The sequence below is a fragment of the Carettochelys insculpta genome, chromosome 24, assembly GCF_033958435.1.
Source record: "Carettochelys insculpta isolate YL-2023 chromosome 24, ASM3395843v1, whole genome shotgun sequence".
Taxonomy (NCBI): domain Eukaryota; kingdom Metazoa; phylum Chordata; order Testudines; family Carettochelyidae; genus Carettochelys; species Carettochelys insculpta.
This window is the reverse complement of record NC_134160.1, coordinates 8,771,979-8,914,964: the sequence shown is the minus strand read 5'-3', so window position 1 is coordinate 8,914,964 and position 142,986 is coordinate 8,771,979. Positions and strand designations below refer to the sequence as shown.

Sequence of the window (142,986 nt, the reverse complement as noted above, 5' to 3'; positions counted from 1 at the left end):
CTGTTGACAAATTCCTGTAATCTAAACATAGCCAAGGAGTTTTAGAAATGTGTCACTTTCAACTAGAATTGAAAATGATTAGGCTACATTTGGAAAGCCATATTTATACTTAATTAATAATTATAAGACAGTGTTATTAGTAAGTCTCTTGAAGATAAAGGGACAAACCCTGTTTTCCTTACACTTATAGGCTATGCTGAATGATGAGACCATCAGCGAGACCATAAGGTAAATAGGATTTGACTGAGTGCCCAGATTAGTGTGCTGCCAACCTTTAACTAAACATGCTGCATCTGCTCAGTTCATACTCTACACACAATTCTGTAGCAAAACATACTTGTTCTGAAGCAGCTCATTTTCTTGTCGGAGCTGTCCAATTTCAGATCGAATTCCCCGCTCCGTGCTGGTGAGAGAACTGATCTGGCTACGTAGCTCCTGTTCAATTTGCCTGCTTGCCTGCAGGTCAGCCTTTAACTTTTTAATATCTTGTTCCAACCTAAGAGAAGGAGAAGTATTTAAAAAAAAAAAAGAGAGAGAGAGAGAATTTCAACTGTAACTTCCCAACCTTCCCAAGGCCAAATTTGTTAAGTTTTATGCACATTTAGGGGGGACGGACCACAGTAAACAACATACCTCCTGATATTTCACTGTGTTTAACTCTGGTCATGTCATACCCTTTCTTCCCTGTCCTTCGTCATCCCTTGATATTTTATGTTAATTTAGGTTGCAAATAAGAATCTGTCAATTTTATTTGTCCTATAAACCACTATTGCAGACCTGTTATACTGAACAAAAATGTAATTCCTTATAAAGTATAGTTCACATACTGTATTGCAGGGATATTTATGGTATTTTTCACACTGCCAGGCACAAAGGAACTTGTTCAGGAATTAAATCTTTAAAATGCACTGTAATAAAAAAAAAAGTTAACTATTTTCTTCAAAATAAACAAATCTCCTTTTCCCTTCCCACATCATATAAACATTCATAACTTTTTCAGTATTTATATTTCTCCTGCAAGAAAAGTAATGTGTATTTTAGTTTCCTCACGTAAAGTGTTGTAATGCTCTAACATAAATCTTAAGGAATTATGATTTCTCAGCAAAGCTGAAACATTCCTGTTTGAAAAGATGTAGAAATAAACCAGTGTTTAACCTTTTCTGACCAAGGTTTGCTTTCAAGTTACTGACGGCTCAGACTATGGCTTATTATTTTTCATCTAAAAGTTAATTTCTTCTTAAATCAGTAACCTGTAGAACCAACATACAAGATGTATTTCATACAAGGTTTTATAAAAAAAGAATAGTTTCACAACCCAACTGTTCCCTTCAAACAATGCCAACATACCTACTTGAAATATGCTAAAGAATAAAAATAACCACCTGCATTCTAGGTAAAAAAGTAATTCAGCTTTATATTTTTCTGTGTATGTAATCATTGAAAATATACATGGAGAGAACTGTATCAGGTTTGAAAAATCAGAAATTTAATTTTAATCATTCCCGGCAAGAGACCTTCTGCTATATGTTCTATGTTTGTAAATAATATTTAATAAGGAATTGCCCAAGCTGTAATTAAAGCATTTGAAATAAAATAAAAATTGTTAGATGATCACACTCATTTATGTTAATATGAATGAAGCATCAGATTATGGATTTAAATTTATTCAGATTTTTAAAAAGTCCTTTGTACTTAAGACAATAATAGTATATCGCACACACAAACAGAAGATCATCTCTGACAAGTATAGAATTACATATCAGTTAAGCTGGAGTCAAATATAATTTTAGTTACACACAAGTAATCCCATGTGCTCACTGATAGTCCATGATTAGTTTCAAAAACTTAAACAAGGCTGATCAAAACAGTAAATTACAGGTGGCTGCAATAAAAGTTGTGTGCACAATTAACAGAAGTTGAAGAATTTAGAGTTCTAAAAATCAGTAACTAGTAACCAAATAGAAGCAAACAGACCCCACTATGCAGACTAAAGGCAATAGCCAATTAATTTTTATACTGATACACTTAAGCTTTGGGATATACGTATTCAAAAAATCCAGACCTAAGTTCCAATGGAAAATTAAATGGTTTGAGGTATAAAAAAAGACTGATACCAAGTGTTATGAGGCTAATGTGGAATCCTGAAATATATTCATGAAAGTTTATAAAAAATGTTAAAAACTAAAACTGAGCCCAAGCAGTCTTCTGGTAGATTAACAGTAAACCACTTTTACAAGAAGTGTGGGATCTACCATAGAAATGTACTTATTTCAGGGATAATTCATTCAAGAGACTCAAAACCTCACTTTTTTAGATGTACTGAGCTTTAAACTGTTGGCTGCATTTGGTACTGTGTGACAGAGAACTTATTTGTTGACTAATCACCAAAAGCAACTGCTACACAGATAAACACATGCACATACTTCCCAACTTTACCTATCGGCTTACTACTAGCTTATCACACACCCACACAGTAATAAACAGTAACTGAGAGGTAGCCATGTTAGTCTGTACTCTAACAAAACAAACCAGCAGTCATGTAGCACTTTAAAGACTAATAAAATAATTTATCAGATGATGAGCTTTCGTGGGGGGGGCAGACCCACTTCCTCAGATCTGGAGACATAACATTTCCAGTACAGAACTAAAACCGTCAGTTTTGTACTGGAAATGTTGTATCTCCAGATCTAAGGAAGTGGGTCTGCCCCACAAAAACTCACGACCTAATATATTATTTTGTTACGTTTTAAAGTGCTATATGACTGCTGGTTTGTTTTGACAGTAATAAATTGATAAGAAGCTTGCATTTGAGACCACAAATTAAAAATTTGGAAGACTGGCCAATACCTCAGTCAGTGCATGGATTGTTACGTAAAGCACATTTAAAGTCAAGCTGGACAAAACACTAAAAAACTGTATTTTGTTACACGCGTATTTTCATTATGGTTAATATTAGTTGGTAGACTTAAACTGTGACAGTGATATTTCATCCTCCTCTGCTTTCCTATGATCAGCTCTTTGGTGATCTGACGACTTAACTGGGCCCCCTCTTCCCAAGATGGATTGTGCCGACTGCTTCTGGTTTCAGCGCTGACAAGTCTGTTCTACACTGTGTCCCCATTGACTAATAAAGCTTCTGTTCTACCTCTGAATGAAAGTCACATCTGACTGTGGATGGGATGCAGAGCCTCATGACCTCCACACTCTGCGATACCTGGTGACAGATGTTGGATGCACCATCAGAGTTGAAATATGTGATGAGGAGACAATGGAAATTTACAAGTTACTGCATACCAACACTTCTCTGTCACCATTTGACTGGTTTTGATGGATGTTTGGCACAAAACAGTATAAAGAGGAATGCTTTAATTTTTTTAAAGTTAGTGACTGCTAAAATCTCAGGGTAATGCATCAATTGCAAAAAAACTGATTAGATAACTTTTTAAAAAATAATCTGGACAACATTTTTAAAAAACCCAGATTTTAACTATCCCCTTTCATTATATTGTATTTTATTGTAACCTCAGCTCTAGTTTTAAGCATTAACAAAACTCTATTACTACAATTTATAGAGGAAATAAAAACACTGCAAGGAACAGTCACAAAGGCATTTAAATTGTGCAATTAAAACATGGGTACCAAATTTTCTGAAATAGTAAAACAAACATTGATATAAAGAAAAAAATTACACTTGACAGTTTCATTTTTCAGAATGATCATCTTAATATTCAGCTACCAGAAAATCCTGCCTCCTTGCCCCACATATTCCTCATTTGCCCTGCATCATCTGTGGGCCAATCCATTTACAATGTCTAGTCAAAAGAAATATTCTGGATTAGCGATTTTTCCCTTGTAGTGCGCTAATACATAAAGTTATTCCCCATGTGCAGGGGAAATAAATAAATATTTTAAATAATAATTTAATACAAGATTTAAAAAGTTCTCCCTATGCCCAAAATAAACACATTATCAAGGTAAACCAGGATAATAGCAAAGAAGTAGTTTTGCTGTTAAAAGTGTGGCTAATGTTCTGACTCTATTCCCCAAAGTACTTTACACTATTCTCACAACGACGAATGACCCAATAAGGCAGCAGTATTTTTTCTACCATACTAGTTTCTGCTTAACACTGTTGTACTTTTCTGCAGTGTTTTTCCAGTAAACCAGGAAATCGATATGAGAAAAATTAATTCTAGTATACAATTTCTTTTGCTGTTGTATAAGCAGCAAGTCATCTGAAAACAGAATTACTTTTAAAATAAGGGCTTAATTGCAGCTTGGCTACCACACTGGGCAACTTGAAGGTCCAAGGCCTGATCCTGCAAGGCACAATTTCTTGATTCCACATATTAAAAACAGTTTATCAGCCCACCGTCTCCAGATGGGATCTCTTTCCCTGCTTATTTCAAATAAAGGAGGATGATCGGGGGTGGGGAGGGGGGGAGTTTCATGCAAAGGCTCTTAGATATAGTAAACTCTTTCATATCTGGCAGCCCTGGCACTGGGAAGTTGCCAGATAATGAAATATTCCAGATAGCAGAGAGCTATACCTAGCAGTGCATATCACTAAAAAGACAAACAAGATTAGATATTAAGAAAAACAAAAATGCATGCATAGTACTTTATCTACCAACAACAGTAGTATTGTACACTGTAAACTTATACTGTATTTGCTGTATTTATTTGTATTTAACTTTCACTACACTGTACTTATGGAAAACAATGTAAAATGCCGATTATTTGAGAGTTCCAGATGATAGAATGCTGGATATGAAAATGTTTATTGTATTTATGTCCATTTTGTGCATAAAATGTCTTGTTCCTTAAATTACTTCCTTTAGACATTACAGACATTTCCAAGCAACTGAGCACCCTACACTTCTTAATATTATGTAAAAATAGTCTTAAAAAAAAAAAAAAGACAGTTACATACACTAAAATGCTCTTCTAGCTACTCCTATGAGACTCTCTTGTACTGTTCCTTTTCTTGCTTAACCTGGTGTCCATGGTGCTATTACTTTAAAACCACCAATATCATTATTATAGTAAGCTGAAGTTCCCTGCGCTACAAGTGATATGCTGTCACAAGTACTTGCTTTAAGCAGTTTCTATATACTGCACCAAGAAGTTCCAGAAATAATTGAGACAGAATCCTTAGTTCTGACTTACTTGTTGTTCTAAACAGAACTGCTTTCAGTGGTCAGCAATTCAAGAAGATTGCTGGTTTGCATTGACGCTAAGAAATGGTTTGGTAGAAGGAGCATTAAGAAAATTATATCAAAAGATCCTAGGAATGCCTTTATTAAAAAGCCCAGCTATGCAGCTAGACTAAAGGTACAACATATAAAATTAACCTCAAAGTGAAATTTGTTACTAAACCATCTTTAGACTCAAGAACAACAAGAAGTCTTGTGGCACCTTATAGGCTAACAGATATTTTGGAGCATAAGCTTTCATCAGATGAAGCGGGGCTTTGCCCACAAAAGCTTATGCTCCAGAATATCTGTTAGTCTATAAGGTGCCACAAGACTTCTTCTTGTTCTCGAAGCTACAGACTAACACAGCTACCTCTCTGATACTCATCTTTAGACTGCTGCACTCAAATATGTCAACTCCTTTGTTTCCCCAAACCTAAAGTCTTTTTGTACAGGTTGAACTTCTAATCCCAAACACTCTTGTCTCACAACCTCCTTGGTCCAGCTTGATTTTAGTTAGCTAGATGACCACTTATGGGTGTGGCCAAGTTTCCTGTGGTCCTATAAAGTTTGTTTCCAGGCACCAGTCCTGGTTCTCACCGTTCTGTGTTATTCTTTGTAGTTAACTCCTAACTGTCTTTTAAGAGCTCAGTAAGCAGTGGAAGTGTTGATAAGTCTTCTAGACAATACTGACCTCCTGTGGTCAGGTAAACTGTCCCATCTGCCACCAGTTAGGTCCAAAGGGTGCCAGATTAAAGAGGTTTGACCTGTATATCCATTTGTTAAATTCAGGTTCCTAATCTGCAACGGAGTTTTCTTCAGTATCTCTTCACAACTGAGAATCTGTATCATCAGTAAAAGTTCCACTTCAACACCAGTTTCATTAAAGAAGTTCATTAAAAAAAAAGGAAAGGAAAGAGCAACGATAGCCCTTTTCCTTTCCAATCACATTATTAGATGTTTTTGGCCTATTTTATTTACATGTCAGGACAGTCCACCCTAAAGAAATATTTTAAAAAAACAAAAATTTCCCAAGGGGGCAAATTTGGGGTGAGAAACTGTACATATTGCACTAAATTGTAAAAACTAGAAGGAAGGTATGCAACACGAGGCAGATAAACACAATTTTAGGCTAATCACAGGATCTACTCCTTTGGCTGCAACATTTAAGCACAAGTTGAAAGAAAAGGGTGACAGTTGTGAACAACTGTGTGCCAGCCAGCACCTGGCTCCACAAATGCTGCTACCTAATACTCTGACCCCTTCTTTACATTACTGCTAACACCTTATTTCACCCATTCTCTGATTTCCAGTGTATGTTCCCAGAATTCTGAATCCTATTTATTGCTCATGTTTGCCTTAGCCCTATTACACTTCAGTAGGCTTTGAGGATGTCTCCCAGTGTAACTGAATGGAGAAAATTGTTCTGGTGTTAAAACTACTTCACAGAGGCAGGCAGCAGACTGGAAAAAAATAGGTTCAGGAGTTACAGTTTGGGACATCAGTGGTGCTATAGACAATGGAAAATAACTACAGCTAAAATACAGGAAAGTACATTTACCTTAAAACCTTCAGATTTTGCTCTGAGGATAACCCCAAGTCTTGTGAGAGCAAGGAGGAAAAAAGGCCCTGCTCCACAAATATTTCCCCTATGCACAAATGCAGCCCAGTTACCTGAAGAATTCAAAGATATCCAGGAAGATAATTAATTCAACAGTAAGACTGCTTCTCTAGGTTCAATACTTCAGAAGCCAGGAGACAGCACTTCAGTGGATGTGAACACTATTGTCAAACTGCACTTTTAGACGCTCTCTTTTTGCATGCAAATAGCCAGCAGCGAGTTGTGATCATTACAAAGAGGTATCTTGCTGTGGCAAACCCAGCTTCTGGTACTTTTTGCACTACAAAAGAATGAAAGCTTTAGCTATGATCATGATTTGTACATGTCCAAATCCATAAAAAAGAAAAAAAAATGCCTGTCTCCTAGAATGGATACTGAGATGATATAGATTGCAAAAGTAGCTTGCTCTGGTAGCTATTAAGAAGTGATCTGAGCCAATGGAGCATAAAGGGGTTCCAGATTCTCTCCCTCCATTTGCCTGATAAATTATAAAGATGTAAAACAGACAGTTAGGATGAAAATTACCATAAAACAGAAACCTGAAGTGATTTTACAAGCATAAAACAGACCTCACAATTAAAGTTGCCAAGTTTGCAATTGCAGAGAAACAAAACTCTTGCCCACCTCTGTCCTTGCTCCCTCCATCCCCCTCTCTCTCTGCCACTCACTCTCCCCCCCACCCCACATATTCATTTTCACCAGCAGTGTGAAAATATAACAGTAGTGTGCACTCTAGTGTGGGGTCACAGATGAGGGGTTTGGGAACTGGTGGCTGTGGATTCGAGCTGGGAGCGCAGGCCAGGGAGGAGGGTTTGGAGTGCAGGAGGGATCTCCAGGCTGGGGCAGGGAGTTGAGATGCAGGTGGGGGCCCTGAGCTGTGAGGTTCAGAGTACAGAGGTCTCAGGGCTGGGACAGGGAAAGGAGCATGGGCTCTGGGACAGAGCTGCATGTGGGAGGGGGTCAGGAGCGGGAGAGGGCTGGAGTGCAGGCTGTGAGTTGGGCTTATCTCAGGTGCTTTCTTGAAACAGCAACAAAGGGTCCTGTGGCACCTTATAGACCAACAGAAAAGTTTTGAGGATGAGCTTGTGTGAGCACAGACTCACTTCTTCAGATGCAACTTTTCTGTTAGTCTATAAGGTGCCACAGGACCCTTTGTTGCTGTTACAGATCCAGACTAACATGGCTTACCCCCCAATACTTTCTTGAAACAGTGACCATATCATTCTGGCACCTAGGTGGAGGCATGGTCAGATGGCTCTGTGCACTGACCTCGCCCGCAGGCGCTACTCCTGCTGCTCCCTTTGGCCACTGTTTGCATCCCATAGAGGAGCTGCAGAAATGGCCTTTGGGGTGGGTGCAGCACACAGAGCCTCCCTGGCTGAACCTATGCGTAAGAGCTGTTTCTGGGAACTGCAGGGAGCCTACTTTAGCCCCACTGCACCACTGGTGCTGACTGAAGCCCACCAGAATCCCTTTTCAAAAGGGTAACAAAGAGGAAGCCATGCTAGTCTATACACTATCAAAACAAAAAGCAGTCAAGTAGTACTTTAAAGACTAGCAAAATGGTTTATTAGGTGAGCTTTCGTGGGACAGACCCACTTATTCAGACCATAGCCAGACCAGACCAGACTAAATATTTAAGGCACAGAGAACCAAAAACTGTAAGCAAGGAGGACAAATCAGAAAAAGATAATCAAGGTGAGCAAATCAGAGATTGGACGGGTCGGGGTGCGGGAAAGTCAAGAATTAGATTGAGCCAAGTATGCAGACAAGCCCCTATAGTGACTCAGAAAGTTCCCATCATGATTTAAACCATGTGTTAATGTGCCGAATTTGAATATAAAAGCCAGCTCAGATGTTTCTCTTTCCAAAACGGTGCGATAATTCCTTTTCAGTAACACACATACCTTTAGGTCATTGACAGAATGCCCCATTCCATTAAAGTGTTGACTAACGGGTTTGTGGATCTGGAGTGTTTTGATGTCTGTTTTGTGCCCGTTGACCCTTTGTCTAAGGGAGTTAGAAGTCTGTCCAATACACAAAGCATCTGGGCATTGTTGGCACACGATGGCATATATGATGTTAGTAGAGGAGCAAGAGAAAGTGCCTGTGAGTAACCTGGTTAGGTCCAGTGATGGTATTTCCAGAGAAAATACGTGGACAAAGCTGGCAGCGGGCTTTGTTGCAGGGAAAGGTTCCAGGACTGAACTGTGGCTGTTAGTGAGGATCCTCATGAGGTTGGGAGGTTGTCTGTAGGAGAGAACAGGCATGTCACCCAGGGCCTTCTGGAGTGTGGCATCCTGAATAAGGATAGGTTGTAGGTCTTCAATAATTCGTTGCAGTGGTCTGAGTTGGGGGCTGTAGGTGATGACCAGTGGTGTTCTGTTCTTGGCTTTTTTGGGCCGATCTTGGAGTAGCTGGTCTCTGGGTATTCGTCTGGCCCTGTTGATTTGTTTTTTTACTTCTCCTGGTGGGTAATTCAGGTTTATGAGTATTTGGTAAAGTTCTTGTAGTTTTTGGTCTCTGTCAGTTGGATCAGAGCAAATGCGATTGCACCTAAGAACTTGACCGTAAACAATGGATCTAGTCACGTGTGCAGGATGGAAACTAGAAGGGTGTAGATAAGTATAGCGATCAGTAGGTTTTCGGTACAGTGTGGTACTGATCAGGCCATCCTTGATTAGTACTGTAGTGTCCAGGAAATGTATCTCTTGCATGTTGTAATTGAGGCATAAGTTGATGGTGGGGTGTAGATTGTTAAAGTCTCTATGGAATTCCTCTAGAGCCTCTGTACCATGGGTTCAAATCATAAAGATGTCATCAATGTATCTTAAGTAGAGGAGTGGTATTGGGGACAAGAGCTGAGGAATCGTTGTTCCAGGTCAGCCATAAATATATTAGCACATTGTGGGGCCATGCTGGTGCCCATAGCAGTTCCACTAATCTGGAGGTATAAATTGTCCCCAAAACGGAAATAATTGTGTGTGAGTACAAAGTTACAGAGGTCAGACACCAGATTGGCTGTGGTGGCATCAGGGATGGTATTCCTGATTGCTTGTAATCCGTCTTTATGTGGAATATTAGTGTACAGAGCCTCTACATCCATTGTGGCAAGGATGGCGTTATCAGGAACTTTTCCGATGTTTTGTAATTTCCTCAGGAAGTCAGTGGTATCTTGGATATAGCTGGGAGCGTTGGTGGCATAGGGTTTGAGGAGGGAGTCCACGTAACTGGATAGTCCGGTGGTAAGGGTGCTAATACCTGAAATGATAGGGCGTCCAGGGTTTCCAGGTTTGTGGATTTTGGGAAGTAAATAGAATAGTCCAGGCTGCGGCTCAGACGGTGTGTCTGAGTTAATGAGGTCCCGAGTAGCAGCAGGGAGTTCCTTCAGTCGTTGTTGTAATTTCCTTTGGAATTCCAAAGTGGGATCAGCGGAGAGAGGTCTGTAAAATGTGGTGTCGGAGAGTTGTCTGGCTGCCTCCTGTTCATGGCCCCACAATATACTAATATATTTATGGCTGACCTGGAACAACGATTCCTCAGCTCTCGTCCCCTATTACCACTCCTCTACTTAAGATACATTGATGACATCTTTATGATTTGGACCCATGGTACAGAGGCTCTAGAAGAATTCCACAGAGACTTTAACAATCTACATCCCACCATCAATTTATGCCTCGATTACAACATGCAAGAGATACATTTCCTGGACACTACAGTACTAATCAAGGATGGCCTGATCAGTACCACACTGTACCGAAAACCTACTGATCGCTATACTTATCTACACCCTTCTAGTTTCCATCCTGCACACGTGACTAGATCCATTGTTTACGGTCAAGCTCTTAGGTATAATCGCATTTGCTCTGATCCAACTGACAGAGACCAAAAACTACAAGAACTTTACCAAATATTCATAAACCTGAATTACCCACCAGGAGAAGTAAAAAACCAAATCGACAGGGCCAGATGAATACCCAGAGACCAGCTACTCCAAGATCGGCCCAAAAAAGCGAAGAACAGAACACCACTGGTCATCACCTACAGTCCCCAACTCAGACCACTGCAACGAATTATTGAAGACCTACAACCTATCCTTAATCAGGATGCCACACTCCAGAAGGCCCTGGGTGACATGCCTGTTCTCTCCTACAGACAACCTCCCAACCTCATGAGGATCCTCACTAACAGCCACAGTTCAGTCCTGGAACCTTTCCCTGCAACAAAGCCCGCTGCCAGCTTTGTCCACATATCTTCTCTGGAAATACCATCACTGGACCTAACCAGGTTACTCACAGAATCACGGGCACTTTCTCTTGCTCCTCTACTAACATCATATATGCCATCATGTGCCAACAATGCCCAGATGCTTTGTATATTGGACAGACTTCTAACTCCCTTAGACAAAGAGTCAACGGGCACAAAACAGACATCAAAACACTCCAGATCCACAAACCCGTTAGTCAACATTTTAATGGAATGGGGCATTCTGTCAATGACCTCAAGGTATGTTTGTTACTGAAGAGAAATTATTGCTCCTTTTTAGAAAGAGAAGTGGACGAGCTGACATTTATATTCAAATTCGGCACATTAACACATGGTTTAAATCGTGATGGGAACTTTCTGAGTCACTATAGGGGCTTGTCTGCATACTTGGCTCAATCTAATTCTTGACCTTCCCCCCCCCGACCCGTCCACTCTCTGATTTGCTCACCTTGATTATCTTTTTCTGATTTGTCCTCCTTGCTTACTGTTTTTGGCTCTCTGTGCCCTAAATATTGAGTCTGTTCTGGTCTGGCTATGGTCTGAAGAAGTGGGTCTGTCCCACGAAAGCTCACCTAATAAACCATTTTGCTAGTCTTTAAAGTGCTACTTGACTGCTTTTTGTTTTCAAAAGGGTGTTTGGGTCGAAAACTGGATGTCTGGCAGCCCTACTGAGAACATTCATGAAAGTTTGGGAATATCCCCATTTTACTGGGGAATGATGAGAGAGGTCTGTGTTGCAGTGCTGCCAAATGCCAGTGCCGTGTTTAACCCCCCTGAATTGCACTGCTGCAGCCAACTAGACTACAATCACTGCCTTTCATTAGCCAAAGAAAGGCCACCAGCTCTGTAGTCTCAGGAAATAAATTTCACATATATAGATTAAAATTGAAAATCTTTCTTATAAGCTATAAAATAAAATTACCATTTTAGAAAGATGACCATAAGGTTTTACATTTCAGTTAGTTGGTTTTGAGCTTATGGGTCACCTACCAAACGTTGTTTCATTGGAAATAAGAACTGAAGGGTTAACAAACCCATTAGATATTTTGTCAGTTTTTACGAGAGTTGACTAACATGCCCAGAGAAGTTACAGTAAATGGTTTTCCCATAAACATGGACAGTTTCACATCAACGTATAACTGAAAACATTATTTCAACTAAAGTTGAATTAATCTGATAAAGTGGGTTTTATCCATAAAAGTGTATGCCCAACTACATCTGTTAGTCTTTAAGGCAGGGGAGGCCGCTGACCCACAGCAAAATCAGTTGGGAGACACATGCAAGGAAGAAGCAAACAACAACAAAAGCCCTCACAGATGTGGACCCCAACTAAGCAGTAATAAGACATTCACCTCAAGAGATCTCTACCCTAGAGATCTGGCAGCCTGAGGCTGGATTTTGTGGTGGGCCCCCTAAGCTCTGGGTGGAGCCAAAAATGAGAGCTTCAGTGCACAAGAGGAGGGTAGGGGGATGTGGGGCCTGGGCTGGGGTGGGGATATCTGGAAGGGAGGTGCAGGAGAAGAGAGGAGTAGGGGGGTTGAGTGGGAGGAAGGGTGATAAATCTGGAAAGAGGGGAGTGCAAGAGTGGTGCAGTGTGGGATCTGGAATGAAGGGGCCAGGAGCAGGGGTGAGGGGTCTGGGCTTTGGGGATATAGGGTCTAGAAGGGGATGGGGGCATGGGTGTCTAACTGGCACAGCTGGGGAGGCAGCATGGAACACGTAGCAGCGCATGGTTCTTATACTTCAGTAAAGTCCTCCCGCTGGCACTGTCCCCCGCCCCACTAATTGCAATTTTTGGCCAACGCAGCAGTTCCCAGCCTTTTCCAGACGGGGACACACTGACAATTCAGGAAGACTTGGTGACCCATGGCAATTCAAAAATGGGTGGGAGTAGCGCTATAACTATCTTATTTTGCACCTGAAGCAAGAATATAAAATTGCACAACCTCACATTTTTACTTTAACAGAAGTTATTTAATAGAAAAAGTGAAAATACATGAATAAAATAACAGTTTGTTTACTGTAGTTTATTATTTTATTATTGTAGTTAATCTACCCTCAAACTGCTTCTCCCTGACCCCTGCTTAAATCCTACACTCTGAGGCTGGAAGGGCATCAAGCTCAGGGAGTAGGGGTGGGTCACAAATAAAATAATGAAAACTAAGAAATCAGCTACATAGAAGAGAAGGGGGAAAGGGAAAGAGTGGGGGAATTACTAAAAGAGTATGTAAAGTGGCTTGCCTGGTATCACTATGAATATCAAAAGAGGGGGAAGCTGTCTTTGTAATGCATAAGGCAGGGGTGTCCAACTTTTTTTCCACTGGGGGCCCCATGGCAATTTTTTAAATGTTCCAGGGGCTGCGCACAAAATAGCAGTTGTAAAACCAATTAACTCAAGTGTTAAGCTTTCAGCACGCAGGCATAGGTAGTTACTGTCTCAATTGATAGAGATAGCTGCTGCATACGGCCGCTCTCTCTATCGATGGATAGTTGCCAGAGGCAGCAGTGTTAAGAAACTGCACATGGCTCCTTTAAGAGCCACATGCAGCTCAGAGCTGCCCAGTTGGCAACCCTTAACAAATCTAATCACGACCCATATGTTGGGAATCCCTGGGCCAATGGGAGTGAGGGAGAGCAGTGCCTATACGAAGCGCTTCTCAGTAACGCAGGAGCTGCTTCAGTCCTCCCTGGCAGGGCCCACAACCTGGATCCAGCCACAGCTTTCCTGGATCCAGCCACAGCTTTCCTGGATCAGGCCTGTGAGGCTCAGGGCAAGCCCCAAGCCTCACACACTGGATCCAGGCAAGCCACGGGCTGTAGGCTCTCCTCCACTGTTTGAAGGTGCCGCATAACTCCTCATTTTGTTTGCAGATACAGACTAACACAACTACCCCATGATAATTACTTCAACTACATAAGCGAAACCTTCGAAATTCAATAACTGCTTCCCCTGCGCTCTTTTTACTAACTGAAGATGACACTGAACAAATAAATTTCCTGGCTTCAGGGAAGGATAATTATGCATAAAAAGTGAGCTCTTAAAAATTACTTGATATTGCCCTTTTAAATATTGTAGCATAATATGCAATATCAAATTTGAGAAAGTATTACAGAGCATGTCTTGGTTAGTTGTTTTACCTTGAAAAGTAAATCTAAAAATGGCATTGCAGCGATTTGTACATATTATATCTGAATAACCACCAATAATCTTGATTCAATAGCCACCATAAGGCTCTTTCATTACATCTAATATTGGTTAATTAGTTCAGGATCACATTTATGAACAAAAAGAAAACAGTTCGGCTTGGAGATCCCAGGATGCATTTGAAAGTTATGAAAAGCATATTTTTATTTGAAAACTAAACAGATATGATCAGCATTCAGACAAACACAGATCCTCACACTGCATTTTTTATGGCTGCTTTTTAGACTCGAGTCACAATTTAGCCATATAAGTTAGAAGTTCAATAATTAGCGTCACTTAAAATGGAGAAAACAAATAAGTGCTTTACAATATGGGAACAGGGGCACTGACAAGTGAAAAATATCTTGTGTTTAAACTATCCATACACATGGAGTTTTCTTCTCAACACAAATGTTTTTTGCCCCCTTTGGTATGTATTTAAAGACATACAGTAGTCAGAGACGCAATGTAAATAGGGAGTTAGAGACAGACAGCCTAAATAGAAGCAACAATATAGACATTATTCTGGTTATTTTCATTGGTAACAAAGCACTAATCAAACAGCAGCAGACAAGAAATTAGTATTTTAAAATGTCCATGTAGTCACAGTGATAACTTAAAGCAAACTAATATCTGTGGCCCAGTATATAAGAGTCTCATCATATATTGAAACGTAACAAAATATTTCAGATTTTAAATCTAGCCCCACATACAGAACCAGGGATGTAAACGCCCGTTTAAATTATTAATTAATTAAAGGGGGGAGGGAGGCAGATGAGGGCTGCTCTGACAGGGCTGAGGCACACCTGCCCACAGCACCCCCACACTAGGCCCACCATGGAGGAAGGCTGCTCCCTTGCCTGCATTGGACTGCTCCAGGTCCCACCAGTTAACTACAACTAGTAAGCGTCCTCCGTTTAGGTTAAGGCTTTGCAGTTAACATCCCTATCATGGACACATTCAGAATAAAAGTATCTTCATATGCTGGTTGGCAAGCCATACTATAATTTGGAGAATTGGTAGCACCACTCCTCTTTCTTTGGTCCCTCTGATCAGTTAATTGGCAAATAATGGAACTGCGACTACAGCTGGGCAAAAGTTTTTTTCAGCAAATAGTAAGTTTACCAAAAAAAGCCACATTTTTGTAACACTGAAATTATTTGCAAATTTGGATTCAATTTTGGCCAACCTCTCCCCCCAAAAGACAATTTCAGAAGCATCATAACAAAATGTTTCAAAACAGTTCAAAACAACATTTCAAATGCTTCACTTGGCTTCAGCAACTTTAGTGTTTTTAGTTTCCCCAAGAACAAACAAACAAAAAAAGATTATTCGCTCAGCTCTAATTGTGACATTAGGGAAACTGAACAGCTCTCTTCTCTTCCTCGAGTGCCGAAGAGTGATAATTATTTTGCCTGGACTATATACGCACATCTTCTACTGATGGCGTTGCCATTAGCATCCTATTAATCGAGACTGAATTTGGTTCACAGGTAAGGTTAAAGCAAGCTGGAAGCTAGCTAGTTTATGTGGTTATTCTGCAGATACTGTAAAAGTGACAAGTTATCTGAATATTTCCAGTAATGAAATGAGAAGAAACCATATGAATTGGCAGAAGGTATGCCAATTAGTGGATATAATCATTATCAGAATAGAAAAGGATATTTTCACGGAAGTAACTGTATCCACATATGATGAATCTTCAGAGACAAACTAGAGTCAGAATTCCAATTACCTAAAGGCTCCTGAAGGGAAAAAAGTGTGAGCCTTACTCGCCAATTAAATTACCCAACAAGGACTTGTTGAAGTTAGACCAGTGAGCTTGCAACACTAAAGAAAAGAAAGAGATGCTAATAGGGAGATCAGAAAGGGGGCAGCAGGTATAAAGGCACTACAAATTTATTCTAACACTTCTCTATCCCATCCCAATCACATGCGGTTTTCTTTCCTTTAGATGGCTCTGCAGTGGCTCACAGACTTTGTGACCTTCTATTTTCTATTTGCTAACAAGGCAGCAACAATAAGATATTTAAGAGGGATTACCCACAGAAGATACAGAAGGTTTTCTTGCACTACTCCTTCACCACAAAGCATTTAGTGTTTGAAGAGGAGTCACTTCCAGTGTTTCCAATTTTCCATCCATGGGTAGAATAAATTTTGTTATGTGCACCAAGGCATGTGTGGATGTGAACTACCACAGAACACATGCTGCCAGCTTTGGGCACTCTGCTAACCAGCTGGGTAGCACCTGAATCCTTCCTGGGTGGCTGCCCAAGTGCTCATCTTAAAAGGAACACTGCTTACTACTCTTTTACCTTCTACACCATAGCAAATGTGTGGTTCTCTCCTCCTTGTTTCAGCTTAATTACAATGGACATTTGTTCTAGGCCTCCGTGCTTACACATTATATGTAAAGAGCTTACAGCAGGCGTTATCTTTTTATTTGTTTATTTTTAAGGGGAAGGTCTTTATGGTTCAATAGTAAAATATCACCTTTTACAGATCATGAGCAAAGAGGGACTTCTTTCTATTTTTTCCTAAAAGTGATCTGATAAACAGAGCAACAGAGGTAATGGTTGTTGCTGCTATGTGCGCAGGCATATAACATGATTCTCTGAGTCAGATATGGCTGATATCTAATAGGTAGCATGTGTAGCAGTGGGACCTAACTGCAGCACTTCACATTCTTTTTCTTTTAATCTTAACTTTTCCCATTATATTTTATGCAGAGATTCCTGCACCGCAATCCACAGATCACCAGTGGTTTGCAAAGTACTTGTGGTCTTTCGTGTTTCCATCTGTTAAATAGCATTAAAGACTATAAATACATTAAATGCTTTCCTGATACTACTTTTCTATCTTGAGAATGGCCAGAGATGTTATTTGACTCTAAATCTGAGGTAAGAAACAAAGATGAACAGACTATCCATGAAACAATTACTATATTCAAATATACTTCATGCTAGGAAAGTCTGAGAACCCATGTAATATGGTTAAATTGAGTTATTTCCACACATTATTCACCTGAGGAGTGAAAACAGGAAACATCAGTGAAGATACACACAGGCAAAACGTAAACACCAGTTTCGTTGTTAGCTTGTACTGTTGTGTAATAAAATAGAATCTCTGATCAAATACAGCATTATGCAATTTACAATGCACGTCCTTCAAAGGTTCACAGAGGTACTCCAGTAGAAAACAACACTACCAGGCTGTACAATGTTAACTGCCAAAGAGCTATTTTCCCCCCTTTGGGGCAGGAATTTGAGAGGTTCACATTCGTTTTTTATGAGAAGTTTATAACTTCCCCTTTCTACCCCAACTGACAACACTGTAAGGTACTCAACAGCTTTCCAGAAGCGTATATTTCTTTAACTCTCACATTAGCAACCATACGGATGTGTTTTATCAAACCATTATAGTCCATAACACAGTGAAATTAAATTTCTGTGTACTATATCCAACCAGCAAAGGTAAATCATATTTGCAGGTGGAGTGTGAATACAATATTCCTTTGACAATGAAGCAGCTCATGATTTGCATTCAAACCTGTGAAGTGAAGATTAAAAGAAAAAAACCAAGCATTTCCGATTAGACGTTCAAGTTCCAGTATAGCACCTTTCATGTACTGGAGAAGTAGAAGGCATATGGGGCAGAACTTGATGAATCATGTTCAATAAATTTGTAATGATGTTACTTTGTACTTCTCTAGTACCTTTAATCAAAGGATTATTAAAATACTTTATTATGCCTCACAACAACCCTGTGAGGTAGGTAAATAAACCCATTTTACAGAGGAGTAAACTAAGGATGGCGCAGTAAAATGATTTGCTTATGGTCACGCAGGAAATCAATAGAGTTAGCAACAGAAACCCACCTCCCAGTCTGTTTTTATAATCATTAGGCCACGCTGTCTTTTTAACAAAGCCATACATTGATTAATGGTTTGCTAAAAAAGGTTTCCAATCTACTGAAAAACAAGCATGATGAGAGAAAGAGACTGTTAGGCAGTGAACGTATCAAACTTACCTTACCAGTGCATCTGGTTTGCTTAGCTGGTTATTAGGAATACAGTTTTCCATTAAGTCCTTGTGTGTGCTTGGGCTCTTGCTAGTGCATTTCTGTTTTTTCTCATTTTTAGTAGATGAGGAAGGGATGCTCCCATTAGTTGCACTATGACTGCGAGGCGAGGAGTTCACAACTCCACTGGCATTTTTGTAATTTTTGGATGAGGCAGTGCATGAGTCCTCTTTTAAGAGGTTTTCTGTACTTCCAACAAGATCATTGTTTAATCTTTTACTATTGATATGGTTTTCCATATATTCAATTTCTTGTATTTTAGAGTCTACTGGTTGTAAAATATTGTTATTTATTCCAAGGTTGTGTTTCTTGGCATCCTTGTCCTTTTCTTTCCCCTTTTCTCTATATTCTAGCTCCGGTAATGTTGTGGATAATTTTTTATTGGCTGGAATGCCTCCATTGTGCTGTAAAAGTACTGAGGAATCCATATCAGATAATCCTTTGGCTGCTGCAACAGCAAGAAACAGAGATTATTAAATCAGTGCACTTTTAACAAACGGAATAATTACTTTTAAATAAATAAATGGCAATCCTTTTTAGTGAAAACCACCATCAAGATTATACGTTAAAATGTATAAAAATACACTTGGCTTTTAACTGATTTTAACTCACTCACTAATTTTTGGGTTTATACATAATTCTATAAGAACAAGTTCAGCTATAAATACCTACCCTAAAGGCTAAAGAATAAATACTACTAAACTGACCAGGTTATAAAAGCTGCAAATTGATGAAAGCTAAAAAGGTAAGATTTAGTGGAACTATTAACCTAAATACAATCAATTTAAGAGATGTGTTCTATCTAAATTACTTATAATTCTTCTGCCCCCCCGTTCTCCTCCATCCTTTGTCATTTTGCGTGGTTTTAACAAAACTTTTATAATTTTAAAAGTATTTCTCTCCTTTGTTACTGTGTGAAATCAATAGGGAAAACTGTGAAACTGACTACACACAGATTGGTGTTAGATCCAGAAAGATTCCGCACATCCCACCTCAGGTTTACTTGTTACTTCAAGTAATGCCAGAAAAAAAAAAGTCATCTGGAATCTGAAAGTTAATGTACTCCTTTCTTTAACAAAAGGAAAAAAAAGACAAGATTTTAATCTTTATCTGGGAAAAGGGGTATTTTACCAATGCATTTTAATTAAGAATATGAAATGTCTGCAGATCTCCAGAGTTTTAAGATGAATGTTTAGGGTCAAATCCAAGTTTAATGTTCACAGTAATTGTACTTGTCTAATTGATCTCCATTTTATTACAGCAGTTAGACAGCTCAGGAAAAGTATTTCAGTGTGATCACTATTCCTGGTAGCTAGAAACTTTTTTCTGCTCCATACTCAATATCATCAGTGGAGTCAGGCAATGGGTAATCACTAATGTAATGCACCTTTTGTATGTAAAACATATAGACCAATATATAAACACACACAAAAAAGGTGAAACTTCATATGGTTTTGCTAAAAAAGATGTTATAACAGTTTATTCCATTTAGTAAAATTAATTTCAAATTTTTTTGGTAAAGGTAGATTAAATTTACAACTCATCTCGTGTTTTGTCATGAACATTTATGTTTTAAAACACAATAGAAAAGTAACTAACTGTTGCCACTGTAAGGTTATGCTAAGCAAGCTAATCAGAGTGAAAATGCCAATGCCTCTTTGTTTTGGTAAATGTAGATCAAGTATATGAGAATTATTATTTAAATATATCTCAAACTGAGACCCCCCTTTATCCCCCTCTATAAGGCAACTACTGTTTTAAATAAACAGTAAAACTTCGCTAATTCTGATTAATGTGTATGAGACTTTTTTATTTTTAAAAACAACTGTGTAATTAATAATTCTTCACACTGTACTTGCATTACAGTCCATTTGGTAAAAATTATTAAATCTGACTAATACATTTACTACAGCATATTGTTATTAAATCTGAAGTGGAAGAGTCTGGAATTTTGGTGTGAACTGTACAAACTTTGTGTATTAGTGAAGGTCTGCTTTAGCATGCACCAAATGTACTAGAAAGCAAGCCTGAGACACGAGGGGCCTGGTATAAGACCCAAACTAAAAATCAGGCTCTGCTGATACAAAGCAGAGTTGGTATGTGTCAGGCTACGAGCAAGTCAGGCCCTGTTACAAAATAAATGCCTGCTTGCAGGTTCACTGTCTAGTACATAACCTTGGCAAGAACATGGCTGTCATTGCAAAAACACAGACACTTTTAAGAGGTACTAGGCACTATATAGTCACATTCCCAAAGAATAGTACCAGAACACCCATACTGGCCCCTCCTAAAGATTAGGTCAGAATGGCAGGATAATGAATGAGAACATTTTGATTGAACCAACAGGTATACGATACAGAATGGTAACCAACCACATCACAGAGTTAACACACAACTTGTTTGTATCAGATTGTAAAAGTGGGTTTTCTCTGTCTGGCCTTGGGGGAAGGGAGGAAACAGAAAATCCTGCCACTCCCTGAGCTGATCCACTGCCATAGGAATACATGACTTAAGTGTGCCTGCAGCACATAAGGGACTAATACTGTGCTTTGTTAGCAATAAACCTGGCCAAGTGCCTTTGCCACTAAATTGAGTCTGTGGTTTTCTTGGGCAGTTCAAAGTCTGTTATACGTGTTATTTGTCCAGAGACAGCATAACATGTAGAGAGAACAACAAAAACACAGCCAACTGACAATACATATTATTTCTTTTAATTACAGATGGTGGCAGCAAAATACCATGTAGTCAGTATAGCCTACCTTCCTCTGCCTCTCTTTCTTGCCTTTGTAACATCTGTTGCTCTGGGGGTAAAGCTTGCTGTAGAAGCTGCATGTAAAATTCATTCTCTTTCTGCACTTCTTTTTGTTTTCTTAATCTCATTTTATAGCTGACATAACTTTTGAAGCCAAAGCCCAAGGTCACAACAGGATAGCCAATACTAGAAAGAAGACGTTTTTATTAACTGAACTCTGACCATAATACCGAGTTAATACGATGTACAGCATATTATAAATATCTCTAGACTACAATTGTTACAAAAGATGTGATCTGTATTGGCAAAAGGTATTTTGTAATACTAATATTCATAATTAAAGATGTAGTGACTTATTTATTTTGGTAAGCAAGGCAGCTTTTAGGCAAAAAGACTAGGCAACATACATCACAGAGAGAGAACAGAGACAACATAGTCTAGAGGGGCCTGAAGCTAGAGCTATGAGCCAGGAACTTCAGATTTCTAAAACTAGCTCTCAACTTACTTTATACATGGACTTTGGAACACCATTTCAAACTCCAGTGCATACATCAATAAAATGGTGACTCTACTACTTTCACATATAAGACCCAAATATTGTTATTAGCCAATACAAAATTGAGAATTACAAAATGCTAGCAGATCATGCCATTAACTCTAACAAGGACATAACCAGTGGGAAACCATTGGTAAGTCTATATGCCAAATGTGTTTATTTTAATTTGAGAATAGAAAAAAGTCTTATCCACTAGCAAATAAGAGGACCCTCCAGGCAAATAAAACCATATTAAATTGAAGTAGGCTATTTTTATAGCAAAGAGGTAATGAGAATGCAGAGGCATGCCTGTATTTATAACTCTGTTTCCTAAAAGCATAAGCCAAATGATAAAGGTTGATAAAGTAGATTTATGCAAGATTTTATATTTATAGAATTTCTAAGATTTGTTTTAGGTATCCCATCATTTTATTTACCTCACTGTAAGTATTTAGCAGACACTGAAATGAAACTAACAGCAATGCATAAGTCCCGTTTCCTGCATCTCTCTTCTATTTTACTGCCTTTTGTCATCTGTATTTCATTTCTATGTCAGTGTTAATGCAATTGACAGTTTCTTCCTCTTGATGGTAATTTTTGCTGTAAATATTTAGCTGGTTTTGTTAATATTATGCTTTTATATCAACATAAGAGAAGCAAAGGAACGCTTACCAGTGTGCAGCAAAAGGACGACAAAGGTCTACGTGAAAGTTTTTGAGATCTTTAAATCTAATTGCCGCTTCAATATAAACAAAAAGTATCCACAACGATACTGTTGGCAAGCACACACCCCTCTCTATGGAGAAAAGACAAGCATCAGCAATAGATTAAAGGCAACAAGTACTTTTACATTCTTCTTTCAGAAGACTCAAATAAATGGAAGCTAGTTAAGTGAGATGTAAATCTGGAATTAAGTAAAGCTCTTGCTAAACAAATAACTAAAGCTTTTTGAAATTAAGATTTTAGATGTAAAGCTGTGTGTTATCATCTAGATTCAAATGTTAGGTACCTCAGAAAAACAAAATAAGAGAAAGAGAGACATATCTGATATTGTCTTTGCCTAACTTCCTACATTATGGGTGAACACAAATGAGAAACACCACAGAACTCTGAGGCAATGTTACAGTTTATTATCAAGGAAAGGTTATTAAATTAGACTGAACCAGTAATACTCATTCAGATACCTCTTAGTATCTGATGTGAATATGGCTAAAGTAATATGCGAGAGAAAATCTGGTAGCTCAGAAGACAAGAGTGAGTAAGTATAACACTTATTATCCAACTGATCAGTTCCTCTCCAAATGCAGGCAACAGTCTCCTTGACACAACTGATTAAGTGAATGTTTGGGAGCCCCTGCTGACTTTCTTTTGCACTGCTCTCAAATTTTACTTTTTCATTAGTGCAATTAGGAGTCACACAAAATGAGGGCGATAACTTTCCTTCTCCAGTAGAACAAAGAATTTGCCACTTGTAAATATTATTAATCTGACATGTAGGGATTGCAGGCCACTTTAAGGTGTAACCTGTTACCTTAAGTAGGCATTGTTCTTTGTCAACCATCCATGTCATCCAGCAGCAGTTTGCTATACAGCTTTCCATCTGCATGAACACAACTTTTGAGCATGGATTCTCAACCTGGTGGAGTCATGATACTCCAGGGAGTTACCATCCAACCTGTTCATAATACTAAATGGGAAGGGCATTCCAGCCAGACTCCAACACAGAAGAGCCACTGCTCGGGTTATCCAGAAATGGTGATGACAGCAGTATTTGAATGGATAGTTTAACTCAGCAATCACCAGTGAGAATAAGGTGACCATCCATTCCGCACTGGGCAGGACAGCCCTGTATTTGGGATGCCTTCCTAGAGTTCCATTTTATTTTAACAAAGGGACTAACTGCCCCGTATTTGTGCAGCAGCTAGGAGCCGGGAGCGCATGGGCCTGGCTGCCATCTGGTTCCTGGGTCCCCATAGCTTGGGGAAGTAGGGAAACTGACCGGCACTGCTGTGCCTGGCTCTGGGCTCCTGCCACTCATGGGAGCGCAGCACAACAATGCTAGTCAGTTTCCCAGCTTCCTGCTGTGGGAGCCTGGAAACTGACCAGCGCTGCAAAGCTGGTCAGTTTCCTGGCTCTTGTGAGTGACAGGAAGCCGGGAACCAGACAGCAGCTGGGCTCTTGTGCTCCCAGCAGCTGCATCTGGCTCTGGTCTCCTTGCCACTCACAGGAGCCAGGAGACAAGCACAATTGGGTCAATCAGTTTCCCGGCTCCCTACCACAGCAGCTAGGAAACTGATCAGTGCTGCTGTGCCTGGCTCCAGGCTCCTCACCGCTCACAGGAGCTCAGAACTGGACTGGCGCAGCTGACCACTTCCCAGTTCCTGGTGGTTCAAGGAGCCACGAGGAGCTCCAGCATGGGGAAATCACCTGCAAGGCTGCAGCTGGCTCCCAATGCCACAAGGCATGGGGCAGCTGGGAGCTGCTGATGCTGCTTCCCACAGCTAGGGAGTAACCCACCCACCCAGCAGGGTGACAGCCCCCACAGGGCAGCCACTGCCTGACTCAAGGTGACCATCTGTCCCGTTTTAGTGAGGACACCCCCCAACAGGGTGTCCCTTATTTAGCCTACAGGAATATGGTCACCCTAAGAATTTTAATGATTTATTCTGGCGCACAGGATATAACCATAGAACTCCCACTGACTTCATAAGTATTTTATGAATTAATTCCATACAACTCTTGGAATGTTTTAAATGATCTCAATAGGGAAAGCCAACACTACGTTTAAGTTACTGCTTTTAGGGTTCCCAAGTCTACTGGCACAGGTAATACTCTTCCTGGAAAGCGAAAATCGTTTGAAAAGGTCAACCTTGGGCAATCATTTAAAATATTTTTTTAAATTCTGTATTTCTTTTAGGATTGCTTAAAACATTAAAAATGGACAGCAAATGGTTCTCAGTCTCTTCCACTGGGCTCTCACATACTCTTACTACCAATGATTAAATTGTTGGCAAGATGCTGCCTCCACCAGTGGGTTGAGAAACGCTCACTGCAGTGTTGCTAACACTTGTGATTTTACGATATTTGGTGTTTTACTTAAAGCTCCCAGCTTTTTCAGGAGTGTGAATAGGTGATAATCTTCACATTCTTTATTAAAAAGCCCTCTTGGCTGCAGAGAAAATTTTGAAAACAAGAAGTTTTGTGCCACCTTATAGATTAACATATTTTGGAGCATAAGCTTTCATGGGCAAAGACCCGTTTCATCAGATGCATGAGTGGGGGGGTGGTTTCAGAGGGGTATTTAAAGAGTGGTGGCCCAGTAAAAGGGAGGACCAGAGCTGACAAGGTCTATTCAGCAAGGTGGAAATGGCCCACTATCAATAGTATTTATCAAAAGAGGAAAAAACAAGTTAGATCAGACAGGGGGATGTGAGCCTTTGTCAGAGTCCAATGGGAGAAAATTTTGAAATCATAACACGAGTGCACCCTAAGGGGTTAGAAACCAAATAAAAAACCCAAATGTATTTTTAAAATATTCTTAGGATTTTTAAACCAATCATAAGTTTTTAGGATCTGATTCTTTTTTTAAAAGCTTGGAATTAGCAACACTGTCATGGCTATAAAAAAGTTATTGTGACAAGTGGTTTAACCTGCAAATATTCATGGTGTTAGATAAAGTAATCTTTTTATTAAAAACGTACACAGCATCGTCTGGTAAACATTTTTTGTCAGTGAAAGGGGTAAAATATATTTGCTTCATCATCAATCTCCCAGTTAAGCATCTCTAACCTAAATAGAAACAGAAACAGTACTGTTTGACAAAACTCCAGGTTTTTTTTAATATTAATGCTCCAAATTTCCTGAGTTAAAACAGTTACTCAGCAAGATCAGGCATTCATAGCTAGTTTCTGCTGTTCTGGAGATTCCCCTAGATATGCTTTTCATGCTACTAGTTAAGGTGACTGTTAACAAAAAAAAAAAAGTGAATAAGAAGAAGTCTCAAATAAAAGTCATTGTGTTAAGGTTATTTTGAAATTAAATTTATCCATTCCCACAAAATAGAGACTTAACCAGGCTGTGAAACAAATGGAAGGCACAACTCTAGCTGAAAGAGCAAACTGGAATAAACAAATTGTATTTCTTAAATTTTGCTATGCAACAGTAAGATTTATATTTAATGACTATGTTGTAACTAAGAGAATGTTGACTCACCTGTGTGCCAGACATACTGTACCCATACATACGTGCTGGCAGCAAAAAATAGCCATTGTATTGGTATGAAGAGCAGACATATTATATTGGATGTGAATGCTACACAAACAAAAAATACTGAAAAGGCCTGAGAAAAGGGAAAAAGAAAACATTTTAATGGTTCAGTTACACTCCAGAAGAAACTACTACTTTATATACTAATTGTGAAGTACAGAGTGGATGACATTAGGGTTATTTCAACATCAAAAAGTTACTTATAAAATGGGACAGACTAACACAGCAATCTGATTGGCTGAAAGGTTCTAACCAATACATTTATGAAATAAACAACACCCTGCTAATAACTGTGTAGGTTCTATGCACTCTGCCAGCAGTGTGTGCAAATGTGTTACTCTGTATCTTCACAAAGGGTCCTGTTGCATTTTAAACACTAACAAAATGATTTATTAGCTGATGAGCTTTCGTGGGACAGACCCACTTCTTTTCCAGATCTGGGAAAGAAGTGGGTCTGTCCCACGAAAGCTCATCAGCTAATAAATCATTTTGTTAGTCTTTAGAATGCTACAGGACTCCTTTTTTGTTTAGCTGCAGGCAGGATTTCAACTGTCCTGTTGACAGGCTTTGACGTTACTATAACATGCACTTCTGAAATCTGGTACTCTCTCGTCTGGCAACAACTGTGGTCCTGCTGGACCATGGATGTTAACAGATGAGAGAGTAGTGGGATGTGCAGAAGCCCCTGCCAACAGCATGGGAGCTGGGGCCTGAAGCCCCTGCTGGCCCTGTGGTGGCTGGGAGCCAGGACCTACTGCCTGCCCTCTGGCAACAGGGGCTGGAAGACTGCCCCAGGGCTGGGAGCCGGAGCCCCTGCCCGCCCCATAGCAGCCAGAGGGCAGGGGCTGGCTGGAGCCCCATGGCAACCCCTTGGATCCTGGGCTGCTGGGAAGGGAGGCTGCAGGATGGGGCTGTCGCAATCCTGGAGTGCAGGGATATCTGCCCACAGAAGTCCTACACCTCCCCTCATCCGGCAAATTCTCTTGTTTGTGAACTCTCATCTCGTGAGCATGCCAGACAAGGGAGGTGCAACCTGTATATTATCCTTTTGATGTCAACAATGCCATTTTGTGACAGCACAATTGCAAAAAAGAATTACGTATTTAAATGGATGAGAACATCCAGATTATATTAATGGGATAAAAATATAAGGATGTAAAACCTGGTGCTTCAGTACATAAGCCAAATCACTGAAAGCAGCAATGAAGAAACTTTGTTTCCACTGCTTGATAGGACACTGGCCTAGATGGACCATTAGCTTAATATGATATAACGTTTCCCATGTTCTGAGGCATTCAGAATCATCCAATCCTTTCTATTCTGAAGTGCTAGAGACACTTGGGTTTTGGTTTCTAGTCTGATTACAGGAGAGGTGTGTAGTTATTTGACTACAACTGCAAGGCCAGCCCACTTGTGTTTCTCATATGAACCACCAAACCCCCTTGTTAGAACATTGAGAAATAAGGCTGTTAAAGCTATTAAGTGATTTATAAATACCAAATTGTAATTTAATGGAATATATTCTCTTCCCCTGGGCATTACTGCTCACTAAAGGCATTGAAGGCATTTAAATATTTGAACTATACTCCCAAGATTTTTGAAATAAAGATTACCCAGTGGTGAGTAACAATCTACATTAAAGCAATAGTTTTCAATTACTTTTAAAATATGTAATCCTCACAGTGAAAAACTGACAAATCTTTCTTTTTTTCACATCAAACCATAAAATTTATAATTATTTCCCTTACTTTCAATTGCAAGTTAATGTTATGAGTGGATCACTATTACTTTTTTAATAATTGCAATTAAAATCCTATTTATTGTTACATTCTTACCGTTAGATAGGTCAAGTACAGTAAAATACAAATTGTGAGCCAATTTAAATTATAGACACATTGTCGTTAGGAGCCACAGCTGCGATTTCTGAGGGAATTAAAGCTCAAATTTTACTGGAATTCAATGGAGCTGGGCACTTAAATAAAGCATTTTGTTAAACATTGATAATATTCTGAATGCCACATTCACTGCACATATAAGTAACACCACAGATTATTTAAACATAATTTAGATTTCACCATACATTTTCTATTTTTAAATGTCCGTCAGATTTGTACAACAAATGAATCAATTTGAGGAAGTTGCAGCAGAATTATAAGACCCACAAATTTTCAGGTAAGGAACATGGAAGGAAGAGAGAGAAAGTACAACACAAAAGAGTAGCCACACAATCTAACCCTCATTACCATAGTATAGGAAGGCCTCACAATATTTTTAACCCATTTACACTTGAAACACCCGATAGGAGGTAAGAATGCACTATTATTCTCATTTTAGTGTTAGGAAACTGAAGTGTGAAGAGACTAAATGATTTAAACAAGGTCAAACAGGAAGTCTGTGACAAAGAAGGAACTGGAACATAGGTCTCTCAAGTCCTAGGTTAGTGCTCTGTTTGGCCATCCTTTCTTTCAAGAGCAGTTATCAGTAAAGCATGCTGAGTTGGTTGTATGAGGGTACTTGATGCCAGACCTCTCTCATTCTTACAGGGTATAGCAAGGTCACAACATTGGCGAGTGCCACATTTATGAATTCAGGTATTTGTGAACAGCCTCACTTCCCCGGGGCTCCGGCATATGGCCCCACCACTGGTCTCCGCCTCTGCCCGCTGCTACCCAAAGCTACCTGCCCTACCCACGAAATTCAACATTCGCAACAGTTCTCAACATGGAATCCTCGAGAACGTTGCAACCCTACCATAGTCGCTATCAGAACCAGAAAATTAATTTTTAAATGTTTTCTGTTACACTTACCAATCCCTGGTATCTGAACGAATCGTAAACACTCCTGATGAAAAGCCAAAATGGCCACAGATATTCAAATCGGAACTCCAGGACAAAATCTGCCAGCAATACTAGTGCCCACACCACCAGGAATTTCAGGTACAGAAATGTACTGTAAAGAAGACAGACAACTGATATTAATTTGAGAACTTGCAGTTAAGAGTGGAATGACAAAAGACAATATTGTGCTGATAAAAAAAAATGTACTATATACTTTTCTTCTCAGAATAGCTTTCGTGTAATGGGAGGGATAGCTCAGTAGGTTGAGCATTGGGAGATTAATCCTTGGTGGGGTAGAGGTGGGGGGTGGCATTTAGGGATTTGGGGCAAATAGATTAAAAAACTGTCAGGGATGGTATGGGTCCTGCTGTGAGTGCAGGGGACTGGACTCAATGACCTCTCAAGGTCCCTTCCAGCTCTATGAGACAGGTATATCTCCATATATAACATTATCACCTATGTAAGTAAACAGACATTTGTTCAAACACAAGCTGACTTGGGTTAATGGAGTCTCTAAAAATTACACAAAATGCTTTTGAATTTTTGTTTTTACAAAGTGGCAAAACACAACTTTTATTGCTGTTACAAAATGCTTTATGGCAACCTCTTTCTTGAGCATGATCTTATTTTTTTTTAAATAAAGTTTTGTAAGCAGCTGGTTGACTATTCAAATTCATGTGGTCATGGCTGAAAGGTTCCAATTTTTTCTAATTTGTATCCATATTAATTTACAAAGGTCATGTAATTTTCTGTGTTCTCCCAACGTAAGAGCTACAGAAGTTTAGTTCTCTCCCTCAAGCACACACACTTTTATAATGCTAGCAACTTAGAGCTCACATGACATCATACAACTTCAAAAACAAAAAAAGAATTAATACAGATGCCTATTGTGTCTCATAATACTCTTTTAAGCACCGAGGGGGGGAACTTTCTTGGTGCAGGGTCACTGACCCACCAAAAATCTGTCAGCAGCCACCCACAAGTGAGAAGCAAAATACGCTTCACTTGGCCCACATAACTCAGGGTGTGGGCAATGTTCCCTCTAATCTTTTCCACCTGATTTTTTTCCACCCAAGTGCAGAATAATTTTATGTACACTGAGGCACAGGCAAACGTGCATCACCAGTAGAAATAAAAAGCCTAGTTGTGGGTGCTCTGCTAACTAGCTGTTCAGAGTTTGAATCTCTCCTAAGCAGCTGCACAAGAGCACAGGTTACAGGGACTCCCTTTGTGCTCCAGTCCCGTGGGGCAAGGGTGCCGAGGGCTCAGAGACTCTCTCCGTAGAGCTGCTGCAGGGGGAAGCCTCACTGCGGGATGGATCAATGTAAACTGGGGGCTGGACTGGGCCCATGGACCATAGTTTCTCCAACCTTGCTTTAAAGTAAAGAGATTGATTTTTAAAAATGGGAATATGGAGATACAAGTGATCTAAGATCACAAAGGCTTTGGAAGAGCCAGAAAAAGAAACCAAATAGCCCAACTCTCAATCCAACACTTCAACCATTGGACAAAAGAGATCTCAGAAGATTTTGAGACAAGCTGTTCAGAGACTACTCAATATTTATTCAGGTCATTATTACAAGAGTTATCACATTAATCAGGGGCTGCCACCATGCTGTGGCCCACTGGAAGATTCAGGCAGGCTCCCTGCCTGGCGCACCCCTGGAGGCCACTCAAAGCAAATAAGTTGCAGGGACCATGTGCTTCTCTGAGTGATGCAAGCCTGGAAGAAAGAGGAAATTTTGCCTGCTAATGCCACCCCAGAACAATCCCCTCCCAGATCCTACACCCCTCTACAGTCTCCCAGGTCAGAATCATCTCCTATACCCATACCGCCTGCGCCACACACCCAAATGCTCTTCCCCAGATCACAATACCCTCTTTCACCCCACACCTCCTCCTCATTCTAGTCCCCTACCCCAAGCTCCCTTCTGCCCTCAACCTCCATCCCAGTCCCCACACCTCCTGCATTAATATAATCAAAGAGTGTGGTGCTTGACCACTTACCAAATTCTTGGAGTAGCCCTCCATCAAAAAATATTGCTGAACCCCAACATTAGTTAATATGTTCTGCTACATCAATGAAGCTGGCCAAAAGAAACATGGCAAGTACCAGAAGTAATGAAAATCAGAGCTCCATTATCTCAAAAATATGACCTCTCACTGCATTGTGTGAACTTGTGCAACAAGGTGTTTGTGTAAATATACATAATATAAACATCCTTTTTTTTTTTTTTTTTTTTACCAAAAAGAGTGGCTCTCCCAAAATATCCTCAAGCAGTTATCTTTGTATCACAGGACCATCAAGCTCAATGGAACTTTGCCCTGTGAAGTCTACCTACAAACTGCCAAGAATTAGCGTGTGTGATGTTGCATAGGACTGTCAGGTTTCTGTACAGTGCAGAGCCATTCATATTATCTGAGAAGTTTACATAAGCCTTCGTAAAAGATACAGAAAAGAAAGCTTGTGTGAAGAGCAAATTTACACCTAAGCAGAAGTTCTCTAGCACCTGAATATCTGTTAGCCCTGAAGAGTTAGTGGTGGAAAGTAATGAGCTTCTTTCCTATCAAGTAGATCACTTCTTTCCATTTCATTAAAATTCAAAAAGGTTCTTATCTCAGAGTGATGAAGCAAATTATCACAGAAAGAGAAGCCATTATCACTTGCCAGTTCTCTGACAATTATTCTTGTCTAGAGAAAAGCACCACCTAGGGTTTTCACTGGGCTAATTGCTGAGCAATTGCACACCTTTTTTGCTATGTGCACCAAAGATAATTCTCTGGATGGCCTCCATTAACAACTATTTTAACAAACCAACCCTCCATGCATCTCAGAAACCTCTAACCCAAAACTATTTAAATAATTCTTTAAACAGCAATGCTGAAGTTCCATATTTATGCAGCCATGGAATGACTGTGGTGTGGAGGCATCCTTCAGTCTGCATAGACTATGGATCGCGCCCTTTAAAGTTTCAACTGAGGACTTCATTTACAGCATCTATTTGACTATGAAGACCCACATGAGAGTGACAGTCCTTGCTGCATCTCTTGCAGATGTAGTGGGTGTCTGGCAAGTCCTTATTGTGCTTTCTGTGTGCTCGCTTCTCCTCTGCTAGCTGTCTGATCTTCATCTCGCCCTTCTGAAGGCCCTTGTGTAACCCCTGCCTCCATCTGCTGCGGTCGTCTGCTAGTTCTTCCCAGTTGTCCAGATCGATGTCTACCTCTCTGAGGTCTCTCTTGCAGACATCTTTGTAGTGCAACTGGGAGGTCTTTTGCCAGAGGCTAGCTCACCATACAGGATGTCTTTTGGAATCCTTCCATCATTCATCCTGTGGACGTGGCCAAGCCAGCGGAGTCGATGCTGCCTGAGGAGGGTATGCATGGTTGGGATTCCAGCTTGCTCGAGGACGGCGGTGTTGGTCACTCTGTCTTTCCATGATATTCCAAGGATGCGCCTGAGGCAGCGCAAGTGGAAGACGTTCAGCCTCTTTTTGTGGCGGGCATACAGGGTCCAAGTCTCGCTGCCATAAAGGAGGGTGCTGAGGATGCAGGCTCTGTAGACTTGCATTTTGGTGTGAGTGTACAGCTTGTTGTTATTCCACACTCTCTTGCCGAGTCTGGACAGAGTTGTGGCTGCTTTTCCAATCCTCCTATTTAGCTCAGTGTCCAACGACAGGGTGTCAGTGATGGTGGACCCGAGGTAAACGAACTCGTGGACGACCTCTAACGTATAGTTGTCAATGCTGACTGATGGGGATTCAGCAACATCCTGACTGAGTACGTTTATCTTCTTTAGGCTGATGGTAAGCCCGAAGTCCTTGTACGCTTTGGAGAACTGATCCAGTAGTTTCTGAAGCTGGTCTTCTGTGTGAGACACGACAGCAGCATCGTCTGCGAACAGCATGTCTCTGATGAGGACTTCTCGCACCTTAGACTTAGCTTTCAGCCTTGCAAGGTTAAACAGTTTCCCATCAGATCTTGTGTGCAGCAAGATGCCCTCTGTTGTAGATCCAAAGGCATGCTTCAGGAGGAGTGCGAAGAAGATCCCAAACAATGTCGGAGCAAGCACGCATCCTTGTTTGACGCCGCTCCTGATTCTGAAAGCATCCAATAATGCGCTGTCATATTGGATGGCTCCTCTCATGTCTTCGTGGAACGACTGGATCATCTTGAGTAACCGTGGAGGACAGCCTATCTTGTGGAGCAGTTTGAACAGACCATCCTGCTGACCAAGTCAAAGGCCTTGGTCAGGTCGATGAAGGCTATGTAGAGTGGCTTTCTCTGCTCCCTGCACTTCTCCTGCAGCTGCCTTAGAGAGAAGACCATGTCAACGGTAGACCTCTCTGCGCGGAATCTGCACTGCGATTTGGGGTACACCCTCTCAGCAATCTTCTGGAGTCTGCCAAGGATGACGCGAGCGAACAGTTTACCAGTGACGCTTAGGAGGGAGATTCCACGGTAGTTGTTGCAGTCGCTTCTGTCTCCTTTGTTCTTATACAACGTTAGCATTGCGCATATCCTGTGGAACCTCACCCTCTTTCCAGCACAGGAACAGTAGCTCATGTAGGGGTTCCAGGAGTGTGTCCGCGGCACATTTGATTACCTCTGGTGGTATATCACCCTGACCAGGGGCCTTTCCTGCTGCAATGCTGTCGATGGCTCTCTTCAGTTCATCCACAGTCGGTTCTTGATCCAGTTCGTCCATTACTGGTAGGAGCTCGATGGCATCGAGGGCTGCGTCAACCACAACGTTCTCACGTGAGTACAGCTCGGAGTAGTGCTCAACCCAGCGCTCCATCTGTTTGGCTTTGTCAGCGATGACTTCACCAGATTTGGATTTCAGAGGTGCCATCTTGTTCTGGGTGGGTCCTAATGCCTTCCTCATACCCTCATACATTCCTCTGAGATTACCAAAGTTGGCACAGGTCTGGATGCTGCTGCATAGCTGGAGCCAGTGGTTGTTGGCACAGCACCTGGCTGTCTCCTGTACTGTTCTTCTGGCCTCTCTAAGTGCTTGCTGGGTACTCTGGCTCGGTGAGCGTTTGTACTCCAGGAGTGCAGTGCGCTTCTTTTCAATGACTGGAATCATCTCATCGGAGTTAGCTTCAAACCAGTCGTTCGTGTTTCTAGCTCTTCCTCCAAACACCGACAAGGCTGTGTTGTAAACTGTATCCCTCAGATGTTGCCATTTGGATGTCGCATCGGCATCCTCAGGGCCGCTGCGCAGATGTTCCTGGAGGGTCTCTCTGAACTTTTCAGCTTTCTCCGAGTTTGCTGTCTTTCTGGCGTCAATGTGGGGCCTTCCAGCAGGTTTAGAGCAGTACATCTTCTTGGGTCTCAGCTTGAGCTTGGAGCAAACTAGCGAGTGATCTGTATCATAGTCAGCACTATGATAGCTGCGTGTCAGAAGGACGTTTTTGAGGTTATTACGCCTAGCGATGACCACATCTAGTTGATGCCAGTGCTTCGAGCGTGGGTGTCTCCATGACACTCTGTGCTGTGGCTTCGTTTGGAAGTATGTGTGTGTGATGCACAGATTGTGGTATGAGCACAGTTCAAGGAGACGCTGTCCATTGTCATTCATTTTTCCCACATGGAAGTGTCCTAAGCAGGAAGGCCATGAGGCCCAATCAGCTCCAACTCTTGCATTGAAGTCACCCAAGATGTACAGTTGTTCACGAGCAGGTATTTGCGCTACAGCAGCACTAAGCACGTCATAGCACTTGTCTTTTACTTCTGGTGTGGCGTACAGGGTTGGAGCATAAGCACTGATCAGGTGGACAGGACCGGCGCAAGTTTGAAGTGTGATCCGAAGAAGTCTTTCTGATCCGCCCATGACTAAATCAACCATTTGTAGAAGGGTGTTTCTGACAGCAAAGCCAACACCATGCTCTCTGGGTTCTTCTTGGGCTTTACCCTGCCAGAAAAAGGTGTAGTCCTTTTCCTTTAGAGATCCCGAATCTGTGAGTCGCATCTCTTGCAGTGCGATATCAACTCTGAGCCTCTTCAGTTCCTCGTTGATGACAGCAGTCTTGCGGGTGTCACTGATGGCCTGAAGATCTTCAGTCAAGCCGGTCAGCATGGTCCGCACATTCCAGCAAGCAAGCTTAAATTGTTGATGTTTCTCATTTCTTGTTGATTTTCTTATTGGTTTGCCTGGTGCCCAAATTTCAGTCACTTGTCAGGTTCAGGAACCTTAAGCCTCACGCACCCAGAGAGGCAGGTGAACTGTGGCGGGACAGTACCCTATTGGCTGGGGGTGTGGAAACAGAGTGCTAATACGGCGGTTTGAACCAGGATGTGAACTTTCTGAGTCACTACAAGGGCTCGTCTGCATACTTGGCTTAATCTAATTCTTGACCTTCCTCCCCCTCACCCCCCGATTTGCTCACCTTGATCTTTTTTTTTCTGATTTGTCCTCCTTGATTACTGTTTTCGGTTCTCTGTGCCTTAAATATTGAGTCTGTTCTGGTATGGCTATGGTCTGAAGAAGTGGGTCTGTCCCACGAAAGCTCACCTAACAAATTATTTTGCTAGTCTTTAAAGTGTTACTTGACTGCTTTTTGTTTTGAGAGTGCTAATATATTTTAGAAGCAATTAGAGAGGTATTGGTAGGAAATGCTAGTTTGCAAACACATAAGCAGTAATCAGATTCCCTAACCTATAGGTTCACACTTGTCCGTGAAGTGCCTGGCACTCAGCTGGCACTATACAAATAAATACATTATATATTTCCTCCCCTTTTACATGAATGCAGAGATGTATAGACTCATTCATAGCGCACAGAAAAGATACTCCAGTAATACATGTTACAAAAGGAATATTGGGGTGTACAAGAATTGAAGTGAAAGAGGTCAGAAACAGCTATGTACATTGTATGATGCTTCACTGGAATACACAATCTATGCAAATTAGGTCAGACACCAAGATTTAAGACTGCGAAAATACCACACCTCCACCTTAATTTCTTGTAATGGTTGGGTTCACTCGGTTAAGTTACATGATTATATGGGATGCAAAAGTGACATGTGTGAACCCTCACGGTCTCTCTGTTTCACTCCATTCTACTTGGAGAGAGAGGGAACAGCTGGTATTCCCTCTCACCTAATGTGTTACTAGATTATTTACTAAAAGCCAGGTTTTGAAACCTCTACTCACAGGCCGTGTCTACACTACAGAGTTCTGTTGACAAAACTGGGACCGTCTACACACAAAAGGCATTTTGTTGACAGAGTCTCGACAAAACAGAGCACTTTCCCTGACAGCGTTATTCCCCTCTGCATTGAGGAATAATGCTTCTGTCGACAAAAGTACAGTGTAGATGCTGTGGGACCCTTCTGTTGACAGACAGGCCTGCCGGTTCACCAGGAAGCCCTGGTTGCAGACCTTCTGGTCAGCCATTCTGTCAAGAGTGCCAGGCAGTCTGACTGCTCTCTGTTGATGGAGAGGATTGCTCTTTCGATCTGCTTTTATGTGTAGATACAATCTATTGACAGAAGTTTTGCCAGTAGACCTCTTCTGACAGTCACTTCTGTCAATAGGTTGCTGTAGTGTAGATGTAGCCACTCTGACTAGTCCCATTCAAAGAAATTAATACATATAAGAAATCTACGATGCATGAGGTAAAAAGTTTCATCATCTGAAACATTCCTAGACTAAGTCATTTGCAATGTTACTCTGCTTTTAAAATAATATTTTTATAATACAATTTCAAAAACATTTTCCTGTGTCTGTGGTTGAAACGCTTACACAAAAGAATGAAAATATTTGCATATATTTCAAATACAATTTTAAAATTATCCTAATAAATGTTAGCTGCCTAAGTCAGGGGTGAGCAAAGTGAGGGATGGGTTCCCTCAGGGCGCATGAAATTTCGTAAGGGGGATGCAGCACTATTGGCTGCTGGGTCTCAAACTCATTCAATCAAAAATATTGAAATATGTTACACGTGTTTTATGTATGTGTATTCACAGCTATATACTGATTAATTTGTTTTTATAGTCTACATATTTATTTTCTTACACAAGCCAAAAGGGTATTTTTTTTTTCCTATGAACATAACCAAACTTTCTATCACTTGGGATTACATTAGACATGCCAGAGGGGGGCCGCTAATTGTAGGGATGAAAAATGGGGTCTAATGTAAAAAGTTTGCTCACCCCTGCCCTAGTTTAACGTCCTAGCACTTCTTAGGTGGTTGCAGCATTGTCAACAGCGTTGCACTCAAATAATGCCCTCAGAGTACAGCAAAACAGTAGCATGACCACATAAACCTTATAACTTTAACTTTCTTTTTTTTTTTAATTGTGCGGTAAGGTGAGTTTTAGTTGTACACTATGTTGTATTACTCTGGGGTTAAATTCAGTCTTTGACACAGGACCTGTACAAAGATCCTCCATGACAAAGAACCTCTGCAACACTACTTAGGTATGATTTTGGACAGGTTCTACAGTTTTGTAATAGAATCTTTAAATGTCATGTCCCTGGGAAGCAGATTCCATCCATGTCAGTTCTGAATACACCACTGGATTTACACATAAGTAGATCCAACAACTAAGAACCTTCATGCAGATGCTATCACCACTACTAAACTAAAAAACCAAGATGGCGAGCACACATTGCACTTGGGGTTAGGTGGGGGATGGGAACAAATGACATGTATGTGCAGTGTGGATACAAACTTAATTACCCAGGTTAGGTGTGTTATTTGAGAATTCCATATACCTAGACAATTTTATTTTTCAGTGAAGGAAGATATTTTTATGTCATTATCTATCATGAGTGCAAATGTACCTGACTGCCCCATAATAGCACGTTTGGGAAACAAAGACATTTGACACAGTGTGCACTTTTCTGCAGCTGAAGTCCATAGTAATGGACACATGTTCTAACAAGTTAGCTTTGCTAAGTATAATGCAAATCTTGTAATTATTTAGTGTGTCTTGGAGTTAAAACTTTCTTATGCACAGCTTTGGAATACAGCCATTAAACTCTTAACTCATGCGGACTCTCCCCATCTTTTCAAGATAACCACTTACAATGTAACATGTTTAATAAGGTTACTCACACCAATATTAAAAAGTCAATTTGTTCAGATGTCTGTTGTTATGCAAGAAACTCATGATAATTAAGAGCTTCATCAGATAAGACGAACACACAGATCACACACACAAATACACATTCTGATGATCCTACGTGGGAGCTAAAAACTAACAGGAAACTAATTCTGTTTTTGATGCTGGTGATTTCTTTCACTTAGTTGGCAGTGATCCTTAAGGCTAAGAAGAGAGTACCAAAACCCTTGCATGCAGTGGTTCTACCTAGGTAGGCTGAACCTATACTTACTATTCCCAACAAATTCTACTGTCTACTTAACAGTTTTGTCATCCAAATTTGAGGGGCTAAGTAGACAAGCAGCACCATCCCCAATGCTGGTGTGCATATACGCTTTAAATATTTCAAATACCTGTGGATGTACATGTAACCTTCAGCTCTATTAGAAACAATATACTAAGATCTCTTTGTTTTGGTAGTCTAATCACAATTGTTAGCTTGTTCCTTGTGGCAAAAATTAATTAAATAATTTTCCATGATGGAGTTACTAACAATATTTCTCAATTGCTCATCTTCTTTCCTTGGTTTTGTAGTATTCCTCTCCATTGCCTTAAACTTTGTACTCTTCAAGCCCTGATATTTTCTGGACACTATTCTTCCTTATAGTCTCTCTTTGTTATTTAGCCACTGTCCCTAATGTGCCTCACCTCCAATATGCTCATTTTGCCAGACACCAAAGCAATACCAGCTGTTTTAATTGTATCAGCCATTTATTATCTATGAAACTCTCATATTCATTGATCTTTCTAAGCACATCCACATATCTCTGCAATTTTGACAGCTGCTGTTGTCAGTATCCTCACTTACAGATAATATTTATTGCAAAGAAAAATGCTCTTTAACCTTGTCAGTCCCTCCATATGAGAAAGACTCAGGTGTATCACACTTCACCCATTTTAATTTCCCAAGTTAGTTTTTAGTATAAAAGAGAAAAACCCTGCATGCTCAAATTGGTTGTAGATAATTATCCAGCATTTCACATACAACATACCAGAAAATTAAATATCATACAAAAAGCTAAATTTAGTGATCTGCCCAACAACTGGCCAGGTAAAGGCTTTCCCTATAAAAGAGGGATAAGGTCTGACTGTAGAGTGGAAGACCAAAGGGGATAAAGACAAAAGATGTAAGTGCTGACCAGGGTACCGGAAAGGTTGGATACTAATATACTCATACAATGAAAACGCAGTTTCACTTCAAACCTCACATTGTTGTTCTCCCTTACTATTTACAAAAAGTCAATTCTTCTCCATTTCTTCCAACATACCAGAGGCGCTCCCTTATTTGCTCATTCACTATTTTCCCCTTACTATTTGCACCACTCCATGTGTGTGTGATACAAGGTAATCTTTTTTCAAATAATTGATAAAAGTTATTTTACAGTCTGCAGCGCATACAGAATCCAAAGCAGTGGCAAGCTGCACTGCTCCAATCTATTCCTTTATGATTTGTGAGTCCCAAAGGTGGCAAAGTGAATCCTACCAGACTTGATGGCATGTTTCATTTTGCAGTCTGACTCACATAACACAATGGAGTGGAAGGCATCTTGAGATGGGCAAAGTGCCAAATGCAGGGGTAGGCTTCAAAGAGGTGACATGTAGCACCTATGCAGAATTACTAGAGCTCAAACAATCAGTCAGCAAAATCTCAAGCCTGTCTAGCTGATTCCAGCCAAAATACTTTGGATATTTAGGGAATACGAAAGGAGAATTTCAGATGAAAAAAAGGCTTTATAAGTTCAAAGGTGATTTTGGGGAGAAGGGGTACAGAATGGGGAGGAACAGGGTGAGCAGAAGGAAAACAGTAGAAAACAGGACAGAATATACACACGACATGAAGTCAACAGATGGAGGTTAACAGAAATTTATATACAAAATATTTTACAATAAGGAAGAGAGATCTGAAGAATCCAAAGAGGGACTTGCCCTAATACTAAATTAGTGCATTACACAGAGAAAAATAGAAAAACCTCTCTGTTACTAGAAAAATCTGTGTATAAGAAGAACGAGAGTAAGGGAAGTTAAAATGGTAAAGGTATGCATCTTTTACAGAAATTCTGGAAGCAAACATCATACTATGCCTGAACTGTTGACATGCATTTGGCTGAGTAAATTATTGTAAATACCACATAGTAATACTCACAAAACAACTCAGCTGAAAATACCAAACTAAAAAAAGCAGGTAAAAGTAAAGCAGGAAGTGGATATGCAATGTGTGCAGAATGAGAGAAACATTCAGAGGAAAGCAATACCACCTGTACTATTAGGGTTCGCATAGTACAACATTTGAATTTAAGCCAAATTATATTTGCGACTTGGCTTTAAGGTAAAAAAAAAAAAAAAGGTAGTAGTATTGATTTCTAACAGACCTCCAGGGCATTTTGAGAGGAGTGAATAGAAAATGTTCTTCTGTTAAGGTAAGATCATTAAAAAGTGCTACATTGAATCATCATTGGGAAGAATCATTATGGATTAAAATAGCCTAAAGAGAGACCATATTCTTTGAGTTAGAATGTACCTTTTTATAGTTTTTGAGCTGCCAGCATAGTCAAATGCTTAACAGTTGGTTTTAAATCGAATCAGAAGTTATGTAGAAGACAGACTCCAGTGAATGTTTTATATGTATATAAAAAACGATCATCACCAAGAAAAGCAACACAAAAGCACTGGACATTCTGAGGTACATATTGTCCTCACCTCACATGTGGAGCTCCCACAGATCATTTGAAGATTTCAGACATACACATATCCTGCTAAGCATTCATTTGGCTGGCAGCCCAGGAAAATGCCTGTTCTTGAGGGCAATGTATGGTATTTAAAAAAGGACAGCACTGAATGCATATAAAATGCATTAGGCAAAGTTGATTGGAATTCTATGATATAAAAGGAAAGTCAGCTGAAGTGGAATTTAAGCCAATTGTAGAAACTGCATTTGGAATTCATCTCAAATCTAAACCAGCTATAAAACTGGTATCAAGTGTCAACATGATTAAGTAGGGATATAATGAGCAGTATCAGCAATAAAGTAAGAATGAGGACTTGGAGGACTAATAAAAAGCCAAGAAACAGCAAGTTAAAAGAAAAAAAGCTTGGATACTTTGATTAAAAAAGAAGACTATAATATATGCATGGTACAAAGGGGAAAAGACCTGATCCACTCAAGAAAGATTGTAAAATACTGTCAATGGGTAATTTTTAAAATGGACATGCAGACTTTGACTGTATTTTATGGAAAAGTAAAGGAGCAAGTGCTTCTTAGCAAGTGCTAAGAACTAGAGGACACCAAAGGGAATTAATGGGTAGCAGGTTCAAAACTAATAAAAGAAAGTTTTTCTTCACGCAGTGCACAGTCAACCTGTGGAACTCCTTACCAGAGGATGCTCTGAAGGCCAGGACTCTAACAGAGTTTAAAAAAGAGCTCGATAAATATTTGGAGGTTAGGTCCACAGATGGCTATTAGCAAGGGGTAAGGTATGGTGACTAGCCTTTTGTTGAAGGTGGGAGATGGATGGCAGGAGACAAACCACTTAATCACTGTCTTCGGTTCACCTCCTCTGGGGCATCTGGCATTTGCTACTGTTGGCAGACAGGATACTGGGCTAGATGGACCTTTCATCTGACCCAGTATGGCCGCTCTTATGTTCTCTAGAAAGTTGACCAGAAAGAAACATAGTATATTTAAATTGTAGTGAAATTCTTTTGAAATGTCCCGTTAATCCTGCAGTACAGCAGGGAACTCTCTCTCCTGCATGTAGTACTGATGGAGTCCTAGCCTATCCAGGTTATCACAACACTTCAGAAGTAATGATCACTTTAAATTGTGAGACTGCACCATTGGCATCTGCAGCTTCAACTGCAGTACACAAGCACAAAGCTGCCAGCCAGCATGCCACACTACACAGCACTTAATTGTGGCCTGAAGTAGCTTCAAATTGTAAAAGAACCATATAGCTACATCTACACTAGTCCAAAACTTCGAAATGGCCACGCAAATGGCCATTTTGAAGATTACCAATGAAGCACTGAAATACATATTCAGCGCCTAATTAGCATGCGGGCAGCCACGGCACTTCGAAATTGACGCAGCTCACTGCCGCGCAGCTCATCCAGACAGGAGTCCTTTTCGAAAGGACCCCACCAGTTTTGAAATCCCTTTATTCCTATCAGCAGATAGGTTCCAGGGGTCCTTTCGAAAAGGACCTCTGTCTGGACGAGCCATGCAGCAGCAAGCTGTGGCAATTTTGAAGTGCCGCAGCCACCTGCATGCTAATGAGGCACTGAATATGTATTTCACTGCTTCATTAGTAATCTTCAAAACGGACATTTTGAAATTTTGGGCTAGTGTAGACACGGCCTATTAAATGAGAAAAAAGGAAGAGGGAGGAAAGCAGAAAAGAAAGAATGGAATGGAAGAGCCAGGACAGCAAATGTTGAAAACTGGGGAAGAGACAAAAAGCACAAGAGGTAACCAGCTCAAAGAGACATAAATGCATCTTTCTTGAAAGACTGAGGCCCAAAAGAGCTGACTTCATACACAGAATGAACATTGAAAAAAGCACTGTATAGTTACATATCACAAATTCTGTATTTTAAAGTCCTTAAATGTTGAAACTAATTAGTTAAGTAAAAATATTTCACAAGTTTTCATGTAAAAACAGTATGTAGTTAATGAGACAGGAAGTTTACATTTTCACATGTAAATTATGATTTGTCATTTCTGATGGTCTGTTCTACAAGTAATTATGCAGAAAAATTCCTTTCCTGTTGCCAAAGATATGCTGATTTTGGGACTCCACATCATCTGTAAAAATGAAAACCATTCACTGGAGAGAGATGAGAACCACCAAATTTTAATAGTTCCAACTCCTCAGTCTTTAGTCACTAAAAGGTATACAGCTTCCAAGCAACACCTTAAACCAGGGGTGGGGAACCTCCAGCTTGTGGCTTTCCTGCGTCTGGACCCTGATGCTGGAGAGAGGAGCCCCAAGCCTTTGACCAGTGGCAGGGTGAGGAGCCCCAAACCTTTCAGGCTAGGTTGGACAAGCGGTGGGCCGACTGGAGCAGTGGGTGGGAGGACAGCACAGAGCTATTTGTATCCAGGAGCTCTGCCCAGGTAAGCTGCATCCCCATCACCCAGACCCTACATCCCTTGACCACTTTTGCACCCTCCTCCTACCAAGATCCACTCTTGCAGCCACCCTCCCACTCAGGCTTCCCAATCTTACCCTGCTCTTATGTCCTCCCTCCCAGATCCCACACTCCCACCGATTCCTCCCTTCCAGAACCCAAATCCTCAGTGTGCTCCAGCACCTCCTCTCACCCAGACCCCCATCCTGCTCCTGCACCCCACTACTGCCCAGACCTCATGCCCCAAACCCACCTCCTAGCAGCCCCATCCAACAATGAACCCCTCATTTTTGGCCCTGCTCCCAAGGCTCTGGGGCTGGTATCTTCTGAATATGACAGAGGAGTTAGAACATCTATGTACCTCACTTTCAGGTAGTTTAAGGCAGGTATGGGGAACCCTTTTTGGGTCGGGGCCACTGACCCATAGACAAATCAGTTGGGGACCACACCAGTGAGGGTTTGGGCTCCCCACACCTGCCTTAAACTACCTGAAAGTTACGTACATATAAGTTCTAACCCCTATGTCGTATTCAGAAAACTGGGAGGAGAAATAGTATCATTTTCTATTAAATCTCTAACAAAACTTCAAATGTATTCCAGATGAAATTCCATATTTAAATCAAATACCTGTCCGAATGTTTCCATAACATATTGGGTTACTGCAATAACTTTATAAAAACAAACATAGGGACTAGCTTACATTCCTTCCTTTGAAGTATTTAAAATTTTCCATTTGACATATACTTAATTTTATTTTTAGACTAGCCTTCTCCAATTTCATCACAGATATTTAATTGTTAGGTTTTATTATTAGTGCTCAACCACCAAACCTAGGAATAACCATAGGCAAACACTGCTTGTTCATTGTAACACCTAGCAACAGGGGGTCCCTGACACTGGTTGGAAGCCTTCAGATGCCAATGGAATAAGAAAATGAAAAAGTGCAAGACACATTCAAAAATATGAAGATAGAATCACTCCCTGTCTTACAGAATTCAGTCTAACAGATACAGACACTTATTAGTGGAAGGTGAACAACAAACAGATTTTTAATAAAAGTCAACTACATTCAGGTTAGACAGCACAGCAGAAGTGGGTCGTCAAGAGAAACTCAAGTGCGCAGTAAGGGGCCCTATAAATGAGCTCAGAGAGGTTAAACTATGTACAGGAAACAAATGGAGAAATATTTGTAGTATGCAACAATTGCTAAATTCAGTAATAACTTTGCAGAAATCTTGGGTTGCTGAACTGGTGTAGACATAGCCCAACACAGATTTGAAGAAAAAAATTGCCTTATAAACAGTAGTGGCCCTCTTCTCCCTTTCTGTGTTCCCTTTACATACAAGAATAAATTTCACTTTACCAAAAATACTGCTCTGAGCACTTAGGTGAGCAGGAATCTCATAAATGTCACTTGTTTGTCATAAAAAAACGAAGAAAAAAATGCCTTAGGCATATGTCCAGTTATGACCATAGAGACAACATTGCATTACAGAGGTTTTTGTTTTTAATAGAGTCATGATGCATTCAAAGGTCTTTGTTTCACCTATCAGCTTTGGAAGCCTTATTTCAGCAACCACAAAACCTATTAATTTATCACTCTGATATTGTACAATTATTACTGCCTTTGTTGGAGGGTCACGGATATTGTTTAAAAATCTTGAAAGTTTAAGAACTCTGCTCAGTCACACAACAATCTACTTACATAGCACCTAGAACCCTACAATTGGAAGGGATCGCGAGAGGTCATCAAGTCCAGTCCTCTGCTGTCATGGCAGGACCAAGTGCCATCTAGGTGATCTCTGACAGATGCCTATCTAACCTGCTCTTAAGTATCTCCAGTGATAGAGATTCCACATCCTCCCTACACAACTTATTCTGGTGCTTAACCACCCTGACAGTTGGGAAATTTTTCCTAATGTCCACCCTAAACCTCCCTTGCCGCAATTTAATCTCATTGCTTCTTCCTTTCATCAGAGGTTAAGGAGAATAATTCTTCTCCCTTCTCCTTGAAACACTCTTTTAGGTACTTGAAAGCTGCTATTCAAGTTCCCTCTTAGTCTTTTCTTTTCCAACATAAACAAACCTCTTTCTGTCTTCCCCCCACAAGTCATGTTTTCTAGACCTTTAAGCACTGTATTGCTCTTCTCTTTCCTAACATATGCTGAATTGAACTAAGACTGAAAAAGATGGGAGGGAAGAGAGACAAGAGAAGAGCTGAGAAATAAGGAAAGAGCATTCTATCTCAAGCATCTTTTGTTAGTTAGATAACAAAAACCTCACACATTCCACATGACTTACCCTGCCTCTTTCTGGAATAATACATGGAAGCTGCCTGAATTTTAACAAACAGAAGATGTCAATATGAAATGAAAACCAAACAATTACTACAAGAAATGTGATGCTCTGTATTGAAGATCTACCTGCAGCTAGCACAATTGTTTGATTTTTTTAAAAAAGCAACCACCCCCCGATATTCTCCTCTTCCCCCCTCAAAAAAAGTTCTTATGTAAGAGAAGGTAAATAAATGCTGAATTTCAGTTTAAAAACAAATCCTTGTAGGATTCTAGAAAGGTTTACATATATATATATATATATATATATAAACTGTTTTCCAAGAGACTGTTACCCCTAAATATTACCTTATAAACCAGAGGTGGCCGTAGTTACTGACCCTGACAATCTTCAGAAGCGCAAGAGCTAGGGCACACCTGCTAGGATTCAGGGCTTCGGCCCCATGGCAGAGGCCTGTCAGTCTTAGGGCTTCAGATCCACTCCAGCTAAAGCTTTGGCCACAACAGGTGTAACCTGCTGATCAGAAGCTTGAAGTCCCCCATCCCTGCTGGACAGAAGACCCTATGCCACCATCCCACTGAGAAGCAGAATTCCTGATCCCCCAGCCCTAAGTCTAGTAAGTGGAAATTGGGGGGGGGGGTTCCGTGAGCCTCATTTCAGTGATAAAAGAGCCACGCGTGGCTCACAAACCACAGTTTGGCCACCAATGTTTAACTACTTTGTAACTTCCAAACTGCGCAACTTCCAAACTATTTTGTTATTCTGCTGTAATTAACATTGTTCTTAGATTTTCAGTCAATTTGACATGAACAAGACACTCAACAGACAATGGAGAAAAGACTCCAATGAAGAAACTAGTAATAAGTCTGTTCTTTTCTGAAAAAAAAATTGTTTCAGAAACTATCCAATATATAATTTGTAAATAAAATTTATAGAAAAGGAATTTCAGATACCAGCCAAACATAAAACAGGTATACTTTGAGAGTGATATTATTACTCACACAAGTTAATTTTAAGCAGAAGATCACTACAATGAGAATTACAATTTCCATATTGAAATTAAGTAAAACTGTGGGAATTTCATTATATCAGTGTTCTCTATGAATTGGCTCACTTTTCAAAGCTCATTTTGATATTATGCACATTTGCTCAGATCTTCCACCTACTGCACATACATACTTTAACTGAACTATAAATATAAATGAAACATTATCACAGCTCATACTTTTTGATAATCAGCATTTCAGAACTATCAACAACAAAATTACTCTTATTCAAGAAATGTGTAATTACTGCATACCTGAATTTGACACACCTATCTTACTAGCTCAAAAACATTATTTCCTCCTAACTGGTTAGGGCTTTGGTTGATTGTATCTTGCCCTCTATGGAAGCTACTAAGTTTAATACTCAAAGCATACTTTACATTAATTGTGGTCTTTAAAATATTCTTTAAATTAAAGCATATTTTTACCAAAACAGATGTTCAAAAAAGATTTTTTAAGTGTACCTTCTAGAATATGCCAATGAACGCAGTTATTTGACATCATGTAAAAGTCCGATACATTTGCCATCTTTAAGTAACACAGATACTCTTACTATTGCCATTTTATTTAATAAGTTAAGATATGCAGTTTCATGGAACACAAGCACGTTCAAAACTCTTCTTGACCAAATTATTGACCTTTATTTGTTTAGCAAGTCTTTTTCTTGAAGTTTCTCACTACTTCAGCTCCAGGGCCAGAAGTTCTAACATGGCAGGTGCTGGCAACTGCTGGCATATTTTACCACCAACTCATCTAGATTTACTCCGGGCAGTAATGACATATGACTTCATATGAAAAACGCTCCAATATTTTCTATTAGTCGTGCAGCTCCACAATGTTGGGGAATTTTTAAACGCAAAAAAAGTTCCGTGGAGATACAGTTCTTCAGCATACGAGGGTTATATCAGGAAAGGGTAAACACACCCTTGCCAGGATGGAAGGGGCACCAATACATAAGAGGAGAGGCAGAGGGGGAGATGAGAACGATCATGAGCAAAAATTTCCTCCTGACAGTGCCTTCACTCACAAAAAGAGAAAGTCCATCAGTTACTCCCAAGCATCAAAATCTCTAATGCTCTTTAGTCAAATTTTATAGCCATTCAATTTTTGCCCAAATGTATTGATAGTACTTAACTATCTATTCACAGTTCTGTTAAATAATATGTCTAGCACGTAAACACAAGCCAAAATGTTAATGTTTACAGTAAAACAATCAACAGATCTTTCAATTTGAGATTTTCTTGCTCTTGTTTTAATTTATGTCCCACATTTACCACCAAAAAACTCTGAGTTTAAAGGGACACATGAACTTGTAGTCTAGCAAATTTAAAAAAAAGAGATAAGGGTCAATGTCATGGACTGCATCAGAGGTTGCTACCATTTTTTTAACCCAACCACACTTTCTCACATTTTAAAAATAGCTATCATCTCTATTGTGAAAAACACAACAGGAAAAACAATGAAACTGGCTATAAAAGCCACAAACCAAAAAGTCAAAACCACAAAGTCAACAAATATTTCTCTCATCTTCTCCAGTTACGCTAAACTTAGGTGTACCTTGTAAGATTCCATGCTGAATTATGTTTTAAATTAACCATGTCCCTTTATAGATAATTTACACTAATTCTAATTAAAATAAGCAAATTTACTCTTCCAAATGCTTCTTTAAAAGTCCTGTGAACTTCAGAATATAAAATCATCATACTAAATGATGTGCCAGTATCACTTCTTTCTAGCAGAGGTTTCATCCCTTATATAAAACCTAACTCTTTAAGCTTGATCACGTGAGATGCTGCTGTCCCCCAAAACTTTGCATTCATAATGCCACTCACACTCACGCAAATTCATGCTGTCATACCTTTTGAAATCACATTATGTATTCTGCTCTGCATGTTGAGTACTCTCTTGAAGGATGTGGAGAACTCTCCCCAACTACTATTTCTGACTGTGTTAGCCCCTAATTTGTGCCCATGATGCTAATCCCCTTTCTACATCATGGAATGTTTGAGAAAGCTAAATATGGGGGAAAAAGTAAAAATCTCGGAACAAATGTTCCCCAAGTTGCTTCCTTCAATTAGCATCAACAGGACCTTGGCCAGCAGCTCCCACCCATCCCAACCACTCTCACCCCGATTTATACAAAAAGGATAGGGTGGGGAAACCAGTAGGCAAAAACAAAACAGCATCTGAACTAAGTCTGTAAAAAAGAGCAGGAGGAGGGTAAAGGTCCCAGGCAGGCAGTTGTTGAGAAGGGGGTTCAGACCCTGGGCAAGACGAGGGGAAAGGCACCTCTGAGAAGAGGCACGGGGTGCGTGGAGAGTGGGTAGGGGGGACAACGGGACGAGACAGAGATGGCCTGAAGAAGGGAGAAGAGGGGAGAAGCGTGGCTAGAATAGGAGGCAATGTGCCAGGGAGGTGAGCGCGAGACGAGCCCCCTACAGAGGCAATGGGGGCTCCGAGGTGACAACGTGTGTTGCTGGGGGAGGAACAACGTGCGGGAGCGGGAGGCGGGAACCCCTGGGCACAGACAGTAGGGAAAGAGGGGCCCTGAAGGGAGATGACACTGAAGGAGGGCGGGGGTGAGAGGCGGAGTCCTTCGGGCTCGGCACCGGGCAGCCAACCCCCTGGGCCCAGAGTGCGGCCTAGCGGCGACTGCCGCGCCAGCAGGGGCCCAACTCCCCCGCGACTAGGCGGCGACAGGAGCCGGACTGCGGGAGGGGGGTGTTCCGCCCTGACAGGCCGCGTCCCTCCGGTGGGTGGGGAGCGCGCCGCCAGGGGGAGGGGCAGCCCCTGACAGGCCGGGATCCCGAGGGGAGGGGGAGCGAGAGAGCGGCGCCGCGGCCGGTGAGAGCCGGGTCCTGCTGCCGGGGCAGGGGAGGGATCCCGGGGGAGGAGAGCGGGAGTCCGGCCCGTACCTGCCGTAGATGCCCTCGGTGATGCGGTTCCGCTTCAGCGGCCGCCGGAGTTTGCTGCAGTCCGCGCTCCGCCGCTTCATCCTCCCGGCCCCCGCCGCCCCCGGCCCGGTCCCGCGCGCCCCCGCCTCGCGCTCGCTCGGGCCCGCCCGGCTCACGGCGCCACCATTCGAGGTTGGGCAGTTTTTTTTTTCCGCTTTTTTCCCCCTCCCCCCCTTAGAAACAAAGAAATAAAAATAATTTCAGGTCCGTCCCTCCCCACCGCGTCCCCGCGCGCAGACGCCGCGCCCCGCCCCGCCTATGCCGACCACCTCCAATCCGAAGAGGACCGAAGGGGATGGACGGGAAATGAAACCAATCAACGACAGCGAAGGTCGGACGGACGGGCCAGAGGGCCGATCAAAAAGGTCGTCCCACCCCTTCCACGACGTTCTGGTCTCAGGCCCGCCCAAATTGTGAGTGACGTCTCGAAGAGAGAAAGAAGGGTGAGTTGACAGCACACCCGCCAATGCCTTGAAGGGACTTTGTTCTCAACCCGCCCACCCACGCTATTGTACCAGTCACGAAAACCATATTCGGAGTGATAGCAAAGTTGACCAATCAGAGAGTAATAGAGTGGGCGGGACATTATCTATTCGGTAACGGACAAAAAGAGGGATTATTTTCTTTGACTGACAGTCTAATCAAACCCCACGCTTTGATTGAGAGTCTCGCCGACTAATAGGCCACCAGGAACTCGAAAGAGAAATCCCAGCACCCAAATGCAAGAGAGGACAGAGCTTTTGTTCAGCTCTGTCTCGCCCGTCACGGACCTTCCCTGCACGCCCCGTAGTCCCGCCCCTAGAGTGACTGAGGGACAAGCGGGAGCAACGAGCGAGAAGCGAAAAAACCAAAGAATGGCAGCTGAGCCGCCCAATCGCTGAACAGAGAAGGCTGTGCCTCAGCCCTTGGCAGCCGTTGGACCAAAAGGGGGACACAGGAGTACAAGAGACCAATCAGAATGGGAAGGGAACCAGCACCTGGCCAATCAGAGGTTACCGAGCTCCGCCTGTTGGGCCATGGGACGAGTGGCAAGTGCTTGGCCAATGGCAATAGGCCTGGCGCAAGGTGGCCCTGCCCCCAGGAGGCATACGCTTGCTGTTGCTGCTTCCAGAGCCGAGGTTGCCAACTCTCCTGACCGGAGTTGGGTTTAATTTTGCGGCTGGGGTGGCCGGTGCAGGCGCGTTGGGAGCACTGTGCCTAGTCAGCAGGACGCGGGCAACAGCGCTGTCGGTGCCAGGGGCGAGCTGCTCATGCTCACCAGGGGAGCTCGACGCCGGGGCTGAGGGAACCTGCCAGCCTGGGGCTACCACAGTTCCAGGGCCCAAGGAGCGGGCCCTGTGGGGGAGGGGAAACTGGGGGTTACTTGTGTGGCGGCGGGGAGGGGACTCTCTGGTTGGGACAGCGTTGCTCCCTGTCACCCTGGTGCGAGCCCGAGAGGCAGCGACTGACAGCTGTCAGTCAGCCTCTCTCTGCAGCAGCCGGGGCGCGAGCAGGCAGCAGAGGCCCGTGCAGACAGGAACTACTGGCTGAGGCTTGCAGGGGAATGGGCCGATCAGCTGCAGACGAAGGGGAGAGCCCAGCTGGGAGGGAGATCAGGCCAGGAGCCTTCTGAGCCACAGCTTGTGTACTCTGCGAAAAACAACAACAACAACAAAAGAGAGATTTCCCCTTATTTGAAAAATCTGACTTCCAGACGTGGAAAGGAGGCTCCAGAAAGGGACCAGGTCCTGGAAAGCCCAGTATGTGGTCACTGTATCCCTGGATGCCCAGCAGAGGTCAATGCTGGTGCTGAGGGAACCCTCCAGATCTTTGGAGGCACAGAGTATGAGGGGAGTCAGGCCCAGTCTAAGGCTGGAGATGCCCAGATAATGGTGAGAAGCCAAGCGAAGGAAGCAACATGATGTCCCTTGGAGTGTGCCCAGGCCACTTATTCCTATTTATCTGTAAAGACACAAGGTGGGGTAAATACTCGTAATATCCTCGGACCAGCGTGACTATAACAGCAAATCTAAACAAGCATTTCTAGTGCTCCTTCACTGTAGCATCTGTGCACCACAAGATCCTATTACCCCTGTAGGGTCCTGACCAGGATTGGGAAATCAGTAGCATTCCCCCCATGATTTATGCAGGGCTGCTGGTATGCTGGGACAGGATTTGGAGAATTTATGAAGTGTTGTGTAGCCAGTTGAGTAACGTAATGTTATTGAATAAAGCTGGTAATAATGAGACAAGAGAAGGGAGATAAATCAGAGACCCAAGCAGCAGCATGTACAACATGATGCACTAATTTTAAGATGTATCTAAAGAAGGAAGTGGGTAAATTCACAGTCCTCTTTGTTTGCTGTATATTTATTTATCTCTTGGTCATTCCATTGGTAACTAGCGTCAAAGATTAGTACAGTGAACTATTTTGTATCTGGCATTCTATCTTCCAGAACTTTCAGATGACTGGCATTTTAACCACAAGTAAATTTTAGTTATGTTTTCCATAAGTACAGTATAGTGAAAGTAAATACAAACACATACAACAAACACCGTATACATTTGCAGTGTACAATACTACTGTTGTTGGTAAATAAAGTACTCTGCATACATTCTTGTTTGTTTCTTAATATCTAATCTTGTTTTTCTCTAGTGTTATGCATTGCTAGGTATACCTCTATTTTATGCAGAATATTTGCATATCCAACAACCTCCTGGTTCAGGGCTGCTGGTTATGGAAGAGTTTACTGTATTAGCAAATGTCTGCTTGGTTAGAACACAGATACGGCCAGTTGGGATTACTGGGTTCTGTTCCCAGGCATGGGCCTAATTCTAAGGCTTTGACTGTGAAGTAAGAACTGTCTCAAATTCACAAGACTTCCAACACAAAATAAGTGCCCACACAATGGGAGTTCATCAGTCTCTAAACTAAACTTTTTCTGCAGCCAAGACCTAATGTAAGCCCTGCTGCTGCACTGAGATCTGTCTGGACAGGCTTCTGAGTGAAGGTGGCTCTGTCTCAAGCTCCTTGCAGGACTGGGGATGTACTGTGTATTTTGGGTGAATCTCTTAGAAGTTGTGCCTCAGTTTCTGTGTCACTAAGATGGCAATAATAAAAACACCTAACAATTCAGGCATGGTGACTTTTGAAATCCTTGCAAGAGAGAGAAGTGCAAAGTATCACTTTTCCTTTGAAACTTTCACAAACTCTGTGAAAGTGATTAGCAGCATGCAACATGCACTTGGTCTACAAAGACTGTTCCCTTCCTTCCCCTCTGACCTGGGAAAATTTTCACATGATAGTCATACATTTAAACTTGTGTTCTTATCCCTCCTGCTCTTTTTTCCCTTTCCTGTTCTTCACTTAATCTAGATTATTTTCTTTTTTTATTTGACCTTCCCCTATATTTTTTCACTGCTTTTTTAATAAATTCTTTGTCCTTTCCTGTTTTGTCTCTCCTTGCTGCCACTTCTAACACCATTCTGTTCTGACAGATTTGAGTATGCAATGATCCTCTGTCCTGCAAACTGTGGCTGATGAAAGTGCTTTGGAGGATTTGTGGATGTCAGTGAATTTGCATGGATCATCAGCCAAATGAGGGAGAGGCAGTGGCTCTATAGAGTTATCTCTTAGAATTTAATATGTATACATGCCTGCCTGTTTTTTTTTTGATAGTAGGCAGCTTTTTTCCCATTCACATGCCCTACTTCTGTCATGCACACAGGCATTCAATATTATCACCAGCACCAATTTCACCAAAGAACTTTACACATATTCAAAATAGCCATCCAGCTGCACAATTCCCCTGCCCTTTGGAGAGGCTGTTCAAAACTTACCTTCTCAGAAACTTTTCAGAAGCCGTTTTTATGCTGGTTTTCAATCTCTTTCAGCAGATGTGTAGCAATAAGATATGTTGCATCTGATCTTGCAGGATTATGAGTGCTCTGAGTTCCTGTTGCAGCCTTGGTTTCACTAGAATTGGCCGGGGGGCAAACATATGGTTAGGTCTTCTCCACTGCTATTGGGCCCAGCTAAGCCTGTGTTGGACCTGACTGTGCTGTCTCTTACTCTGATAGCTGCTTCTCAATGAATTGGATCAATTCTTAATTAAATTGTGCATGATCTTTGTGGCAGGGAGCATGGTTTTGTTCTGGGTTTGTACAGTGCCTAGCACTGTAGTGTCCTAGTTTGGTCATACTAATTATGTGGCTAAGAGGAATTGTTTAACTTTGCATAGTCTGGCTTGACCCCTTCACTATACAGCATGGAGTTCATTAATGGCACGCAGTTTATCGTGCTGTTACCCCATTTGACCCAAGTAGTTAGCCAGTGCAGTGTTTGGGTCTTGCAGGTTGTTCCTGTTGGGAGAAGAAATTGATGACTGCATTAGGTATTTTTGATGCACTCCTTATTATTTGTAAAGTCCTGTTTCCCTGAACATAGCAGCAAACAACAGGGACAGTTTCTTTGCTCACAGTTCCAAGCCTCTTCTCAGCCAACTCTTGACCTCAAAACTATTTTAGCTTTATCTCAAGGTCATGTTGTGGCTGCTTCCATGCTCCCTTCTGTGGTGTTTCAGCTGCATCTGCTCCACTCACTATTAAACCTCTCCAGCAAACAATATCCAGCCCCCAATGAAACACTGCCACTTTGGTAATTCACATTCCTCTCTGGCCTTGCATGGCATCGGTATTTTAGGTAGTGGTTTCTATTGTTTAACTATTTATTCTGTATAGGAGCTTAATTAATTACTGCCTACCAGCTTCAGCAAGGTTTCACTCAGTCCCCAGCATAATGCTACTAATGGGTATTAGTTCAGCCAAACTCCAACTTGGATAATTATCATGTTCCACTGCTTTACGTTCCCCTATAGCACTACTGACTATGCGTATTGTTCTTCACTTCCCACCCTGAGCTCTTGTGTAACATTGCCATGCTCTGTTCAACAGCCATCATGTTTCTTCTTAGAGGTGGCTACATTTTGGTGGTGTATGATCACTACATTTAGTGATTTGCATACGTGTGCCACTAGATTGTTAAACAGTTTGTAAACCAAAGGTGGGATCATTTAGGGTGGGTGACAGACAGTGGACTCGCACCTTTCAGTGTCATTATTTCACAGCAAATTATTCATATTAGCTCTTTAGTCCTGAGGGAAGTCTGTGATTGTTGCATTTGGAGCCATAGTAAAATTGCAGAAGTCTCCCAGGACTGGCTCTTGGACAAGTTGTGCATAATAAAGTGCTGGCTACTGAGAGATGTGACTAGCATGTTGTGATTAGACTAGTCGATTTGACCATCTATCACACCCAAACAGTTTTCAGTCAAGCAAGGTACAGTGCTTCTTTGTGAAAAGGAAGGTATTTAAAGTCAGTCAGAGCTTAGAAATTTTATTTCTAAAATAGGCAATAATAACCCCCATTTCTAAAGCGTTCCTCTTTCCAATATTAACAGTAGCTTGGTGGTGCAGGGGAGGCAGTGGGCAAATCCCTGGGTGGAATCAGATCACAAAGCATAAGTGTTTGTTTTATGATTAGCCAGTTGGTAGTGAAATGGCCTGTCTCTCAGACAGCTGCTAAGTACATGAATCAGGTTGGTGGTTCAGGTGCAGAGGCTAAACAGATTCTCCACATCTGGAGCCTGCAGTCTTCATCCTTCTGCTTATCTGAGCCAAACTAGCAGGCAGAGGTAGAATCACAATCGTATTGTTGCTTTTGGAATGCCCTAGATTGCAGAAAGTGCTGTCCCCAGTGTTTATCCTGATATTCTCCAACTTTTCCTCAGTATATTGCTAAAAGGGAAGGGGTTCCCAGTTAGATGGGAGTGGGCAGGCTCTGAGATGGTCACACTATGGAAAAGCAGTTGCAATATCAAAATATTACTGGAGCTGTAAGCCTTTTGGGGCAGTAACCTTTTTGTTCTGCTTGTGCTGTGCCTTGTTGGTCCATGTCTGGGGTTTCAATGCACAATGGTCATAAAATACAGTAATCGTAACAAAAGGCTGAGAACCTCTGTGTTAGCCCATCTTTCTCCCAGGATTAGTTGCTATATCAGTGACAGGTGACATAAAGCCCATGGGAGTTCTGTGTGGCCCATGAGACATTTTTTTTTATTGTTGTCCATGTGCAGGGGTGCAAGATTCTGATAGTTTCCTTCTGCATAAATTTTTCCTACTGGCATTACTAAATGACATGCATGGAAAGCAATGGCACGTGAAGCGCAGTGCATACTGCTTGCATGTAACATTGACTCTACTGTGTGCATCCAATCAAAACATTGCTATGGGTTAATTACCACAGCCTTCAAGTTCTAAATACACAAGCACAGATTGCAAAACTACCCTATCCCAGGAGACCACCTTGATTACAACAATCTTATGGGCCACTGAGATGAAGGAGGGCCACTCATACAACCTACTCGCTAGCCTGGACTACCCATTGCTACCTAGATACACTGTGAATGGATGGTGCACTTCATCTCCTAATTTTTTATAATGGCATAATTTTTCTAAGATTTTCTTTAAACCTTTCTGTGTGTGCGGTTAGCTGTTGAGCCCTGAAGTCCCTATCCCCATGTAGGATACTTCATAAATGACATCAGGACAATCTTCCCTCCCACTGCCCTGGCAATATACCTTTAAAAAACACTCTCAACCTATGGAGATCAAAAGGGAAGTAGGAAAAGGCCCCTTTTCTGAGACTACCAACAACAGGCCCAATCCTGCAAGGCACTGAGCTCTTCTGCCTCCCATCATATTTAAGATAATCCAGAATTAGAGATGGATCCAGGTGGAATCTGAATTTCTAAAAGATCCATACTGTTTGGATCTAGATCTGAGGTCAGACTCACTACTACACCCATGAGTCCTAGGCCACAGCTGTGGGAGGATGGTACAAAATAGTCCCTCAATGTGAGGGATGGTTCTGTGCTGGCCCAGTCCCTGGCAGAGATTAGAAAGGCACGTGGCTGCTCTAAATGATGCTAGCTGCCAAAGGATCCCAGTGGCTGGGGATCACTGGACCTTAGAGATGCTCCAGCCACGCTCTGTATACTAGAGACCAGGAATAGGGGTGATGGAGGAGGTGCTGTGGTAGTTCTACACTACTAGAAATTAATTTTTGGGTGGTTTCAGTCAAAAAACTGGCTAGATCCACTGGCTTTTAGGGAGACTGTTTGCTGATATATTGGCACAAAGTAACCCTAAGTGACTCACGAATCAAGCCCCTGGATTAGAATACTTCCTTCCTCAATGTGAGGAAAGGTTGAGAATCAAAGTGGCATCTTGGCTTCATTGAAATCAATGGCAAAATTCCAATGTTCCAGTTTATGCTTGTCTTTAATTATAACCCAGCTAACGGATCAGGCCCACCAGTGGTTGGTGCAGCTGGTGAAGAGGGCTCGGACACACCAGAATGTTACCATTTTCATGTACATACTCTTACATGTCACAGACCTACTTGACTCAGCTGATATTTGTCTTTGCGAGCCTGGGCTCCTGACCTGCCTTAGATAAGGAGCCATTCCTTGCTACTGCCTCTTCGGCTTTCTTATCACACTGAAGCTTTTATTTCCTCTCACTCCCTGCCTTCTTTTGGTGCGAGGTTGGTGGAATATTTTTATGGGCGAAAAATATTACTGTGTGCGTATGTGTTTTTCATGGTAGAGCTAACGTACAATGGGTTCCAAGTATGTCCCTAGTCTCCACTGTGGTATGCCTGTGCTCCTGTTCATTTTGGAAACTGTCTTTATCCTCATATTTTGTTTTTGCGTTTCAAATGAACATCTAAGTATGGCAGAAGACCTTAAAGTCTATCCCGGTAAGTTTGCAAACCTGTTGTGAAAGGCAGGGTTCAGTGTGTGTTTTTACTTTGTTGCGTTTGAGCTTATTTTGAACAGTGCTTTCCAGCTGACAGCTGTAAGTGCAAATACAATGTTGATTTTTCCCTTTAAATACTCTGTTGCCATGCACCCCTGTACAGCAGTCCAAAGTGGGTGTAAAATGCTATTAAATTGTGTTCTTGTGCCATCTCACCAGTTTGTATCCACCTCTCTTGCCTTTTATGTAGATAGTGAGGTTTTTGGAGGAAAAGAGCATCTTGTTCTGTGTTAGTACAGTGCCTAATGCAATTGGTCCAGGTCCAAAGCTGGGGATCTTGGCATTAGGATAATACAAAATAATAAGAAGAATCAGGGTGGATGAAAGCTTGATGCAAATGAATGAGCAAGGTGCAGGGTAACAAAGAATTAGGTTTAAGGATTGAAGTACATTGACAAAATAAAATTAGAATAATTTGGATAAAGTGAGGGGTGAATCTGAGCAGTGAACCTGGATCCAACTTTCCCTAAGGATCTGGGGCTGTTAGGAGTTGTGTCTTGTCTTCTGCCTCTTCCTAGATGAAACTGTTAAATAATGGGTTTTGCATTAGGCCTTGTATTTGTTATCAAATGTGTACTATAGCAGGCAAAACTAGCTCTTTTTCTTATTTAATGATCTGCTGGTGATTTTTTTATGATGCAAACTTTGTTGCTGTTTGTAAGCATTAAACCTTTTAGTGATGTACACAATCTTGTATCTGAGAAATGTGTTTTCTATATTGAAGATATATATTAGCAATTATGATAAAACTTCTATAGTATGTAACCTGTTCAAAGTACTACACAAATATTAACCACAAAATTCTTATGACATCTTTGTAAGGTAAGTAAATCTTATGACAGAACTCCCATTTTACAGATGGAATGAACTGAAATACAGAGAAGAAATGTGACTTGCTTGCAGTCATGCACTGAATTGGATTGATTTTGTATGTGAATTGTTCAAAAGCCACAAACTTGCATTTCTGTAATTTCCTTTACTCCTGGTTTTGAAGGGTAGGAACTTGCACATTAGTATAAGAATATACATATTAGCACATATGCTGGGGTTACCAGGCCTAGGGATACAGAGATTTAGATTTACAATAGGGTTTCAGGACTCGTAAATGTAATGTTCGTGAATTTAATTATTTGTGAGGGTCTGCTTCCCACAGGGCTCTGGGCAGAGGTGCTGGCAGCCGCCGCTTCCCACAGGGCTCTGGGCAGGGGTGCTGGCAGCCACTGCTTCCCTCAGGGCTCTGGGCAGGAGCTGTATTTGTGAAATTCAGCATTTGTGAGGGTTCTCAACATGGAACCCTCACAAATGTTGAGATCCTACTGTAGTATATCCCCTTCCACTTCTCCGTGGTTCCAGCTGTGGTGTTCATTCTCTTCTTCAGCCATCTCTGCATTTTTCCATGCTACCTCCTACACGTGGCCCATGCATTTCACTGAACTACTTAACTTCTGCCCATTCACAGTCCTTCTTATGACTCACTTCTTTCCCTGGTATTCACAATATGCGAATTATTAACAATAATTATTCGTTAAAAAAACAAACACTTGAAATTTACTGGCCAGGAGATGCACATGGTGTGTGATCTTATTGCTGTTAGCTATGACACGCTTTCCCAGGCCTGAAGAAGACCTCTGAAATTTGAAAGCTTGTTTCTGTCATCAACAGAAGTTGGTCCAATATGATATTATCTTACTCACCTTGTCTCTCCAATATCTTGGGGCTGACACAGCTACAAAACTCCCTAGTCCTTTTCCCCCTCCTAGGTGTTTGCATCTTTCATTTGCTGCCTCCCATCTAAAATCACATGGTATGTTCTTCAAACTAGGGACCATTTCTTTTTCGTAATGCTGTGAAAGGCCTAGCATATTTTTGTATGCTGTAAAAATAATGCGGCAGAAAGAGCAATTTAAAATCTGTTGCAGCACAAATTTATGTATCTGAGTAACTCAGTGCATTGGGAGTAGTTCCCCAAGCTTTGACGAGACTACTCTTGTATGAACATCTGCAGAATAAAGGGGTTTGTGTCTTTTTTGTGAGGACCTCTCACCAGCATATTACAAACTCCATAGTGTAACAGGTCTGGATTCTTTTATTACAGGTTAAACCTCTCTAATCTGGAACTTCCTCGTCCGGCAACGTCCGTAATCTGGCATGATTTTAGTTAGCTGGACAACCACTTTTTGTGGGTGTGGCCAAGTTTCCTGCCATCCCATAAACTTTGTTTACAGCTACTAATCCTGGCTCTCAGTGTTCTGTGCTGTTATTTAGCTGTAATTTACCCCTAAACGTCTGTCAAGAGTCTAGTAAGCAGTGGAAGTGTTGGTAATGTGCTAGACTGTATTGCTCTCCTGTGGTGTGGCAAATTTCCTTGTTCGGCACCGGTCTGGTCTGGAGAGTGCCAGACAAGAGGTTTAACATGTAGACACTTTGAAATGGTATATCATAAAACAGGCTAAGCATGTTCCAGGGAAGACACTGGGGGAAAGGCCGTGGTGTGTGTGTGGCTCAGTGTGTGTATGTGTAAGGTGGGGTTTAGAATCAACTGAAAACAGAGGCACTGCCTGTGCTTTGATAAGGGAACTCTGTTCCAAATAAATATTTCTTAGCAGACAGAGCTGCAGTGGAGACCAGTTCTGCTTAGCTGAATATTATCTCACATTGATCACTAGGGCTAGTGGCCCACTCAGAAAAGGAGGATGCCCATGTTTTCAAAATGAAGCAAGACAAGACTCTTTATAGATCTTGGCCCAAATTTGTTTTCAGTTACTTCGATGCCAACATTGCTGATTGCGTTTGCTGTGGTGGAGATCGGAATGGGGTCCTTTGTTTTTACAGACTGCCTGCAAGGGATAATTTTAAAGTAATTACCAGTGCTCTCAAAAACACATTACTGCCTCTGTCTTTCATTGTGCTTATAAACATCTTTATCTTTTTGTAAGACTTAATCTGCAGTCTAAACGAACAAGACAGAAGAAAGCTGGGAGGGGAAATTGAGGCACAGAGTGGGGAAGTGGAAGCGTGAGTAAAGTCACATGGAAAGTCAATGACAGAGTCAGGAGTGAAAAATCCAGAACTCTGGATTCCCAGTCTAGTACCTCATTGTCTAGACCAGAGGTGGCCAACCTGCGGCTCTCAAAGAAACGCAGCTCTTACTGATTTGGAGCCCTGTGCCCAGACTGCTCATGGCCACTCTGCACATGTGCGCCAGCTCCTGGAAGGAGAATGCAGATGGCTGCAACAGCTCTGGGGAGACCCAGGCATTGGGTTGGGGGTGGGAGGGTGCTGGGGTGCCTGGCTCTGGGAGAGGGGAGGGTTAGGGTTAGATGGGGGGCAGAGGTGCCTGGCTCTGGGAGACGGGAGGGGCATTGGGTTAGAGTTGGGGTCTGGGGGTGCCTGGCTCTGGAGGAGGGGAGGGGGATTGGGTTATAGTGGGAGGCTGGGTGTGCCTGGCTCTGGGGAAGGGGTTGGGCATTGGGTTAGAGTGGGGGCTGGGGGTGCTTGGCTCTGGGTGACAGGGGTATTGATTTAGAGCATAGGGGCTGGGGTGCCTGTCTCTGGGAGATGGGTGGGTGCATTGGGTTAAAGTTGAGGGGGCTGGAAATGCCTGGCTCTGGAGGAGGGGAGGGCATTGGATTAGAGCAGGGAGGCTGGGGGTGCCTGGTCTGGGGGAAGGGTGAGTGCATTAGGTTAGAATGGGGAAGGGATGGACTGAAGCACCTTAAAATCAGAAGTCCTCATGGATGCAGAATAAGACAGCCAACAGAGATACATGGCTCTTTGCACTCTATCCACAGCTATTTTGGCTCTTAGTCTCTAACTGGTTGGCCACCCCGATCTACCAGCCTCTGTTCCCAGCACTTCTGACCTGGGGCAGGACATATTCTAGTGCTTCAGATCCTCATCTGGAGAATGAAGATAATAAAACTCCCTTACAGAGGCCGGGTGACAATAGGGATTAATATAAAATTTGCCACTGATACTTAGTGCTTTTAAAATGCAATGTATTTATAGGTCTCTTCCTGTCCAAGCATTAGGGTGTCTCCTTCACACTTCAGTCCAATACTCTCTCACCGCCCTCCCTTTTCCACCATAATGTCTGAGAATAGCTCTGAGATGGTTATTAATTGTCAGCAGGTTTACTGGTCTGTGCTGTGACGTTAAACTGGAGTCTGGTTTACACTGATAACTTGACTACTTTCTCGGTGTCCTTTGCTGTGCAGCATTTCAAGATGTCAATGTCATGGTGATTTTGGGATTTGGCTTCTTCCTGGCTTCCTTGAAAAGATATGGATTCAGCAGCACTGGATTCAACCTGCTAATTGCCACACTTGGAGTTCAGTGGGCATTGCTTGTGGAAGGATTTTTGTTTAGTTTCTCAGCAGGAAAAGTGAAAATCAGCCTGCCCAGGTAATTTATACATTCTAGAATGGAACGTTTATTCTTAATGTAGCATCTCTGAGTGCTGTGGCTAAGGGTAATTTTTCCTGGTATGTTTTATTTATTTATTTATGTATATTTACCTAGCAACACAGTCACACTGGCAGGACTTTTTGTTATTTCTTTGTTGCCCTTGTAATTTTAACTGCATCTTGCCCTCTACTGATCTACTTACCTCCCTTCTACAGCCCCATTACCACAGTATCTGAGTGCGCAAATCTTTACACTCATGACATCCTTGTGAGGTAGGAAGGTATTATTACCAGTTTATGCATGGGAATGGAAGCACAGATCCAAACCACTGATTCATCTGGCCTGATACCCTACCTCCTCTCCTACCATATGCAATCACACAGCTTGTCCATATATTGTCTTATATCTAGTAGTGGCCAGTACCATCTAATTGTACCTGTTACTTGTACATTCAAGGGAAATGTTCCTTCCAGGTCCCTCAGGAGATTGGTTTATATCCTGAGACATGGTGTTTGCTAACTGTATATTATTGTTTTAACTTATGGCTATGTATATCACCAATTGTCAGAGCATTCATGAGCTGTGCTCTTTTCTTAATGGATGTATTCTACCTTTCCTTTCCCCAAAACAAAACAAAATACTCCATTTATTAATGAATTATTGAACATTGGTTGAATTAGGGAATACTACTGTTGTTTACACATATGGTATATAGCAGAAGCATTTGCAGTTTCAGCATCTCGTCTACTTTTAAGTGTAAGAAGACTCGACTGGTGATCACAATGCATAGCCACAGTGCAAGCAAAATGTCAGATACTAATTGGTACTGATTGTGTAGTATAACTCTAGAACTACAGGTCGCTCCTTCTCTTCCTCATTCCCTCTTTCCTAGAAAGGAAAGATTTTGTGCCTGAGTCACCCTATTGGGTGTTAGGAGATTTGTGGTTCACCTCCAATTCTGCCCCAGCTCTTCTGTGATCCCCAGCAAGTGATTTAACTGCCTTGTGCCTCAGTTTACTCATTTATACCCAACTCACTTGGGAGGCATCATTCATGAATATTTGCGATGTAGTTGGCAGTCTGAAGATGGAACATGCTGTAGAAGAGGCAAGCATAAATATTTTCCTTCTACTGCCACAGCCAAATGCATTGAGTATTGTTAAGAGATGAGAGGTAAATCATCTCTATTCTGCTTTTTAAATTCATGAATATCTTGAGATTTTGACTTTTTTCCCTTTTGAAAGAGGAAAAAAAAATTGAACTCTTGAAAATATTTGCAGTGTTTCCCACTCAGTTTTGCTGCTAGTGGTGATCTGACTTAGGTCAGCTGCAGTGTTCCCTCTAACTGTTGCATCCATTGGAGGAATAAATTTTGTTACATGCACCCAGGCCTGTGCACATGTGCACCACCAATATATACTCATGCTGCCAGCTGTGCGCGGCTGTGGGCGCTTTGCTAATAACTGGGCAGCACCTGAATCTCTCCTGCATGGTGGCCCACGCGCTGGTCAGTAGTGACTGAAGTTATGTTGGTCATTTTGGGGTCCCCACGTGAAATGAGATTGGTAGTTTTAGAGGAGTTTACATTCACAAAAATCATTCTCACAAACAACAAGTTTAATGGCAGACTCGGCCAAGAGACCAAGGCCACAAAGAAGAGACTGATGTCCCTTTTACTCCCACAGGTGATCTCTTCTGGTCAGGGTTAAGAAATGCTAAACAGGCAGCATGAAAGCAACTGGGTGATTGACAGGGTTGGTCTCAGCAGCTTGAAAACCAGAACCTTTCATAAGAACTGTGTGTTCCCAAACAAAAATCACCTCCTGCCCCAGCTGTGTATGCTGCACACCCCAGAAAACTGTCTGAAGCTACAGAGCTATAGCCTCATAGATCAGTTTCTTTTCAGAAGTAAAAGAAAATATTTACCTTTGCAGTGACAAGTTTTAGCATTTTCAGCATGTGCTTTCTCATGGGGAACAGGCAGGAGAAGCAGCTAATTGAAATTCCAGAATATCGGAAAGGTCAGGAACAGCCCAGAACACATCTGTAAATTACAGTGTATCTGAGTTATTAACATTCTGTGTCCTTGCTTCCTTGGCAGAAATTGCAAGGGAGACACAACTCTGGATAGCCCTTTGAGAAGGATGAAAGAGAAGGAATCATTCTGTGTGAGGACGATATGACTACAGAATCCCTTGTGCAGCGTGACTGGTGTGATCTTATCAAAACAAAAAAGCAGTCCAGTAGCACTTTAAAGACTAACAAAATAATGTAGGTGATGAGCTTTCATGGGACAGACCCACTTAACAGATCTTGATACTGGGGCAAAGGATTGGGGGCCAGGGATTCCTACCTGTGACATTAGCTCCCTCCATGGCTTTCACTGAGGTACTAATGCCACCTTTTCCAAAGGTGATTTCTGATATAGGATGTCTCAGTTGTTGGGTTCTCAGCTTCAGGCACAGTGGGAGGGGAGTTCAGTATTGCAGAGCACCTGCAACTTCTGTTAATGTCAGAGTTGTTTATACTTAGCATTTTTGAAAATTGGGCCCAAAGTATCTCATGTTGTTTGTAGCACTTTAAAGACTAACAAAATAATTTAGTAGGTGATGGGCTTTCATGGGACAGACCCACTTCTTCAGATCATAGCCGTACCAGAACAGACTCATATAAAGCACAAAGGTCCAAAAATTGTTCTCAAGGTTGACAAATCAGAAAAATTGTTCTCAAGGTTGGCAAATCAGAAGAACAGAGGGACAGCAGGGTGGGGGGGCGAGTTGTGGGGTGGGGAAGTTAAGAGTTAGATAAAACATCAAGGTATGTAAAAGAGTCCTTATAATGAGTCAGGTAATTGCTATCCCTGTTCAAACCACGTGTTAATGTGTTGAATTTGAATATGAATAGCAGAGAGGTAGGTCTGTTAGTCTGTATCTTCAAGAACAAGAAGAAGTCCTGTGGCACCTTGTAGGCTAACAGATATTTTGGAGCATAAGCTTTTGTGGGTAAAGACCTGCTTCATCCCGAAAGCTTATGCTCCAAAATATCTGTTCGTCTATAAGGTGCCACAGGACTTCTTGTTGTTCTTGAATATGAATATTAGTTCTGAGCATAACCTCAGTAGACGGTTGTTAAAGTCCCTTTTCAGCAGAACACAAACTTTCAGGTCTTTAACAGAATGGCCCACTGCATTAAAGTGCTGGCTGACAGGTGTGTATATTTGGAGTTTTCTGATGTCTGTTCTATGTCCATTCATTCTTTTGTCTAAGAGTGTTTGCAGTCTATCCCATAAACATGGTATGTGGGCATTGTTGGCACGATAGCATGTATGGTGTTAGTTGAGGAACAGGAGAATGTGCCTGTGATTCTGTAATTAATGTGGTTAGGTCCAGTGATGGTGTCTTCAGAATGATATGTGGACAAAGTTGACAATGGGGCTTGTTGCAAGGAAAAGTTCCAGGATTGGTATTATTGTGGTATAGCCTGGGGTTGCTAATGAGAATCCTCATAAGGTTGGGAGGTTGACTATAGGAAAGAGCGGTTGTTATCATGTGATCGTCAATTTGGGGTCCCCATGCGAAATGAGATTGGTGGTTTTAGAGATGTTTACATTTGTCCTCGCCTTTGAATTTTTACCAAGGGAGCAAGGGCACAGAAAGTTAATGACTCAGGGTATGTCTGACTATGTGGAAGATTGACCCTGACCCGGTCGATCTTCTGGAGTTTGATTTTGTGCACTTGGTAAAGATGCACAAGATAGAACTATCTGGGGTCAGCAGTCAACCCCGTATTCCTCCATATTGTGAAGAGTAAGGGAGGTTGACTGTAGAGTTTCTCGACCTTCCTCTGTGAAGATGACCAGGTAAGTTGATAGAAGATAAGTTGTTTCTAGCAACACAGTTGCTGTACCTAGAATTGCATTATCTACAATCAACTTACCTGCCTAATGTAGGTCAAGCCTCAGGAACACTGTAGTCTTTCGATGCATTCTGGGCTGTTCATGGAGATTTTTAAGAGCAGGTTAGACAAACACCTGTCAGGGATGGTCATAGTGCTTGGTCCTGGCATGAGTGCAGGAGATTGAACTTGATAACCTCTCGAGGTTCCTTTCAGTTCTATATTGACATCCGAAGTTGGAGGCCAGTTTTGAAAATGTTGCCCTTAAATCTCTGGGTCTTGGTCTACCCAGCTGTAAAATGGAGATCTACCTCACAGGCATGAGAATTCCATAATCAATGTCTGGAACAGTGCTGACTACTAATGACTTATTTTTGGTTCGATTAGCTTCTACAATGAAGTTTTTCTTTCTTTTTGTTAAAAAGCATATCAAAGGCCACAGTAAGTGTCGCTGCTTGTTTAATCTCAGCTGGAGCTCTTCTGGGCAAGGCTAACCCTATTCAGTTGATTTGGATGGCAACGGTGGAAGTGGCAGCTTTCAGTATGAGCAGGTGGATCAATGTAAAATTCCTCATGGTAAGGTAACCCCATTTCTGTGTGCATGGGGAAAGGCTATGGAGGGTTTAAAGAAACCTTTTGTTTCCCTTTGGAAACATTCCCCTTTGCTGCTCTGAGACTGACACTAAACTGACAGTCACCACTAAGCTGGTTCACCCTGGGCCTGATCCTGCTGCTGTTGCACCTATGTGATCACCGCTGAATTATATGGGAGTTTTCCATGTGGAAGGGTTAGGAGACTGGGAAGTCTGCTTCTGCCTCACACTGTTTACAGCACCTTCTCTCTGGTCGGCTGCACCTTACCACATCTCCTCGCTATCCTAGCTTCCTGCTGCTCTGATCACATCCAACCTCTTCCTCCCGTTTGTACAATGGCACCTTTCCTTGCACACTGTTAAATCTCCTTATCCTCACCATCAAGACTCTGCCTCTGCTTACCTGTGTCCCTTCTTACTCCCTCCGTAGGTGCCTGCCTAGACCTCCCCATGGTTCCTTCATCCAGGTTTGGTTGAAGAGTTTGTGGGGCCGAAGGCAGCATACTGGCAGTGGGACCCAGCTGGCTGAGGTGCGGGGCCCTGAAACATGGGGCTCCAAGGCAATTACCTTGCTTACCTTGCCGTATGGCTAGACTTGCCTTCACCAGTAAAATAAATAATGAATGGTTCTCTTTGCTGCCTCATTCATGCCGCCCACCAAGCTAGGAGTGGCCTTTTACTCCACATCCTCCAAGCCCTTCTTCCTTCAAACCATCTTCTTCTGGGCAGCATTTCTTCAGCCTGAGGGTATCGACACATCTCCCAGACCCAGTCCCATTTTTTATTTATCTGAATTAGACCACAGGTTCCTTGTCTGTTTCTGAGCTGCAAAAAGTAGTGTGTGCACTGATTACCCAGAATGCTCATGAGCATTATATATAAGATGGTGCCTGTGGCAGACACTATATAAATAACTGACCTACAAATCTCTGCACATATTAAGGGGAACCAATGGTATCTCGATACCCAGGAATGGAATATCTTTGTTGCCCACAGGTTGAGGAACACACAAGCTTAATGCACGTTCACATATTTGGAACCTACTTTGGCCTGGGAGTGTCCTGGTGTCTGTACCATTCTTCTTGGAGTAAAAGCGGTGAAAAGGAAAAGGAAAAGGAAAAGGATGACCTGCTATCTGATTTGTTTTCTATGCTGGGTAACACATTTATCTGAGTCTATGGTGGGCAGTGGAATTAATGACTTTGGGGATTGGGAATAGGGCGTAGAAACTTCTACTGCAAAACCGAAGGTCTGAATGCACACCAGTGACCAAAAGTTGTTACGATCAGATGATAATGAGTTGGTGAGTGTCAGCCCAGTACCTAAGCTGATGGCCCCATCATGTCAACTGCCATGGCAGTGGCATTGAGTGGATCCCTTCATGGTGGGCTCCCTTCTTGGTGGTTAAACTATTCTCTCCCAGCTACAAGTTTCCCTTTGTACCTGTTTATCCAGATTGACGGGGCAGTGCCATTATTACCATTTGTACCATATTAGGGCTCAGAGGCCCTTAGCAGGAATGAGGCTGCATTGTGCTTACACTTACAAAAACACAGCAATCAAAAACAAACAAGCAAGTAAAGGGTGTAGGGAATGGTGCAACACCCATGCAAACCACTCCGGGCAAGGACAGACTGCTGCACGGGCATTCCTTGTCTTTTTTAGAAAGAAATTATGTGTGTTTCTATGTTATTTTGATTTATATGACAAAGCTGGTACTGCCATGATTTGTGCTGTGCTCTTGTTGCCACAGAGAATGTAAGTTTCCAGGTCTGTCACTTTGAGAGCTTGTGCCGCCCTAAATCTACTATATATTTGGGAGAGTTTGTGTTTCTGTCCGTGTGTCTGTCTGTCTGTTCAAGAACTCCTAACAAGAAAGGCCACACTGGGGCAGACCGAAGGTCCATCTAGCCCAGTAGCCTGTCTTCCGACAGTGGGCAATGCCAGATGCCCCAGAGGGAATGAACAGAACAGGCAGTCATTTAGTGATCCCTCTCCTATTTTCCATTTCCAGACGCTGACAGAGGCTAGAAACACCATTGCTACCATCCTGGCTAATAGCCACTGATGGACCTAACCTAATCTAGTTCATTTTTGAACCATGCTAAAGTCTGGGTCTTCCAACATCCTGTGGCAAAGAGTTTCACAAGCCGACTGTGCGCTGCATGAAGAAAAACTTCCTTTAGTTAGTTTTAAACCTGTTACCCATCCATTTAATTTGTTGGCCCCCTAGTTCTCCTCCTAAGGCCGTGTCTACACGAGCCCCAAACTTCGAAATGGCCATTTCGAAGTTTACTAATGAAGCGCTGAAATGCATATTCAGCGCTTCATTAGCATGCGGGCGGACGCGGCGCTTCGAAATTGACGCGGCTTGCCGCCACGCGTCTCGTCCAGACGGGGCTCCTTTTCGAAAGGACCCCGCCTGCTTCGAAGTCCCCTTATTCCCATCAGCTCATGGGAATAAGAGGACTTCAAAGTAGGCGGGGTCCTTTCGAAAAGGAGCCCCGTCTGGACGAGACGTGCCGCGGCCGTCCACATGCTAATGAAGCGCTGAATATGCATTTCAGCGCTTCATTAGTAAACTTCAAAATGGTCATTTGCGTGGCCATTTCAAAGTTTGGGGCTCATGTAGACGTAGCCTAAATGATGAGAGATAGGACCAATGAATTCAGTATATGTCTTTATCTTATCATAACTTAAAGCACTGGAAGGGTTTTGTTGTGCCAGGAAAAAAGGATGCATCTGGAATGGGAGCGCTTCTCACCTGGCCCCAAGCTGCTTAGTGAGAGAGCACTGGGGTAATTCTCTTTCCCTGAAGCAGCCTGTACATTGAGTCCCTCATTCTCAGCCCCCTTCCCACAGAGCAGTGATTTAAATGATGCATGGACATTTTCAGTTTATTTAAAAAATAAATAAATAATGGACTCAAGGACAAGATCAATGCTGTGTAAATCCTCTAGTTAATATTTAAAAGAAACAACATCAAAATAGAGTCATTGATTTTTACAGCTAAAACCAAGTCAATACTTATCTAACCTATCTCTGTGGTATGTGAGTGCCTGAGTCCTTTACTGGGAGTTAAATTCTGCCCAAAATTGAGAGAATGATCTGTTACAGCTTTTCCATCCGTTTCTTCTGATCCTGGTAGATGGCATTGGTTATGGTGGTTCAAACCACGTGTTAATGTGTTGAATTTGAATATAAAAGAGAGTTCAGCAGCCTCTCCTTCCAAAGTAGTGTGAAAATTCCTCTTAAGAAAGATGCAAACTCTTAAGTCATTAACAGACTGGCCCACTCCATTAAAATGTAGGCTGACCGGTTTGTGGATCAGCAGCGTTTTTATGTCTGTTTTGTGCCCATTAACTCTTTTGTCTAAGAGAGTTTGAAGTCTGTCCAATATACAAAGCATCTGGGATATGAATTTTCTGGGACATTATACGGGCTCTTTTGCATACTTGGCTTAATCTAATTCTTGACTCCCCCCTGCCCCTCTACTCTCTGATTTGCTCACCTTGATATTTTTTTTTTGATTTGTCAACCTTGATTACTATTTTTGGTTCTCTGTGCCTTAAACATTGAGTCTGTTCTGGTATGGCTATGGTCTGAAGAAGTGGGTCTGTCCCACGAAAGCTCACCTAATATTTTGTTAGTCTTTAAAGTACTACTTTAAAGCTGGGACAGTGACCAAGGCTAGATCCTTCTCAGAAAGATATAAAACCTACTGTTGTGCATTACTGCATCATGCTGGAAAACGATGTTTGTTTCTTCCTGAATTCTACCTGTTGGCTAATTTATATCCTAAAGCTTTTTTGTTCTGATAGTATATAGACTAGCACGGCTTTCTCTCATGATGTCAAGATCGGCTGTCAGTGGGAGGGTCTGATTCTGGATGTTTGTTGGAACCTCACCAGGGATCATTGGCACATGTCTAATGAAACCTGGCAGCCTTCACCCAGTGTAAAAAAAAAAAGAAAGAAATGCTCATCTTGCTGAGTCCCCAGAGCTCTTGCTCTGCTCTATCATTCAAAGCAATTGGTATTTTAATCTAACTCATCAAGACACTGTTAAATCTTCATTATAATTTTAGTGCTAGCTCACTACCCCCAAGTGCTCGCAATCTAAAGTAATTATGTCTTCGTGAATAATTCCTGAAAGCAACGCCAAGGTAGTGCAGATGCTCACAAATTAATGACCAAGAAAGCAATTTCATAATGTGTCCAGGAGGTGGAATAAAAGCTACCCAGTGCCTGGGTCAACCCAGAAATTCAGAGCTAGATTATGAACACTTACATCAGAACTGCCTATTTGCTGTTCCTTGGATTACTCTTTCCAGTAACTACTTGGCCAGTGGGAATAAGGGATTCCCAAACTGGATTCTTTGGAGCCCCTGCTGCTTCCATTGACTAGGCATTGCCAGAGTGGGAAATACCACTGGGATCTCTATTCCAGTGTCTCAGCTGGGATAGTGACCAAGGCTAGATCCTTCTCAGAGAGATGTAAAACCTTCTGTTGTGCAATACTGCATCATGCTGGAAGAGGATGTTTGTTTCTTCCTGAATTCTACCTGGTGGCTAATTTATATCCTAAAGCTTGAAGACTGACCAACATTATTATCTTGATGCTTGGCAGTGTATCTGCCTATGAGACTGTTGTTCCTGTATGGATGAAATTCAGCCCCATACAAGACCTGTGCTCCACTTGAGTTTCATTTAAGCTTTCAAAATAGAGGTGTAGGCTGTGCGCTGCACATGGGTGAATTTCACACACATATGTGATTGCTTCTGTAATAATGCAGCACTTTAGGTTTTCAAAGCACTGTAAAAATACAAACCAATCTCCTGCAGTTGTGAGTTCCACAGATAAATTATGTGAGTATCGCCACCTAGGGCAGCCTCGGGAGAATGGAGGGGACACAGAGTGTAAGATCCCACTAAACATTTAAATTATTTATGTCGTCTGGAGAACAGAAAAGTGGAAAGTCTTGTCTGCAGGCTGCTGCAAATTATAAGTGCCCCAGCACCTGTCATCTCTGAGAAAGCGAGTACTGGGATGTGAGATAATGTAATGTGTCCACTTGACTCCAAATGTTCGTTACCAGTCGGTGATTGACAGCATATCAAGTGTGTTTTTCAGAGGTGTGCTCAGAGCACAGACTGTAACAAGCTGCAACCATCATCTGCCATATTGCTTGTACATGGGAAGGGCTCCCGGGATCAAGATCAAGGGCAAAAAGTCATCCTGCAACTGACAGCCCTGCTAAAGAAAATGGAAGAAATGTGTCTGGACTATAGAAAGAATAGACCATGAGGTCTCAGTAGGGATGAACTCTGTCACAAGTGCCGCTTACGTCAGTTTCCCAAGGGATATGCCTGATGGAAATTACACTGCGCTTATGGAAAACAAGCCGCTTGGAACATGATCTGACCAGATAAAGTAATTTTGCTAGCCAGCTTGTTAGTTTTTCAAAGCATATCAAGGTCACTGGTTTGGAATCCTATGTGCCAGGAAATTATCCTTTCAATCATTCCACAGGTTGGAGGGCCAAAAGTGAGTGGCAAAAGCTTCCAAGGTCTTTAAAGAGCCACTACACTGGAGACCCCAGCTCACACAAATATAACTGCTGTGTGGCTAGGAGCAGTGACTAACCAGCCTGTTTTTATGGTGACATATTGTGCCCTGGAAACATGTGGTTCAGTTATCGATTTTAATGAGAGCACTTGAAGTTTGTGATGAGATGAATAGCAGGTGGAAGTAACTCTGTCTAATTCAAGCACACATTAGAACATTGCCAAGTCTGCATTGGCATCCCCTCTGCAGTAGAGGTGGGGGAAGAGAAGATAAACCATTGCTTATCTTTAATACAACCTATATCCCCATATAGTCCAGGGTGAATGTAAAACTCCTGAGACCAAAGCTATGCCCTGAAATGTGCAGTATATAAACTGTTGTGAGTGCACTTGCTGCTTTTTTTAGATGGATGCAGATATGCATGTGTATCAGAGAGGTTGTTGTCCTCTGTTGGTTGGCCCACAGAGGATAAGAGCCCTATTTGCTTCTGATTGGGGCCTGTGTCTTTTACTTCTGGGAGAATTCTACACTAAAAATTAAAAATTCTGTACACAATACTTTAAAAGTTTGCAAAATCCAATGTAATTTACCCAAAATAGAACAGGTGGAACCTCTTTCATCTGGTACCCTCGGGACCAGATGAGAGAATTTGCTAGATGGTGGGAGGTCAGTATTTTCTAGCACACTACTAACACTACCACTGCTTACTTGGCTCTTAGAAGACATTTAGGGGTACACTACAGCTAAATAACAGCATGGAACACTGAGCGCCAGGACTAGTGGCTGGAAACAAACTTTATGGGACCATGGGAGACTTGGCAACACCCATGATAAGTGGTCATCTGGTTAACTAAAATCTTGCTGGATTAAGGAGTTTGTTGAACAAGAGTTCTGGATTAAAGCGGTTCAACCTGTACAATATAATCATGCTCCTGTGGACAACCCCATCCTCCCGGGGCTGACAGTGGGAACACTGGGAGGAAATAACAAATTTTACATAGAAAAAATACAATTTATGAGAGGAACATTAATTCTGCCCATATCCTGGATTGTGTACTGGCTCAGAATTCCAGTATGCACAATTACTGGAGCAGAAGGACCCAATGTCTAGTCGAGCTGAATACTGTTAATAGTCACAGAGAGGTTGCCGTGTTAGTCTGTATTCACACAAAACAAAAAAGCAGTCATGTAGCATTTTAAAGACTAACAAAATAATTTATTAGGTGATGAGCTTTCATGGGGCAGACCCACTTCTTCAGGTCTGGAAATAGTCTGCCCCATTAAAGTTTATAATTTCCAGAGCTGAAGAAGTGGGTCTGCCCCATGAAAGCTCATCATCTAATAAATTATTTTGTTAGTCTTTAAAGTATTACACAATTGCTCTTTTGTTTTGTGTATACTATTAAGTCTATCTGACCATGGAATTGTTGTAGCATATCAGCCCAACTGTTAACAGGCAAGCTAATTGTTCTTGTAGATGCAATTACTAGAATTGTGAATATTTGAAAAAGAAAGGTTACTCACCGTAGTAACGGTGGTTCTTCGAGATGTGTCCCCGTGGGTGCTCCACATTAGGTGTCGGGCTCGCCCGGCGCCGCAGATCGGATCTTCCAAGCAGTTTCTGCCGGACCGCGCATGCGCCGGTGCGCGCCGCTCCCCCGCGCGCTCCCGGCCATGTGCGCGATCCGGTCCCCGCCAGTTCCTTGACCAACCGCCTCGGATGCTCCTGCAAAACACTAAACAGAGATCCGGAGCGGGGAGGATGGGCGGGTAGTGGAGCACCCACGGGGACACATCTCGAAGAACCACCGTTACTACGGTGAGTAACCTTTCTTTCTTCTTCGAGTGTCCCCGTGGGTGCTCCACATTAGGTGACTACCCAGCAGTAACCCAAGATAGGAGGTGGGTAATCGGATTATGTGCAGCTTGTCCCCGAGAGGACCGCTGCCAAGAGACGGGTATCCTCTTGGAATACCCTGTGAAGGGCGTAATGTTTGGCGAAGGTGTCACAGGATGACCAGGTCGCCACTCTGCAAATGTCTTTTAGCGCAACGCCCTTGAAAAAAGACTGTTGATGCTGCCACCGCCCTAGTGGAATGAGCCCTGGGCGTGGCCAGTAAAGGAGTCTTTTTGAGTTTGTAGCACATTTTTATGCAAGATACGATGTGCTTAGAGATTCTCTGCGAAGAGAGACATTCTCCTTTTGATTTGGGAGCGATAGAGACTAGGAGCCTATCCGTTCTCCGGAAGGACTTGGTCCTGTCCATATAGAAAGCTAGCGCCTGCTCACGTCCAGGAGGTGTAGGCGCACCTCTTTGTTAGAGTTATGAGGCTTTGGATAAACAAGGGTAAACAATAGGTTCGTTAGTATGAAACTCAGAAAGAAACTTTAGGAACAAAGGCTGGATGCAGCCGTATGGTTACCGCCTCCTTGGAAAAACAGCGCAGGGCGGCGTTGCCATAACTGCCTCAAGCTCGCTCACCCTGCGAGCTGACGTGATTGCGAGAAGAAAGGTCGTCTTCATCATAAGGAGGCGGAGGGAAACCGTGGCCAAAGGCTCAAACGGTGGTCCCCTTTTCGCATTAAGCACCAGGTCCGAGTTCCACAGAGGTGGAAGCGGTTTCTGAGGGGGGTATAGGCTTACCAGCCCTTTGAAGAACCTGGTAACCATGGGATGGGCGAACACCGTGTGCCCTTCCTCTTCGTGTCTGAACACCAAAATGGCGGCCAGGTGGACCTGAAACGAGGATAGCGAGAGTCCTCCTCTCTTGAGGTCCAGTAAATACTCTAATATCACAGCCATAGGCACCGAAAGGGGGCTAGCTGTTTGGTAGAACACCATGCCGTAAAGCGAGTCCATTTCTGCTTGAAGGTCTTCCTGGTGGAAGTCCTGCTGCTACTTTCTAGGACTTGCTGCACTTCCTCCGTACATGTGCTCTCTAGGGAGCTGAGCCATGGATTAACCACGTTTGTAGTCGCAGGCTTTGGGGGTGCGGATGCACTATGGACCCCTGGGCTTGCGTGAGCAGATCCCGCGCCACCGGAGGGGACCTCGGTGGCCGGTCCGACATGCGCAGGAATAGGGGGAACCATTGCTGTCGATCCCACGTTGGGACTATCGGGATCATTCAGGTTCCTTCCCTCCTGGCTTTGTGCAACACTTTGTGGATGAGCACTGTGGGAGGGAAAGCGTAAAGCAGGGGGCCCCTCCATGAGATCGCGAAGGCATCCCTCAGGGACCCCCGTCCCAGTCCTGCCCTGGAGCAGAATCGTGGGCACTTCTTGTTGTGCTGAGTAGCAAACAGGGTCTATCTGGGGAAAAACCCCATGCGTGGAAAAATCGGTTGCAGCAGATCGGGACGGATCTGCCACTCGTGCGTGAGTGCGAAACGCCTGCTCAGCTGGTCTGCCTTCACATTGCGAGCGCCTGGTAAGTACGAGGCTTTCAAGGTTACATTGTTGGCGATGCAGCAGTTCCACAACCGGACTGCTTCTACACATAAGGCACGGGACCGAGCTCCTCCTTGCCGATTTATATAAAACATGGTGGAGGTATCGTCTGTACTGATCCCGACTACCTTGCCTTTCAGTTGGTCTCGAAAGTGTCTGCAGGCGTTGAACACTGCTTTGAGCTCCAGTATATTTGTGTGCAGTGACTGCTCCATAGAGGACCACAGCCCTTGCGTCACCTCTTCGCCCATGTGTGCTCCCCACCCTATGAGGGGGGCATCTGTAGTAAGAAAAACCAATACGTGTGGTTGGTGGAAGGGTACCCTTGTTAGCAGGTTCTCTGGGTTTACCCACCATTGCAGGGATTTGCGCACCTCCGTTGTGGGCGACGCCATCCTGTGAACAGTGTGTGCTGCCGGTTTGTATACGCTCGCCAGCCAATGCTGCATGCTGCGCATGTGTAACCTGGCGTTCTGTTCTACGAAACGTTGCTGCTGCCATGTGGCCCAGCGGCTGTAAGCACGTCAGAACCGGCACCATAGGGCTGAAGGTGAAGCCTTGCGCGAGGGAGCCGATGGCCCGAAAGCGAGTCTCTGGTAGATACGCCCTCACTGTAATAGAATTTATGCGTGCCCCTACGAACTCTATGTCCTGTGTGGGGTCTGTCTTTGATCTTGTCAGATTGATAAGCAGGCCGAGCGAAGAGAACGTGCCTGCTGTGACACATATTATGCGTAGTACCTCCTCCTTTGAGGCCCCTTTGAGTAGGCAGTCATTCAGATACTGGAATATAAATACCCCCTGTCTGTGCAGGTAGGCTGACACCACTGCCAAGGTCTTGGTGAAGACTCTGGGGGCTGAGGAGAGCCCAAACGGTAGGACCTGGTAAGTCGAGGGCTGCGAACCAATCTCCATCGTCTAGTGCCGTAAGGATGGAGGCGTTTGTGATCATCCGAAAACGTTGCTTGCGCAGGTACCGGTGAGGCCTCGAAAATCTAAGATGGACCTCCCCGTGAGGAAGTACCTCGAGTAGAACCCTCTCCCTTGCAGTTGCTCCGGCACTCTTTCCACTGCCCCTACGAGCATGAGATGGTCTACCTCCTGCTTGAGCCTCGCTACATGGGAGGTCTCCTGGAGGTGGGGCCCCGGGTGGAGGTCATGGCGGTGGGAGCAACTGGGAGGGGATGGCGTACCCCGTGGCTATGATCTCCAGCACCCATGTGTCTGTGGTGATCCTTTGCCACTGGTTATAAAATGGTCGGATGATGGCCTTGAGCACTGGTTTCGTGCCCTCTGGAAGCGAGTCCATGAGGGAGGTCAACCTAATGTGGTTGTTGAAATTATGGTTCGCTAGATGCGCTGCGTAATTTGCCATTGGCAACAGTAGCGTGGAGGAGGAGTAGACCTTTCTGCCCAACAGCTCTAGCTTTTTGGCATGTTTGTTTATTCCCCCACGTTGCGACGACTCCGCCACCAAAGAATTTGGTTGTGGGTGGCTGAACAGGAACTCCATGCCCTTCGTGGGCACGAAGTATTTTTTTTTTTTTTTTTTTTTTCGCTCTTTTGTGGACAGGCGGAATAGTCGCAGGAGTCTGCCATATCATAGTGGCAGGCTCCAAGATTGCGTCATCAGCGGTATTGCTATTTTGGAGGAGGCCGGAGGTCTCAGATTTTTGAGGAGCTTATGGTGTTGCTCTTGCACCTTTGCTGTCTGGAAGCCTTGCGTGAAGGCCACCCTCGTAAAACAGCTCTTGGAACTGTTTGAGATCGTCCGGAGGATGGACGCCCCCCGGGGCCGTAGCCTCATCCGGGGAGGAAAGCGAGGAACCGCTGGGGTACGTCTTTCTGGACCCTTCCGGTTCCTGCTGATGATGGTACACCCTCTCACTAGAGGTGTGCGAGGAAAAATCTCGGGGTTCCATAACCAGTCCCCCCTGAGATGCTTAAGTCTCTGTCCCCGGTCACAATTGCCCTTGGGGGTACGAGATCGTTCGTAGGGATCTTTCCCTAGTAGATTGCCGATGGTGTCTATGCCCTGCGTGGTAAGGGCGACCACGGCAGTATAAGCACTGGTCTTGGGAAGGTGACCTAGACCACTCCCTTGGTGCATACCCTTTGCGTCTGGGGGAGGGAGACCGTCGAGACCCTGGAGAGAGCGACTTTGCCTAATAGTCCAGCGGTTCAAATCCCAGGAAGGGTGGAGGTGGTCCCAGCCAGGGTGAGGCTGGTTGCAGAAATGGAGAAGGGGGCTCCGGGTAGGCCAAGGGGGGGGGGACCCCTGCCTTCTAGTTGGAGTCTGCAACATAGCGGAGGGCTGTGAGAAAGCAACTACACAGCCCTGTGCGGAGAGGGGCTGCAATGCCTCCTCTTGTGTGCAGTCTTCCCCCTCCCTTGAGGAGGTAACTCCGCCCCTGACATACAGGGGATCCCGGCCCCGTCCGCACCGAGCTCGGCACACTCGAAGTCGGTGCCGCATGTGCGGTGTCCTTCGGTGCCGGCAGGCTGCGTGCCTGCGCGCTCTGCACCGCCGGTTTTCCGGGGGTCGGTGGTACCGGCGCTTGTTTAGCCGCCGCCCTGCCTGCGGTGCGGGGCGGCTGGCTGATTATCGAAGGGTGAGCCGCTTGCACGTGGCTCTCTGTGCCGCCGCCGATCAGCTGTTGCTGCGGCTGGGGGCTGCTTGCTCCTCCCGTCCCGCTCGTTGTTGCTGCCGGCAGGGATCGGGCTGGGGGGCATACAGGGCATTCCGGCGTCCGCACCGAGCTCGGCACGCTCAAGGGCGGTGCCGCACGTGCGGTGTCCTCCAGTGCCGGCAGGCTACGTGCCTGCGCGCTCTGCACCGCCGGTTCCCCAGGGGTCGGTGCCGCTGCCTGCGGTGCCGCTGGTACCAGCGCTTGTTTAGCCGCCGCCCTGCCTGCGGTGCGGGGCGGCTGGCTGATTATCGGACGCTGAGCTGCTTCCACGTGGCTCTCCGTGCCGCCGCCGATCAGCTGTTGCTGCGGCTGGGGGCTGCTCGCTCCTCCCGTCCCGCTCGCTGTTGCTGCCGGCAGGGATCGGGCTGGGGAGCATACAGGGGATTCCGGCCCCGTCCGCACCGAGCTCGGCACGCTCGAGGGCGATGCCGCATGTGCGGTGTCCTCCGGTGCCGGCAGGCTGCGTGCCTGCGCGCTCTGCACCGCCGGTTCCCCGGGGGTCGGTGCCGCTGCCTGCGGTGCCGCCAGTACCGGCGTTTGCTTAGCCGCCGCCCTGCCTGCGGTGCGGGGCGGCTGGCTGAGTATTGGAGGCTGAGCCGCTTCCACGTGGCTCTCCGTGCCGCCGCCGATCAGCTGTTGCTGCGGCTGGGGGCTGCTTGCTCCTCCCGTCCCGCTCGCTGTTGCTGCCGGCAGGGATCGGGCTGGAGATACTTTCCTCCGTTTCTGCGCTGATGGAGTGAGGGAGGCAGCTTTCCTTTTAAGGGCCCCGGAGGGTCCCTCCTGCTGCGGCCGCTCCGGCGCTTCTGGCTGGAGGGCCTTGTCAAGAAGCAGCATTCTTTTTTTTTTTTTTTTTTTTTTTTTTTTTAAAGCCTGAAGAGGACATTGTTGGTGAGTCTTTGTGTTTTTAAGTGGGTACTTAGCACCTTCTTTGTGCCGTTTTCCCCGTCCGATGGCCTGCCTTAGCAGGAGGGCTGATAGCCCTAGCTCCTGGCCTCCGGCGCTTGTTACTGGGACTGGCTGAGCTGTCCCTCTCCTAGCTTGTTCGTTGTTGTTTTTTTTTTTTTTTTTTTTTTTACAAAATAACAACCGGCAAGCTTATAGTAGCCTAAGTGCCTGAAAAAACTTTAAGAAAAAAACAGATAAAGCCGTTGAATACACTACTTGGCCTTAGCCTAGTTGGATTCCGTCTGCAGCCGACGGCGGTTAAGAGGAACTGGCGGGGACCGGATCGCGCACATGGCCGGGAGCGCGCGGGGGAGCGGCGCGCACCGGCGCATGCGCGGTCCGGCAGAAACTGCTTGGAAGATCCGATCTGCGGCGCCGGGCGAGCCCGACACCTAATGTGGAGCACCCACGGGGACACTCGAAGAAGAAATAAGTCTTAAGTCTTTTATATAAAACAGGATGGAAACCATTTCTCCACCAAGCAGGCAAAGCACGACATTGGAAACACCAGCTTCCTTGTGCTGCTACCGTAGAAGAATTGTCACTGTGAGGAGAGGGGAGTTTAGTCTTCATGGTTCAAGTAGTCTTCAGCATCTCTCCTGAAGTTATCAGGAATGCAGCCAACTAGTACCAGTTGTGCTGAGGTTCTGATACTCCTACACAAAAGACATTTTGAATACATTCATGCACTTTATTTTGGTCAGTGGTACATGAGCTGTGTGACTATCATGCTGTATAGCAGTAAGAGGACTTGAAAGATTTTGGCCAAGGACATCAGATCACATCTCTGGTGTTTCAGGAGGGCTCTCCCACACCCTTTGAAGCCCTGTGTTCAGAAGTGCTGAATATTTCCATTGACTTCACTGTAGTTGAGTTACTAAGTACTTTAGAAACCAGGTCCCTAATGCCCATGCAAAGCAGGCAAGGATGTTAATTTTAAAGGTGTCATCAAACCAAACACAGTAAATTGCATGTTGCACAGACGTATGTCTTAAAGCAGAAAGGCAGAATCACTCTCATTGGTATCTGAATCTGTGTTTCCAGAGAGCACAGGTAATTATGTAATTATGGGTTCCCTGCCCAGGAATTATGATGAGCATTTCCTGCATTGAGGACCCTCAGCTCTTCAGTGGAGGCTCTTGGCTCTTTGAATGATCAGGCCCTTCCCAACTAAGTCACCCTTCTCGGTTTATCTTTATACCTTGTATATCTTTATACACTGAGATGTGCAGAGCAGGACTGCTGGGGAGGCTCCAAATGTGAACATCAGGGATCTGTCAGAATAATGGAGTCCTATCAGCTAACACACAATGGCTACCATCTATACTAGACAGTTTTGTCGACAAAACCCGCAGATGGTCTACACTAAAAATGCGTTGTCAACATACTATCACCAGAACTTGGCACTTTTGTCGATAACTTTCTGCCTCTCCCCCATGAGGCATAATGCTTTTCTTGACAGAATCTCAACATAAAATCCTTATGGATGTTATGGGGCGCCCACTGTCAACATACATGGCTTCTGGGTCATCAGGCAGCCTTGTCTGCTGTGCTCCCAGTTGGCTGTTCTGTTGAGAGAGCAACTGGGCAGTCTGGCTACTCTGTCGACAGACTGGCTTGACAGAGCAATCTGCTTTTGTGTACGGCCAAAATCTGTCGACAGAAGTTTCGTTGGAAGATATCATCCGACAATAACTTCTGTCAACAGATGGCTGTAGTGTAGATGTAGCCAGTGTGGACCTTGCAGCTGATGCCCTCTATGGGTATGCCTACACAACAAAGTTATTTTCAAATAGCAGCCACTATTCTGAAATAACATTGCAAGCATCTACATAGCAAAACCACTATTTTGAAATAATTTTGAAATAGCAAACAGCTTATTTCAAATTCTGTAAACTTCATTCTATGAGGAATAGTGCCCATTCCAAAATAGGCATTTTGGAATAGGGCCTGAATAGACAGGAAATAGGGGCTATTTTGAAATAAAATATTCCAGCACAGTTTATTCCAACATAAAGTTGCTCTGCAGACATAGTAATTTGGATTAGAAGCCCTGGAAGCAGTGCTTCCAGGGGCTTTAATCCAAAATAGGCTCTATTGTGTGTGGACACACCATTTTGGAATATATTTTGCTTATTTTGGGGCTTCTCTGTAGTTTGGACAAGTTATTCCAGGATCATTTATTCTGGAATAATAACTCCAGAATAAGCTATTCCAGAATTATTCTGTAGTGTAGGCATACCCTACCTATATGATTGAGAACCTGTGAGCAGAAACAATGTGGTATGGGCCCACTGGGTTTGGGAGCCTTCTGATGATGGCTGCTTCTCTTTCTCTGAAAGGCATTCTCTTTCTGTGGATGTTTTGGCCCAGCTTCAACTCTGTGCTAATCGTGGATATGATGGAAAAGAGAAATGCAATCTACAACACTTACTACGCCATGGGTGTTAGTGCTGTGGCTGCTTTTGCACTATCAGCTTTGAGCAGCAGGAATGGAAAAATCAGGATGGTAAGAGGAAAGCAAAGGTCTCCTTAATGGAAAACAAATATTTCAGTTACTATCTTTTGCAATACTTTGAGCCTACTACAATTACACTAGGGAGTTTTGTCGACAGAACTCCAGTTTTTTTGTCAGAACTCTGGTTTTGTCAACAAAACTGGTGGAACTTCCACACACAAAATATGTTTTGTTGACAGTTTGCCATGAGGCATAACGCTGCCGTCAACAGTTTCTGTGGACAAAAAAAGCTGTGGACATTTGGGGCGGGGGGGGGGGGGGGGGGGCTTCTCTTCACAGACAGGGCATCCAGAACAACGGGCATCCCTGTCTCCCATGCTTCCAGGTGCCTGTTTTGTCGAGAGTAGCTGACCAGTCCGGCTGCTATGTTGACAGAAGTTCTGTCAGGAAATCTCTTCCAACAGTGACTTCTGTTGACCGATCACTGTAGTGTAACTGTAGCCTGAAAGTAAAATGTCTAATAAGCTAAAACAACACTAGCCTCTGAACATGATGATGATCTCTAGTCCCCAAGCACATAGCACTGAAAATGTTAATTAGCTATGGTGCTGCAAGGGGAAAATTCACCCCTATGCAGAGGGCCAGTTATATTTGAATTAGATCCCACAGAATAGGACTTTAGTGGGGTATACGTGTTGTGCTGCAGTGAATGTAATCCAATGGATGCAATATCACGTGTATGAATTGACTTCTGTGATGTTAACCCACAGGTCCATATACACCATGCAACTCTAGCAGGAGGGGTTGCTCTAGGTTTCTCAGCTCCCATTATTCCATACCCTTGGATTGCTATGATTTTGGGTCTGCTTGCCAGCATCATCGCTTTACTGGGATCTCACTGTTTACAGGTAATGAACAAAACCAGAAAGACTGTCGTGCATTTGTGTGAGGTTTTACACACTAAGAAACAGCACTTGTAAAGAGTTTCTAGGCAGGACTCCTGGGTTCTGTTGCCTAGTGTGTGGGACTGAGTGGAAGGAGACCTGCATTCTATTTCAGGATGTGTCGCCTAAGAACTTTTCTGCTTCATAAATACATTTGTCTCTGCATTTATTAAACATTTCCTCCCCGTCCCCAGACATATCTGAACCCAGTCCTCCAGATTCATGACACCTGCGGTATACATTACACATTTGGGTTGCCTGGATTGCTTGGAGCAATAGTCAACGTCATTCTCTTCATAATAGTCCAGTGGGACAGTTTATCAAGGTAGGTTGAGCCCTTTTAGTAAGTATCATGTTCACCTAATCATTAATATATTGTTCTAGAACACACACACAGTACATAGATAGCTCTGTTAAGACCACTGTAGTTTTACCTCTTTAATTACAATCTAGGACCAGATCCAAAACTCATTAAAAATCAATGAAAAGGGCTTATTGGCTGCAGTGGGCTTTGGAGCTGGTCCCCAGAATTTTTAGCACTGGATTGTTAGGTAGGTGATGTAGACTGCATTGTGGCGAGCAGGCGTGCGAGATGGAGGAAGTGAGATCGGCGATTAAGTGAAAATGAGATTGAACTGGGATCTGAACTGCTATGAACTGATGATCAAGACAAGAAGGCCCACAAGAGCATAATAGGGTTCATGTCTAGTCCCTCTTCCGCTGGACCTGGTTGACCTCCCAGGTAAGTGAAGGGAGATGTCATCTGTATACAATGCCCATTTCCTTTATTCTTAAACATCTTCCTACCTAGGGTTGCCAACTTTCCTGATTGGCTGGATTCAACACCTTTTGTGGCAGTGGTGCCCAGTCTGTCTGCAGTTGGCAACCCTACGTGTCCAACTACATAAAATATTTACAGATTTTATACCTACCACAGACTGAGGATTGAGGTGATGTGGATCCTTCCAAATGGTGGCTTTTGATTTACATGATATGTGTCAGGGACCCTTACCTATTAAAACTGGCAATAAAGGGCAGTTTTTTTAAAAGAGAAGGAATATAGAGGAGAGGGTGTCCATTCAGGAGTAAAACTAGACAGCACAGAGTCCCAAAGAATGTGCTGGGGGGATAATTTTGCACTAGCAGGGGTAGTGAGGGAAAGATTAAATGTCCTAGTAGCTCTTTTAGGTATGATGCACAATTGAGCCACTCAGACAAACCGTTATTCCTTCATGGAGTCCGTTGACTTCATTAGGGTTCTGTGTCGGTAGATCAAATTGCAGGATTGGGGCTGTACCTGGGTCAAATCCTGCCCTCTAATATACACACTCAACTGCCAGTGTTACGTGGTTGTGCAGGCATGTTAGGGCAAAATTTGCCTTCAAATTCTGTATTAGTCTTTGGTCCCGTAGGAGGCGTTGAACCTTTCAAATGACACTATACAGTAATTGTTAAAATAATTATGAATTCTTCAGTTAAAGAAAAGTTGCAATGATTCATACATTCAAGCGGACACATGCATAACCTTAATGTGTAACTCAGCATCCGCAAGTGACAAAAATGCTAGGAATATTTTTTACAACAGTCCTTTGCATTGTGTGAAAGTTTTGCTTTTAATTTTCAGCCTGGGTTATCCAGTCTTGATTGGAGTTGGCTCTTTCATGATGACCACTGCTCTAGGTTTGGGAACAGGACTAATTACAGGTCAGTATGGAAAAGCTCTCTGCAATACCTTCTTTCTGATCTTTTCCAGAGCAGGTGGCATGTAATTATTACATCAGCTGTCACATCAGTGTTCATTGGCTTTGTGAATCTCTTAGCACCCAGAAACTGTTGTGATTGATAAACTAGAAATATGTATGTTGGTAAATGACTTATTACTATAGGAAATATTGGCTGTGTCTACACGTGCCCCAAACTTCGAAATGGCCATGCAAATGGCCATTTCGAAGTTTACTAATGAAGCGCTGAAATGCATATTCAGCGCTTCATTAGCATGCGGGTGGCAGCCGCGCTTCGAAATTGACGCTCCTTGCCGCCGCGCGGCGCGTCGGCAAGGAGCGTCAATTTTGAAGCGCGGCTGCCGCCCGCATGCTAATGAAGCGCTGAATATGCATTTCAGCGCTTCATTAGTAAACTTCGAAATGGCCATTTGCATGGCCATTTCGAAGTTTGGGGCACGTGTAGACACAGCCATTGAGTGACAAGGCTTTTAGTTGCAGCATTGGAGAAAGGGGTATGTTCAGCATGGCCAAAACCATAGCATCATTCCTGTACTTGCGAAGGTTATTTTTAACTGATACTTCAACCCACAGCCTCCAGGTTTCAGATAGGAGAAAGGATAGGATGGAAATCTTTACATGGGAAATACTGCCTTAGTGAATATATATATGCGTGCACGCATGTGCGCACACTCACACAGATTTTTCCACTTGTTGGGTAAAATCCTCAGGGGATGTAAATCAGCATAGCTCCCCTGAAGGCAACAATAGATTTTACAGCAGTTGAGGATCTGGCTTTCTGGTTGCAGATCTTGGATCATTTCTCTATTGTGGGATTATAGCTGTTATGGCAGGTGCAATATTTTCTACAGCTATTTACTACTGCTTCGGTTGAGTGACTGAAACAACATATTAGAACCTCTTGTGAAATAGTTTTCTAAAATGAAAGTGTGTCTATAATTAATCTGTAGTCCCTGTGCTTGTGCAAATGTAATTAAGAGGTTGGGCTAATCAAGCAGACTTTAATTATCTACTTCATTTGACTGAAAGACATGGAAGAAAAACCAACAAAAATAAACAAACATTCTATGTTGATCCAATCATTTGAGGAGCTGGGTGTTTACATTTGAATTCTCAAGTTAACAGTGCAGATAAACCTGCTTGCTTAATGTGCCTGGATAGCTTTTCCATATGAGAAGTTGATCATTTAATTTATCCTGAAAATCTGGCAGACCGCTCATTTGGCTTTTAATATGCAAGTATTATTTTTAATATTTAAGGACATACTTCTGCAGACAGATTCTTCTGCCCTCATGGAAGTTTCCTCAAATGCAAAAGGGCTCTGTATGTTTTGGGTCAATCCAGACTAAACAGCTTGCACGACTGGGGACTAAGCCATTTTTCATGTGCTTTTCTTTCAAGCTCACGCATTCACTGTGTGAATGTGGCTGAAAGTTGGAGAAAGGATCCAGCTAATGCTACAGAGAAAATAATTGGCTTTTCTGGAAAGATGATTTTCTCCCCAAATTATAAAGACTAACAAAATGATTTATTCGGTGATGAGCTTTCGTAGGACAGACCCTCTTCTTCAAATCAGATCAATTTTGTTGGAGTACAGACTAATACGGCTACCCCTCTGTTACTACTCCCCAAATTCTGTCAAGTTAAAAATATCTGCTGTCTTCAACACAATGTTGCATGATGGGTTTACAATCCTATGTTGCTTCTGGAGAACACTGTCTCATCTCCAGGTGGTAAGAAGTGAACAATATTGTGGACAATATTCCACAATAATTTGTACAGAATAAAAATCTTTCTGAAGTGTTTGGAATAGTGTGTCAAATTATTCCAAACCCGGTATGTCATTTAAAGAGACACATGAGCCCCCACATTCAAATCTGGACCTGAATATCTCCAGAGCTCGCGAGCTGGTTTTCAACTCAAGGTTTTGGTTAGGCCCTTTTTACATACCAAGATAGCAACAAGGCTGGCTGACAATCCAGCTCATTCTATTTTGCCAATATATTTTAGAGTCTAGTAATTAGGATGATAAAGGACTTCAAAAGCTTTTAAAAATAAGACAAATGGTGCTAATTTTATCTGAGAATTCTGAAGAAATTTAGAATTTCTACATAGGAAACCCTTAGGGGGGAGGAGCATGGCTACAGTTCTTGATTTCATATTTAGCTCTGCATTTTATTGTGATACGTGACTAATAAATACACTGTTTATAAACAGCGCCTCTCACTCACACACATAATTTTTAAACACAGGTTTTATTTTAACTTTCAAACTATGGAAGACACTGCCAGCGTCAAAATATTTTGATGACCAAGCTTATTGGGAGGTAGGTTTCAATTTAAAGTTAATTGTGTCTATGTACACCTATACCACCATATGGTATAAATTTCTAAGTGCTAAAATAATACAAAGAATACTTCATGATAGTTCTTGGTCTAAACAGATTAACCATTTTGAGACTGGACATTATAAATATATATCAACATAGGACAGAATCTGAAAGCTTCTAAAGAAACTGGTTGTCCAAATAGCGTAGGTCAAGTTGAAAATCCTAACTTTTGCCTGTGACCAGAACTCCCAAAACTTTGAGAGCATATGCTTAACTGGATTTCCTATTCAGGACCATGCCTAAACATACGATTAACTTTAGGCATGTGCTCAAGTGCCATCTGGAATAGAAGTGGAAGGATGTAACAAGTGGGGGTTCCACAGGGATCAGTTTTGGGACCAATTCTGTTCAGTATCTTCAGTGATTTAGATAATGGCATGAGAGAGTCCACTTGTAAAGTGTGAGGATGATATCACGCTGGGAGAGATTGCAAGTGCTTTGAAGGAGAGGGTGATCGTTCAAAATGACCTGGAGAAATGGTCAGAGTAAATAGGATGCAGTTCCAGAAGGACAAATGCAAAGTACTCCACTTAGGAAGGAACAATCAGGTTCACACATGCAAAATAGGAAGTGACTCCTTAGGAAGAGGTACTAAAGAAAGCAATCTAGGAGTCATAGCGGATCACAAGCTAAATATGAGTCAACAGTGACTCTTGCCCAAAAAAAAAGTAAACATGATTCTGTGATGTGTTAATAGGAGTGTCATGAGTAAGACACAAGAAGTAACTCTTCTGCTCTACTCTGCACTGATTAGGCCTCAGTTGGAGTACTGTGTCCAGTTCTGGGAACCACATTTCAGGGAAGATGTGGAGAAACTGGAGGGGGTACAGAGAAGAGCAACTAAAATGAGTAAATGTCTAGAAAATATGCTTTATGGGGGATGATTGAAAAAATTAGGTTTGTTTAGCTTAGAAAAGAGACTATCAAGAGGGGACTAACAATTGCAAGTACCTAAAAGCGTGTTACAAGGAGGAGAAAGAAAAAATATTTTCCTTAACCTCTGATAATAGGGGAAAAAAAATCTGTTGTGAGGGGCTTAAATTGCAGCAAGTGAAGTTTAGTTTGGTCACGAGGAAAAATTGTCAGGGTGGTTAAGTGCTGGAATAAATTGCCTAGGGAGGCTGTACAATCACCATCCCTAGAGATACTGAAGAGCAAGGTAATAAACATCTGTCAGGGATGATCGAAATTGTGTTTGGTCCTGCCATGAGGGCAGAGGACTGAACTTCTTGAGGTCCCTTCTAGTACTCTATGATGTTATGTTTCCTTAATCTGGATCCTAAAGAAGAACAGGCTATCTTATGGCTTCACGTTACTTTATATAGTTTTTGACTTTTTTTGTAAGATGTTATAGAAGTATTTTTGTGTTTACAGTTTCCGCATTTGGCTAATGGATTTTGACAGAGGGAACCAAATCACAGAAGATTAGACAAAGATGAAGAAAGGTCTTTTTTATTCTTGATTATAGGAAACTAAACTAACTAACTAACACGGGGCAGGAGAAAAGCTTAAATATTGCTCCTGAATTTCAAAATGAAGAACATTATTGTATTAGGCTGTTTTCAATTCTTACTAAATGATACAGTATGTAAAAATTACAGGTAAAATAGTTAATTCAGCTTTTTGCTTTGATGAAATCTTGCTTTCAAGATTTTCTTTGGTAAATTACATACAGTGGATCTACCCAGTGTTTATTGTTTTAAGCTGCTTCCAGATTTTAAAGAAGGAAGATACTTGTAACTCCTATTTTGACAGTCAAAGATAATCATGCACATTAAAATCTTGATTCTACAATTGCTGACCATGCTAGTCCTGATCCAACAGCACACTTCAGCATGTGCATATTTTTATGCACAAGTAATCCCACTGAGGTTCACATAAAAGAGATGCTTAAGTGCTTTACTAAACTGGGGCCAGAGTGTCCAGCATCATGTGGAATAGTCGAATAGTTAAAGGAAATCTGTAGCTGCTTCGGCATAGGTCAGCAGTTCTCAAAGTTCAAATTGTAAGAAGCTAAAATTTTGAAATTAAGAGACTTGATATGGCAACTCCTACTTGTAAGCCCAGTCCTTGCAGTCAGTTGCATTAGTTGTGCAAGACTTGAAGTGGGAAGTGCCTCAGAGTATGAATCAGTCTTCAACAGATGGCTCTACAGTGGATAGTTGACCAGCACTCTCTAGTGATCTGACGTGACTAAAGACCTCTTGCTCATGTGACTAATCTTTGCTCATATAAGTAATCCCATTGATTTGAATGGGGCTAATTATGTTAGAAAGGGGCTTGTAAATCAGCAATCATACTGGTCCCAGAGTTATCACAAAGAGTTTCTAAATAGCTTCATCTGTTTGTAAACCTTAATATTTAATGCTTTACTTCTAAATACCTGTTTAAGGAATCAATGTAAAAAGCCGAGTGGTGTGGGAGTATTAATAGAGCAAACAAGGTTTTGTATTTTATAGTGACACAGTCAATATGAAAAAAAAATCAGTTTGTCTGAAATTGTAGTATATCTACTATAGTGAAAAGCAGATAAGCATTGCTGTCTGATGGCATTTGAAGTCCCAATACTTCATAGATTCAGTGAGTCACCACAAGTGTCTACCTACACAGAACACAGCTCACGTTGTTATCATATATTTAGTTAGCGCTAAAGCTGTAATGGGTTCTGTGCAAGCAGATTCCTGTATCACATAAAGCTCTTTGTAAGATAGAGACCTTATCACTATGGACCAAACTGTTAAAGATGTTTGGGCATGTACCTCTGCTGGACTTCAGTGAAGTACGCAACTAAATACCTTTTCAGCATGTGGGCCAGAGTTTCTCCTTCATTTCAGCGTGTTGATCTGACACAAAGCTTTTCAATTGCCTGTATTAATAAAGAAATTGCAACTATTGGTTGTCTTTCTGCGCAGCAGCTTGAAAATAACACAAACTGGCAACAATCTGCCATGATAGATTGAAATGAAATTCTGATACAGTAAGAAGTGCACACAAACCATGAGCCATTAGCTTTGAAGGGAAAGAGAGTGTTACTTAGTTGCTAACTCTTTGCATTACTCTATTGGCAGTAACAGAAGCGTTCCTGCTAGAAGTACTATTGTTCTGTATTTATTATTGGTCATAAGAAGATTACTGACTTGCTGATCTCTAGAGCATGGGTGGCCAAACTACAGCACTCCAGCTGCATGCAGCTCTTTGAGCCTTTAAATGCAGCTCCTCCTCAGAGCCACACACTGGGAGTGCCACCCGCCTGCTCCGCACACTCGCCCTGCCGCTTGGTCAGAGAAGTGTGCGGTGGCAGTGGTGGTGCCAGCACCTCTGGTTAATTGGTGGCATCGAATTAGTGTGTGTGTGGCGGGGGAAATGACACAGAAGGCAGGGCTGGGGGTGCATGGCTTTGGGGGAGGACACTGAGCCATGTATTACATATATAAAAATAAATATGTGGCTCTGCACTCTATCCACCGCTATTTTGGCTCTTTGTTTCTAACTGGTTGGCCACCCCTCCTCTAGAGCCTGGTACCGATACTTATCTGTCTTACCTGTCAGGAGAATGTCACGATCTAGCAGCTGGACTCCAATATCCTGCAAACGCTGTCTCCTGCTGAAGGAGTTGAACTTTTTATAAATAGTCATTGGAGCAGGGATTTGAACTTAGGTTTCTCCTCCCAGGTGCCTGTCCTAATCATTTCGCTGCAGATTCTTTCCCTGCCTCAAAGGGATTTGATTTTTCAGGAGTGACTTTGAGAAAAGGTATTGACTCAGCTGCCCCTTAACACAATTTAAAACAACTTTCAATATTAATAGTACAGAATACTTCAGCTGCATAACGTGAACCCTAAACTCTTACACAGCAGTAACTATTTTTATTGTAAGTGTTTGAGCTGTCAGTATGACAAATCAAATATTTTCATATAAAGCCAAATGTAGCAATGTAATGTACACTGTGAAAAAGTGCCACACCAAGTTCTGAAATCCAAGATATGTTTATAGTGTTCAATATCAAATACAGAAAATTCCATATTTAATAAATATTAAAAATAAGTTTAAAGCATTTTTAATTGTAGCTTTGGACCTCAGATACAGTGCAAAACACTTGGTTAAATACATCCATTATGCTTCTATATTCATTTGGAACAAACATACTGTAAAAGTGTCTTCCATTGTTATGCTTCTCTGTTAGTTTCACATTTCAGTCAAATACAATACAACACGAAAGCAACATGAATAAAACAGCCAAGATGAGTAAAAAAGAAAGTTTTTAAACAGGATGGAAAATGGAAATTATATTGCTTCACGATTTTACATTTCTTTTTATCCTCAACAATAATTCAAGAGCTATCATTTATATAAAATGGTATTACAAAAAACAAAACAAAGGAAACCCCAGCATGCATATGCAGTAAAAAAAAGTCATAGGTCCGACTCACTTCCCCTGACCCATTCACTGCCACAAGTCTTCAGTGCGACCAAATTTAAAAACCAGCCCCCTGTTCAAAAATAAAACAAACAGGCATAAATACAAAGGCTTAGCTACACAGAATACAAGAGCCATCCATCAACTTCAAAAGAAGTAGGCTCAAATTCCCAAGTCTTGGAACAAAATTTCAGGTGTTACAGACTTTTGTAGTCAAACTTGAGTATTGATTCTGCAAGTAGAACTACAAAGGCAGATCCTTGAATTCCACTGATCCGAGGTATAGCCACATGCATCTCATTAAAAAGTTTGCAGGTGACGGGGTTGTAGAAATAAAAGTAACAAGCAATTACAAATATATTAATTTTATACATAATGTTCAATGTGAACCATTGAAACTAACTAGATTTAGTTTGGAACTGTGGTTTTCAAACTTTTATGGCTGTGTCCCACTTCTCAAATAACGCAGTTTACTTCATATGCTTTTCTGAACACGAGGGCTGGGGGGGGGGGCACCCTTCAATTTCTGCCTTCCACTTAGCAACAGCTTCCAGGTTTTCAAACCAAGGGATGCAGAGGAATGTTCATAGATATGAGCAGCTGCAAGGGTTGGCGAGGGAGTGCCGCCTCCATTAAAAGTTGATTAGATTGCCAAATATTACTAAACAGAATGCATGATTACAGGAATTTGCTTATTTACCCCAATGAGAGTTCTCATAACCTACCACTGGTTGAGGAGGGTAAGGAATAAACAAAGAAAAACAGGCTTACCCAAAAAAGATAAAGGCATTCTGGAAAAAGACAGCTATTCCTGGGTATATGTATGTTTTTTCTGATAAAAGGAAGAATTTCCATCAGATTTTCAGAATTATTTTCTCAACAGTATCCTGTTTCTTTCTGATATTTCAGAGGCACTAAACTCTAGTGTTAGGTTGACAAAGATTGGCAGTTCAGTACAGGAAAAGCATGTTTGGAAAGATGTGGCTTTTTTTTTTGCCAAATACCTCTAAGAAACTAATTTAGTTGGATAGCAAAGCAGTAATCAGAATGGAATATGATCGTCACTAACTGATGCAAACTAACAGCAAAACCGGATAGGAAAAAAATCAATAAGGACTTCAGAATTATAACGCTTCAGGGAACATTGTAAATACTTGAAAAATAGTTGAAAAAAAGGTGTGGATAACTGTATAGCTTAGCTTACTAGTAGTACAAAGAATAAGATTCCATATCCAAGTCAGCTTAGCATTGTGTGGTCTTTTGGGCATTGTCGTAAGATAATATCCAACATGCTTAAGTGAAATTGTGTAATGACATTAAATGGAAGTTTGTCTCTGTATATCTATTTCTAACAGGATGAATCTCCACCCACCATCCATCTTTCAGTTGCATGCAACAGAAGAGAAAGCATAAGGTCCAACCCCTTGGCAATTTCACACAACAGCCATCTTAATTAAAAAAAACTGTTTACTAGTCCAAATGCACCTTGCTTTTTTAGACCAAAGTCTACATCACAAATGCAATGACCACATGGAACTATCATCAACTAATTATATAGCATCTTAAATACATAGAGGATCAAACAAACACCACACTGTGCTGAACAAGGATGATTGCCCCTGCCTCAAATATCATGAAAGAACAAGTCAGCACAATATACAGATATATACGCAACAAAACCAAAAATAATTGTAGAGCGTCTTATAGCTTAAGGTTGAGTTTTTAAAACACGCTTAGGGAGCTGGCCACCTAACACCTTCAGAAATCCCAGACTAAATTATTAATGGAGTGCCTAATACCAGCACAGAAGAGAATAGAAAAGTTCACTTTTAGCAGACTATCAATAAACCCTGTCGTTACTGTATGACTACTGCCGAACTGCAACATCACATTATCTTCATCTTTGCTATTCCTGGCTGTAACTGGCTCATGGTTTTATTTGTTTATATATGATAAAATGATCTTTTCTTTAAGACCCAAACAGCATTGTCAAATTCCCTCAGGTTTTTCCAGTGTTGTCTACATGAAAAATTATATAAATATAAAAATGTAAAGTACTATAGTTATACCAATAACATTTCCTGTGCAGACACTTTTATTCTGGCATATGGTTTCCTTTTTCTAGTTTCGTTTACATCACTTCGAAAGTGGTTTAAGATATGCTGGAAAAAGTCACTTTTACATTGAAATAAGAGTGTCCATACAAGGAGTTACATAGGCATGACTACACCACTATAACTTCCTGTGGAAACATGGCCTATGTTCTTAATGATGGCTGCCACCTGGAGGCTTTATAACACAGGTGACAGACTGACAGTAATATACACTTTAAAAAAAAAATACTAAATTGACACTGACTCTTTGAAAAGGTTATCTTCTTGAACATTATCACTGAGAAAACAAAGGAGAAATAGAGTGGATTTGAAAAAAAAAAAAAGTAACAGAGAAAAGAGAAAAAACAGAACAGGATAAATACTGACAATGGAAATGGATGACAAAGAAGAGGCCAGGTAAAGAGAAGCCAGAAAGAGAACCAAGAATAGCATGAGATGAAACCTGTTCCAGTTGACTAAGACTTAGAACAACTTTTTCCTCTAACTTTTTCAATCCCTGAGCAGAATAAGTTTTGTTACATGCATCAAGGAATGTGCACCACCAGTCAAAACAAGCTGCTGTGGCTGTGGAAAACTATCAGTGCTCTGCTAATCAGCTGGGTGGCACCTCAATTTTTTCCTGGGAAGCCACCCAAGCACTCAGCTTATGGGAAACACTGCTCAAGACTCCAAAATTATTAAAAATAGACCTTCGCAGACCAGACTAAAATTCCTCTCATCCATGCAGTATTCATTTAAGTACTACTGCAGTAAAGTAAGCCACCAAAAAGTAAGATTTGTACTGTAGTCTTACCTTTAACAACATAGCCCCCAAAGAGAATCCACATAGATGCAATCAGGGATCCAAAAGCCATCATAAAACCAATGAACAACCAGATGCGGGCACCTTAAAATTACACAGACATGTGACTTTCGATCTGCTCTCTTCCAAAATACTTTATGCAAATATACCGCTAGACTGGAACTAGCATTGTGTACAATATGTACTATATGCTGTTTAAAAAAGAGAGATTGCAAGCAATAATCTTATCTTTTCTCATGTGTGAGGTAGGCTAAATTCTTACCATTTACGTTTTAGAGTGCTATTAACATTCTACGTAAAAATCTCATCTCTAAATTCTAATGGCAAAATACTTTCACTAGTGTACTCATAGATAGGCTTGGTGATACAGAGATCCTATTTACCCAGGGTTAATGATTTAACGGACTCTGCCCCACTGGCTGTAGTGCCCACTACTGCATCTCCAGGGCTGCACGCACCCCTATGAGCGTTGTGCTCCACTGAACAGGAAATATTTGGTCAGTGCCTGGGCCTTGTGTTTACCCCTACAATGGGTGAAATTCACTCATAATGCACACACGGAATGTTTGACTAGTTGTTTATTTCATCAAATATATTTTAATTTGGGTGCCAAATAAACTTGCAAAAGTCTTAGGTGGCAAAAGTTGGTCCCTGTGTAACTCTATTTGGAAAATATAATAGCCAAACTAATTATTTGTACACAACAGGCCAAATAATAACTGATTGGATTATTTCAGCTGGCAAAAGAATGAAACCCAACAAACTGCAAACTGTGTTGTAAAGATACAGTTATGTGAGTGACAACCAAAATCAATACACGTTTGATGTCTATAGTCCAAGCTTCCATAATCCATCCTCCCCATGGGCATTCTCAGGCTATAGCACTCATGGGGACAAGCAGAGCCCCATGCTTAGCAACTTCTTCCTCCATCCTCCCAGAGCACCATAAATAATTCATGCAGTGCTCAAGCTCAAGGAAGGAGGGAGAGAAGTTGGGATGGGACAGGATGGCTGTGGAGCCCCATGGCCAGGGGGTCAGGACTACATCCCTGCCTGGGACTGGGAACACAGCCTAGAAGGTATCATGCCTGGTAGCAAGGGGCTGGCATTAATTTCCCCTGATCTGGCAGATTCCCTGGTTTGTGACCATCAGGTGCCAGACGAGAGAAGTAAAACCAGCAGTAGAAACCAAGAGAATTGATTTAACTGGATCATGGTGGCTAGCTGTTCTCATGAATCTCAACAAATAAGTTCACTGACATTTACACCTACAGGTTGAATCTCTCTTGCCTGGCACCTTCGCATCTGACTGATGCCAGATGAGAGAATTTGCCGAATGACAGGAGATCGATATTTTCTAGCACATTACCAATGCTACCACTGCTTACTGGGCTCTTAGAAGACATTTGGGGTAAATTACAGCTAAATAACAGCACAGAACTCTGAGAGCCAGGACTGGTGGCTGTAAACAAACTTCATAGGACCACAGAAAACTTGGTCACACCCATGATAAATGGTCATCCAGCTAACTAAAATCATGCCAGATTACGGAGTTTGTTGGACAAGAGAGTTCCGGATAAGAGAGGTTCAACTTGTAGTAAAAATGTTTACTCTTAGCATAACAAGAAATATTCAAATATCACGCTTCTATACAACATTTGCATAATAAATTAAACTACATCAATGCACTGTATTATGGACAGACACTACTGTTATAGCTCTAATATTTATACCTGTTTGTCCAAGGCAGCCTTCACTGTAACTATCACCACGGACTTGTCCATTGGATACTGCATTGATCCTGCATCAATCAAAGAGAATACAATTGACAAATACATATGAAATTCATACCTCTTAGCATTTTCTTCTATTTTCATGTACAAAAATAGAGAAAATATGTACAAAATAATAAGATGTCACCAAACTGTTGCTCTGAAAAGGAGGACATCATTAATTTAGCAGCTCATATTTGGAAAAAAAAGATAATTTTTTTCAAGACATGAATAATTAAATCTACACAATTAAATAAAACCATATGCAAACTGTTCAACAGGAGCCTATGTGAATATGAGAGTCTTCCTAGGTGTAAATTTTTATCTATGTGGTTCTCAGGTCTTATCCGTGGCCCAAATCACTTGAAACACCTATAAAATATTCCACGATATCACCTAACTTCTCTCTCATCAACACAGCATAAACAGTGTTCATTTAAGAGCTGAACATAGGCCTCTACCTATAAAATACAACCATGGCAATTCAGAACAAAAGTCTGCATTTTAAAAAAAATATTAACTGCATGATGCAATTTCACTATAATATGTTGCACTGGTAAAGAAATTACACCTACATTAGGAATGCAATAGTTGCTATAACTCCACAAGCATGGTAAGAATGGTTGAAGTCTTCAGCAGAAGAATATTTAACAGCTGCATCTATGATAATCCACCAGCCTGTAAAAAACTATTAAAAATACAGCTTTAAATGCAGACATAATTGTATACGTTATTACAATGTTGTCTAGCAAAAATTAACATTAGTAATCCATATAAACACTATATGCAGCCAATTTAGCTTTCATGAAATTCAGTGGAGATGGCCTTACACATACAGCACTGAAGTGAAAGAAAATGAGGAAAGTAGCATGAACTTACTATTTCTAGAGAAATGTCATTTTACAATAGTGTCTTTAAAAAGTGATGTAGTGCATTTAAATAGATATTTAAAGTACAGGTTGGACCTCTGTAATCTGGAATGCTCTCACTGGACAACATCCATAATCTGTCATGATTTTAGTTAGCCAGACAAACACTTATCACAAATGTTAGCTAGCTGTAATTTGCTCCTAAATGTCTTCCAAGAGACCAGTAAGCAGTAGAAGTGTTGGCCTTGCTGCAAGACAATACTGACTTCCCTTGATTAGGCAAATTGTTTCATTCAGCACCAGTCAGGTCCCGAGGATAACGGGCTAGAGAGTTTCAACCTGTATGTCACTGTAATTCACCTAAATGAAGGCTTGCTGTAAACTAGCTTTGCGGTACATCAAAAGTTCCTTGGATGAAGTAAAATAAATGATAAAATATGACACTGCAGCGACTAAAGAGCCGGCAAAACTGATGTGGTATAAGTGTGCTAAGTGATCTGTTTGTAGAGTTTTCTACAGTACCAAGAGCAACTGAAAAGATGTGTTTTGTACTCACTGATAGTGTTGAAAAAACGGTGTCTCACATGTAGAGACCAAACTGAATTTTAGTGTTGATCTTCACAGGACAGTAACATTATTTGGCCCCAAAAATCATCTCCTTAAATAAATAAATCCTCTTCAGGATAATAAATTTGAAAATAGCCACACAACAGCCAATATAAAATGCCACTGTAATATATTCACAGTGTGTCATACCTGTTTGTTTTCTTTGTGTTCTATGCTATGATTTTTCAGTGCAGTACTGAATTGTTGCATACAGGCCAAAAGCACATATGTAATACAAAAATGGTTAAACGTACACACCAGCACACCAGCAGCAATTGATGCAATTGTATTCCGCTTTTCTCCCCAGTCAACACACTCTGAGCATCTCAGGTTCTCAAGAAATCCAGACATTTTTCAACTCTCTGAAAAACTAGAAGATGAGGAAATTTTTATTTTTCTCCCCAAAAGAGCATATTTTCATACTCCTACGAAATAACTCCAATGTGACATGGAAATGCTATAAAGATTATTAAAAGAGCAAGAAATCATCAGTATGTCAAAAATAGTTGTCTCATTAACCATGACAACGGACCTACACACAGTGGAAAAAAGCAAGACACAAAATGCAGCTCTTCAGAGCAAAGGAACAATTTCCCACAATTGCTTTCTGATGGGTCAGAATAAAACCACTGTAAGGCAGACAAACCAGTCTACTATCAACAGTGTAAGAGACAGCTGACAAAATTTAGCATGGATCCCCAATCCTTATCCATTGACAAATCATCTACCTGCCCCTGAACTAATAAAAGATATGGAATCTGAGATGCATAGATAACGCGATGAGGCTTGCCATGCTTTCTTAGACATTAGCTGGGAGGACAATCATCATTTATTTTAGATCACCAGCCACAAATGATGTTTTTCTAAGCAACTGTGCCTTAGCTTCCTTCATTCAGTGCCCAGAAAATACATAAATCCACAGCACAGGCTGCAACATAGTGCTTTCTGCACTTTGTGGTTGCCCACTGCTCTATGAACCGCAGTTAAACTGTCGCCGGACTGTGCTCTCACCATCTAGCCGCAGCTGCACTAGGGTCTCCTGGCTCTTCTCACGTTCTCCTCAATAGTTAGGGAAAAGTGGGCAGTTACCACAGCTCACAGCGCCAGATGACCCTTTTCAAGTAAAGGTACGGAATCACCCAGGTGTTAATGAGGCAGTTTCCCCAAGCAGGCTCAGCATCCATCAATATCGCTCCTGAGGTAGCCAATGACAGTGCGCTGCCCCTTCCACATGCCTGCCTTGGTGAGCCAACCATTAGGTGCACCGGGGAGGCCAACGGCCAGAGCCGGTGCCTTTATAGGAGGTAAACAGGAAGAGGCAAGTGGCATATTTCCCTGTCACCCCACAAGAGACAACGGCCAGCAGCACAGCCACGGGGCAGCCAACTGGATGTATTACCTTTGTAATAGCCAATAAGAGAAGGCGGAAAGTGGCCTTATTCCCACACGTGTCGGGGTCAATGGCCAGCAGCACAACCCGGGGGCAGCCAATGGCCAGCAGCACAACCCGGGGGCAGCCAATGGCCAGCAGCATGGCCACGAAGCAGCCAGTAGTATGCGACTAGTGCCTTGCGGTAGCCAATAGAATTCTACCTCCTCCCCCTCCCCCGTCCCCGAGAGTCAGCGGCCAACAGCACGGTCTTGAGGGCAGCCAGTGGCATGTGACCAGTGGATTGTCCCCCCCCCCCCCCTTTGTGGTCCATACCCAGCAGCACAGTTCCTAGAGCAGCCAACAGCCCAGGCCGCACGGGTAGCCCGTCGCTAGGGAGAAAACCAGCGCCGGACGTCCGGACTCCCAGCCTCGCCCCTGGCAGCGGCGGGAGGGGCGTCTCTGAGGCGATCTGCGGCCCCCGCTTACCGTAGCGTGTGGACCGGAAGGAGATGCAGCCGTTGGCTTAGCGGCGGGCAGCGCACGGCTTCTTCTCCCTCGGCTGAGACCCGCCGCCCCCCTAAGCGCGGTAAACAAACCACCTGAAGCCTAGAGACCCGGATGGAGAAGATACGAAGTCTATCAGAGCGCGCATGCGCACCCAGCTGCCCGCCCCCCCTTTCAGGGGCGTAACCCGCATGAGCTCAGCAAGAGGAGGAGCTCTCTGCGTCACCGCCCCGCCAGCCTTCGCATGCGCTGTATAAACTAATAACACAGCAGGGAGGGTCATTATTGCGCATGCGCCGCCCCCCGGCGCTACTCCGCAGGGCGACGCTCCCAAGGCGCCGCTGTTTCTAGTTGGCGCGTGCGCTTTGGCAAGTCCTGGGCGGGGTGGACAAGAAAGTTCTCGACCCGGCCGCGCATGCGCCCTGTTGTCCCGATTATGTAACTGGGCGGCGGTTCTGGAAGCTTCTCAGTCGAGATTGTTGGTTAGTTGCTGTCGAGACGTTGGGGTGCGCGGTCGCTCGGCGAGGGCGGATCGGGCTTGGCCTACTACCCTTGAGGGGAGGCTGCGCTGCTGAAAGCTGTTGGCGGGGGCGGTGCTCCCTAGCCGTGTGAGGAGCAGATTGAGCTGCTGCCGTCCCGGTCTGGCGACCTCTCTGTTTCCACTATGGCAGTGACCCATGAGATGGGGCTCTCCCCGCAGGCGCCGCCTCGGGCTCGGGATCCTTATGGAGGGGACCAGGCCAGCTGGAGCCAGTGAGTTGCCGAGGGCGGGCGGCTGGGGGGGTGTCGACAGAGGGGCAGCGAGCGCTGGTGGCTGTGGGTAATAGGGTGGTAGTGGCGGGTATCGGGGTTCGCGCTTCGCCCTTGATGTTGGCGGCTGGGGTGATAGGTCAGCCTGTGGGGCGGGAGCCAGGGATGCGGTGGGGAGAGGAAGAGGGAGCTTGGCTGACGCCCGGGGGTTAGGTGGGGGGGGGGGAGGAGCGTTCGTCCCGTTGCGGGACCGGTGGTTGGAATTTTCGTTGACTTTTCGCATCTTTCGCAGGAGCCCCCAGGTGCCTCACGGGAGCCCCCAGGTGCCTCACGGGAGCCAGGAACAGGGGAGTCCCGTGGCTCCCAGCGGTAAGTGTTCGTGGGCGCTGCTTTGAGAGAAGCTCGGTTTCTCTCTTGTTTAACGTTCCGTGGTTTTCCACCGCTGGGTGATGGCTTCACCGACTGTGTCCACCTTGTTACTGCCTATTTTTCTCTCTGGATTGAGGGTACCCAAGCGATTAGGCAGTGGAGGATGTCAGTTTTCCGGGTGGGTGGACTGACATTATGTTGTGCACGATCTGCAGACCTTCGTGGTCCTTAAAGGTTTGCTGATGCCGGACGTGAAAAACAGTGGTCAAGTGGACTGGGACCTAGGGTTTCCTTTTTTCCTGTTACAGGTCTTATTTTAGTAGTCATTCAAAGATATGAGATACAGAAAGTAAATTTTTATATTGATGGTAAGAGAAATAAGCATGAATGACATTACAGGCTTCACGTTTTCAGTAGGTGGTGATCTTAGAAAGTCTTAATATTTGCTGAATAAACTCTGAATTCGTTCAGCCATTTCTGTTAAGTTTTCACTGGCATTCTTTACATCAGAAGAAAGTGTCAGTAACAATTGTCAAGATTACTAGAAGTGGAGAGTGTGTGTTTATTCCTTAGAATGCACTACTGTTTTAAGAATGTCAACTCAAATGGCTGCTATTACATCATGGCAACCATTTTATCTTGTTTAAGTGTGTAAAGTGATCATGATGTTATTTGTAGTCAGTAGTAATTTCCAAGTGAACGTTTGGCTTACTGATATTACCTTGATTGTGGGAAATGGCTATTTCACAACAGGAACATGCTGCCATTTAAAATGGCTCTTAGGAAACAGTTTTTTGTTGACCCCAAAGGAAAATAGTCTGGATGCCACATAACTGTTTGCATGTATGCTATATTTGCGTATTATCAGTATGCTTTTGAGAGTGAATTTGGCCATATGCTGAAGTGCCTGTGGTAGAGATTAGAAAAATAATAAAAGTTGACAGTTTTACTTTCTGCCCTTCTTTTTCAACTAGCCACTGAACTTCATTCGTAGTTAAAAGAGGTTTTTGAGCATAGCAAGAACAAATTTCAAGTTTGCCTCGTTTTGTGGTGGTAAAGAATAAATCTTAGATTTTCTTTTGTTTCCTAAACAGGAACTGAAACTGGATGCTGTAGAACATCAGTCAAAACTGATACATTGAAGACAAATAAAACAGAAGATATGACAAACTACATGGATGATCTGACTCTAAGCTCACCAAAAGGGAGAGTGTCCCGTTCAAAGTCCAAAACTAGTCATGGTGGATCATCAAGATCATCTAGCAGATCGACTTACAGTTCGAGATCCAGTTCAAGCACTTCAACTTCTTCAAGGAGTTGGAGTAGATCTAGAAGCAGGTCAAGATCAGGAGCTGGAAGAAATGGTTTCAGAAGGCATAGAAGATACTCAAGATCATATTCCAGAAGTCGGTCAAGATCACGCAGCTGCCGATACAGAAGAAGGTACTGTTCTCGGACCTACAGGCGGTACCACCGTTCTCCTCCAAGGTATAGATCACGTAGCAGGTCCAGGTCTCGCAGGTCCTGGTCTCGTGGAAGATCATGGTCTCGTGGAAGACGATATTATAGAAGATCCTTTTCAAGAAGCAGATCACGATCTAGAGGCCGAAGATACTATGGATTTGGGAGAACCATCTATCCTGAGGCTTACAGAAGTTGGAGAAGCCGATCGCGAACAAGATCTCGTAGCAGGACACCTCTGCGCTTAAGTGAAAAAGGTATTTTCCCGCTCAGGAAGTTGCACTTCATTGGCTTGCTAGTGTGGGTGGGAAGGAATAGAACTGACTTATTTGCAGGCTTGTTTTGCTGTTAGATTTATATATAAAACTTGGAGTGTGTCTTTCTGAGATAATCAGATGAAGGTAATTCTAAAGTCAACAAGCAATCCAAAAATCAAAACTTCAATTACTGCTGGAAAAAGGGGGTGACAACTATATAAATTTCAGTTTGGAAATGTTTTTAATGATGACTTGCACTGATCTGACTACTTAGGTCATCCTCACAGAACCTTTTTTAATGTAGATAAGAGAGAACTGTTGGAAATAGCAAAGGCTAATGCTGCGAAAGCCCTGGGAACAGATAACATAGTCTTGCCAGCTAGTTTGAGAATCTACAACATGCCCAAAGAGACAAATGAGGGGAAAAGCAGAAATGAAGATTCTTCAGAGTCTACTGAGGTAACTATGAACTGGAATACTCTTGGTTTCAAGGTAAACATTCAGACTTACACTAATTACATGACATGCATGAAAAAAGTGTTTGACCTTTTCTTGTAAAATATCTAAATTTTCAGTATTTTAATGACGCAAAACATCCAATATTTTAAACTTTCCAAAATGACAAACTTTTGTAGACCTGCTGTGTACCTTGGAATCTTTGATCGTTGCTCTCCTGATAGCCTACAGGCTTTCCACTAGTGGCATGGTAAGGGAGAAGAATTTCAAACTTCACAGGAAAGTGCAAGTTATATTGGGTGATCTGTTCTTTGCCCTAAGATAAGGGCTCATTTGTCAAAGCCTAGTAATAGGCTTTTGTGAAGATTAATTTTTGTGTTAACTGTCATACATAGTCTTCCATATGTGTCAAATCATTCCCAAAAATCCATACTCAGACCCCAAATGCATTTTACATACTGTATTTCTGTCTTATAGAAATGATGAATATGGTCTCCAGACATTGATGAAGAAAATCTGGTGGTAATTAAGGGAGTTGTGGGCTTTAGCAGCTTGGACTAAGGGAGGGAAAAGAGAAGTAGCTTAATCAGTTTTAACTAGAATGCATTAGAATTTTTGTTAGTTGTTTACATGTGGTTAGATACACACTTAACAATAGTAACTACCTAAAACTATCAAACTTATTTCAAAATTAAAGTAAAATTAGTAAGGGTTTCATAGACAACTATGTAAATGGCACAGGTGTCCCTTTCATAATGTGTGTAATATATTCCAGATGTTGAGAGATTACAGAAGAAGAGGCCTGCATCACTTGCAGATAAGTTTATTGTCCTCCCTGCAGAGCTTTGGAGGACAACTTTTACACATCTTGCTGTAATAGTCTATTTCAGTTTGAAGACCATGTCAATCTGACTTCTCTAGTTAAAGCTAAAACATACATAGGTCACGTGTTGACAGGTGTTGATAAACATACAGATTAGTGTTCAAAAATTCAAATTGGAAAATGTTTCGTATGCCTTAAACTTAAGGCCATTACTGATTGAAGTAGTAGTTCAGAACTTACACTAATATGCTCACATACTGAGTTTCCCTAACTCTCATAGAGCATATCAAAACAAAAAGCAGTCAAGTAGCACTTTAAAGACTAGCAAAATGGTTTATTAGGTGAGCTTTCGTGGGACAGACCCACTTCTTCAGACCATAGCCAGACCAGAACAGACTCAATATTTAAGGCACAGAGAGCCAAAAACAGTAAGCAAGGAGGACAAATCAGAAAAAGATAATCAAGGTGAGCAAATCAGAGAGTGGGGGGGAAGGTCAAGAATTAGATTGAGCCAAGTATGCAGACAAGCCCCTATAGCGACTAAAAGTTCCCATCACGATTTAAACCATGTGTTAATGTGCCAAATTTGAATATAAAAGTCAGCTCGTCCACTTCTCTTTCTAAAACGCTGTGGTAATTTCTCTTCAGTAACACAGAGTCTATACCCCAGGAACACCAGTCCTGGAACCTTTCCCTGCAACAAAGCCCGCTGCCAGCTTTGTCCACATATCTTCTCTGGAAATACCATCACTGGACCTAACCAGGTTACTCACAGAATCATGGGCACTTTCTCATGCTTCTCTACTAACATTATATGTGCCGCCATGTGCCAACAATGCCCAGATGTTTTGTATATTGGACAGACTTCTAACTCCCTTAGACAAAGGGTCAACGGGCACAAAACAGAGATCAAAACACTCCAGATCCACAAACCAGTTAGTCAACACTTTAATGGAAGGGGGCATTCTGTCAATGACCTTGAGGTATGTGTATTAGTGAAGAGAAATTATCGCACCGTTTTAGAAAGAAGTGGACGAGCTGACTTTTATATTCAAATTCGGCACATTAACACATGGTTTAAATCGTGACGGGAACTTTGAGTCGCTATAGGGGCTTGTCTGCATACTTGGCTCAGTCTAATTCTTGACCTTTTTTTTCCCCCCCTCCCCGCCCCACTCTCTGATTTGCTCACCTTGATTATCTTTTTCTGACTTGTCCTCCTTGCTTACTGTGTTTGGTTCTCTGTGCCTTAAATATTGAGTCTGTTCTGGTCTGGCTATGGTCTGAAGAAGTGGGTCTGTCCCACGAAAGCTCACCTAATAAACTATTTTGCTAGTCTTTAAAGTGCTACTTGACTGTGGTTTTTTGTTTTGATAGTGTGTAGACTAGCACACCTTCCTGTCTGTTACTTCTCATAGGGGATGTGTAACACTTTTTTAAACTATGTAACTTCTCCCCTAGCTGTCCAGAAGACTAATAGAAGACTCCACCACAAGTGGAACTGAGAGATCTCCTACCACAAGAGGCATAGCTTTCAGCCCTAATGTAAGTTACATATCTAAGGTGGGAAATGCTGATTTTTGGCTTACTCTTTTCCATGAGCCTAGCCTTGGAAGACCAATTGGGTTTTACCTTTATCTTTAATTGCTTTTTCTGCATAATATCACTAGGCACTTAAAGAGAAATAGACTTTAGGGATGTACTTGTTTATGCTTCCCGGAATAAGAGCATTTAGAAATAAGCAGTGGATTTGCAAGGTGTAGTGTTGTGGACCTTTCAAACTTGTGCAGCTGGACATGGAAGTAGCCGAAAAGCAAGTCTGGCTTTGCTATGTAATCCAGGCGCTTTTTTCATAAAAGCTGTTGTGTTCTGCCCATTGAAAATTGCAAACAAATGTTTCAGTGACATTTTATTTTTATGTATTCAGTATTGGATTCATTGTTTAGAAAACTGATATTCAGACCACATCTTCAAATACTGCAGGTAAAAATTGTAGACTTCCTACACACTACATACTGTAAAAATAAGAGTGCTAAGCAAATATCTCTTTCTTTCTAGAACACAGTGGCAAAGCCAGTACTCCAGAAACCAGCAAGTCTCTCTGCCAAAGAGACAGTGTCCTTGGGAAAAGAAGAAACAGAGAGAAATCCTTATGGGCAGTGGGTTCCTGTCCAGAAGGAGGGAGAGAGCTTATTTTTTAACTTTTCACCTAAGAGCGCATCTTTCAGAGCACGCTAATACTTTCCACTACCCTGTGAACTGTTGGTGGTGGTAGTATTTCCAAAAGTGAGGTTTGAAATCCTCTGTTGGGTTGAATAAGTATTTAAAGATGTTAATCTTGACATAGATTTGTTTTCCAGATATGAAAACAGCACATTGGCCCAGAAACTTCAAGTGGGAATCTTGTGTATAGTTGTAAATACTTAATTGTATGACTATAATGGAGTAGAAATTACAGGTGGGTAACTTTTTTTTCTCATTATTTCAGCAGCTTCTGTTATGAAGATTTGTCATGTAGTTGGTAAAACCTTCTTTTTTTTTTTTTTTTGCCCTTGTTCTTCATAGTTGAATTGTAGGTAGAAAGTTCCTTAAGGCCCTGTGTAATTCAGTTGAAATGTGAAGTGTCCCTCAGTTTCTTGTGTGAGCCCTGCAGGCATACATTGGCATGTATTTTACTGAATTGTAAGGTAAAGTGCTTTATTAAGCAATCTGATGGTCTTAATTGACTGAGTTGCTCCAACATTTTCAATTTGAAAATGCTAATACCTACTGTGCTATTGAGTTGGTTGCAGCGTATCATTCTTTAATAGCTTCTGCAGGATTGTCTGATTCCTACAGTCATGTAGGAAGCACTCCCCACTGGGTTGCTTGCTTGGGCTTCTTAAGATCTAGGCTTGCTTTGAGTATCTGAATTTAAGTGTTTAAGCCTGAAACTAAATCACCACTACATTGTGGTAATAAGTAAATAAAAATACTCCGATCCCCTGGACTTAAGCAGTTAAGGACAAGTGGATGAGAATAGTTGGAGTTCCTTATCCTAACTAGTTTAAGTGATTGGGTTTTTTTTTTGTGTGCGTGCGTGTGCTGGCTTTGAATTTGAAATATTGGTGTATAAAGTGTACAGTACCTTCTGTATGCTCTCAATTTTCAGCTTTCACTGTTTGAAGATAAATGATCAAATACTACTTCTGAGAGCTGTAGAGTTTATAAAACCACTTTTTTCTGACCTGGAATTCATGTAAATGTTTTGTACAATAAAACTCGTATTGTATACACTGCTGTGGAAAACCAAGTGGCTTCATTTTTGGTAGAAAGTATGTCAACAGTATCTAGGCAGTGCAAAATAACAATTGCTCTTAACAGACCAATATTTCAGCTTCTACAAAAGTTAATGTTGTACAAAGAAACATTCCAGAACTTGTCTTGGGTGGGGGAAACACCAACAAAACATACCTGTACATACATAAGTCAGGATGTGTTGTCTCACTACATACTGAATACTTTGAGGTGGGGGGGACATGGGCTAGGGGAGCAGCAGTTCTACACCCTCCATCTTCCAAAAGCACATTAAGTCATTGCTTTAAAAGCATAACCTTCTACAACCCCAACTTCTAGCAGACTGGACAAGGTGACATAATCCCTTTAGGGTCACATTTGAATTTCTGAATGTAAGGTGGACTAGGAAAAAATACAGCCCATTAACTTTTAGTTCTAAGCCTGCCTTTTTGTGAAGGCAGAACTCAGAAATAAGCATGCTTATCTAATGCTGTAGGGTGGCCTAAAGGAACGTGAATAGCACTGACCAAACATCATGGGGGTTCTGGGCAGTGGGTGAGCAGAAGCCCCCTGACTAGTATGAGGGACCTTCTCCAATCTTGGAGAATTCACAAGGCTCAAGTTAACTTGAGTTTCTGGGGCTGACAAACTAAATAATTGAAGGTCAAAAAGAAGGGACCCCCCCCCGCCCCCAAGGCTAGGATGGAGCAAAGGAACCTGGACAGCACTGACTGCTCAAGGTGTTGTCAGTGAATGGTACCCTGAGAAACTGTAGCTAGACATGATCAATGGAAGAAAACCATTGGAAACAAAATGGTCACAAGATGAAGTCCCCAGGTTCTGTGACTAATGGGGCCTTGAGTGGTGGTGGGGGCAAAACCAAAAGGCTAGATTGGAGGAGCTGCAACTTAATGCACTCAAGGTATAGAACTATATTGTTTTAAGATGACATAGATGCATGGCTCAGGTATTTGGGGGAGGGGGCGGGGATGGCGCTGGGACAGCATAAGAAGGCCATTGCCCCACCAGGGACTTGCAGCATGTAAAGCATGTGGTTATAGTGAGTGGGGTGCAGGGACTGTAGTTAGTTTGTAGGCTATATTTTGTTTGCTCCTACCTTGGGCTATGCTGCAGCACAATGCTTACATGTAAGCACCAGGCATGTCAAAGCTGAAATAAAAAAATAAGCAATATTTTTAAGGTTTTTCCACCTATCTTCATTTCATGCTTTATGGTAGAGGTGGGAAACCATCTTGTTTGACCACAAGAGTGAGAAGCACAAAAATCTCACATGCTAATGCCAGAGCTTAGGCAGGTCTGGGACTAATAGATTTTGCTTACCTCCTGCTCCCATCAGGGGGTTGCTGTGAAGGGGCTGCCAGGAACCAGACTTGAGCTGGGTGGGGATTTGGAGAGTCTGGATGGAAGGGTGTCCAGGTAAGGGATAGATGAACAGGAAGGGATGTTGACCTGTGTACCGTGGTGCTATGAGTGCCCACAATTCCAGGCAGTGCTAATCCATGCAAATGTGCCTGCAGAGGGGAAGAGTGAGGGACTGACCAGAAGCAGCTTCTACTGTCCAGGGGTCAGATCTGTTTGGTTGACTGTGGCACTGAAGGCTCAGGGCTCCATGCCCTGCGCTAGGCTGAAGGCCCAGGAGGGGAGCCCTAAAGGCTGGAGCCAGGCAAGCTGGGGGCTGAACCTGGATCATTGGGTAAAGGTTCCTCACTCCTGCTTTAAGGGTTCTTCCCCTTATGGGAGTTGAGGGGCTGTTGATTACTCCAGAAAGGTAGAAAGAACTAGAGTAAAAAGCTGGTGGGGGAATCAAGTCCCCAGCTGCTTGTATACAGTACCATGCTTAGAATGATGCAGCTTGTGTGAATAAAAGTTTATCACAACAGTTGTCACCCTTATTCATGTTGTTTGGCTCCCCTCACTTCTTAACTGGAGAAGGAAACAGCTTCTGTGAATGAAGATAGAGGCAAAAGCTATGCAGCTCATTCTGTCCTTGCAGCATTTATTTAGGAAATTAGCATCTGAGAGAGACCCAGGTACACAAAATCCTTGTCTAGACTAGAAAGGGACTGCCTGTTTATATCACCATTAGTTTGGTTTGCTTCATAACATACACCAATTTTCAGTACAAAACAAGCTATGTAAGCAAAAGGCCTTTTAACTGCACTGGAGGTGGTGGTAAAATTTTGAGGTCAACACCCAACCATTGCCCATTAATATAGGTATTTTCTCAATCCCTGTTGTCCAGTCAATGCTAAGAGGGGGCTTATGTTCCAAAACACCAGAGAACTCTGGACTTTCCCATCCCAAGGTCCTTTCCTTACTACCATTGATCCACATTTCTCAAACTTAACCCTTTTATTTTAAACATGTTCTAGCCCTTCCACAACTGCCAGAACAGCAATCAAATAATAAATTAAGTGTAAATCAACAGTGGCAGGAGTTTACAGACCAACTGAGAAGAGGCATAAATGTTAACCTGAAGCATATCTGAAACAGAAAATCACTACTACACAATTGCTTTCACATGATGAAAATGGAGCCCTGATTGAAACGGCTTGTCTACACTACCTCCCTACTTTAAAGGGAAAGGGAGCACGGTAAGTAGGGTGTGGGGAGTACATTACTGCAATCCTGCTGCACATATGCAGCACTTCATTAAGCAAATTCACCGCCCCCCCCCCCCCAACTTCAAAGTGTTAAACTTTGAAGTGCTGGCTTGCATCTAGCTACAGTTCAGCTGCAGGTACTTTGAAGTCCCTTTACTCCTCAAAATTGTCTAGTGATGGTTTGTCTACACTATGTCAGATTTCCTGTATATCGCAGAGCCCATAAGAGCAAGTTCCCCTGCCCAACAAACTTTTTTCAAGGCCAATCAAACAAGATCAGCTTCTGTTGAGCCAACATTTAAAAAGTAACAGCCTCCTTACTTGCGCAGGTAAGTGATAGATCTACTTCAGGAAGATGAGTATCAGAGAGGTAGCCATGTTAGTCTGTAGCTTTGAGAAGAACAAGAAGTCTTGTGGCACATTGTAGACTAACAGATATTTTGGAACATAAGCTTTCGTGGGCAAAGACCTGCTTCATCATGATGCATCTGATGAAGCGGGTCTTTGCCCACGAAAGCTTATGCTCCAAAACATCTGTTAGTCTATAAGGTGCCACAAGACGACTTGTTCTCCAGGAAGATGTGAAGTCTTGGTTCTTTGGCAGCCTACCAAGCTAATACAGGTTTATATCTACCTACATCTTTCTATACATACATCACCTGCTCGCATATTATAATCATGGCATAGTCAGTGGAAAAATATTATTTTAATGAGTTTAAATGGAGGCAGTATTATCCTTGCACTTAATAAAAATGGGGAAAAGTGCAGCACAGAAATTAAGAAACTTACCCATTGTTACATACAAAAGTGGGAACATCTGTTTTAATTGAGTAGTACAGCTCCATTTAATAAGATAAACAAATATTACCTATTTACTACAGAATAGGAATATATCAATCAATCTGTTCTCTCCCTCCCAACCCTGCCCTAGACCTGGCGCTTAAACTGGTCTAAATTTGATCTTGAAGGATCCCATGCACTTACTGCTAGCATGGAAGAACACTTAAAATTTTAAGCTAAACACATATTTAGTTAACTTGTATTTTAAATAGAACTGCTTTAAAAATATCTAAAACAATATATATATATATATAACGAGGTTATGACCTAAGTAGCAGCTCTTGAAGTTTGCTAAATTGACAAAAAGAAGCCAACTTTTGACATGTGAGCTATGTACAGCTATGATACCCACTGTTACTCAAGCATGCATGCAATACAAACCACTGGATTAAAAAAGGAGCTTTTCCCCAAGTTGTCATTTTAATATTGAATATTACAAATTTTATATTTATATTAGTATATTAATACAATTTTTAGACTTTTTTGGAAAATATGCCTAACTTGTACTGAATATTATCTTTTGTGGACTTGTGCCTCTCTTGAGATCTGAAAGGTTAGACAGCAGTTCCTCTTTCCAAGTTCTGTTTAATTTCTGCTGTATATTTCCCATAGAACCTTTCAGCCTTCTTATTGAATTTGGCATTTCTCTCATTAATGTAATCAATATCTGCGTCGTCATTATAAGCCCGTCGCCGACTGTATTTGTCACGTTTTTCAATTCTGTAAGAGAATCACATTTAACATTTTCAGACCCCAGATGTACAGGAAACTTTTAGTCTTTAGAATGAATAAATTCCTATATTTACAGCTGAAGCTAATACTATTAAAACTAGAGCGGAAATCACATGCAATGGTGGATGTATTTTCAGTGTATTCTTCCCGTGCATACAGCACTGCATAAAAATCCTGTATATGTAAGCTAGTGTACAGATTCATAAACAGTGCAGGCTACACTGATTACACCCTTAAATATACATCTTTATGCAGAAGTTACCAGGCAACACAAGTAATGCTCACACTACAGCAAATAAAATAGTAAAAGCATTGTGTGTTACGAGAGCGAAGGTTTGAGATAATTAAAACCATCTTATTACTCACTGTTTTTCGAGATCTGTAACCATTTTATCAATCCCTTCTTTACATGCTACATGAGTTCCATGAAGAAGACTGTTTGCTGTTGGATACAATTCTTCTCCACTGAAAGAGAAAGATAAACAGGAAAAAAATCAACTGATTTGTCAAATTATTTTTTGTATGTAACTTCTATAAAAATGGAACGGGCAAATGACAGAGACCTTGAACTAGCATATTACAAATTATACACATCTACAGCTTTACCCAGGACGTGACTGTCATGGGACCATGCCAGAAAGCCATTTGTATTGAAACACATGTACAAAGATAAAATGAAATATGTTTGAATGATATGAACTGAAAATAATTTTCAGCTATTTCAGACATTAGTTCATCAAACAATTCATATTTGCATATGACATTTAAAAACATATTACGGGTTTGCCAAAAAAAAAGAGAAACTTACTTTTCTTCTTTTAGCTTTTCATATTTTTCCATGTCAGGTTTGATCTGCTTGGTTAACCTCTGATATTGGCGCAACTGAGCAGCTGCATAATCTTTAGAATAAAAAGGATTGCAATTAACAAAAGACTGAACTGGTCAAGTTTTAGTGAAAATATATGAAAAAAATAAAGCTTAAATATTTGTATCCCCCTAAGTCCTGAAAAAATAAAATTAAGTTTCTTACCTGAAAACCCTAGATCTGGATTTTTTCTCTTCTTTTTTCTCTCCCATCTTTCTGCATCCTCAGCACTGATTTCTAACAGCTTCACTCTCTCGTAATCTTCTCCTTTAGCAGCACATTCCTAATATAAATAGAAGCAATTCTTAAGTTTTAAAAACATAACAAAAAGTAGCAGACAATAAAGTTTAATAGATTAGAGATATTTTCCTAATTTTATTTACATTGTAAGTTTGAATGATACCAGACAATCTCACCAACCATCACAGTCTGATCCTTGATTATTTTAATTTTATTTTAATATATAAAATCAGTAGCACTCAAAAGCCCTGATGCAAGACCAGAATCATTGTAGGCACTGTACACACTTGCATGAAGATACAATCCTTAAACTGGGGTAATAAATTCTTGATCCCACAGAAACATATGCACATGCATGATATAATGCAGTACAGGTAGTTGTACTGATCTCAGTGTGACTATTTACAGCCCACAGTGTTAAATCTTTGCAGGATAGTGATCTAAAATAGAAGATTTAAGTTGTAATAAAAACAGGTGTATTATACCTTCTTCTTTTCCTCAACCTTCAGTTCCCATTCCAAACGAGATTTTTTTGCTTCCCAGTTTGCTGGCAACTTGAGTCTTTTATCTTCTTCCACAACTTCCTGGTGATTTAGCTTGCGAGCCTCATTCTAGGAGCAAAAAGTTTGTCACTGAACTCACAGGGAACCCTCTGACCTCGTTGGTACACAGAAATAGAATACTACAGAACATCAGGCAAAACTGTTGTAGACCCTCTGATAAAAGCATTTTTATCTATCCTGACAAAACTCTTATTGTCTCCCCAGTACATAGTTTTCCAGGAGAGAACTCAGAGAAATTGAATGCTTGCATGGATTTTTGCCTTTGAAATTTTGCCTGGGGATGATTAGCATTCTTCCCTCTCCCACCCATGTTTTAATTCAGAACTTTAAGAATCTGTTACAGTTTCAATCTTAAAAGTACCTTAAAGTAATGGCTGCAAAAAGAAGTGCTTGGCTCAGTTACCTCCAAAACTGTAAACAAAACCCAGCTGCAAACAAGACTGGAAATAGTCACCGCCATTAGGCAGCACAGGCTGTCTCACCCTTTTCATATGAAGCTCTCTGAACTTCCTCAGCCTCTCCTCCCTCTTCTGGGCAGCCAACTCCTCAGCGGCAGTAAGTGCAGATTCTTCGTCTGAGCTCACAGAGGCGGCCTAGAACACCATTATAAAAGGCGGGGGGGGATGAGCGATCTACATCAGTGGCTCGAGGGCACAGTGCTTTAAACCAGGATATTAGAGGCAGTTCCACCACCTCCCTCCACCCTTCCCATGCCCTCCAGCCTACCCCACACTCTATCCCGCCCCCATCCCACTCATGCCCCAATACAGCCCCCCAACATTTCTCCTACCCTCAAAATCCCCCTCCCCTATCCACCCTGTCCTCTACCCTCCAGCTGTCTTCTCGAGCTCTAGCCCCCAGGAAGCTCTGCCAGGCCGCTCACCCCTCCGTGCGGGCCTCCATCCGCCATCGCCGTGCCCCCACCGCAGACAAAACAAGCAGCCTCCCTCCCCGCTTGCGGCTTCCGCCAGTCACTTCCGGCCCACGCACCACGCGCAGAGGAAATGACGCGTACCCTCCCCAAGGGCGGAGGGAGAGGCCGGAGTGAGCTGCTGGCGGTCAGCGCGTCCTCTGCAGGCAGGAGGAATCCCGGGCCGGGGCTGGCAGGGCAGGGAGCAGCCGGGGTGGGAGGAGTGGCTGTGGTGTGAAAGCAGAACACACACAGGAGGGGGAGGGGAGGAGGCAGAGCCAGAGGGAACCTAGGGCAGTGATGGGCAACCTGCAGCCCACATGCCACCCATCAAGGCTCTACCTGTGGTCCAGGAGAGATTTGCTTTACTGTTCATTGCCCATGCACATGGGTACCAGATTCTGCAGCTTTCCATCCCCAGACCTAGATGCTGGCACTTGGAGGTGGGAGGTGCTGCAGCATCCCCGAGCCTGAAGTGGTTTCTATTGAATACAAGATTTACAGACATTTTCTACAGTTTTCAGCACCCCCACTATGCAAATTATTCCAGCACCTTTGTCCCCAGTGTTTTCTTCCAACTGGAATGCCGAAAGTCAGACACACGTAAAGCCAGGGCATGTGAAGTGAAGTGTGTGCTGATTGCACAAAACACGGATGGGGAGAGCTGTGTATTCCCTCTGTAGCCAGTCAAAGTGCAGTTACGATTCAAGTGGCACACCACGCAAATCCTAGGTACGCAAGTGCAGTTAGTAAAATCCCAGGAGACAACCATCTTGCAGCCCGCTGAGGTGAAGGAAGGCCACTCATGTGGCACTCTCACTAGCCTAGGTTGTCTGTTGCTGACATAAGGACAGGAGGTAGGGGAAGAAGCTTCCCAGTGTGTTCAGGGTGGCTGGAAGATCTGCACTTGCCTCCTTCCTCTGTTGCATGGGGCGGACCTGCCTGGAACTCCAAACCAACCAGCCACGTGTCTGAGGACAACTTGCCACCATCCAATCCCATGGCACAATGCACTACCCTTCCAAAGCAATGCCCCGAGGTGCGTGCACCTCAGTGACGGCCTGCCAGAACTACAGGCCACTTTTGCACATTTGGGCCTGGGAGTCTTGTCCAAGGTCGCACAGCCAGTGAGTGGGAGAGCCAGGGTCAGAACGTGGCAATGCCACCTCCAGCCCATTAGAGACGGACTCCTGCTCACAATGGGAAGCTGATTGCATCTGGCCACATAACATGCAAGGTCCTGCTTCCTTTCTGAGGAGCCGTGACTTTTGCCTCCTATCAACTGGTTTCCTGTGGCAGGCAGGCCCCTGTGTGAGACAGCAGGTAGTGCTGCACATGCTTATCCGTCACCTGAATCTAATACGCAGCATGATCACAACTGGGTAACATTACAAACAAACAAGATGTTTGTCTTCTGTGCAAGCTTCCTCCAGGACAAATGACCTGAAGCAACCCATGTGACCTAATGAAAAGTACTACTAAAATAGAACTGAATTCCTCTTGAACTATAAAAATGTCATTTCCAATAGTACTGGGGAAGCATCCATCTTTATAACTGCCAGCCTGATATTCTGGGGAGACTTTAGGTCCTCTAGCTTTTAAGGCTGTGAGGGAATCCATCAGTGAGCTTCCCTTTGACGGGACTCTACCACGTATTCGTGATTAATTGATGTATTACAGCTCTATAGACTTGCCCACAGGGGACAGCTGAGCAGACTGGTTGTATGGTATGAATCTTTGCCTCCCTATGGAACCTTATGCATTTAGAGAGGAAGACTCAAGAACCAATTTCTGGAAGTGACCTGTTTATTCAGGTGGATGATCATACAAATGTGGCTAGTATTATGGAAAAATCAGTGGTGCTGGTTTTCCAGCTTAAGGATTTTGCTGTAGACTAAAAACCATTACTGGACATTTTTGTTTGAACTTTAATGCTCTTGAATGGTGCTGCTGAACGTTTTGGATAATGCAATCCTGTGGTTACCCGATACTGCAGATGCAAATTTGCCTGTTCTATCTTTGTGCCTTCAACCAACTGTAGAAGTATGACCACAGCGGAAGGTAAGAACTTGATTCAGTGTTCATGTCCCATTCCCTCAATGGCTTTTCCACTAGAGTGTTATCACAGACACTAATCAGTGCCAGTAACAGAGAGAAATTCTGTGGCAAAGACACTTCTTTACCTGAGACTAGGCTGCAGCCCCATCAGCTCATGAGACCTGCAGAACAGCCATAACATAGTACAGTAATAAGCAACCACAAATGGTGAGTAGGCCACAGCAACCCATGGCCTACCAGGGTTTCCACCCACTCCCCTGCCCCTGCATCTCTTGCACAGCAGAGTACTGCACTGACCTGCTGTTTCCCATCCCTTTCAGCACTTTCGGAGCATGCGAATCACCTGATTTGTTCTCTGCCCCCACTCCCCCCCCCGCCACCCCGCCAGGGATACTGCAAACAGCTGATTCATGGCCTTCCGGCTCTGGGAGGGAAGGAGAGAGGAGGAGCAAAGAAGTGCAGGGCTCTGATGGGTTATGAGGCAAGGGGCAGGTGGGAGAGGGAAGTAAACATAGGGTCCACAGGTGAAGCTCTAGTGGACAGCCTGCGGACCACGGGCCACAGGTTGCCCACCACTGACATAGTACCTGCTTTTGATCATTAGTGACCTGAGCAGGATTTGAACCAGCAGCCTCCAGTTGAAAGCCTCTGTAATCCCATTACAAACACTGCCAGAGCCTGCCAGGCTGTAGACATGAATACCACCCACTATAGTTACATTGCATAGTTATATTATAGATTGTTTGGTTTCAACTTGTCTAAAAGTAAACGTGCAAAAAGTTCAGGGCCAGAGCCCCAAGTGGTGGTGATCAATGCAGCTTCATGGGTTTATAGGAGCTGAGATGCTGACCCACAAAGGCAACACATTTTATGATAGGTAGTAAATAACTTAGAGAACTGGGCTCACTGCATCAATTTGTAGACAAGAGAGAATAACCAGCACAAAGTTAGGGAGAAGAGAGAATGGTAGTGACAGTGATCAGCACAGTTATAGAAACCTAGAGAGAGAAACCGCTCATGTAAAAAAGTATCATAACACTCATAAGAACGTAAGAACTCCCAGACTGGGTCAGACCCAGGGTCCGTCTAGCCCAGTAGCCTGTGTTCCGACAGTGGCTAATACCAGGTACCTCAGAGGGAATGAACAAAACAGATAATTTCCCACTGGTTTCAACGCTATTTAACAGAACTTTTAGGCCCCTTTCGCGGTGACTAGAGTCAAGAGCTACTTTTGGGGAAAGTGACAAAAATTCACAACAGTCTTTAAATGCTAATTTTTATACTGTGGCCTGATGGCTGCTATTCTGGAGATATTTACTTATTGTTAGTCTCCAGGTTCTGGCAAGATTTTAACTGTGAAAATACAGGCCCCAAGAGATGTATTAACTCCTTTAGGGAAATAGTCGCAGACGCAGTTCAGCCCCAAAGAAACTTCATCCAAAAAGCTCTACCATCGCCTTCTTAAGGATTCACACCAACCCAGTGCTGCGTCAGCAGGATCCATACTCATGATATGCTCAGCAGACTATGGGTTTCAGGCTGGTAGAGCCCACTAATATCTGGCTGTCCTTTATCTTTAGATAAACATTCATAGTCAGTCTCCTAGGCAACTCCATAACAAGCCAGCATGCCAACTCCAGCACCCACAAACAGCGCTTCCATAAATCAGTGTGTGCTAGCTAGCATCCACCACAGTCTCACCACCTGCCAAGTGCAGGCAGCTCACACTGTCAAGGAGCAGCCCTACAAAAACAAATGAGTATTGCCCAATCACAAAAGGGAAACTTAGCAAGGAAATAAGTTTCTGCTTAAAAATTTCCAAGGCAACACGTAAAAGAAAAGGTCTAAAAAAGCCACCTTGCCTATGGCAGTGATCAGTTCCTGTGAGTTTGCTGCAAGTTATGTGAAGACTTTTCCTCACCACCGTACACAGCTCAGTGATGTGCTTAGGAAAATAACTGAGTTTAAAACCTCACCTCTATTGGGGTAGTTACTGTTCCAGTTGCAACAGGGAAGGTTAAAAAATACAGTGTTTTAGAACCACTCCATAAAGCTTCTGTTGCACTTGCGGGCATGGAAAGCAAGCAGTAGCATTTGTCTCTATTTTACAGGTGGGGAAAGTCCAGGTTTCCAAAGGTATTTAAAGATCTAAATATTCAGAGCAGTACCTAGTGGGATTTACAAAAGTGTTTTAAGCATTTAAATCCCATTGGCTTCAATAGGAATTAGGCATCTGCCCTCCTTAGGCGGGTTGGAAAATCTAACCGGGCATGGGAATGTTCCAACATCTGTCCCAAAGTGCTTTGCCCAGCCACAAAGCCACACACACGTTAGCCCAAGAGCTTGTACTCAGCCCACGACTTTCTTCACTGATCCTGTTAAATGAGCTGTGTGATGAGCTCTCCCATGCAGTAAATCTCTGCTGACACCCACAAAATGCTCACGGTGCCAGAAAACCGCTCCAGCAGCTGCATCTGGTCCTGGAACCATCCCCAAAGTCCCCTTGGAAAGTGAGCATCTGGAGCACAAAGTAGGCCCGAGGACAGAGACAATGAGGGATTCACTGCGGGGGGTTCCTGTTTGAGACGGGTGGCGTTGGGCGTGCTGCCTTCAAAGAGCATTTCCTGGAAGGTGTCCACCAAGAATCATCCTCATGGATGATCGGTGTTGGTACTGACAGGGGCGGAGGGAGAAGGGGGCAATTGCCCAGGAGCCTGTCAATTCAATATGGCCCTGGGGGAGCCCTGCTGTGAGAGTGGCGGCGCCTGGAGGCCTGGGCCTTTTAAATTGCAGCAGTGCGCTCTGGGCAGCTGTAAGGGCTGGGCAGGGGGGTGTACCACAATTTGGGCAGTGCTGAGAGATGGCTGCCCCAACCCCCACTTCCACCTCAGGCCCCGCCCCTTCCATCTCAGGCTCTGCCCTCTTCTTGGAGCACAGAGCCACCCTCCTCATCCATTCCTCCCCTCTCTCCCTTTACCCAGGGGCCTGACAAGTCTGTCAGCTGCTCTGGATGCGTTTGCTGTAGATCAGTGTTTCTCAACCAGGGATACTTGTAACCTTGGGTGTACACCGAGGTCTTCCAGGGGGTGCATCAACTCATCCAGATATTTGCCTAGTTTTACAACAGGCTCCATAAAAAACACTGGTAAAGTCAGTACAGTCCAAAGAGTTTATTCAGACGATGATTGGTTTCTACTGCCGCATATGCCTTACGCTGAAATATTTCTGTTCCAGTTCATTGATTTGATTATAAGATGGTAGAAAGTCAGCAAGTTTTCAGTAAGAATCTTCTGCGATATTTTTGAATGTTTCTGTAAGTAGTTTTTAAGGGAGGCGTAAGTTGCTGGCATGCAAAACTCTTGCAAAGGGTGCAGTCATCTGGAAAGACTGAATGGCACTTGTTTCAAGACTGCAGATTACCTTAGAACTGTATTTCTCAAATGGTGGTGCACGTACCCCTAAGGGCACATGAGAGAAGTTGGGGGTACTTACCTTTTTTTTTTAAACGAGGTAGTTTATAAAAAAAGATCTGCTGTAGATCCTATGGTGCTGGGCTTCTTGGGAATGCGTGGCCAGAATGGAGGTAGTAAATCTTCAGCTAGCGCGAGTGGTCATTGCTTCATTGTCTTTGTGATGGGGTGTATCAACTCTGCACTGGCCAGAGGGATGGTGAACAGGCTTACTGGGTGGAGAAGGCCCCTCCCGCATGGCCCTGTTGGGAATGCTCCAGCCTCAGCCCTAGTATAAAAACCAGAGAAGCCGCTCAGTTGGAGCTGGCCGCGGGCGAGGAAGGAACTGCTGCCCTAACTCAGGAGCAGCAGTGAGCCCGTGGGAGCTGCATGAGCCCAAGAAACACCCTGCACAGCCACCTGGGGTAGGAAGTAGCCCAAGGGTAGGATGCCGGAAGGCAGCCCGGTGATGTTGGCGTGTTTCAGAGGGATTCCCTGCTGAGCTGGTGGTTGGGGATGAGCCCACCACTTACAGGGCCCTGTGACTCCCAGTGAAGGGTGGGAGCACGAGCTGCCATATGGATTGGGCCTCTGGGTCTGACCGCGAGGGGCTGGGCCGGTGGGCCTGACTGAGTGGGTGACTAGGCTGCATAGGATGACTAAGGGGGGGCCGTTATGAGGCATGACCCCTTGGAAGAGGCATGAGGCAGGAGGCCCCACCACAGGCTTTAATAGGTCTGGACAACTCCACAGTTCCCATGGGTGGATCCAGGCTAGCCCATTCTAGAGACCAACCTGAGAGGAGAAGTTTAGGCTGATCTGAATATTCCCCGCATCCAGGGCTGTGGGTCAGGTTTGGGCCCAATTTCTGTTCAAACCAGGATAAGGCTGTTGCCTCTCCCCGACGTGGTGAAGCTTACTTAGTGTTGGTGCGCTGCTTTGAGATCCTTTTGAGTGCAAGTCTGTTTGTTTTTGCGAGTGGGAGTTAGGGCTGTGGGTAAGAGCCCAGATTAATTTTGCAGTTGCTACTTATACAGTAACTTAACTAATTGTGTACCCGTTAATTAAGCCTCAAAACACCTCAGTGGTGAATCTCTTTAATAGTGTAACAGGAGCAGTTTTGAGTTTGACCAGTAGTGGGCAGTGTAATACCCCCATGCTGGCCAGTCCTTAACAGAAAACTATATAATATGGGGATTCTGGATGTTTGGACGCAAACTCCTAGCTTATCGGGAGCTAGAAATTTATACCACATAGTTTGTCACTGTCAGGCTTGCTGGCTGGGGAGCTCCCATGTGCTGAGTAAGCTACGAAGGATGACCACATTTCTAAATTCCTTTCCTCATTTTGGCACAGTTCTTGCATACGTACTTGGTGTGAAAACTTTTCCATTACAAGGAAAGTCCATATTTTACTGTGCTACAATTCCAGAGACATCAGTGTCACATATTTCCAGTAATGCACAATGTGAAGTCTAGCTTCTGACAATACACAGTAAATTATTTTGTTGCTTGGTTTAAAATGCATGTCATTTTCTGAAGCATTAAACAAACAGGTCAGGGGAACTCTGGGAAGCCAGTATTTTGTCATAACTCTCTTTAAAAAATTCCTTTCAAAACTCTTTGATTCCTGGGCATAAATGCCATGGCTATGTCTACACTACAGCAATCTTTTGAAAGAAGTTCTTCCGGAAGACCTCTTCTGAAAAAACTTCTTTCAAAAGAGCGTGTCCACACACAAAAAGGCAGATTGAAAGACTGATCTGTTCTTTTGATAGAGAGCATCCACACAGCCCCTGCTTTTTCAAAAAAATGGGCTGGGAATCGAAGAATCCAGCACCATGAGGACTTCTCTTTCAGAATAAGGGTCTGTGAAGTGTCTACACACACTCTTTTGTGAAAAGAAGCTTTCTAAAGAAGGCACTCTTGCTGATCCGGGAATAGAAGAGGGCTTCTGGAAGAAGAGCTGCGTTCTTTCGATTTTGTATTGAAAGAGTACATTTTGTACATAGATGCTCCATGTGTTCTTTCAAAAAAGGGCAGGATTTTCCAAAATAACTTGTTAGTGTAGATGCAGCCCACATATTTAACTTCTCCATCAGAGCACAGCCCTCGCAGCAAAAATAAAATAGATCTTAACTGGATTGAAAGACATCAGTAGGACGGTAATTTATACAAAATTAAATCTGAATAACCCTTTTCCCGTGTAGAGATCAACTCATCCAGATCAACAGTAACAGAGCTCTCCGTTACTATTCATCCAGATCAACTGATTTATCCAAATCCCTCTCCCATCTTTTAGCCTGCATTGTTTTTTTGTTTGTTTTTGTTTTTCAATCACAATTGTGCATATTGGAGAAATATTTTGTTTGAACTTGCTCTTGGGTCAACTGCTCAGCTGTGGTTAAATGTCTCACTAGAGCTGCCTTGCAGCCAGCTTTCACAATCAAATGTTTGACTTGAAAACACTTGACTTGAAAGTATGGGATCGTGATTTTCTTTACATCAGTTGTTCTCATCCAGGGCCACACATACTCCTAGGGCTACACAGAAGTCTTCCAAGGGATACCTCAATTCATTAAGACATTGGCCTAGTTTTGCAACAGGTTACACATATAGCACTAGCAAAGCCAGTACAAACGAAAATGTCATACAATGACTTGTTTATACAGCTCTGTATAGTATACACTGCAGTATAAGTGCCATATTTATATAACAGTTGATTTATTTTATGATTATATGGTAACAATTACTGAAAACACGGTTTCCTTTCTCATAGTGTGCTGTGACACTTCTGTATTTTTATGTCTGATTCTATAGCATGTAGTTTTAAAATGAGATGAAAAGTGGGCATATGGAAGGCAATGGATACAGTATTTTGGAAAGGCTGTGAGCCACAGATTTACATTCTTAGGCAGCAGCCCTAGGTATGATTTCAAATCAAGCACCAGGAACGACTGCTACAGCTTTTACCCATAACAAATAGTCATGTCAATATTTCCTAGGGATAAGCTCCTGATTATTAATAAAAGTAGCTAAGGAAGGGGACCAGTGTTCCCTCTAATTCTTTCCATCTATGGGTGGAATAAATTTTGTTATGTGCACCAAGATGTATGCACATATGTACCACCAATAGAAACACTAGCTGGGGATCTGGGCACTCTGCTAGTCATCTGGGCAGCACAGGTTGAACCTCTCTAATCTGGAACTGTATTGTCTGGCAACATCTGTGGTCCATCATTATTTTAGTCACCTGGAGCATCCCTTATCATGGGTGTGGCCAAGTTTCCTGCAGTCCCATAAAGTTTGTTTAAAGCCACCAGTCCTGGCTCTCGGTGCTCTGTGCTGTTATTTAGCTCTAATTTACCCCTAAATGTCTTCTAAGAGCCCAGTAAGTGGTGGAAGTGTTGGCAATGTGCTAGACAATATTGACCTCCTGTGGTCTGGCAAATTCTCTCATTCGGCACCGGTCAGGTCCTGAGGGTGCCTGAATAGAGAGATTCAATCTGTATCTGAATATCTCTCAGCTTATAGGAAACACTGGAGAAGACTTATATGAGAGGAATTTAAAGGACGTGCCCCAAACTACGAAGTTGGTCTGGTTAAATGCTTAGTTTTTATATTTGGTGCCCTAAATTTCTTTTTAACCCAGCAAGTTCTCTGAATCGCTATTTTTGGGGCCCTGTCTGGTAGGAGTTTTACCCATTGTTTGGCTGGTCCGTTGTTAATCCAGCTGATCACGTCTTTTAATTGTCATGCATAATACAGTAGTAGCAGGCCAAATAACGGAAAGCTAGTTCACCCCACATTGCAGCCTTGCGCAGAACTTTAGAACTCACCCTTTCTTGCAAAGGAGACTCTAGAGGCAGACCCATGGTTATCCAAAAGGCTCAAGGGGGGACTTGAAACCTTCATTAATCAGTGGCAGCCTTCCTGTAGCCTCTCTCTGCCCTAACCTCGCTGGTGGCTTGAGCTGGAGATGTCAGGATCTGGTAAACTCTTGTGGAATATGCCACTGGTTTAGTTAGTTTGCACCGTCTACTTGTCTGAACCGAGCACCGCTGCTAGTGATCCAGTGAGCAGGGCCCGTTCCACTTGTGTCTGAGCAGCTGAATAGTTTTATGCTGATCATTTAGTATTACAGTTGCACCTCTGGAATCTGGCACGCTGTCTCTGGACCATGGATGGTCTGGGATGAGAGGGTACCAGGCCGGAGCTGCCACCCTGCCTGCCCTGCTGCAGTGGGATAGAGACCGGAGTTCCTCCCTTGCCTGGCAGCAGCCTGGGGCCAGGACTGGAGGCCCTCCCTGCTCTGTGGCAGTGCCAGACCAGGACCGGAGCACCTGCCTGCTCTGCAGGGCCAGAGGAGAGAGCTGGAGTCCTATGGCAGTCCCATTGAGCCTGGGCTAGGACTGGAGTCCTGAGGGAGGGAGGCTGGGTTCGCAACAGCCCCAGGAGTGCAGGGCTGGCCGGGGGGGGAGCCTTGGACCTCACCTCATCTGGCAAATTCTGTCATTTGGGACCTGTCAGGTGTTGACCATGCTGGACAAGGGAGGTGCAAACTGTATTTGGCCGCTGTGATGCAGTGTGTGTGTGTGAGACAGAGAGAGAGACAGGCTGAGCAGCTCACACAGGCTGTGGATGACCCCTTGCTGGCTGCAACCTAAGCTGGCAGGTAACACCTCTGGCCAGACACAGAGCGGGGAGGAGCCCAGCTGGTTCTGAATTAGAGGCGGGGTTAGAGGGTGGGGCTCTGGAGGCTGCAGCGGAGCAGAAGCAGGCAGGCTCTCCAGGCGTGGGGTCCCCTATGGGGGATCTCCTCCACAGCATGGGTTGGACGAATCACGTCTGGTTACTGTGTCTGTACCACACTGCATCTCTGTCGCCTAATAAACCTTCCATTCCACCTGCTGAGTGAGAGTCACTCCTGGCTGTGGGCCGGGCACAGGACTGTGGGGGGGCCTCTGCACCCCATCACAGCCTCTTATTGGAGCACACATTTAGACTGATGGGGGAGAGGAGCTGTGACTGAGGGACACCCATGCAGCCTGGCATGAAGGAAGTTCCGTGTGTGAGCTGTGTTTGAGTCGGCTGTTCTTGTGGGCACCTCTCGCTCCATCCGGGCCATTGCCAATACTCCTAATGTACTGCATGCATTCCAGATGTTCCAGATGTGCGAGGAGCCAAGCGAGGCAGATCCCAGTGTGGAGATTGGATTACTGCACACAAATCACATTTTCTCAAGTCTGCTGCTTGCATGGAAAATAAAGAGGGCCTGCGTGCGGCCAGGGATGCGCCCAGGGGCCATGTCATGCGGAGAACGGGGATGGGATTGTTCGCTAAGGCCGACGCTGTTCAAGGGTTTTGAACCAGACCGGTGTGTTCTCCCCAGGGATCAAATGGCTTAAAGGAGAGACAGGGGTGTATCTCCTCCACAACGGCACACCCCTGGCCCCCTCCTTTTGACACCCCTATCTACGATTAGCCCAGTGGGATCAGTGACCTGCACCTTCCGCCAGAGCCTATACAGCGCCCATGCATGAAGTCCTAAAGCTGCTCAATTGTGTGCACAGCAAAGAAAAAGAGAGAAATCCGGATGACACCTAGTGTGAGGCTCTTAGCCAGAGACGCGATTTTACCAGCCAGTGCAAGAATATCCAGTCATATCAGCAGGGCCATGTGTTGGCTGATTAGGGGAGATTCCCCGGCTGGGGACTAAAGAGGTGCATTTTTTCACTACAGCACAGAGTACCAGAGGGGGAAAAAGAGGCCTGCTAAGATCTGACAGACTAATTAGGTCTCAGCTGCATCACATCTGGAGATCAAAGGTAAAAGGCTAGTTTATAAAATAATTCCATTTCCTCAGTTACGAGGCCTGTCACTCCCATTTTCCAGTCACAAAGTCATTAATGATAATAATTTGCACTTATATGGCATCTTTGATTCCCAAGGACCTGAAAGTACTTTATTGTGTCTGGGTGTGGGGCCAGGGTGTTTTCACCCAGCTACAGAAATGCCATCATCTCTGGGGTTAAGCACAGTAGATGTTTAATGTAATATAGTAAAAAGATCACACTAGACTTCTACATCCCAGAGCTTGTGGATCTGTTTGGGGAACTCTAGGCAGAAAGGATGTGTCCTTTTAAGGAGAAAGCATCTCAGTTTTTATTCATTAAATAATCCCGTCTCAGTAAAATTTGCTCATTGTTATGTTTCAGGTAAAAAGAATTAGGGACCCGGAGGGCAATGATTGAAAAAATCCCTGCTACTAGATTAAGATCAATTAAACTGCATAAGTAGACAATGGAACAGATGGGAAACATCATCTATTGATATTCCAACTCAGGTTTTAGGTCATAAGCCCTACATTATCAGAACTGATTCTGATTGGCTAATTGTGCCTCTAGGCCAGGGACCTGTAACTGGCTGCTTCTCTGGGGTTGATTGGCCTGTTTATGCCGCTTAAATTGTGCCAGTTTCACATTTCTAATGTGAATTACACTCAGGAGAGAAAAGGGGAGATACCAATGGCAAATCTGTGTGTGAGGGAGGAGGGGTGATCTCGTGATTCAACCATGTGGGAACCAGAGGAGCTAGGTAATATTGCTAGCTTTTGCTGTGTAATTTGGGGCAAGGTACTTGACTCCCTGAGTGCCTCTGTCTTCCCAGTTGTAAAAAGGGGTTAATTATTGCCATTGAAAATGGCAGCACAGTGAACTCTTTCATATCTGGCTTTCTATATTACCTGGAACTCTCAAATAACCAGCATTTTAACGATAAGTAAATTTTAGTTGCATTTTCCATAAATACAATATAGTGAAAGTAAATACAAATACATACAACGAACAATATAAGTTTAGTGTACAATACTACTGTTTTTGGTAAATAAACTACCCTGCATACATTTTTGTTTGTTTCTTAATATCTAATTTTGTTTTTCTTTAGCATTATGCATTGCTAGGTATACCTCTCTGTTATCCAGAATCTTTGAATTCTGGCAACCTCCCAGCCCTGGAGCTGCCAGATATGAAAGGAGTTTACTGAAAGAAGTGAGTTCCGTTTTGTCGGCTGTTATGACAGCCTGGCACAAAACATGCTGTGGTACTTTGCTGTCAAGTTGTGTCTCCATTTCTCGATGCATCTCTTAATGAGAGCCAGTTGAGAACAGAGATTTTACTGTGGATTTAAAACATATCACACTTTTGATCTGTTTTCCTCTTGAAGTAGGAGCATTTCCCGGGTCGCATTTTAAAAATATAGGTGGCTTCACGTTGCTGAAATTCATGATAACATCTGCGCTAGTTTAGGGGCATACATAGGATTACAGTGTGGATTTTTGGTCATTCTCACTAAGATACACCAACCTCCGGATCAGGCATCAGGGAGGCATTTTCCCTCATGGCACATTGGCAAGAACTTTGGGTGTCTTCGTCCCTTTCTAGTCCTTCTGCACTGTCCACAATCAATCAGAGTGGTGGACATTTCTGTGGTTGCTGTGCGGGGGGACACTGAGAGGCTTTTCTCATTGCTTGTCTCTTGTTAGCTTTCTCTTACCAAAACACAACGGGCTGTAAGGCTGTTTCTCAGTGAATCAAAATGGGAATGAACTGGATAACTTGGGATTTCTGAAGTTTGCGAGAAAATGTGACTCAGCCAACACACTGCATGTGTTTGAGTTAGGCAGCAGATGGCAGTGTATATCCAGATTCTTTTTTTCATTTGTACCTCCGTGCATGCAACTGAGTACAAAGATTTCTCCCCAGTGAGCAGTTTTCCTTCTTGTTAGGGAATTAAAAGTTAGACTTGAATACAGACCCAAATTTATAGGGATAATCAAGTAACCTGTCAATATTAAAGGAGGTGTCCTGGTCTCTTGGGTGCCTCACAGGGCTTAGAGGCCAGTCGAGCATCTTTAAGGTGCAAGTTTCATTCTGTTGCTAAGACCACAAAGGCCTCAGCCCAACTTTGACACAATCATGGTTTGCCTGCAGCTTATTCACTGGTGTCGACTTAGCTCAGGGATCTGCAACCTGTGGCTCCAGAGCTGCACTCAGCTCTTTAAGGACTCCTTTGTGGCCCCCGATGCTATAATTGCAGGATAAAAAAACTGCTTCTGATTATTTTTGATATTTCAGTGAAAGTCTCAAAGCCGGACAATGAACAACTCATATTTAAATAGCAAACAATATGTGATCTCAGATTGTCGGACAACCATTGCTTTAATATGTGCAGCGCATGTGGGATATGTATGTGCATTGTTCTTAAAATAGGCTTTAAAAAGTACGGTTGGACATTATTTATTAAGGAGCATCTCGTATTCATATGCACCGGGGCTCTTGAATTATTGAGTTTTTTACTGAATTAGAAAAAAATGGCTCTTCTTGCTGTTTTGGTTGCCACCCCTGACTTAGCTGGTGTCATTAAGCTGCCGTAGTGCATTCTCTATCACCGTCCAGTGGCAAGGCCACATAGAGACGTTTACGGCTCTGACAGCGGATGAGTTCTGCAACGTGACTCTTGGGCTCAGACAAGAGACACTGACACTTTTCTCTCCCGAGGTCCTGGGTTCAGTTGCTTCCTCTCATCGTATGGGGCTCCTGTGGAGATCGAGTGTTTCATTTGCAGTGCCTGAATTTGGCACTGTGCCCCCTGCCTTCTCCTCCCCTTTTGTGTTTTCTAATTTTAAAAGGCGTGCTGGATCACAATAGGCTATTGTTACAGAGGCGCAGACATGAGCTGGAAATTCCAGTAGCTGTCACTCTCTCTTGCACTGGAGTCAGTGTTCTGCATGTGTGGTTTTGACTTTATAGTCTAACTTTGTTTGCCAAGGGAAGAAAATAGATGAAAAGACGTGACTCCCCTTTTTTCTCTTTGGAGACAGATTTAAAGCCTCATTACTCTGCTGTGGAGTCGTCAATAAAGTGCTTTTTAAAGTCTCTATTACCCAGTCATAAACATCTTGGTGGACAAGATGCCGAGGGCCTGAAATAGGTGCCAGGTCTAACGAGCACTGTGTATCGCATCTCTTTTCCAGCCAGTCGGACTGGGGGGCTGGGCTTGTCTTTGCAAAAGGATGGTGCATTAAGTAGTATGTCAGCCTAGGACAGGGGCTCATCCCGGTGTATTTTGGGTTTAGGTCTAGGGAGGCGATTGCTAAAAGTTTGTGGTTAAGTCGACCAATGGGGGGCAAAGGGGCAGTTGCACCAAAGCCCAGGGTTTCAGAAGGGCTGGAACTCCAGCTGCTGCTGCTGTTGTAGTAGCTGTGGCAGCCAGACCTCCAGGCTCCTCTGAAACGCCCTGGGGATGCCGCTCTTCCACACTGGGAGTGGGGCAGTCCTGTGGTCTGAGCAGCACACAGGACTGACTGCCCTAAGCCCCACCCGTTATGCCACTGGCTCCTCCCCTTCCGTGGTGCAGACTTGGGCCACCTTCCCACCCTTCCCTGGGGCGTGGGGCGCCTGTCAGCCCCCGCTGTTTGTAGTACAAATCCTGGATCAGGATTAGGTGGGAAACAACCCAACATCTTTCTGGGTTATAATAATTGACCCTGCCCAGCAGCTGTGCAGCGTTGCTGTATCCCAGAGGCGGTGGCATTCCAGGGTTGTGGGAAGAAATCCTTTATGTCCTTCACATACACACAAAAGTCCTTAATCAAAAGTCTGTTGAAGTCAGGGCAGCCTCTTCCCTTCATTGAATTTAAAGCACCCAACAATGCCACGTATACAGCTTAAACAGACACAGGGGTGTGAGGCCTCTGAAATCTCCGTGTATGGTCTTCAGAGCCATCACACCACCCCTTCGCAAGCCTCAGTATTCCCATGATCTTCTATATGATCAGGCTGCTCTGTCTCTGCTTCTGCACCATGTACCATCTCCTCCACTTTTTGTTCCTTTTCTGCCCACTGAGCTTGTGATGTCAGTGAGCACTTCATGCCAGCAGGAGATAAAGTGTGACCGTGCACATGAAAATAGGTTGTTGGAAAGCAATGGTGAGGCACAGAAGCCAGAGGTGACACAGCCCCAGGACACGAATAGGGGACTGAGACACTGCAGACAGGGGTGTCATCTCAGCTCAGGATTTGCCACCTTGCTCTGATTTCTTTGAGAGAAGAAAGTGGGGATGGCTAGGCCACACACAGAGAAACCCATCATCCAGCATAGTCCCTCGAGCTCTCCGCTGGAACCCTCAAGGCAAACGCAAAAGTGGAAGAGCTTGGACAACGTGGAGAAGATCTACTGAGACTGAAGGACAACAACTGGGATACTCCTGGAGTCAGCTAGAAGTTTTGTCTGGAGACAGAGTGAAGTGGAGGTGACTTGTAGACGACCTATGCTCCACCCCAAGAGCAAACGTTTAAGTCAAGTCTAATTTGTCTGTGCAATTCCTTTGATCAGATGGGGTAGCAATACTTTACCTCTCTTTGGCAAACACGCTGAGGCCCTTGCACAGAGGCTGCTTTCTGGGATCAAGACAGTGTTGGTATCAGTCAATCTGGCTAACCTTAAGAACAAAATGAAACCTTTTCAGACTTATTTTTCCTGCATGCTGCACCAAAATTTGGGCAAGGGGGCTGGTGGCAGCCAGTCTCCAGATCTCACAGGGCTGAACCACTCGACGTGCCCCGACAGAGGGACCAGGCAGCTAGGACAGCGATGGGCAAGCCTTTCCAGTCAAGCCTACCCTTACTGGGAATGCCATCGGTTTGCACCTCACTTTGTTGCTGTGCAGCCGAGGTTCTCCCAGCAGTGAGATGCTTCTACCTTGCAGCCCAGCTGCACTGCTAGGGCAGGACCAACACCTGCCCCGCTGCCCTGCCCCACTCCAGTTGTCAGGGTGAGGGAAGTCGCATGCAGTGATCTCTGGGAGCAGAGCCAGCACTGGCAGGAGCAGACATCACGCTCACCCGCAAGCGGCAGGGCCAACTGAGGTAAGTTGGGTGGGCCCACTGATGGGGGTGTGTGTGTGTGTGAAGGGGTCAATTTCCCTGGAGCCCAAGGGATTTAAAGGGGTCCAAGGTTCCGGCAGCTGCCGCTCCAGTAGCAACATCGGCAGACAGAGCCCTGGGGCACTGCACTGTGTAGTCCAGGCAGCCCTGAGGCGGTGGTTGGAAGGGCAGAGTGGGAAACTCCAGGTGGCACCGAGGACTGGCTGCTCTTGGCTCCAACCCTACCAGGACCATGGAGCCAAGCCCCCGCCCCACCTTGCCCAGGGGCCTGCGGAGGCTGTCGGTGCCCTTGAAGTCAGGGATGGAGGTGGGTTCCCTCACCACTCCCAGGAGACTGGTTCAGGCTTCATGCCACCTGTCACTGCTGCTTGCCCCCTCAGAATACCCTCCCACATCCTCCTAAGGGGGTGAACCTCACAGTTTCCATCTCACAGACTGGAACAGTGTTTCTCAACAGTATTAATCAGGGACAACTTTATTGCATTTTGTCAGCAAAAAAATGACGATTTCCAGGATCACGGTATGGTGGCCATAACTGTCCAAGTTTGTAATGTCAAATCCTGTGGTGGTTGTAATGATGCCGTTGCAGCATTCATGCAGTTTTTGCTCCTTTTCATTAAACGAAAAGAGATGGCAAATTTATTTTGACTCTGATAAATGGGTCACCGGCTTGAAACACCTGCGGCTCCCTGACCCAAAGGTGTTTATTTTTTATTAACCTTGTCAGTTTCTGATTGTGGCTCGCCGGAGGAGCTGAATTCAGGGCACAGGATGAGAGTCTGTGGAAACGACAGGCAGCCGTGGCAAACACAAACTATCTCTGTTCCCTTTTAACTTGACTTTATTCCCCTGCCAAGTCCTGCTGCATGCTGAGTGATTAAAAATATCAAATAGTCCTCAAGTTTCAATGTTCCCCATGCTGGATTCATGTCAGAAGAACCGAGCCCTGTAATATAGATCAGATTTGGGCAGAGGGTTGGAGATTCATTGGTTTTACATAGCCTCGGCTATATATGGCATCCCAAGGAAAAGGAAGGGGTTTGCTCATTTATCCGGAAATGGTTTGCTTTATGGGGTTTCATCTGGCTCCTGCCTCATGGACTTCCCATGGCTTGGCAGGGAATAAGGAATCCATATGCACTCAGAGGCTACGGTTACACTACAGCGATCAATCGACGGAGGTCACTGTTGGAAGAGATTTCCCAGCAAAACTTCTGTTGACAGAGCGGCCAGACTGCCTGGCAGCTCTCTCTACAAAACAGGCACCCGGAAGCACAGCAGACGGGGCTGCCCATTGTTCTGGGTGCCCTGTCTGTCGAGCAAAAGCCCCTCCAGAGCGTCCACACAGCTTTTTTGTTGATAGGAGAAACTATCGATGGCAGTGGCTGAGAGGCAAAACGCTGCCAGTGAAAATGCTCAGTTTTGTTAACAAAACACACTTTGTGTGTGGACGTTCCACCAGGTTTGTCAACAAAACTCACTACTGTGACTGTAGCCAGAGTGTGTGTTACGTTGTCCCGGTTCTGCTGGAGCAGAGGTACCTATTGAAACAAGCGACAAATGAAACCCCGTGGGACTATTGTTCTGATTCTTCAAGCAGAGGTGCTAACTTCCTTGGGGGTTCCCCACCCCTGCTTCGCAACTTCCCCCAAACACAACCCCATCCCAAAGCTCCCAACCTGCCTCTTCCCACCCTTGGTTTGCCTCCACCCTGCCTCTTCTTGCCCCAGTTCCACCCCCTTCCTGCTCTATTCTGCCCCTCCCCTCTCTCTTCCTGCCCCTCCCTCCAGTGCTTCCTGCATGCCATGGGGAGTGTGAGGTGCTGGGACAGAGGGGGAGGAGCTGATCTGCCAGGCTGCCTGAGGGTGTTAAGTACCGTTTGTCTTTAGCTCAGGAAGTAAAGGCTCATGCATTTAGTTCTAGAGGTCCAGGATTTTATCCTGCCTGCTGATGATTGGGGTAGGTGTTATAAACACTGGTAAGCAGGTTGAAGAAACAGACTCATTTTGGCTGTCTTTGTCCTTTTTCAAGGGGCTGACTCATGGGGTAGAGAGAAGTTGTCAGTGATTATCCTACATTCAGGATGGGAAAGGTTATGTACTTATCAAGTGTCCATGGTGTGCTTCATCTACTATGTGCTTGTTTAAAAAGATGAAGGCCTGTAAGTTATGAGAATCTCAGAGGTTAACTCCGGCAATCTGTCTGAGCACAGATCAGCCTGGTTTTTGCACAATAAATGGAAAAACAGTAATAATTATCCAAGCACAGAGGACAGTTCACGTATCTGGGGAGCAACATAACATATGACCTAGACTGTATGAAGGAAATAGCGACTAGAATAGTGAAAGCAAGAGCAAGTTTGAAGGCGATGGATAAGATCTGGAAAAGCAAAGCGATTGAGTGAAGCTGAGTGTCTTGAAAACATGTGTATTCAGCAGCATGTTTTACAGGTGTGAGGCGGGTGATAAAGAAAGATTCAAAGAGAAGAATATGGCATTCAAGAGGAATTGTTATAGAAAGATCCTGAGAATAGGATGGATGCAGAAGGTCACCAACAGGAATTATATAGGAAGCTACAGCCGAAAGAGAGCCTACTGTAGAAGGTTACACAATACAAGTTACAGCTATTCGGTCATGATGAATGAAAAATGAATGAAAAAATGAAAAATCAAGACCCTGGTATTCAGCATAATGGACAGTTCAAATAGGAGAGGCAGACCCCCCAGAGAATGGGTAGATGTTATATTAGACTGATGCGGAGCTAACCTACAGAAGCTAAGCCACTCTGCTCTGGACAGGGAAAGATGGAACGAAGTAGTAGAGAGGCATCAGACACCAACGGGCGCTGAGCCCATGGTTGTTGATGATGATGATGAATGAAACCAAGCTGGGATTTGAATAACGCTGTAGATTACCAAGCCTGCTCTTACTGAAAGTGCTGTGGGCTCCTTAATGACCACAAATGGCCAGACCAACCCTTGTACAAAACCTCTGGCTGCTTGGAGGTTCCCTGGCAGCACGCTGGGGCATGGCTCCGGTTGTGACTCTGGGGGGACAGCACATGTACGGAATCATCAGACTCACTTCCTGATGCACCAGCTGAGGGTTGGCCCTGGTAGCGCTAACAGGTCCCCAGCAAGAGATGATGCCGGTGGAGCATTTCCCATTTTTTGCCCTTCTCTGCCACATAGCACTGCAGACAGGAGTTGCCACGGTCCCTTTTGTCTCAGGACATTTTGTTAACAAATGAATATCCATCATTCTTGCAATTAACATACTGTCAGGGCTGGATTAATGCAATCTGTACCCTAGGCAAACCATGACAGGGGGAGCTCTGTGGTCCAACCCTGCACCATGACCCACCTGGATTGGCAAGGCCCCACTTCTGCTCCCAGAGAAGCAACGGTAAGGAGCTCTTTCTCCCCAACAAGGAACAACAGGAAGGCCCCCCACTTCTCGAGGAGCAGTCTTGCTCCCCGCCAAGCAGAGAGGCAGTGGTGGTAGCACAGCCACCAAGGGACTTGCATTCTGGCCATGGCAGTATCTGTTTGAGTGGCTGGGTGAGGGCAGAACTTGTTGCATCTGTCTCTTCCCGTTACAGAGGGGTGGGTTGGCAGGGCTCCCCTAAGCAGTCAGTATGGGACTTAACACTGCATTGGCATGCATGGGGCAGTTCAGTTTTGGTTCAGGCACTCTGCAGACTCAAGCCAGCACCCAGCTTTGGGGATCATTTGGAAGCTTTTCTTCACAAACATGAGGGTGAGAAACTTGATTCATTTCGTGCAGGCTGGCTCTGCAGTGCCCATCCCTTAATTCAGCTCTGCATGCTGGTCACATCCCTGTTAGAGGCTCAGGTCTTCTGTAGTCATCTACTCTTGTGTAGACAGTACAGAATCAGAATGGAAACATTCAGCATCTTTCTGGCAGAGCAGTAAGTGACTATGCCAGGGACAAAGCTGGGGAGGCATGTTCCCAGCCTTCCCTAGCAGAATGCAGTAGTTTCCAGAGCAATGCCACACCATTTACTTTAAATAAGTAGCATCTGATTCTCCTGTTCTCATCAGTTTTACACTGGAATTAGTATAAGCAATAAGAGAACCAGGCCCCTGAGCTCAGAAGGGACCAAATTCAGAGGTGCAATTTCTGCGAGATGGAAATATTATTGGCCAGTTGAAGGATAATCAAGAATTAAGCACAGTAGCAACGTATTTACCTATTAGATCAGATCTATTACAGGCTTTTATTCCTCTCATTGCCCTCATTAATCATAAGGAAATTTTCAGGGGGAAAAAAGTGAAGCTTGGTAGCATTACAGGTAAGAGAAAAGATTATTTTCTTTCGGTAATATCTCTTTAAATCATAGGCTATCGTTTGTGTCCTGTTGGGTTGCAATTATAATCTTTCAGTTCAGACATATAATCATTGGACTGGAGAGCAGAGAGTACCTGAGTAATGTGCTTAACAGAAATTAACCTGGTTAAGTTCTTACTCTTTTGAAAATGAGAAAGTGCTGATGGTCAAAATCAATTCCTCCACAGCCAAATTACTCCAGGGCTGGCTTTGAATTTCAGCTAAATGGTCAAACCCTCAAATAATGATCCTAATTGTATTAAATTAGGCCCCTGATCATATAGTTCAGATGATGGTAACATTTCATCTCGGATGCTTGCAACGAGTGGGTGAACGGAATAGAAACTGCATCCACGTGTCACCCAGGAGGTGTTTACAGGCCAGAACAAGAGCTACTTATCCAAACACAACCCCCCACCTTTGGAGAAAATGGATCAGAACCATCTACGGTGGCCACTTTGGGTTGGGTGTATTCCTGGAGGTTTCATCACATCACAGAATATTTAATGAAAAAATAATCTTTAATTGTTGGAGATGCTGGGTCAGTCCTGGAGAGTTGACAACCCTAGAACCATTCCTGAGTTTGTTGCAAAACAAACCAGACAGAACTTTACCTTTTAATCTCTTTCGGACAGGAACTGTAGTTCAGATTCTGATCTCATTTAAAACCCAGAGTCACTCCATGGTATCCAGTGTGGTAATTCTGTGTTTATGTCAGTAGAAATGCAAACTGAACCTGCTTTCCTAGGACCTGATTTGCTCCTCAGTGCTATGTAACCCACTGTCTGCAAGTTATGGGCCCAACCCAACCGCCCTTCAAGTCAGTGGAAAAACACCTGCTGAATGTAGGCTCTCACAGCAGTGTGAAAGGAGAAACAGGCCCAGGGTCTCTGTTTGTGCCTAAAAAGCCCCGTAGAAATTATAACAAGACTAATAACTAAAGCTCAACCCTGCCCTTTCCACCCCATCTGGAGTTCTCTCATACTTATTTGTCTATGAGCAAGAGAGCCCGGCTTTGATCAACTCTCCCTTCTTTGTACCTTCCTTCGGGCATTCACACCCCCCTTGCTGCTGATAAATTATGACATTTTAAAGGTATTCTTGAAATTTCTCTTAAGTGGTTTGAGAGCAGGATTATACTTTGCAATACTTGTCATCTTCTGGCTGGTAAACTCTTCTCCTTTAAAAGCCGGAACCTCGCTGAGTTTCCTGAATCATAGGGAATAAGTCATTAACTCTGAATTTAAAATGAAGCAGATTTACAGTATATATCACAGAAGTATTTCGATGTTAGACAGCAATGGCTGACAGACCTGCAGTCTCTTCCCCTGAGCCACGTGTCAGGAGAGCAAAAGGATTCAGAGCATGGGGAAGGGTGGGATAGGAAGATGGTCATTGTTGCCCCAGGGACCTCTCTGAAGACTTGTCTGATCACTAAGAGGAGCTGAAACAATTCAGTCACATCTGATTCGGGTTCCCTCTAACTTTTCCATCCATGGGCAGAATAAATTTGTTATATGCACCAAGGCATGTTCAGATGTGCACCACCAACGGCAACACAGGCCACCTGCTGTGGGTGGCTATGGGCACTCTGCTAATCAGCTGGGCAGCACCTGAATCTCCCCCTGGGCAGCCACCTAAGTGTTCAGCTTACAGGGTACAATGGTGGATACGCTTCTTAATAAGGCCTTGCTTTGTATGAATTTCTGTGGTTTGCTTGGTTTTTAAATCTGGATGGAACACTCTTTAATTGGAAATAACAGCCTGAGCCTGAAATAACTGAAGGTGTGAACTATGGCTGAGTTAGTCAGGGTTCAGTTTGCAAGTCGATAGGTTCTGAGTCTTTTCCCTTTAAAAATACCAGCTTAGGTTTTGATTGGCGACCCGGGGATGCATTTATTTCTGTGCCTCCCTCCCTGTGCAAATTTTGTCATAGAATGGTGATAATAACTGGCTAGGTCTGAAATAAACAAACAATCCTGTGGCACTTTAGAGACTAAAAATATTATTAGGTGATGAGCTTTTGTGGGTGAAACCCATTTCATCATTTGGGTGGAAATAACAGAATCCAGGGTATATGTAGCCAAAAAAAAAAAAAGAAGAAGGAAGGAAGGAAAGAAGGAAGGAAAACGAAGTTACCTGTTATTAGTAGGACCAGTAGATGAAGCAAATTAACCTTCGGACTGGCATGGCTGTCCCTCGGTGGCTAAGTCTGATCCTTCTCTTGCTTAGCCCATTGAAGACAGGGCTGTACGGATTTATACTGGTGTAACTTCTGACTTATGCTGGTATAATTCAGAGCAGAATTAGGCCCAGTTGGCAGGACTTTCCCCCTGCAGTCGCTGATTGTGGCTACCCAGTTTGGTATGAATCCCTTTGAAGGGCTTGGAGAACTGCTAACGACGAACTCACGCTTCCAGCAGATGCCGATGAGAGCTATGTGTGCGAAGCCAAGCACCTTGAGAATCCAGCTGGAAGATCGCTGACCTGGTTTCTATTAGTCCCTGTACCTGGTACCTTCCATCAGAGGAGCTCAAAGCACTTAACAAATGGAAATTAGTTACCCTCATAATCCATACCCTGAAAGGGCTGGAGGTAAATTTTGCTGATGGGAGAGAAAGTGAGAGAAGGGCTGGTGACGATGGCCTAATTTTCTGGGGTGGGGAGTAGTCCCAAGCTCTGACTGACAGCTGCTCAAGTTGCTCAGAAGCTCTGGCTGTCCCCGTCTATTTCTGAGGATACATTTTGCTAAAGCACCTAAGTAATTTAGGAGCCTAAATCCCCATAGCTGTCTGTTTAGGCACTGAGGTCCCAAAATGCCTTTTGGACATAGGGCTTAGGGTGGCATTTTCAAAAGCACTCAATGACTTAGGAGCCATTGACTTTCCCTGTTCTAAATGCAGCCCCAGGCTCCCAGCTAAGTCAATGACTGTTTGCCTTGGGAGTAGAGTGGACTATTATGACAATGCCCTTATGAGACACATAATGAACTGAATCAGAGAGGGAGCCGTGTTATTCTGTATCTTCAAAAACAACAAGAAGTCCTGTGGCACCTTATAGACTAACAGATATTTTGGAGTATAAGCTTTCGTGGGCAAAGACCTGCTTCGTCAGATGCACGGGTCTTTGCCCACGAAAGCTGATGCTCCAAATTACCTGTTAGTCTGTAAGGTGCCACAGGACTTCTTGTTGATAATGAACTGAAGGAGATCAAACCCCACAAATCCTGAAACAAAGTGTGCATAATTTTCAATGGGTTGAGTAGGCAGCAGGTGTAAAGCAAAAAAAGTACTTCTTCACCCAATGCCCTGTCAACCTGTGGGACTCCTTGCTGGGGAATGTTGTCAAGTCAAAAAAGTATAACTGGATTCAAATTTGATAAGTTCATGGAGGACAGGTCCATCAATGGTTATTAGCTAAGATGATCAGGAATACAATCCTGAGCTCTGGCTATCCCTAAATCTCCAACTTCCAGAAGCTGGGACTACAGCAGTGTTCCCCCAAATGTTTTCCATCCCTGGATAGAATAAATTTTATGTGCACCAAAGCATGTGCAGATGTGCACCACCAAAAGAAAGACACAATCTCTACAGCGAGCAGCTGTGGTTGCTCTGCTAATCAGCTGGGTGGCACCTTAATCTCTCCTGGGCAGTCACCCAAGCGCTCGGCTTACAGTGAACACTGGTCTATAGGTGGTGCCCTTTTCTGTTCATTCCCTTTGAAGCACCTGGCATTAGCCACTACTGTCTGAGACAGTAAACTAGCCTAGATGAACCACTGGTTTGACCCTATATGGTCATTCTTATTAGTTAAATACTCAATACAATATAGGCTCCAGCCCTGTGAACGAATCAAAGATCCATCTGTGAAATGGACATGACCTGCTTTTTCCCATCCCTGTCTTCTTATGGTCCTGACATCAACTGATGTCCCAGGCTCAGAAAATAGCTCTTAATGCCAATGAGTGTGTAGATAGAAACCCCCTCTCCCCAGTCTTTTCAAATAATCTTGATGGAATCCATGCGACTGACGCGTCCTCACCTCTGAGTTTAGCCACTTACAGGCCCTCTCAGCTGGGGGCATCATGCCACAGGAAATAAGTGAGAGGGGAACAAAGTCTCCAGGCGCATGGGGGAAGGATAACGTAACATTTCCCTTGGATCAATGTGGATTTTGGTTTGTGAGTTATTAGGCTAGTGTCATAAACTATCTCTGAAACCACAAAAGTAAAATTAAATAATAAATCTCCCTGTTTACCTCCTGCGCATTTTTTTAAGTGTCAAAGCATCATTGAGCATCTGTTAAATATTGCATATGCCAAGCTCTGACGCAAATCATGATGAGGCTGCTGGAATTTTGTGATTACTAGTCAGCCTTACAGTGCAGTGGGTTTTACTGCACCTCAAAATGCGTGCAGTGTTTTGCAGTGAATTGTACAACTGGAAGAGAACAAGAAGAAGTCCTGTGGCACCTTATAGACTATCAGATATTTTGGAGCATAAGCTTTCGTGGGCAAAGACCCGCTTCATCAGTTGCATGAGTGGGGGTGGGGGCTGTGGTTTCCAGAGGGGTATTTAAAGAGTGGGGTCCCAGTAAAAGGGAGGACCAGAGCTGACAAGGTCTATTTGGCCAGGTGGATATGGCCCATTATCAATAGTAATAGTAATAGTAATACTAATAGTAATTACCTTGGTGAATAGACCTTGTCAGCTCTGGCCCTCCCTTTTACTGGGACCCCACTCTTTAAATACCCCTCTGGAAACCCACCCCCACTCACGCATCTGATGAAGCGGGTCTTTGCCCACGAAAGCTTATGCTCCAAAATATCTGTTAGTCTATAAGGTGCCACAGGACTTCTTGTTCTCGAAGATACAGACTAACACGACTATCTCTCTGATACTTGTCACAACTGGAAGAGGTTACCCCTAAGGCCCTGGTTCTGCCATATGTTGCAGGCTTCAAGCACCTTTCTGGAGCTCCCAAGGAAGTTATCAGGGTTCTGTGTCGCACAGCAACAAAGTATAGGAGCAGGGCCTAATTTCACACCGGTACAGGTGAGAGCAACCAAACAGGAGTGGGGGAACAGCAGGCAGTTGTGGCACAAGTGAAGTTATATGTCTGTTCAGCAAAGACAAGCCCAGGTCTTACTGGTCACGCTGGTGTTTATTTTTAAGTTGACAATCCTGCATGGACGTATTAGCTCCCACACTTTCCTCCCCATCGCACAGCCTTCATGCCTGCCCCTTCCATACTTCCCATGTGAGACAGTACCCATTAGTGAGTTCCCTGTCTGTTGAGGAGAACGATGAATGTTTGACAAGCGCTGTGATTGAATGGACTGGGAATTAGGAGATCTGCCTTCTATTGCCATCCCTGCCACTGCTGTACTCTTGTGACCATGGGCAAGTCACTTCCCTTCTCTGTGCCTCTGTTTCTCCTCCCAGCTTTTGTTGGGTGTTGTGTATTGAAACTGTAAGTTCTTTGGGGCAGGGACTAGCCCCTAGCAATGCAATGCCTAACACAGCGGGGCCCTGATTCTGGCTGGGGTTTATACCTGTAATACAAATGATTAGTAAATGAACGCAGGCAAGTTATGGAAGAAGCTCTCATGTGGTTTTTCCTTGTTGTAAAAGCTTTGTATGTGTTCCTTGAAATGACCTTAACTCTTTTACAGTTTTTCATGAAGGTTTTGTTTTTACTTTATGGGAATATATGTTTGTGGAGGGGTTGGGAACTGTACGGGAGGGATACATCAAGGAGCCGGAGGAGAGGAACTCAATGGAACAGCTGTGAACAGTGAGTTTAGAGGTGATGGGCCTCACTCTTTGGTTCCCTGAACTCTGTGTGGTCGTTTGTACCAATGCAAAATAGGAGTTAAATGTCACCACATCAGCACATCCCACCCTCCTGACATGGTGTAAATAACTGCATGAGATTTGGTGCAACGGCAAATTGATTCTGTTGTGTATTATCCTGGCGGCTGCTACCTTCTGAGCCACTGTCTGTTGGGGATGATACCAAGAGTTTGCAGGGGGAAATTGAGTGGTGAAATAGTTCTGTCCATCTCAGACCTGTCCCTGATCTTGCCTGTATTAACACTTGCAGGACCTGCTGGTATGTAAAGGACCAGCCACTGCCTGTTAACATAAACAGAGCTTTCCACCAACCTCTGAACTGTGCATACTTCAAGGGGAGCAGAAATCCTCCTAGCTTGGTTACTTTTGTTTTAGCACTTGGGGAGTGGCAGAGGTGGGAAGGCCAACCTTGAGTTATGGACTAACTTCCCCTGACTTGTGGGACTCTGTCTTCCAGACCTTAAGTAAATAGTTTTGGGGGTGCTGGGCAAAGTGACACTCCTGGATCACTGAGGCCAGCACAGTGGGGGCACGTCCCAGAGTCTTGCTTCTTGGTGGTGCAGATCCCTCCAGGCTGCAAGCCAGACCTTACTGAAACTGGGGGAGAAAAGCATAGAAAGTTAGAGGAAAAAAAAAGCATTTTAGCTGCCACAAGATTGAGCCTTCCAGTCCTGTTATTGCTTTCTTGTAACCCTGGTGTTAGCCTCTCCTCCTGCTGCCTTGTGCTTGGGAAGCTCACTTTAGCAGTCATTAAATATTAAAAAAAACTCAGCTGAGGGCTGGTAATCAGCAGGCATGTTACCTCCAGAAAAAAAGAAGACAACGCTAAATGGCTTTGAATTGGCGAAGGTTCTAAACAGGAGGAGAAACAGTGTTTGGCTTTCATCATGGAATCATAGAATTCTAGGGTTCGAAGGGACCTCAGGAGGTCATCTTGTTCAGCCCCCTGCCAAAAGCAGGATCAAACCCAACTAAGTCATCCCAGCCAGGACTATGTCAAGCCGGGACTTGAAAACCTCTAGAGATGGAGATTCTACCACCTCTCTTGGTAATGCATTCCATTGCTTCAGCATCCTCCTGGTGAAAGAGTGTTTCCTAATATCCAACCTACACCTTCCCCTCTGTAACTTCAGACCATTGCTCCTTGTTCGGTCATCTGTCACCATTGAGAACAGTCTCTCTCCATCCTCTTTAGAAAGTTGAAGACTGCTATCAAATTGTGCTTCAGTCTTCTCTTCTGCAAATTAAATAAGCCCAAATCTCTCAGCCTCTCCTTATTGGTCATGCTCCAGACCCCAATCATTTTTATTGCCCTCTGCTGAACTCTCTCTCCAATGCGTCCACATCTTTTCGATACTGAGAGGCCCAGAATTGAACGCTATACTCCAGATAAGACATCACCAGAGCTGAGTACAGGGGAATAACAACTTCCCTAGATCTGCTGCGAATGCTTCTCCTAATGCACCCCAATATGCCAATAGCCATCTTGGTTACAAGGGCACACTGCTGATTCACATCCAGCCTCTCATCCACTGTAATCCCCAGGTCCTTTTCTGCTGCAGGTCACAACAGCTGACTTTTCAGGAGACTTGTCACTATCCATTATTTTTTTTCCCTTTCTTCACAGAATTCACTTAGAAGATATTAAAGCTGTTTACCTGTTTTACCTGTTCTTCTTGGGAGTTGCAGCCTGTGAGCAAAGCCCCTCCCTTACCCTAGGAGTGTAGGAAAGCCAGACTAGGCCAGCCCAACAGGAACTCATTTATGCCCATGGCTCCCCAACTTGTGCAGACCCCCAACTTCCCGAACCATTTGCAGACCCCCATCGAAGCCAATTCGAGCCTCTGTGTATCCGTCATTAAATGAAAAAGGAAACCACAACATCGATTTTTGGACAGCCATTAACAACATTAGTGGAAGATATTTAATTAAAATACGAAATAATTGTAACTTTGCAATTTATTTGAAACTTTTTCATCTATGATCATTTTTACTGATCCTTTTTGTTTTCATGGACCCCCTGCAATACCAGGGTCCATAGATCCCAGGTTGGGAACCACTGATCTGTGCTATTATCCTGTCGCCAACAGCAGGGCTGGCCCAAGGGGCGGGCAGGGCCTGGGGCTACCCACCTCCAGTGCCCCTGGCACGGGGCCCTGGGTAACCCGCCCCCATGCCACAGTCCCTGCGCCTCCCATCCCACCCCCTAATGCCCTCCCTGACCACCGGGGCTGGGAATTACCTGGGGCAGGGTGTGGTGGTGCCTCCCCTTAGCCCTCATCCCCTGCACTCACGATGCGGTGCAAGTTGCAGCCTATTCTGCTCTGCTGCACCGTGCGCTCCCGGCCCCCTGAGCTCTGCTTCTCCACAGGCAGGGGGAGTGGAGGCCGCTTCCCACTGTCGTGTAAAGCAGGGCGCAGCAGGCCAGAGCACAGCAGAGCACAGCAGGCTGCCACTGGCTCTGCCAGCAAGGTGAATGCGGGGAAGGCAACCCCCTCCTGCTGCCACCGCCTGCCCCTGCTGCTACCCCCTGCCCCAGGTAATTCTACCCTGTCCCAGCTGGGGCATCCACCATGGACCCCCCCAAAACCACAGGGCCTAGGGAGGCCACCCCACCTTGTCCTATGGGTGGGACATCTCTGACAGTTACCGGCCCCAGCTGCTTCAGGAGAAGGTGACAGAGACTGTATAGTAGGCACCTAGGGGATACCTGCCCTTATAGAAAATCTCCTGCTTACCCCTCAGTCATTGGAGACAGAATTTGTGTCACCATGAACGTATCCACTAAGGCCCTTAGTATCCACTAAGGAGGGAAATATTATCCCCATTCAGTGGGTGAGTGAAAATGGTTGGGGGTCCTTCCTCTGGTAGTTGTGTGTGGTTAAAGTGTAACCTATCGGGCAGCATGACCAAGAACCCCCTCCATGCCCACTGGCAGGGAATGGACAGGAGAGTCCTGGTATGTCCATTCTAGCTCACCAGAGAACATCATGGGAGGCTCCACTTGAAAGGCAGTTGGGCACATTGTTGTGCTGCGTATATGTAACACCAGCAGGCAGACTCAAACCTGGGGCTTCTTGAGCTTAGTAGCTAAGCCCCTTCCACACTAACCAAGGGCCTTAGCACTGATCTGATAGAGGATTGTGCTCTATGCTCCAAAGGTGCCAGGTTCAATTCTACCTATTGTCATTACAAATGGGACCTCATCCAGGAGTTCACCTGCAATGTCCCAGAAGCTCAGGATGGGGGTCTTGTCAGGTAGGGACATATGTAACCTGTACACCTTCTGACAGAGAGACTAATGAGGCTGCTCTGCAGAGTTTAGTGCATGTGTTAAAGGCCAGCTGGTTATTAGCTATAGAGCAGACTCCTTGTTTTTCCTGTAAGTGGTCTCAGTGCCACTAGATGGGACACTCCATACCTAGAAGGTGTGTCGGTTACAAATGCATGTATGGAGTTATGTATGTATACTGAAAGTAAGGTGTGTTCCCACTGC

The 142,986-nt window shown here is 43.5% G+C and overlaps 5 protein-coding genes across 20 annotated transcripts in view; 2 read left to right on the top strand and 3 right to left on the bottom strand.

Moving 5' to 3' along the window:
- The window catches only part of MACO1 (macoilin 1), a 58,549-nt gene extending 9,231 nt beyond the window's left edge, over positions 1–49,318 (bottom strand). Inside the window, exons 1-7 of the mRNA XM_074976166.1 lie at positions 49,233–49,318; positions 28,707–28,848; positions 25,846–25,972; positions 22,306–22,429; positions 21,106–21,284; positions 18,296–18,794; positions 338–496 (exon numbers count right to left, since the gene is read on the bottom strand). Coding sequence (XP_074832267.1) covers positions 338–496; positions 18,296–18,794; positions 21,106–21,284; positions 22,306–22,429; positions 25,846–25,972; positions 28,707–28,848; positions 49,233–49,312 — 1,310 coding nt within the window. The 5' untranslated portion in view covers positions 49,313–49,318. The remainder of the gene's footprint in view (positions 1–337; positions 497–18,295; positions 18,795–21,105; positions 21,285–22,305; positions 22,430–25,845; positions 25,973–28,706; positions 28,849–49,232) is intronic.
- A 7,523-nt stretch (positions 49,319–56,841) lies between these two features.
- RHCE (Rh blood group CcEe antigens) lies at positions 56,842–93,523 on the top strand. 5 transcript variants are annotated; one of them, XM_074976467.1, is made up of 11 exons: positions 56,842–57,071; positions 61,348–61,534; positions 65,857–66,007; positions 67,021–67,180; positions 81,021–81,187; positions 81,907–82,044; positions 82,275–82,405; positions 83,705–83,784; positions 86,075–86,148; positions 87,586–87,656; positions 91,984–93,523. In XM_074976467.1, exons 1-10 carry the CDS (start codon positions 56,930–56,932, stop codon positions 87,610–87,612), a joined length of 1,257 nt encoding a protein of 418 aa, XP_074832568.1. In that variant the 5' UTR covers positions 56,842–56,929; the 3' UTR covers positions 87,613–87,656; positions 91,984–93,523. The 5 variants fall into 5 exon arrangements, 4 of the variants coding, with proteins under 4 accessions (XP_074832568.1, XP_074832569.1, XP_074832571.1 ...); XM_074976471.1 differs by lacking the exon at positions 56,842–57,071 and adding an exon at positions 63,639–63,808 and having other exon boundaries at positions 61,455–61,534; XR_012642457.1 differs by lacking the exon at positions 86,075–86,148.
- TMEM50A (transmembrane protein 50A) lies at positions 90,253–98,813 on the bottom strand. 3 transcript variants are annotated; one of them, XM_074976475.1, is made up of 8 exons: positions 98,650–98,812; positions 97,803–97,904; positions 97,050–97,161; positions 95,892–96,004; positions 95,278–95,345; positions 93,536–93,628; positions 91,400–91,460; positions 90,253–90,701 (listed from the first exon to the last, which is right to left on the bottom strand). In XM_074976475.1, exons 3-8 carry the CDS (start codon positions 97,140–97,142, stop codon positions 90,656–90,658), a joined length of 474 nt encoding a protein of 157 aa, XP_074832576.1. In that variant the 5' UTR covers positions 97,143–97,161; positions 97,803–97,904; positions 98,650–98,812; the 3' UTR covers positions 90,253–90,655. The 3 variants fall into 3 exon arrangements, with proteins under 3 accessions (XP_074832576.1, XP_074832577.1, XP_074832575.1); XM_074976476.1 differs by lacking the exon at positions 97,050–97,161 and having other exon boundaries at positions 98,650–98,813; XM_074976474.1 differs by lacking the exon at positions 97,803–97,904 and having other exon boundaries at positions 98,650–98,811.
- Positions 98,814–99,098: 285 nt separating this feature from the next.
- Positions 99,099–106,058, top strand: RSRP1 (arginine and serine rich protein 1). 10 transcript variants are annotated; one of them, XR_012642433.1, is made up of 8 exons: positions 99,099–99,420; positions 99,710–99,786; positions 100,881–101,504; positions 101,809–101,963; positions 104,245–104,328; positions 104,711–104,766; positions 105,144–105,241; positions 105,349–106,058. XR_012642433.1 is itself a non-coding variant. In XM_074976338.1 (7 exons), exons 1-6 carry the CDS (start codon positions 99,332–99,334, stop codon positions 104,735–104,737), a joined length of 1,056 nt encoding a protein of 351 aa, XP_074832439.1. In that variant the 5' UTR covers positions 99,099–99,331; the 3' UTR covers positions 104,738–104,766; positions 105,144–106,058. The 10 variants fall into 10 exon arrangements, 4 of the variants coding, with proteins under 4 accessions (XP_074832439.1, XP_074832440.1, XP_074832437.1 ...); XR_012642431.1 differs by lacking the exon at positions 104,711–104,766 and adding an exon at positions 104,842–105,069 and having other exon boundaries at positions 99,103–99,420; positions 105,935–106,058; XR_012642430.1 differs by lacking the exon at positions 104,711–104,766 and adding an exon at positions 104,842–105,069 and having other exon boundaries at positions 99,103–99,420.
- A 3,140-nt stretch (positions 106,059–109,198) lies between these two features.
- On the bottom strand, positions 109,199–112,898 carry SYF2 (SYF2 pre-mRNA splicing factor). Its single transcript, XM_074976320.1, has 7 exons — positions 112,807–112,898; positions 112,406–112,516; positions 111,846–111,971; positions 111,286–111,403; positions 111,064–111,154; positions 110,622–110,720; positions 109,199–110,243 (listed from the first exon to the last, which is right to left on the bottom strand). The coding sequence occupies exons 1-7, from the start codon at positions 112,831–112,833 to the stop codon at positions 110,078–110,080; spliced, it is 738 nt and encodes a 245-aa protein (XP_074832421.1). The 5' UTR covers positions 112,834–112,898; the 3' UTR covers positions 109,199–110,077.
- Positions 112,899–142,986: the final 30,088 nt, after the last annotated feature.

Bases quoted from the DNA above. Each gene is read 5' to 3' on its own strand.
- RHCE (XM_074976467.1), top strand. From the start codon at position 56,930: ATGGGTTCCAAGTATGTCCCTAGTCTCCACTGTGGTATGCCTGTGCTC. The intron at 57,072-61,347 runs GTAAGTTTGCAA...TTTGCTGTGCAG, and splicing joins AGACCTTAAAGTCTATCCCG to CATTTCAAGATGTCAATGTC. The intron at 82,045-82,274 runs GTAATGAACAAA...CCCCGTCCCCAG, and splicing joins TGGGATCTCACTGTTTACAG to ACATATCTGAACCCAGTCCT.
- TMEM50A (XM_074976475.1), bottom strand. From the start codon at position 97,142: ATGTCTGGATTTCTTGAGAACCTGAGATGCTCAGAGTGTGTTGACTGG. The intron at 91,461-93,535 runs GTAAGACTACAG...TCCTTTTATCAG, and splicing joins TGGGGGCTATGTTGTTAAAG to AAAAAACATACATATACCCA. The intron at 90,702-91,399 runs GTAAGCCTGTTT...ATTTTTGAACAG, and splicing joins AATGCCTTTATCTTTTTTGG to GGGGCTGGTTTTTAAATTTG.
- RSRP1 (XM_074976336.1), top strand. From the start codon at position 99,332: ATGGCAGTGACCCATGAGATGGGGCTCTCCCCGCAGGCGCCGCCTCGG. The intron at 99,421-99,709 runs GTGAGTTGCCGA...CATCTTTCGCAG, and splicing joins GACCAGGCCAGCTGGAGCCA to GAGCCCCCAGGTGCCTCACG. The intron at 104,329-104,841 runs GTAAGTTACATA...CTTTCTTTCTAG, and splicing joins GCATAGCTTTCAGCCCTAAT to AACACAGTGGCAAAGCCAGT.
- SYF2 (XM_074976320.1), bottom strand. From the start codon at position 112,833: ATGGCGGATGGAGGCCCGCACGGAGGG. The intron at 111,155-111,285 runs GTAAGAAACTTA...TTTATTCTAAAG, and splicing joins TCCAGATCTAGGGTTTTCAG to ATTATGCAGCTGCTCAGTTG. The intron at 110,244-110,621 runs GTGAGTAATAAG...ATTCTCTTACAG, and splicing joins GTTACAGATCTCGAAAAACA to AATTGAAAAACGTGACAAAT.